This window comes from Megalops cyprinoides, chromosome 3, assembly GCF_013368585.1.
Source record: "Megalops cyprinoides isolate fMegCyp1 chromosome 3, fMegCyp1.pri, whole genome shotgun sequence".
Lineage (NCBI taxonomy): Eukaryota > Metazoa > Chordata > Actinopteri > Elopiformes > Megalopidae > Megalops > Megalops cyprinoides.
Window position 1 is genome coordinate 29171365 of NC_050585.1, and position 144179 is coordinate 29315543.

The following is a 144179-nucleotide window of genomic DNA, read 5'->3' on the forward strand; positions in this document are numbered from 1 at the left end:
ATGAAATTTATTCAGACTATATTTATGCTAACTATGTCTACCATTGTTCACTTTTGTGTAACATATTTAAACTTTGACTAAACTTTTGCCAACAACTCAATCTGTCTGACCCATTTTTAGCTTTACAATCACGGTTGAGACTGACTTTGAAAGTCTGAAAATGCTAACAGTACAAATTTTAAAGGGAAATAGCTTAAAGGCATGTATCCATTCTGAGTTCAAAGTCTGATACTATTAATAGTCTAGAAATTCACAATATTAGAAAATTTGAGATCATTGACATACCTGCCTTGTCCAACCAAGCAGATATGCATTTCATTTTCATGAGTTAAAAGTTGCAATACTGTTTCAAATAAATGGGGATATTCGGATATTCACAATGTATTTTGATGTGCAATAATAATACTTTTAATAATAATACTTATTATTATAACCACCCAATGAATTTCTAGGACATTTCTGACTCTTTTTCATCGTTTTTTTTTCCCCAAACAGCAACTGCATGTACAATACATTACACCATTAAACTTGCCTAAAATATTTGTTTTTTTAAATCTATTTTTTTATCTTTTTGATCTAAACAGTGGGACTGATGCTTATTACGAATTGACAAATAGTAATAAGTAGTAAATGATAAGATGAGCTTTCCATTCTTGCTAAAAGATAGATGTCACATTTCAGTTGTTATTAATAATAATTACTGCTGCATTACTAATGCATTGAAAAGGATACTTACTTATTAAGAAATATGTAATAACATCTATTGATTCCTATTAAAACATTTACATTTTAGCTATGTTATTGAAAAATATATTTTTCACAAAAATCAACAAATGATGTAGATTGATTTACAAAGCCTTAGCTTTAAATGTCACAACATTTGTGATTTTGTGACGAATACATGTTTCACTTTATGGATTCTGTTTTAATGAATGCCTATAATAGTGGAGGCCTGAGCTGAAATGACAACTTTGATATCAATGTTTAAAATATTTTTTTTTAAATTGCTTCTGAAAATACAATGATTCCATGGGAATTGACCCTTCATTATATGTCTTCATTTGGTGGGCTTATTTTTACTGCATCTAACTGCATCAGTATGTCAGTAAAATCCACATGAAGCTGTTTATTTTTTACTATATGCTTTTTTGGTCTCAGATGTACAAATAGAATTTTCATCTTGTAAGTATTTTTATGTAAAAAATAAATGCAAAAATAAATCAGTCGGTTTCCCCCATTGGTTTGACAGCTACATCATACCAGTGTCCCAGTAGATCAATTTACATGGTTCCCTTTTAAGTTTTGTCAGCTTTCTGCATCCCTATAGAATTTTTAAATAGGTCTCTAAAAAAATGATAGGTCTCTTTAAAAACATATGTATCCCTCTTGTTGTGGCATGTTAGGAGACCCAGATATAAAATATATGTTAGATAAAGTTTTGTCCAAATCCATTTTGAAATTGATACCCAATGTAATTTCTATAGTAACTACTGGTCCAAATGACACTATTCTGGCATTGCCCTCATTCACAACATTATTAAAGGAATATATAGGTTTATTGTTAATGATATAAAACTATCTTGAATTGCATAACATATAGTGAATTTGTTTTGCATATTACAACACAAATAAATGTGATAAAACAGTAGTCATTATCACATTATTAAGCTTATAATCCTCTTTGCCAAATCCCTCATTCATAACTGCAAGTTTTCTCACAGAAAAAAAAAACTTGGTATTTTGTGCAGCTGTGTGAGCGGGCCTGAATGTGTGAATTTCATCAGGTGAAAGATGAACTGTGAGAAGGACCTCAAAGTGTGAGTGTAACAGTTAATGTGCGAGAGGTGGCAATGCCGCCTGTTTGTTTTTCCAATAACTTCTCTCAGCAGTGCTGTCACACAAACACCTTTTCATTAGTCAGAGTGAAGTGCTTCTGGCTCTGCTGAGCCACTGTAGGAGACAGATGCCCAAATATTATCAGTAGTTAATAATGACGATTTTATTTCACTTTATTTATATCTTCATGTAGTCTGTGGAAAGCTGTCCTTCTCTGCTTGAAAATATCACAGAATTATGATGCCTAGTTAGAAAGTCAGGCTTGTGCTTTTTTCTTCAGTGAGCTGTTTATACTACACAGCCTACGTGTCCTAACCTGCCTTTTGAAGGCATACTTGAACATAACATGAAATGCTCGGCAGGAAAGATATCTTTCCTCAATGATAATAGTTAAGTGTTTCACTGAACAAAGATGCAGCAGAAATGCCTGTCTACATGATTTAGTTTTAGCACCATTAGGCTCTCACTTTAGTAGATTTTAAACATCCTATATGGACATTGTACATATGTGGATAAAATATGACAGATATTCTTTTTGCTATTGGCATATCCCCTTCTTATACTTTTGACTTGGGTTCTGTCTCTTTGTGAAAGGCAGATCCATTTCTAACCTTAATCTGCATTAAAATGTTTAATTTTGCTTAATAGTTGTACATTTTCATTCTTTCCATTCTTGTGGTTGGCCCTGCTTCCTGCATGTTAAGACTCCAAGCGCTGTGCCAGAATTTGTGTTGCTATGTGCATAGCATACTGAGGACTCCCATCACCCCAGGCAGCTGGTTAATCATTACACAATCAAAAAATAGTTTAAACAAGGCAGTTATGCAATGCAGAATTTCCTTCTGGAAAACATGGACTGGAAATTTAATGATGTCATTGGACCTCTGCTGCGTTTTTTTGGGCCTCAGTTTGAATGAGTGGCACTGGCATGATTGCAGATTTATGGGGGTGACAACTTGCCACTGAAAAGGATGGCTCTCCTGCCTGCAAAAAACGCAAAGAAAACAAAAAACGCACAACAGTTTAGTTCCAGAGAATAGTGTGATCCAAGAGAATATTATAATACTCCTGCATTACATCACTGCCAAACATAAACATGTTTCTGCTTTGAACCTGTAAAAGTTGTTTTGTTGAAAGAAGTATTGAAACTGATTTTTTCTGACATAGGATACTTCCATAATATTTTCATTGACTTTGATTAACTATGATTAAAAAAAAAAAACAGGCAATCAAACCGGTAATCAAGAGAGTGGTGCAGTAACCCACTCGATAACATACACCTGAGGAGTAAGTTGAAGTGATTGCATGAAATTAACTATTGTTGAAAGTTGTAGGGAATGATATGTTATTATCACCCACAAACTTTTGTTTACATCCATGAAGAATCAATTACATACTTCTGAAAGTTAAGTTATGCTTTTAATACCATAGAACATAATTTCTTAGTCAAGGTGTCTATGTGTTTCTATATTTTTCTACATTACAGGTGTTTTCCAATGATCTGACTCTAAAAGATTTTGTTTCTCCTCAATGTGCAGATTTCTCTCCTTCAAAACATTCAGAATTCATTTTAGCATTCATCCAAGATGGCTGGAATGACGGAAGCTGAAATAAGTGTCTGCTCACTCTCTGTGGCATCTGGTCTTGTACTACACAAAGCATTGAGTGAACACCAGACCACAATTACTACAACAATGACAATAATGATAATCATCATCACCATTTGCACTATTGAAACCATAAATACAATATTAAACAATATTAAATATATGTTGATTCTGTGACACTGCAATGAGATGACATTGGAATACTTGAGCACGGATTTTAGTGGTTTGTAGGACATGATACATTTGTTTTCGCTATTTCCATCAGTATCAATATTCATCACATTTCATAAGCAATCCATCAACGCATAATCACACAAAGGTCACATTTGTTGGTCATCATGAGCCAAGCCATATTGCTGAATTTTCCTAAATTCATGTCTACATGTTACATAACATTTTTTTTTTTGCACATATGATTTGCACATACGAAACTGCACATATGATTTCAGTGCCTGCCAAGACAGACCTCAAGTATGAATGATGCTCTAAGGACACCAAATAGCAGAAACATCTAGGTACACTTAAATTACCAAGTCATAAATTACCCTGAATGAGAGACTACACCTGAAAGCTACGACTGAAATTAAGGTGAGCACACACAGAGAGATATATGACTTTTGGCAAGAATTGCCCTCCGGAGCTAGTGAATACACAGCGCTGCCATATCTGAGAGGCACAAAATTAAACTAAGCTAAGGTAACCTTAAAACCTACAGGTAAACATTCACTGGATACAAATGGGTATGAAGGCAGAAAAGGAGCATCGCAGGAGACAGTGGGGCCTCCTGCATAAATGTATGGTTTTTAAGGTTTGTGAGTGTGTGTGTATGTGTATGTGTGTCAGCTGAGTGATGTCATTCTCTGTACGTGCCTGGTAATGGCTGTGCACCAGATGTTCCTCCTGTTCTTCGGCTGCAGGAAAGAGAGGGGCTTGGATCCGAGCCAGGAGAAAACCTGGCCTTTGAACATGTGTCCTGACTTGGGCGTTCCCTTGGGTGGATTCAATCTGAACGTTCTTCAAAGCCAGGTGCAGCCACTTGCTTCAAGTTAGGGAAGACTCTCTGCCTGGAACTAGTCCTTTGAATGAAAGGTAAGTTTACAAACCCCTTTCCTTCCCACTCAACACTTTGGGGAGAAACATGCTGAACTAACCTTTGTCTTTGGTACCTGCATGTTTCAGGTCACAGTTTTTTGAGGTGTTTCAATGAAGTGATTTAACTATGGAAATGATTTTCAATGCACAATCTGTAATCTTGTCTTGTCTTTTCAGGCAGTTTACTTTTACAGCATTTGAATTACATTAATTTGAATATGGATGCCAGTTTTGAAAGTGGCAATTGCACTTATACAGTAGTCATAGATTTGGAATGTGCTCTTTTTTGCACGTCAGGCATGAATTCAACTTGCAAAAAGATATGTCTGTGCTTGTGCCGTGCAAATTTCTATGGGACTTTTGAAAGTGATTGTGAAAGCTGAAGGAGAATGAGTATCTCTGGAGTGGAGTATACTACTTATGATATGATTATAGTATTTAGCTACATTTGCCTCAATCATTAAATATAACAGTTTCAATGAGAGCAAGACTTCCTTTGAGGATCTGTTAACAGCTATCTTCAGCAGTGGCTGAATTATTGAGTTTGTATGTGTACCTTGGGCACTGAGGGTATTTAGATAAATGACAATCTGAGGAAATGAACAGTTGAATAATGAAACTATTTTGCTGACGTATTATGTGGGTAGTACTTTGCAAGTCCTTGTTTTCTGGCATTAGGTTGTCACAAAGTTAGAATAAACAGAAAGGGAAAACTGAAGGGAAGTTTTTCGACTGGTTTCTAGTCCTCAGTTAGAGGTTTGTTTTATATGTGTTGTACTCCTCCAGCCTTTCTAATGTGCTTCTTGTGCTTCCAGTTTAGATTCTGCTAATCCCTAGGCGTGAGTGGCTCATACATACAGATGAATTTATTTGACAAGTGATGGGCCCATTCTCCATTTAAAGGGCTGTCATTACAAAGAAGGGAACTGAGTACATAAACTGAATTCATCAGATAGAATCATCTTCTTTCTAAAGAAAAAAAAATCAGAAATGTAACTTTCATAAAACTTTATATGGGATGATCAAGTTTCAAATGGAATTTCTATGATTAATGAGGGCTTCTTGCCAGTGTTAGTTACTGCACAGCATTTAGAAAACTGAGGAGTACATAACAGCATTTCTGTTATTCAAATGGCAGTGTAATGTAGATGTAAATTTTAAGGTAAAAAAGTAAATTACTTCTAGAAAAAGAAGCTGATGGAATGTATTGTAGATAAACAGTTGTTTCCTTCTGCCATGAAACCAGACTATTGTTAAGATAAACATTCCAGCCCTAAACCCTATAATCAATTTAAGTGCATTATTTCTCAGAAGTATGCGGAACCAAACATGTCATCACTGTATTTTAAGATTCAAGCCCTTTCTCTGAGTATTCTGAAGCAAGGGTCCTTGATGTGAAAATGCAGTTGAGAACACTAAAAAACCATCTAAAATTCCATAGTGTTTCCTTTCAGGTTTTTTAATACCCTGAAGGTCTGTCAAAATGAATAAGAGGAGAATCAAATGGCAGACGAACAGGATGTGATTTTCCATTGTGAATTTCATTGGTGCTGCTCACCTGATGATGTGTGGACAATCGCATCATTATCACCAAGAGAAATGTTCAAAGAGAACACGGTGCCATTCCATTTTTATCAAAAAAAAAAACAAAAAAACAAGCCATCTCTACAAGCTATGTTTGTTAAGAATTCTGTTACTTCTTTGATGTAAGTTTTATATTTATTGTGTGTGTGTGTGTTTGTAATTGTGTTTTGGGGTATATACCAAGCCAATCTGTTCTCGCACAATGATAGACAGACAGTTTGCTACATGGAGAGGTAACATCCATATTGTATTGCACAAATGGACTGGTAGACGTAGTGCTTGAAAGGTGTGTGCTGTGATACAGGTACGGCTGGACATCACAATTAATGCTTATCGATGAATTTTACAGAGATGCTACAGAGATGATGCTTTGGCCACTCCTGCCAGTAGTTTATTTTGATCAATTTTTTTACAATCATTTTACAGACTGAGTGTGACAAGGGTACAATTTATGTCTTGATATTTATTCACATGCATGTTATGTTTAGTCAGGTTGGCTCATTGTTCATCTTACTTCATCTGATTTTCAGGTATGCACCAAAATCCATCTGAAAACACTTTGCTCTTACACAAAGTTGAAGAGAAACAGGTCCAGTCCCTATTTGCCTGATGCAGGAATGGTAAATTTCCAGTCCACTTTGTGAGAGGAGAGGGGTCAAGGCCAAAGCCTGGTTTTTAACTTCTGGGCTGAAATGGCTAAGGAACAGATGGCTCCAACTGTGGCTGATGTGGAAGATGACAATTATGACATTCTTTACGAAGCCGAATTGATCCAGGAGGTGGAGACTCAGTCTGTCCTTTCAGGATGGAAGCTAAGTCCTACCCCGGAGCAGACTTCAAGTGTGGAAGGCAAGGAGACTCTCTCCGCTAAGTGTCCGCGAGTTATAAAGCACAAGCCTAGTGCCATCGTGTTCTCCAAGGAGAATGAGTGGGTGGTGATTGCTGAAATTGCAGGCAGGGGGCTGGTTATCTCACGAGAGCCCAGTTTCAGATCCTACTCAGTTCGACGGCCTTCTGGACAAAGTGCCCACAAGGCTGGGAGTTCACTCAAGTTCCCATCTGAGACAGGGAGCAATTCTGTGCCAAGCAACCACCACTGTGGAGAACGACTTTCAGAAAACCATGAACATTGCATAACTAGCAGCCCCATATGCCCACATTGTGTGGTAAGTTAAAGATGAAAAGCTGAATGGTGTAAATTTTTTTGTATAGAGAAGTAATTGAACTGGTTGTCAAAGAGAACAATCTGAACTGACATTGGGGTGATCAGGTGCTTCTGCCTTGTGTAAATTTATGCATGACTGATAATCAGCCACAAAATATATTTTAATTTAGTCATGCAGTGAAAAATATGTATTCATTTTCCATATCATTTACAAATTTCCATGTTAATTATTTAGGAGATGAAAAGAGTGATTATAAATTTCTTGTAGTACTTCATACTACCCAAAAATAAGATGAGATATATCTGTTTTTCATTATCACAAACACATACCCAACTACATATTTCCAGCCCAAAGGACTCAAAGCATGTAACTGTTAATTGATGTCAAATCTAGATCAGCAGTCAATTATCAGATCAATCAAATGCAATTAAATGTTACAGTGGATTTCCAGTACCAGGACTGAGATATCCTGCCATCGAGTGTACAGTGTTTGAAACAGGACATCTCAGTCCTCCATTGTAGCCTGAAAAATATTTGATGCCAGCTCTTTGCATTAGACTTCTGCCACATCAGAGATCCTCAAATGTACAAAAATATGTTCTAGCTACTCTCTGTCCTTGTTCTCAGTTCTGTGCTGCAGTGCACCATTTTAGGAAAGTGTAAAGGATCAGTGCCATAATTTATTCCTTTGTGTTTGTGTTGATTTTTGCATTGGCTATTTTAGCAGCTCGGACTTGCTATTTCACTGTGAGGCCAATGTAATCAGAGAACTGGTTAGCTTGTTTTACTCTCTGGCCCTCTCTCCTTCCACAAAGGCAGTCATGTATCTGCTAGGTAGCTTTTTACACACTTGCTAGCAACTTTAACATTAATACAGGAAGGGTAATAATAGATTATCTACAAGGGATCAAGTCATTCTTCCTGTTTAATGATGTATTTGATGCTGCTGGCTTTGGTAGTTTTGTCATTTCTAAAACTGACATAAAATGATTAAAAAGCTGACATTAGCAGTGATAACGGTTGAATATTATCATTAATTATATTATTCTATTACTATGCCATAATCATTAATTTTGTGATTTGCATTAAACTTTTCTCAAAAAAATATCAAAACTAAAACAGCAATGACTGAGAACTGGCAAGAATTAAATTAGACCACTCAGCTTGAATAAGGGGTCGTGGAATTATGGGAGGGATGGGTTAGAAGATGATTAACCAATCTGGATATTGTTTCCGATGGCATTTCTGTGGTTGAGAGATCCATCATAGTCTGTACGTTAAGCTATATGTGCATGCAAATTAGAACATGACATCATTTTGCATTTACAATTTGTCATATAACATACACACTTATCCAGAGTGACTTACCAAGAACCAATCTAATATAGTGGCATGAAAGGTGGGACATACAGGACAAATCAACAGTAAAACGATGCAAATAAGGGAAAGTAAGTTAAGCTTGGGTTGGGGGCCAAGGCACAGTCTGAGGAAGTGGGTCTTCAGTCTTTGATGAAAGATGGCCAGCAATATTGCTGTCTTGACTTCTATGGGGAAATTTGTTCCACCACATTGGGTCCAGAACAGAGTTTTTAAGGAGACATGCAGATACGAAGGGAAAGTATCCTGAAGTTTCAGTATGGGACCTGGCGGGTGTTTGGGTTCGAATGATTGATTGAACATAAGGGGGTGCCATTCCCTCTGCCATTCCTGGGTAACACTGGGACCACACCAGTGTTTTGAAAGATATGATACTGGTAGCCAGTGAGGGAGATCACAAGGGGTGAGATGTGTGAAACATTGGGGGGATTGTGGATCGCCTAAGCAGCAGCATTCTGCACGAGCTGCAGGGATTGCGCATGCAGGGAGGCAACTGAGGAGGGAGTTGAAGCAGTCCAGGCAGGGCCTGAACCCAGAGCTAGGTTGAGTAGATGGTAAAGAAAGGGTGGATTCATTTGATGTACAGGAAGAATTTGCAACCCCTACTGACCACCACTGGCAGTCAATGAAGGTCAGTCTGCTATTGAGTGTTACCCTGAGGCTCTGCGGGAACCATCACCATAGTATTTTCTAGTGTGATGGTGAAATCCCGGAAGGAGGAGGACTTAGCCAAGTTGAGCCCCAGGTGATGATTAGAGATCCAAGATGTGATGTCAGCTAGGCAAGCTGAGATGCGTGACAAGACTTGAATGTCAGATGGGGGAAAAGAAAAAACCAGTTTACTGTCATCAGCCTGCGATTTGAGAGTGTGATCTTGTGTACAGGGACAACAGACGACTGCCCATCACAAAGCCCTGGGGGAATCCTTTTGAAAGTTACTGAGGGTTTGATATGGCCCCTCTCCAGGCCACCTGGTAAAAACACCAAGAGAGTTAGGAACAGATCAAGCCAGTAACAGTTCCTGAGGTTCCCACAGCTGCCAGGGTAGACAGAAGGCCGTAGAAAAGTCTAAAAGAATCAGGGTAGCAGAGTGCAGTGCATCTGTGCTGGTGAGAAGAGCTGTTCTGGTAGAGTAGTCAGACTGGAAGCCAGACGGGTCACTCTGAGAAGGAAAATAGGATAATTTATTTTAAAAGTCCATTCAAGGGTTTTGGAAAGAAAAAGGAGAAAGTAGACCAAGTAATAGTTTTGTACAGCAGAGGAGACCATTGGTTTCTTCAACAGGGGTGTGACACAGGCTTCCATGAGGAAAAAAAAAAATCACACAACTAGATCAAAAGAGTGATGGAGGTAGTTTCAAAAGCTGTGCAACAGGTTTGAGTCACCATCACTGGGTTTCTACTTTCTTATAAATCATGGGACATTTTGCCCCCAATCCAAAACATACTTTTCATGACTTGAATAATGGCTGTCCTCTTTTGCACATCATTCATCACCCTCTTGCTCACAGCTGTGAATTCTCACTGATAGTCAGAAAATGCAGGCAACATGAAACTCAAGGTGATAGAAATCTGATGAGGAATGTGTCTATTGAGTATATATCTCAAGACTGATATTAAGCATGAGCACCTGGCAGCAATAGTACAGCTAACAATGCACTTACTATATAACTATATCACTGAAACATGCAATGCTTGGAAAGACTGATAACTGTTTGTTATCACAAAGGTTCTTCCCAGCGCCACATACAGGTTTTCAGTGTTTGGAAGCTCTATCTTTGGCAGGAAAGAGCGGCAGCAAGACCGCTGAAATAGCTCAGTAACCCTATATCTAACATCTCCATGCTCAAGATGAGAAACAAGGGTTACTTTTATCTTGCAATGACATCTTTTGAGAAGAACTGTTGTGGCTCAGTAGACAATATTCTGATATAGTTTTTGTGGGTATTTTTGTGAGAAGAGACTAGGTTGAAGGAGTTGAATGTAATTGCCTTCTTCCCTGTGCCCATGGGCCAGGTACCACTGCTGGTCCAGTGGAAATTGTACCTGTGTACAACTATCATTGTTAATGACATCCTCACCACATTTCAAAATCCCAGAATTTAAGAGGCTTGCAGAGTTTAATTTTTTCTGAGTTGTCTAGCTAGGGACACTACTTTGGATACTACATATCTGGGTTTGCATTTCCCACAACAGATATTTTTATCTACTCCAAAAGTGTCAATTTGTTTCACTGTGAGAGTTCTGCGTCTGCTACACCTTCAATTAAACCAACTGCAAAGCCTTACAGAAAATGCAAGACATATTCAGGGAGCAACAGCTGTTGGTGTGCTAATCTTGTCTGCAAATAAGCAGTGATGTGATGCCCTATGTATGTACAGTCTTGCTGGTTATAAATACCATTTTAATCTTAAAAATGGAATCACTGTTCTGTATCAAGGCATTTTTGCTACAAGGTCCGGACACATCTGACACATAATACATGTTACTACCTATCAGAAACATATTCTTATATTCAGATATTCACATATTCAGAAACATGTATTATGAATATTCTCCCTAAAATTAATTGTACTGGATGCAATAATCTCCTAATCATGATGGTGTTAACCTGCCTGATTATTGGGGTACTTCCTATTTTCCTTTTAACCCAATTGGTCTTGTGATGTATCTGTGGGTATTGTAATTAAAATAATGTCACAAAATGTGAAATGGCAAGATTAATGAATGTGCATGGACTGATTCTCACAACATACGTGCTAGAAGCACCAAGCATTTTCATCTGAAATTCATGTACAGGATAGTTTTTTTTTTTTTTTTTTTTACAGATTTCTCTTGAATAAAGAGCCATATAGGAACATAAATGGTTACTGGCACCTGCAACATTACCCATAATGTTTTGCGTATCAAAGGAAGCAGTGAACTTTCAACTGGCTAAAATAAACAGACATTGCTCTGGCCTGAATATGATGACATTTAAGCTGTCTACACTAGAATGACATTTTGGAGGAGATGTTATTGACAGGGAAATTGTTCATCTACATTTATCCCCTAACTCCAGGGCAGTCTGTGAACAGTTATAGACCCACCTCCTGAGTCTGAAAATGACAGCTTATTGGTCCACGTTTCTGTTTCCTGAGAGGTGATTGGTTCTTCTTCCTGCAGTAGTTTGAAGCTGCTTTCATAGTTTAAATGTGTAGCTTTTGGAAAATGTTGCAGCTATTGCTGAGAAGGGTGTTTCTACATTTTAGATAATTTTACACCTGTTTTGGGTAATTGTTGTTAATCATTTAAGTGTAATTGTGTGGAACTGATAGTGTAGGTTGTTTCTAATGATACCAATGCAGTGCTGCATTTTAGTTAGACAGATAGCTAGCGAGCTAATAATTAGCCATTAGTTTGTAAAAGGTAATGAGTTGATTTTTTTTTCAAGTTCTGGAAAGATTCTGTCTCCTCTATGACACAACTTTATGCTGTGGGTTCCTTCTGCCCCTATGGTTATGCTGGGTCTGTGCTGCTCCAAGGACAGCATTTAGTAATGGTGGGTATCGTCTACCCTCAAAGCAGCATTTATAAAAGTTGGTAATCATCAAACCTCTGTTGGCACCAACTGTTGCCCTGATGGTAATGTCAATTATAAGATGAAGATACTGTATGAAGGCCATCTTATGATGCATATATAAAAGCAAATGTATAAAATTGTACAAGCATGATGAATATATATCTGCAAAATCTGAAAATGGGCTTCAGTTCAAAGTCAGCAGTAGAAAAGTGCTCTCAGTCTGTTTTTCACTGGAGACTATTGATTCATCCCAGTATGAGCTCTCAAATTGAATCTATAGCTCTAAATTCTACCTTGATATGGCACATGAAGAAAAATACGATTTGACAGCACATTTTTCTCAATGTGGTTCCATTCAAAAACACATTTGTTCACTGTCTGCCAGTCAGCTGTGCCTCTAACTTCACCAGAGTACTCCATGCTGTTAAGTCTTGGCGATTCTAGTAAACTAAAATTAAACTGCTTAACTAAAATTTAATTTCCAAAAATTGCACAAAAATCATTCACACATTGTGTTGTGAGGCTATCATACATTACTTTATTACTTTTTGAGAATTTGTTTCCATGCAGCAATATCCCTTATAAACGTAAAATGCTGCATACATATAGAATACTTCACATTTATATATTCATTGAAATATTCTGGCACTTCCCATAGATGAATTCAATGAAGCTTCAGGCTTAGTTATTCTGGTCATTTTTATTTGGAGTACATTGGCTTGATGGTTCACTAACAGTGGCTCATTTGATTTTGTGTAGGTTTTATTTTCACCCATGCAGTTTTGAAAACAATGCCTTGTCTATTGGTGGAATTCAGAAATGAATGTAACCATTGTGGCTTGCACATGGGAGTGTGCAAATAGAATCTGTGGTATGTGTCCCATACTACACTTGATAATAAATGTCAATGTTTTGTGAGCTTCATTTGTGACTCCTCAAAGAGTTTTTGTTTGAAACTTTCTGAAAACTCTCTGTCGAAGTTTATACTTTGAGTCATTATACTTTTTTCAGCACAACTATATATTTTAGTTGTAACCTGTTACCGATTCCTTATTTTCCCAGTGTTTGTGACAAAAAAGAATGTAAATGGGTCTCAGTGATTAAATTTTTAAATTTTAAAGTGACAGAATGGAAATGGGTCTCTACGATTGACAGGGAAAGAATTTTTAAATTTTGAGACAATTTCCTGCATGATAAACCTCTCAGTATGTTTTGGTTACCACAGACCAGTCAGATCATTGAGGTAAAATGGTGTGAAGATGTCGTTCAAGATAACGTGCTAAGATAAAACTCTGAGCTTGCATTGGGGTAACCAAAAAGGCAATTCTTAAAATACAGGCAACCTTTTTGCCTGTGGCTTGTTTTAGTTATTTTACTAGCTGTTAAGTAAGCTATTGGCATGATTTTAAAGTTATGATAATGACTATTATACCATATTCTATAAAAGCCAGAGACTGGCTGTGCTTAATGCAGGCACTGATAGCTGTACCAGATGTCACATTGATCTGGATTTGAATCTGGTCTGATCTGTTTTTTTTTTCCTCAATAAATTTACCGCTGTTGTGCGGTTAGTGGGAGAAACAAAATTACAAAGGAAACCTATACTTAAAACTACTGACTGTGATTCATTGTGCTGAAGCGTGGCAACTGCCTTTAACACAATAGAACTCAGCTTGACAAGTATACAAAAGACCTGCTTTCTTCCAAAAATCCCTTTGGACAGTTTTATGTGCAAAAAATGACTTGACTTCAGACTGTAGGAGCATGTTATTATCTTTGCTTTTTCATAGGATATATGAATGTTGCTGTAAATCTTTCACATTTATTTATATCAGATGATAGATGATTTTATTTATATCAGATTCTTCCACTACATGCCAAAACAACCACTACCTGGTGTGTATTGTATATTGTTTAAATGTTATATTTTTGGATCATATTTAGAAATTATTTTCCACAACTGTATCTTATAAACTGAGTGACAAAACTGCTGAATATTAATGCAAAAGCCCCATTACTGGATTGCAAACTAGAAAAGGTAAAGTGTCAGTAACAAAAAATAGAGTATGCTCAAGATGTCGACAGGAACAGCTGATTCTACAGGGTCCAGGATAAACAGCATTTCCCAACAGGCTGTCAGTTGTGCTCTACATGAGACCACGCAAGCCTTCATTTGTCACAGAAATGAATAAATTCTCTTTCCTTTGTCACTTGACATCTAAGAAGCAGCTTTGGCTATGCATGAGCTAACTAATGACCATCAGCAAGTGAACCTATGTGCATTTACATGTATTCATTTAGTAGACACTTTTAATCAAAGTGACTGGATGTGGCTTAGATGTAGGGTCAAACCAGGAATTTTAGGTACAGGGAAGCATTTCTTAGGCTGCATGATACACCAGCACCAGGGTTTTAGGCTGAGACACAGAGCTAATTCGACACAGTAACCCTGTCAACCATCAGGGTGTCCATTCAATCAGCATACACATATGTTGCATTGCCAACTGTGCCATCAAACATGCAAATGCTACCTATCCTAGATGAGCTTTATTCTTGCTACTACATTGTGCCCTGTGCACAATGTCATTTGATAGTTACTTGTGACAGACTTGTTGTATACCCTACGTGAGAGAGCATTGCAATGCTGAAACTACTTTGTTATTTGTTCATTTTTTCATGGCACATATGTTTAAATTGTTAACCATATTTTTTCTTCTTGCTAACAAACAACAGGCAAAATAACTAAAATATGAGTTAAGTTGTATTAAATGGATCCTATAGAGTTTTTTTATTTTCACTAAAAAAGTAGGGTTGCAGTACATATTACGCCTATGTAGACTAATAATGCTAAAATGCAAACAAACATGCACATATTGATACATTGGCATGTATATCTATATGTGAACTTATTTCAGAGGTGTAAGCCAATGAAAAAATGACTCAAGTAACACCAGGCATTTTTATTAAGACAAGATATTCAACAACTGGTTCATTCTTACTTGGCTTTCATATAATGTCTACCATAGTTTCTACTGTCCATTGTTGAAAAAATGCTATTAGGCCACAGAATTAGGGAAACAGACTTTTAAAGGTCTTAAGACTAAATGTGTTTTAAATGACTTTTAAAGCTCCTGAAGAAGTTTTTCCTACTGTCTGTCCCAACTGTCTGCTTTGTGAAGATGCTGCATTTGTACTGGCCCTGTCTATTTTGACTTGCACTTGAGGTGTGCTTGGAAGAGGGTTCAGAGATTTGCATCTGAAATATCCATTACTTTAGGTTTTACTTAAGTCAGGGGCTATGGTGCCTTTCCCAAGTTTTGGTGAGTGCTTCCTTCTGGATTAAAACAAAAAGAGAAAATAAAAGAAAAAAAAATTACAATGGCACTCCAAAACTGAAATCTAAAGAGTTTTTGTTATAATAGTGAGCACACAATAAAGTGGGCATCACACATTCAAGCTTTTCCAGAAGTCACAACACATTTTGTTGTTCAGTTTTAATAATCTTAGCCTTTGTGTTGTTCCTATTACTATACTCAAAAGTGGAGATTTATTGTCACATTCATAAACATAAACTAATTAAACCTTACAGCTAAAATCAATGAATTTTGTTTGAGCAAGGTTTATACTACACTGAATCTTCACTCATACATGCATTACATAATTAGTCAGAATATTTACAAATTTAAACCCTTCAACCCTTACACAACATACAGATTTTATTTCATTACTTATGGGTGAATTCAATATTAAAACTGTGCCAGAGACCCAGTAAGTATCACTTCTCTTTCTTACTGTATTCAGGGCTTGAAAAAAATAGGTAAACATCTCACTTCACTGAACTGAACTCATGTGTTTAATAGCACAAGCTAAGACATTGTATTCAAATTGGTTAAAAAAGAGATTTAATTCAACATTCCCACAATTTCACCCTTCATTGCACTGAGCCGAAAAGGAAATGCACAGTTTAAAAAAAAAGTATTTTACTGAATTCCCAGCTTGGTTTTTTTGGGCTCTGGAGAGTTCAGTTGATGGAGAGCTTGCTTGTTCATTGGCTGATCCTCGTCTGGCTTTCAGCGGCCAGCTCTCCAGAGCCCCTGTAAGTTGAGAGCGGCATTGGTATGCAGAGAGCATCTTTGGCGGCTGCCTTGTACTGTGATTTACGGTCCCTGGGCCCCGCCTCCATCCCGTCGATCTGTCCCGCTGCCTAGTGTCCAGACTCTCAGCTCCAGCACTGGGCTGTGGACACTGCACAGGAGTGCTGGGTCCCACATGGGGGAGAGGATCTGCTACCTTTGCCCCCCAACCCCCCCCACCTCCGTGACCTAGGACCCAGGGACACACCTCGGGCTAGTCCAGTCATGGCCTTCTTCAGTTGTTTGTGCACGTTGTTTAGGAGAGTGAAAGTAAGTAGCAGCAGCATGCTTTTATACCCACAGAACTGACAGATGAAAAAGTTTGCTTAGGATTTTTTAATAATAAAAAAATGACATGCAGAATTTTGTTAAACGTGTTGGCCTGTAGTTGGTTATACTTTTAAATAAATTTGATTTAATTCTGAAAGTCAACAAAGCTTTATGAATTGCCCTAAAGTCTCATAAACATTTAATTTGTTTCTGTATATCCATGCAAATATTGCCACTGTGGCAGAGAGAGGGGGGAGAGAGAGAGAGAGAGACAGAGAGAGAGGGGGAAAACTGCAAATAAAAAGAGGCCTTTTTTAAACTGACTGCTATTTTCAAACTAGAGGTCTGTGGAACATGTGACTTCCAAAAGTAACGGACATTCCAGGCTGTGTGAAGAGGGCGTAGGAATGGAATGAATGCCAGCTTGTTTCCAGCAAGCATGCTCACAAGAGGGTGTTAGCCTACAGTTGCTGCAGCAACAGGATTTATAAGTAGCTGAAGTTGAGTTGAAATGTTACTTGCAGTAAATGGTATTCAAATGATTAAATTTGACATTACACTCTGCCTACTTCTACAGGATGATATGACTGTACCTCTGTGTGCAGTTAATTAAAACCCAGATGGAGTGAGCAGTCATCCTTTTGTTGGATTGTAATTACTTAAATGCCATATTTTAATGTGAATTCCATTATGAGGGTTCAGGAAAAAGTCATAAAGCATTTAAAGCTGCTTTGAGACTGTGGAATACAGAGAGTGGGGTTAGAGAGAGCGAGAGAGAGAGAGAGAGAGAGAGAGAGAGAAATGCAGAGGTACAACATTGCACCACAGTTAAATGACATCACAGAGAACACGTCTGACAAAATAGATGTTTGACAAATTCTGCCGGATCATAAAAGTCAAAAGAAGCTGCCATACAGCTTACATCACTGAATTTTACAATTACTGACTACATGCAACTTAGAAATCCACAATTAAAATAGTGCTTTCACAAGAAAGGTACTGTAGTACAGGGTGATTATTGGGTTAATAAGCACAGACAAATAACAATTAAAGCCATGCCACATGTCAAGTTGGATAAAAGGTATATAAAAAAAGAAAATGAAACTTTTCTTTTTTATATACCTTTTATTGACCCTGACCCATTTATCAGTGCCCATTTAACATCATGCTCACAATGTATTTGTGATGAAGGTCTACCAAGGATCAAAAAGGTGTCATAGTGTCTTTAAAAATGTACTTTTCTAGGTAATTTTTCACTTCTTCTTGTATCCAACAATCCTCTTATATCATATATCATTGCTTTCAAATGTAAATAATGAGCCCTTCTTTTTCTCTGCCAGGGCCTGCCCTTACCATGGGACCACAATAATGCAGGTAAGACAGGATGCTGGAACAGGAACTTTTGCTTTCATTCCATCATAGCATAACATAATATAAGACACTATAAGCACAGTTTCTTACACAGACATGAGGGCAGTAAGTTATCAAGGATGTAAGTAGATAAAGTTAAATATAGACATCCTCAAATGCAGTCATTTATAGATCTCACTTAAAACTGTGTTCAAAAATGGCACAGACCTTATGTGGTCTCTTGTTAACTCTTATGAAGAGCATAGAACTGAGAGGCTACTACAAAGATATTGGTCTGGTGATAGAAAAAGTTACCTTCATTTGATAAAAATGTTTACATACACAGATAGATAGATGGATAGATATGAGAGTATAAAGATGAAAACTTTTCTCACAAAATTGTCCTGTGGTTCTTTAACACGTATGCATATCACCAATAATAAATGTGACATTCAAATTGATACTCATATTCTACTTCAAGATACTCTTCCAGTAGATGGCAGGATGCTAATTTCAGAGTAATGGTTTGAGTTGGGATGAGCTAAATGCTGCTTTGGTATTGCAGTTTAACTAAATTACACTACTGAAAACTTACACTACTGAAAGCTTGGGAATGCAACAGCACCTGATTAATTCCCAGAGAGGACCAACAGTATTAACTCTTTCCCACCTTTCTTAGACATTGAGAACTGTTCACTGAGTGCAAATAACATAATATTCATTCAATTATATGAGCACAGTGCACAGCACTTTGGATTGGTTTGCAGAGTTAATAATGAAAGGAAAGAATTGCATGGATTAGTGAGAAACAGACCAGTCACAAAACTGCATGGGAAATATTAGATTTGGAATGATATTCAAAGTACTGCACTGTACTGAGTAATTGAATCGTGAAATCAAAGCCAACAGTTATTTTTGCTTTGCCATAGGTTTAATCAACACAGAATTGATAGTAAATAGAGCTACACAAACCTGTCATTTGTGTTCTGCACTGACTCTTCAGATTCTGTTTAACATACCTGCTCTTGCTGCTTTGATAGTTTAAAATAGGAGTCTGTATATTGATGGAGAGCCTGGACTATATTTGTAAGTGTCCTTTGCTGCCTGTACAAAATTTCTTTTGCTGTCTTCACAATGACATGCAGGGATTTTTACACAGAAGATTATAGGTTTCGTACACATGGCTTGGAAAGTAGTAACATAAACTGTAGATGTTTCTCACAGTTTCAGTAACAGACTTGCAACAGAATGCATTGATGTGATTATAGGATTCATTTTGTTTTATTTTAAACAAAAGATGATACTGTACTACATTGGACATAGAGTGAAGTATCAATATGTTAACAAAGATTTAATTGACCTTTAAATTGATTGTAGATCCTCTGTGATTCTGGAAATAAGCGGTTAATTAAAGAGAAAGCAATTTCAGTGCACATACATTAGAGGGGGTGGCAAGATGTGTTTTGTAGAGGCTAATATGCAAACTACAAGTGGAGACTTTTATATTTTATTATTTTTTCTTGGCATTGAACCACAAAGTTAATAAATTATGCCCTCGGCGGCAAGGGAAATAACATGTTTAAACCTAGATGAGAAGGGGATGCAATTAGAAATTCTTCAGAGGAATTAACCCCTGTGTTTGCTCAGAAGAACTTGTTGTGTGTGTCATGCTCACTAGTGGTATTGCAATCAACTGCATTTTCCAAACTGTCACTTTACAAACCAATCAGTCTGGTAAACATATCTTCTCTGGCTGAATACATCATATATTTATATATTAATACATGATTAAATATGATTATACATGAGTATTCATGGGTCTACATTTGGTAAGCAGCTTGTCTATTTGATATAAGCTTGTTGCTTTAGCTATTCCACAGCAGCTGTGAAGGTGATCTCATTGATATTACTCTGTGGGTACTCAGTGAGTCTTGTACCAGAAGTGCCAAGTCACAAGGGCTCCTGGGACTGTGCAGACATGGATATGCTCTTTGAATAGAGGGGAACACAACTGCTCAGAGAAAACCTTTCACTTTGCTTTCTGGAAGTTGGAGACATAGTTCGTAAATGTGACTTTGTATTTTAGGGTATCTGTAAGAACATATATTCCCACTGCTCTTTTTCTAGGAATAATTGTTTTAATACAGAAACTGGGCTGCATTGTTAATTAAGGAGATCTGTAAAAAATATTCTTGGAGGAGGATAAACAGGCTCTATATACAAGCAAATGCAATGCTTCAGCAAGAGAGCGGAAAAGAGGAAGAGAAACAGACCTGTGACTCACTAATGCACCACGTTGTCAGCTGATGTTCTCTTTCTCAGCAGCTGATAAATAGGAGAATGCTGTGCTTGTGTTTTGTTTTTGCATATTGCAAGATGGTTATTTTTTTATTTATTTTTGTTTTTCATTGTCTATAAAATGAGAGGACATGTCTCCATACCTCCTGCTATAATGCCTTTTTACAGACAAGAACTGGGTTGAATAGTAATAAAAAATATTATGTTCAAAATAGCAATTGGATCTAATTAGCAGTATATTTAACCCCCATTTTCATAATAATGGGACATGTAAAAAATACACACAAATGACTCATCAAAAGAATCTGGAAAAAGCTTCTGCCATAGATAGGATATTGTTTAGTCATAGCCATAGATATGACAAGGAGTGTTATGTCTAGTTTCCAAATGACAAACAAAGTGAGGGGAATTTTCTAAATACACCATCTTTCCTTATACAAGGGTGTTCCTATTACTGGTTGTTTGTGGAGATGCAAGAGCGCACCGCTTACATCATTCCTGAAGATAAGATCCAACCCAAGAGTCTCAAAAGGTTGTCCCTATGTTCAGGAAAAAGGGATATGTAGTTGATTAAATGTGGCAGAACAAATTTGCTAAGGGACAGACTCACATGGTGCTACCCCTTGCAGTGAATGAATCTTCCTAAATTAGATGATTCAAGTTTAGCAATTAGAGCTGACAAAGTTAATGAAACAAAGCACAGCAGTATGACTCTGTCTGTATCTGGCTTTCTAATTAGATGAACAAGAGCAAGATTAAAAGGGTGGTAGAAAGACTGTTAAAACCAATTAAAATGGATTTAAAAATATTAAATATGGAAATCCCTGTGCTTTCCTCACATTACACAGGGAACCAATATATAATTAGCTATTTTTACATATGCTTGTATTAGTTAATTTTATCCTTATTCTCTCTTCATGTTTGCCCCCAAATATTTACCCCTGGTCCAGTGAATTGTATATGTATGTCATATCTAGGTCAAGTAATATTGCAATATCAATGTTAGTACAATGTCTGTAGTATTTCAGGCCAGAGTGTTTGTCATGATGTTTCAGTCTCAGTGGTTGCTTTTGAAATTAAAACTAAACATGGACTATGTTCAAAGTTGCCCAACCCCCACATGTCAGAAAAAAACATTGGTCATGGGCCACAGAATTGTTGGAAGGGTGTGATTGCTGTCATGTATTGTTACAGTGCAATGCACAGAATGTAAATACCACAGTGCAAGAAAACTGCAGTGAAAGTAACACATTTTACATTAAAATAATGTATTTACAGTCCCAGTGTAATTGCACAGTTGCAAAGCAGATCCCAGTTAAGGGAATCCAGGTATTGTCTGAACTGGTTAGCATCTAGAAGGCAGCTTCAGGTTATGTGTATCTGCCAGTGATAGGAAGCTAGCTCATTATACAATGGTGAATCCAAAGCTGGAAATGAGAGCGTATGGAAATATGCAGAAGCACTGCTGTTGAGGGACAAAATGCCATGCGCAAGGTTTGAAAATGAATGTGATCATCTTATTTGCCTGTTGAAGCCTGGGACACAAGGAAAAAGTGAGTCATAGGTGATTTACTAAACTTTCACCACCTCCCAGATCTCCCCAAGTTATTGAACACGTATCATCTCATTTTAATTATCACCTCTCCATGCTAAGTCTGGTGTTGCCATCTGTCGTTTTCGTGATGCTACTTTCAACATGGCTTTAAATAAATATTGAATACAAGTCGGCCGTTTAAATGAAAACTCCACTGCATTTGTTTGGGTCTCGTGAATTGACTTAAAAAAAGAGAGAGAAAAAAGAAAAACAACAAAAAAACAAAAAACAAAACAACTAATATACTGCTCTACACCGCTACACTTGACTTTGACAAGGCATTGACTTGGGCTTCGTACTCAAACATTACATAAAAATAAAATAACTTTCCATGTGAACTTCAATTCCCATAACCCATTGCGAAGTGAACGTGCATTCAAACTGCAATGCAATTTAGAAAGCTCCCAAGCACAAGTTTTCGGTCATTAAGAGGAAGGTATCTGCAGTTAGACAGACTGCGAAATAAATATGGATTTTCATCAGCCAAACGAAAGGTCGTTAAAGTGTGAAAATAAAACTTCTATGCCCAGGTGACTGAGAAAGTTTGAGCGTCTCAATTAGAAGCAGGAGAAATACTGTCAGACTAGTAAAATATTCGGAGAATGGAGCGCAAGCCATGGGCAAGTCTCCGACCAAGATCACTAACTATCCACTTCAGAGACTCAACACACAAAGCTTTTACTTTACTACGGAGGAAAGCGAATCAGCGACAAATTGCAGGTAAATGATTTGGATTGTTGTACATATTTTATGAGTTGCAGCAAGGGCGTGTGATAGCGTTCGTTACTCGGGAAGTTGGGATCCACAGCCGGATGGAGTGGTTAACAGCGCTTCTACTCTGTGACAACTTCTCATTTCGAAAGCAACCACTGAGACTAACAAAGTCAGTTTTTTAGTATTCATTTTGCTATTCATTCTTGGGAATTTCATTCTTGGGAAGCTGAACTTTGCAATAATTTATAATAAAAGTAACTCGTACAGCAGTCTTGACGTTTTAGTCGATCGTTATCACAGCATACGTGTTCAAAATGTATGGCCACTTTTGTCTCGATGAGAACAGCAGGTAATTCATTCAGTGTGTCATAATCACACGTTCACGATATATTTATACCGTGTTGAATGACTAAATATTTAGCATTTCTGATCTAATTTTAGAAGGACATGCGAAGTGTTTGTGAAAACTAACCAAGTCAAATCATTTAATATCATTCACTGCATAGCCCAATTGATACATCATCATTTAAAGGTACCTAATAAATTCGCCGTATGGTTTACTTATCCAAACCTATGTGATACACCCGAAAAGCATATTGAATGTGGTGTTGCCTTTTTAGTGCCGTTAGAACCAATGTGGTAGTTCTGTCAGACAGTCACGTTATAATGTCCTCTTTTACACCACACCAACAAAACAGGCAAACATGTAAGTAAATAGAAAATGCAACTGAGTGAAAAGTGGGTGTTTATAAATATGTAAAAGAAAGACAGGGGGAAACTTCCTCTAACTGTCATTGAGAATCTGAAGTTAGGTAGCGTCCATCAGTGGCTGCTTAAAGAGCTCATCCAGTCTGGCGGAGGAGGGACCCCCGGGCCTCTGGCCGAGGGCGGTGGTGAGCGGTTCTGCTCCCTGTCCTCCTCTGCACACACTGCCCTCCTTGTTATTTGGCAGTGTCGGTTTCACATTCACGGACTGGCTGTCATTCCCCAGTAATTTGTTATGAACTATTAATACCCAGCGATGTGTGGCCTGTCTCAATGAGCCCCATTGATGATGGACAGCTCAAACAGGGTGATTAATGCACCTCCATGGCAAGGCTGGCCCCAGCCCTTTCAATTACGCAACCAAATTTTCCACCCTGCGCAATAAAAAAAATTACAAGCTTCTTTTTTGCTTGGGTGAGTCTATTTTTCCCTTATTGCTAGGGAAAATGTGTTTGGAAAAAATGGAAAAGAAATTTTCTGGCTGTTCTTTTTTCTTATGAAAATACGGTTTATATGCTCTTCTTTTTGCTAATTTAGGATTTGTGTTGCAGTTGTGTCCCAGTTGGAGTGTGAAGTTGTGACTTTTAGCGTAAATAGGTTTAAATCATTTCTCAACTTTGCTTGGCAACACTGACTTTCTGAAGAGGTCTTTGGTTTAAGGTGGCACTCATCTACAGCCCTGTGTGGCCCAACAAACTACAGAATACAGCGCTTCAAAGGCTCTCTCTTTATACGCAGATGAGTTTCAGTTGATCTTTTAAAGAGAGAATTGTTAATTTGTCAGTCATGGTAAAAGGCGCAAGCAGCCCTTTGTGATGTCTCCCTCAGCCCCATGATGTATCTTCTTTTTTTGCAAGCACACAGTCATATACCCAGAGAACAAAGTCAGGTGGAAGATGGGCCAGGGAGCCTGCCCCTTGAGAAGATGCAATGGGCCACACATCAGCCACTACTGTTACAGCTGTCATAGCTGTGAATTCCGCATGTGTAAACTGACCAGGCAATGCCAGGACAGTCTGCCTGGAGCTGCACCGAGCAAGTAGGTGGCATGAGGACATATTCCACATGAAGCAGGCAACTTTTCAATTCTCTTATAGCGGTGGCACTGTGTTGTTGTTACAGTGAAGTTGTCAGGATGCTGTGTTTGGAGAGAAGCAGCTTCTCATGTTCTCATGCGACACAGTAATGCAGCAACAGCGTCAGTCACTTACAGCCGAGATTGCTAGATTAGTCTGTATCACTTCCCCATATGTGTTTTCATAGTTCCCAATATTTTTGTTTTTTCTAGTTCCCCATATTTTTTCTCTCATAATGCAGCCTGTCAGTAATATCTAATGAGAACAGTAACTTCAGTATCTTCTGGGTGACTGATGGCTGGTCCGTGACAGGCTTTGTTTTTTCGGTCACTTTTTTTTTTTTTTTTCCTTTTTTTCTTGTCCACGATGCAGAATTAAACTGACTGGGATACCAGGACCACCTGTCATAAACATGGCCTGCACCATTTGAGGCACCGAGCACATTTGGTCAGGCTTTAGCCAGAACAGAAAGTCGTGCTGAAATGGCATCAGGCCCTGCCAAGTTGCCATGTTTCCTCAGAATTGTTCTACCCCATGCAGACAGGCGTCAAGCAGGACGCAAGCTGAGTCACAGTCACCGCTTTTCGGGAGGCTGAATTAACGCTCATTGTGGCAGTCTCCGCTTGGCAGAGGACGTTCACGGCCTCTGTGTTCGAGGAAGCCCCCCCCCCCCGCTGCTCGCTCTGGGCGCTGGTGTGAAAGCAGCCTTTTCTGTCCCTACCAGGACAGAAGGAGCCCTTGTGCACGTCCATGAAGTGAACACTCTCACTTCTCATAACGATTTTGTGTGTGGTACCACAAGAGTAATCTGGATTAGGGTTTTAATTAATTTTGCTTTTATCTTGAGTTCTTTGGCGTGTTAACTATATATAAACAGGTTGAGTGTGTATAAACTATATGTAGTCACAAACGTATGGTTGCACCATTACCCTCTAATACCAAATCATGAAATATTTGGATGATGGATGCTTTGTTCTGCAATGCAGACAGGATTTTTACAATAGCATTTTAACTAAGTGTCATTCCATTGCCAAATATATGAGATTGTTAGCCTGTCCTTACAAGATTTTGCTAAAAAAAATCACTATTCTATCTATTTTTGTTTTTTGAACGTGCCAGGCAAGGCAAGTTCAGAATTGTGTCCTGGCAAACATAAACAGAAAATAAAATACAAACCTTGGGGGGAAAAAAAAAACACAAAACTTAATTTTACCTCTGACATTATGTACTGCACCTTATTTGTCTCATGGTGACTTGCATTTTCTTAAGATGACGCACATATTGCACTTCTTAAAAATGGCTAGGGAGTGAACTACGAGTTACCCTGACACTTTATGAGTGGAACTTGAAAATTGGGAAGTGGCTGATATACCACGCAAGTGTCAGGTAGTGTTGCTGTGAGTCACCGCCTCAGCACTGGGATTTTCACACGGTGCTGCCCATTTGTCATGTACTCTCCCATAACTCCAGACCTCACAGAGTGGCTGACTGTTTCTATCAAGCTACCTACCTGGCTGTTGTGTCTTCATTGTTATTAGTGCGTGCTGTTTATGGAAGGATCAGATAACCCCCTATGTTCTTGCCACAGGTTAAAATGTAACTCCTCTTAAGTTTTAAAATTGTATATGGTATTGTTTCTCATGCTTACTTTAGGGTCACTCCATGTGAAATCCGTGGAAAACGGGCATGACACTTTCCAATTGTCCTGAAACTTTGTTCTCCGCCAGGCTACCAAAATCAAACTGTAATTTTTGATCAGTGCATGCTACAGACACAATCATTGTGGTATTTTCACATTCTTTAAGTGTTTCAAAACATAAGTAGTATTTGTGGTTTATTGTCAATGTATTGATATTCATGAATTATATAGAATATGAATATTAATATTTCTAATATGCTGATTGTACTATTTGAGCACATACCTTGTGAATGAAATGAAATATGAGCAATTTTGTGAAGGGACCGGCAGGCTGGTGGGTCATCAGAAATTAATTAATTAATTCTGAAGAGTCAGCATACTGTTCATTACCATTCAGTTTCGTACACTTAGCCATGAGTTTTGTTCCACTTACATTTTTGAAAGGATCATTTGGATTTTTTTTCTATACACATATTGTGTCACTTGTAACTTCAAAACATAACTTTTGTATGCCAAAACCACATGCCTGCTGTGACAGTGCCCTTAAATTGCTGCCAGTTATCCAATTAATTTCGATTGCTATGAAAATACACAGGATATAGGAACCTCCTGGGTACTTAGAATCAACAAGGCTTAAACTGATAATGCCTATGATGAAGAAAGATCAGCAGGATGTTACAAGTCATGCTGACAAAGAGTCAGGGCTCCAAAAGTTCAGTGAATACTTATCTCTGATTGGAGAATCCCCAGTACAAAAATATGCCTGGAAAGGTGATCAAAGTGAAGTGGAGGAAAATTGTTGTAAGAACACTGTAAGAAAAAAAATGGACCAGCTATCACAATTTGAATCAGGCACAGATTGTGGCACAAAAATGATTGCCCAGTTAAGAGAGAAATTGCTATCTTGTACAACGAGGTGGAATGAGGGCCAAACACTAACACTCTTGCCAAAAATCTGGACCACCAAAAAAATGGAAGTGTTCCAAGCTTCAGAGTTTATGCCCTGACAAGCAATGTTTGAGAAGGAGCATTCTATATTTAAAGTCTGTTTGAATTTGAAATGAGACAAAGAAACCATTGGAAAACTGCTATAGATGTTATGAAGTAAGTTTGTAATGCTTGGGAAAGAAAAGGGTTCATTTGGGGAAGCATCTGTGCCCAAGAGAACGTCTCCTTGCTGGAGCAGGTGGCACTGAATCAGGCTGTAGTTTGCAATTCGGCTCTTCCAAAATGCCATCTTATAGAGATTGTTGAATGCAAAGGCAGGCCCACCACCTTGAAAGAAACACTGGAAAAAATATGGATACAGGCATGATAGATTAGATTTAGTATAAGCAATGGATATGCTGGTTAATAGAAAACATGTTTGATTGCAAAGGAGTAGACATCAGTTTGGAAAGATATAAATGAGCCTCTGAAATAAAGTAAGCTCCTTGCCCTTCATGATTTGTCACAGAATTCCACCTTTGCTCTCCAACATCCTGCCCAAGATCAAGCAGTGCTGTGTCCATTTATAACAATGATAATTATATTCAGCATTTGAGTCTCACTTTGATTTCTGACTGCATGCAACATGACATCATGACAATACACCTCTTTCAAAGAACTCTCATTGGTTCCCTCTGTGAAGTGATGGAAAATCCATGGTGGAATGGCATCGTAATGTAAGAACTTTCATAGTTTATATCACCATGAGGATAACTTTGGGATCCAGTGCCATATCATTTCTTCATGTTTAATAAAAAAATGCATACAATGGCACTTGGGGACCAGCAAGAGAACTACTGCAAAGTAAGTCTTCAATGGTTGAGTCTTTGGAATTTGGAATTTGGAAGAGAGAATATAACTGAGATTACATCTGTGTTTTCCACAGAGAAAGATTGGGAAGAGGAACATAGTTTTCTAAGGGAGAATTTCAGTGCTGCTGAGACAGTTCGGTTGAAGCTGAGGGGTGTTGCAATTGCGTGTTTGTACTTTCAACGCTATAGATGTCACTTTGATGTGGTTAAAAAAAACTACATACCTCAATTTTGCATTGTGTGGGAATTTCCAAAACAGTTATGCTTAGTGGTATTAGCTTCAGGCTTGGGGTCAAGAACAAAGATATGTTTACTGTGAAAATGTGAGTTTATTTGTTGTGAGGTGAAACTTAAAATATGACATAGTTGTTTCTGTAAAGCCACAAACACATAGTTCACTACAATGGAACAACATACTTGAAGTCAGACCTCAAAAATCACTCAGAAAGTGTTTTGATGAGAGGGCCTGAGCCAACACAGCTATCCCTACACTGGTGGTACGAAGACAGTTTGTACTACTCCTGTGGGCACATGTTCATTGTCATCTGATGACACAGCGGTAGGGCTCCCCTTGTTCATGAAACAAGCACTCTAACTCACTGGGGCCCTCAGAAAGCCAGATAAGGCCAGTTTAAAATGAACCTGCTTTTAAGCACATAGCACGTACGACATGAAGCCTTCTACAGAGATCTAGACACTCAGAAAAAAAACAGATGAATGTAGTGTATTGGAATTGACTTGTTTTAGGTGATGAAAGGTACCTGTGCATACATGTAATTGTGCAGTACCCCCTCCCTTGCAGCATGGTGTATGTAATGGTTTTTCTGAAAGAGACACTGTGTGGAAATCTGGATAGGGACAAGCCTACGTGCGCACTTGTGGAACAGCTGCACACTGGCATGCAATGTGCTTTGTCCAGAATTTTTAGCAACAAGTTTAAGCAGGTGTTATTTATTTCATGTCTCACACAGCTGTGTTCGTTTCAGTGGCAGCTGAACTCACAGTATTCAGTGATGAATAAAGTAAGCTAACACTTATTTAAATTCATTAATCAAAGCTGAGAATATGGGGCATTGTGCTCAGTTTGCAGGGATGATGTGTGTTCTCACTGGAGGAAAAGATGGAAGAATATCCCTATCCCTTTTGTAGGGTAGAGATTGTAATGCAGAGATCAGTGCATAATAAAAATGTAAAAGCACAAATCTGTTTTGACAGTTATGCAATACAATGGCTAAGTCCCGTCATTAAGATATTTTTAACTATGGTAATGCAGCTTATAACTTTTTGTATTTCGATAATGATGCATTTGCTTATGTGAATTGGTGGGGGCAGTAGCATTGTTTCTGCCAAACCCCTCCCTCTCAGCAAAGAGGCAGCCCGCACTGCCAAGCTTTATTGACCTTCGGCATGAAACAATACACTGAGGAAGTGGAGTTCAGAAGAGCTCTTCCTGGACTGCATACCTCACAGCAAACATTCAGACATCTGGATTGAGGGGAAGTTTCTTTGGCTGTTGTATGAAAAAAAGGAAACGGGGAAGGAAGGGGGTGGGATTCTGAGACAGCTGGGTGGAGTTTCAGCTGAAGAAGTACGCCCACACACCTGCACCTCACTTGAGAGGTGCCCATGGTGACTTTTACCGAGCTATCATGCACATGCTTCAGTGAGGGGCACTCCAGGATAATGTACAATGTCTCAAGGTAAAGCACTGCTTTTTGTTTTACTCTATGGTACAAGATGTCTGTGTGGAATGAAACTGTGTGTCACTCAGTTCAGATGAAAATGCTATGAAAGGCATATCAGAAGAACATTATGAGCTTAGGGGTTGTCTGGTAAGTGGGAAGTAAATGCAGTTGTCTGTGTTCTTCTTTCTTGTGGTTTAATGGAGTTTTTCGCTATTAGTTTTTCAGAATCTGAGGGGGCTTTTTCTTTTTTTTTTTATTTTTACCTGTACTGCGGGAAGTCCAATTACGAATTCTCCACCATGGTCCATAAAATGGGATGAAAGCAATACTCGTAAATGTGGCAACAGACCAGAAATGCACTCACCCCCAATGATGTCAGTCAGATGATATACAGAGGCTAATATTTTCGTATTCAGTATCACCCTCTTTTTGCTTCCTGCGGTGCTCCTTTAAATTGAGGGAGTGGCAACATATTGCCTACAGATGACACTCTGTCCCTGAACACAGTTCACAGCTGAGCAGTCTTTGAAAGTCATGTGGGCAGTACTACTCATTAACTCTCAAATCCACTGTGATCAAATGGGCACATCTACACAGAACCTCCTTTCTGCTCTCTGAACCACAAATATAGCTGTATTTTATGCTCAGTTGCAAAGTTGATGAATACAGGACATACCTCAAAACACATTTTATGGGTGTGAACATTGGTGGGTAGAAATGTTATCACCAAGGATCGACCAACAGAGGCATTTTTAGCCCTGACATCAACAATGAATGTTTTTGATGACAGACATACCAGGGGTGGATAACTCCAATTGATTTTGATGTATATACCTGGTACACGTAATATAAATGTAATATAAATTAAACAATTATAAGCTGAAGCATAAGGACAGCCAGCAGACCTTCTTGAACTGGAATTACCCCAGACACAGAGTGATACTTTTGCATCAGCCAATGTCGATCATTCAGATTACACTAATACTTCAATGGGGGAAAAATAAATTGACACACATTGACACATTGAATGAATAGAAATGCATATTTTGAATTACATTGTAAGAATACTGAACATTTGTAATTAACATACAGTGAGAAAGATGTTTTACAGTATCAAATAGATCCACAATAAACTGTTTCTTTATTTAACTGTTTGGCAGATAAACCTACCCAGAGTGAATGATAAAGTGTCACAGTATACAAAAAAAAAACCAATAAAATAAAACATAGATAGAAGTAGATAGATAGTATAGAAGCAGATCTGTAAAGAAGTCAAAATGTAGGAAAACCTAAACAGAACTTTAACAGAGGCTTAAATTATTTAAATGAAAGAAAGAACAATAAATAAATCTAATTGTAAAAATTAATTATTTAAATGAATTCATTTGGCAGTGTCTCTTAATTAATGGTGCCCTTGAGCATAGTACTTTACCTGAATGAATTTTTAATCCGCTATTTGAAATTTAAGCTGATCAACAGACCTTCTCCCATAACAGCTAAGAACAGAAACAGACAGATTTTCAATTGCTGCTGTTTTGGTTTTATGATTTACTTGCCATGTAATCTTTCTTGTAAGCAGTAATTTTCCACTTTACAGCTGTTGTATGTTGTTGTTGTTTTCAAATGTATTTTATTCATCCAATCATTGTACCATTCATTGTACCTTATCTTGGATAGTGGCATTTAACACATTTACCTTTTGTCAATTAACCACTTTGGGTGATCATTACATTACATTATTGTCATTTAGCAGATGCTCTTCTCCAGAACCACTTACATAGGTTACAATTTTATCTATTAATATAGATAGATGTTTGCTGAGGCAGTTGTGTTTCTTCAAATTGACAACAATATCAGAGCATGCCAAAATCATCAGAGTGTCTGAAAATACCCTCAGACTCCAGAGGGTTAAGTACCTTGCCCGAGGGTACTACAGCAGTGCCCCAGCTGGGAAATGAACTAGTATCTGCAAACTGCAATATTGTGTGTTTAAATTATGCATTGATTTAAATTATAAACAGGCATCAACACTTTGGTGTAAAATTTAAACAGGCGACATTGAATGTGATTTTAGGTGCCATACACAATCTTCTGATACAGATTAGATAAGATTAGATAAGATTCTTTTTTTTCTAGCTGGATTTGGTCTTGACTTTGTTTTGTCTGCACTGCCTTGATCCACTGTTTGGAATGTGTGAGCATATGATGAGTCAGGAGAACAGAACAACTGTAGTTTATTAACCACTGAAATGGCTGTTGTCTCTCTCAGGAAAGATGTTCACCATTCTTGGTAAACTGCTGGTGGCTTTGCTTTGCAGCGCATTCTTCTTGGTCAGTGTGCTTGCTTTCTTGTAGTAGTTAATAGGAAATCTCACACATGCAATGGGAATTATGTAACCTGTGGAGCAAATGGGCATTCAGCAGTTGACCACTTAAAATTACATCTTGTATTGTGACTGGCCAATTTTATTATGGAAGAGTTGGCACAGCCCCCAAAGGTTACTGAGTAACTTGAACTAATTGCTTTAGAGAGTGAAAGGCATTTGTGTCTGCTTCTCATTTCAAACATAGAGCCATGTCTTTTGATTCCTTTGGGCCTTGCTGTGGTTGAGCTGAATGGGATTAGGACCATTTGGTAAGCATGGTACGTGATTATCCATGTGTTTGGTAAACTGCAGTTTCTCCAGCAAATTTATAGAGCAATTAATTTGAGACTACATCATTTTAGAATGTGCTGGGTTTAACTTCACCTTGTCTCAGTTTTTTCTTATTTCGTTGGCATTGCATCCATTTAATTAGCCATACACAGTGGCAGCAATGAATTATGATTTTGATGCACTTTGCAACGTATGTACTTTTTTGTCTGTTTACAATTTACATTACACCGGACATTCCAATCCAAAATGACCAAGCACAAGGGGTAACATTCTAATCCATAAAAATTAATTACGGATTACTGATCCGATCATTCTTGAAGCGAAGCAGGCAATCTGTTACATCCATGACTTTAATTCTGTGCCAGCCTCTGAGAGCTATGTCACCTTTCCACTGTCACCCGTGGCCCCAGCTGACCTCCTTCACAAAGAGGCTGGGGATTGTGAGCCACTTTCATTCACCATGGCCAAGCTCATTCCTGAGCTCACACCAGGCTGAGCCGCCTGTGCCAGCAACCCTCGGCTTTCTGCTCCTGTGAACGGCCTCTAGCATAATCTGTAAAATGGACTCTCCTTGGCTTGGCGGAAGGCACAATGAAGTTTTGATGAGCGGTGGGGAGCCCCTCTTGAGAAAAGCAGGAGTTCATGATTGCGCTTCCCACCCAGGTGCCACAGATCCAGAACTCTGACAGAGATTAAGGGCAAAGGAGCAAACCTCTCTATGGTTCTCTAATCTCTTTGGAAAGTCATCTAAAGCGAAAGTCACTTAAAACCTAAGGCTTGCCTTCGGGTGTACATTTCTATAGTCGTAAACTTAATTTAAGCTGTTCCATCCTAGTGTAAGTGTGGCCAGGGAAGTGTGTGCACTATTTTAAAGCACTTCTAATCTAGATGTAAATATTGCTTTAATTTTGCTGTTGTTTTCAGAAAGAGCTGTTTTTTTATTTTCATTTTATTTTCAATATAATTTTACAGAGGTGTGTTGCATGACATGAAGCGTTCCTGTTAGTTCTGTAATAGAGAAAACTGACTGTCATCTGTTCATTGTGATGAATAATTTGTTGCTTTTGTTTTGTTTAGTCAAAGCTGAAACATTTTTCAACTATTTGAAATGAGCATGTGTAAATTTAAAAAAGAAGCCCAGGGTCTGAAATAAACATTTTGGTCAGGGTGGCTTGTAGATGAAAAAAATCATCAGTCAGTGTGATTTCTCATATGCCAAACTAATTTATTGAATTTAAAGAAGGAAAAAAAAACAAATTGGCATGTCAGTTTGAACTTCATCAGACACTTTGTCATTAAGATTAAATTAAAGAAAGCACAGATGTATGAACAAGTCAGGGTATTATTATGGATCAGCTCTCCATGAACTAACAATTATTGTCCTCGGTGTGCAATGATTTTCTTTCCTGTAAGTGCTCCATGGTGACATGCCTTTCTTTTTATCCAATCTACAATGAGTAGTCTGGTATGAGTTATCAGCTTTGATTCAAACACACTGATAATTCACAATAAACTTCTTCATGTGGTACTTAGTTTAGTAAATCAGCAATTGTCCTGACACCCTGGCATTCTAAAAACCCTAAAGCTTTCTTTTTAAGTTACCAACTGCAAAATATTAGAGTGAATAAAGCTACACTCACACCCTCATCTCGCATTCATTGAAAGTTCTCAAACTAAAAATACTTGGGGTATTTGACTCTGAGGTGGTAATTAGTTTCACAAGATATAATGCGGCTCAGGACCAGATTTTTTAAACTGTCATGTTGAACATGTCTAGTAATATTGAAACACAGTTCATATTACTCAGAATTTATGCGCTTTCTCTCATGGTCATTGTTAAACTGCGAGGATTCAGTTATTGATTGACATTAATGAAATAGCTTTATTAAACAGCCTACAGCTGAAGTTATTGAGCAAATGAATGTCCAGCCTCATCCATGCCTTCAGTGTCTAAGTGATGCAGAGAACTGCATACATTATGCCTGTACATTCTGTGAAAGTAGAGAATGAAGGCTGGACAAATTAATTCATTTCAGCGGGTTAAAAAAACTGGCTCACTAAAAGTGGCACCTTCCTTTTAAAATTTACTTTATGTATAATTAAAAAATTGATTTAGAAAATAGACGGTGATTGAGAAGACTCGCATATCTGTTGTTTATATCATATTATGCCATACTGTGGTGGTTGTGTTTGAAGGGACTCTAGGCAATGTCATTGCGATGAATCTGGTAAGAGACCATCTTTGACCTCAGTCTCCATGAGTCACTTGACTTTGACCCCAGTGAATTCTTCCCACGATCATCTCCCTCCCACACTGTAAAACAGCCACTAGTGGATGCCTTATATGCCGATGAGGAAGTCAGTGACCTGTCATGTGTCAATTTATGTATGTAAACAGGAAGAAATCTTCAGCAGTGCAGTTTCTGAAATATGTATTTTTAGAAAGAAGTAGAGCTGGCAACCAGCACATTATGTGCAATTTTTAGTGTTGTTTATTCTTTCTTAAGCCAAGGGTTACTGAAATTAAGGAGGAATCAGGTAGAAAGTCTGTGAAGTTATGGTGTCTTATGTAAAATTTGATAGTTTGATGGAAACTGAGTAAAAATGATGCAGTATGAAGTACTTCTGAAGCTGCCTACTAATAGTATTGAAATACCAGTGGGAAATGTGCCATTTTCAATGTTCAAGTACACCAGTATTTCAGAAAATTAAAAACCTGTGTAGTGCATGTGTAAGTGTAGGCCACTAAGGATCCAGTGAAAGGATTATCTGAAATCAGATTGATTTCATTCAGTAGGCAGGAATTTTGTTTTCCCCTGGATCCTGCCATATATCCTGAACATGCAATGTATCTAAATATTAATCTCGTATTAATCTCAATAATCAGCTGTACCTTTGTACATTGTTTACTTAGCCTGAGATGTTTTCCCCACCGAGCACATTATGATCTCAACCATATCCCCTTCCCATAATTGTTTAAACTGACACAGCATGAGCTAATAGTCAAGATGACTGTGTGCACTACATGCACTTTCTGACTGTTAAGTATGCCATTTGATAGTTTTTACTCAGCGTGAAGTTATGCTTCTCTTTTATAGGGTTTTATCTTAAGTATGGGGTTCTTTTTAAAAAATGAGATTCATTTAATTGTATCATTTTTGTAAACTTTAAAGGCTAAATGCCACTGTTTATATTACTGTTCATATTTTGTGTAAAAAAAAAAAAAAAAAAAGCTGCTTATAATTCAGCCACTGTGCGTCAGTGTGTGTTTAGGTGATGACTTATTTCACCTCTCAGTGTAAATAAAAAAAAAATGTTTGGAATGTAATCAGAATCCCAGGGAAAATATAAGCATGGAAATAAACAACTGTTCAACATTTTGAATCTTCAGGGATTTCACTAAAGCGCTGACACATTTACGATGTTGATTCTCTTCCTTAAATATTTAAGAGATGTCAAGCAGTGGTTTTAGTAGCTTATTGAAAAGCCCTGTGAAGCTACATGTCCCTTATCAAATTTCCTCTGAATTGCTTTCAGAGTGAAAGAATTTGTAGTTGTCTGTAGATAGTAAGTTTATAAATTAAACATTGTTGTGATAGTGTTTGCAGAATTTGTTTTTGGATTTGGCAGGGTGTCCATGAAACTGAACTTTGTTGAAAAATGGTCAGCAGCTGTTTGATTTAGCTACATCTGAAACAGATTCAGATTCAGTGCGTGTTATTGGATTTTCGAAAACAAATGCCCATCCAGCACTGCACAGCCCACAGAGCTCCTAAAATGAAAAATATATCATCAATGAGCAAACACATTGATCTGATGATCAATGATCTGATTTGTGTCAGGTTAAGGTGTTCTAGTGAGTCAGTTTTAGTATAAGTGATGACAATGTGAGACAAGATATTTAGTTCTAATATTACAGTATTAGAAAGGCTGTTTCTGGTGTGCTGTTTTCAGTGCAACAGAAGATGGATAGTGAATGTATTTCATTGACTAATAATAATGAATTTGATATATATTCTTTCCTGAAGTGTGTATGTATGAGAATATGTAGCTTTGATTAGCTGAAGCAGTGATGCACATCACATTGTTCAAATATAGCCTGATGTGCAGCGCATGGGCATATTCAACAACACACTATTGGTGTAGAGTGTGAGTCATGCTATCAGTCCTGAATTAATACCTTCCTGTCCCTCATTTTCACTGACAGGAACTGAGAACAGGGGACACATTCACATTTTGGACATACATATTCTGAAACTGCCCATCTGAAAATGTGGCTGGAGACAACACCACCGTGTGCCACTTCAGAGGCTTCTTTGACAGTCCCAAAAGCCACGCAAAGGCCACTTTGGTCCCAGTCCTTTCTTAGAAATGTGGTGATCCGCATAGTTTACAGTGATGTCAAGTGTTAGGTGAATTACCACCGATAAGCAGGATTACCTGCTTTGCTGGCCATACTGAATGTTTTTAATTTCTCCAGGGTGTGCTGCGTTTTTTTTAAAAGAGCTTAGTCAAGCTTGCACCAGTCCTTTCTGCACAAGGTTTGAACATTGTATGTTACTTGTCCATCAATACACAAATATGACCAGCTTTGCCCGTTTATGATGCTTTTCTTATAATTTTCTCAAATACATTTGATGCCTGTTGTAGATGCAGCTGTTGTGTTATTGTAAAATGTGAAATGTCTTATTGGCTAGTCTCAGTGGCTAACAAAATTGTTTCTTATGAACAAGGAATAAAGAATAGCCCCCACCACGCATTTGGCTGCTTGTGGCTTTTCAACACGAGCACAGTTTAACAGGATGCATAAGCGCGTGTTAGTAGCCATAGGTGAGCACCAGCTGCTCATAGATGTTAGGTTAAACTTTTTAGACTGGCATTTGCCTGAGGACAGCTCTGTACTGTCCTTGCATCGTTGCAGCACCTGGGGATGTTTTTTCATCCTCCTGTGTTGGAGGAATGTACCATCTGATAATCCTGTTTGGCACTGCAGAACAGCCACCTGTCAATGGACACATATGCTTCTTTTCTTACTTAAAAAATACACATTTGGTTCCCCAATGTTTCTATAAAGCACACTCTTGATATCCCCGCGAATGTTAAGAACTGGTGGAGCAGTGTGTCCTGAGAGGCTCCATACACAAAAGTGCTCGTTCTGCCAATGGAGTGAACCCAGGTTTGAGCTCACAGCGGTGGCACAAATTGGCTTCATTCTGCTGGGGATAGGGGTGGGTATGCTTGAAGGGTTCCCTCATGTCAGCTTCTGCAAAGTTGTTAAAAGGTGACATCAGTGAGGATGCAGCCATCCACCAATTGACACTTGTTCCACTGTGGTGCATCACGGGACTTGTAGTTATCCGCTGGCTGTGCCTGAGTGCCTCAGTGCTGTTGTGCAGGCACTAATGTACAACTGGTGAAAAAACAAAACAACAGTAAGACACTTGGTAGAATGAGAAGAATAAGGTAGATTAAGAACTCTGGTATATGTATCATTTCAGTTCTTTTTTCACATTACCAACATTGATTAAGTCTCTCATATTTATAAGAATTCTTTAGAATTCCAGCTGCCATAGAAAATTCTTGATATTACAGCAAAAACTTGGTTAGAGCTCTGTACATTTTAAGAGATAGTGACAACCTTGCACTTTGTGTCATTGTGTCATTCAGTCACAGTGTAGTGTTTTTTCTGCTTATCAGCAACTTGAATGAAGCTGTTATTTACTGTAATGAACATTTTTCAGAATAATCTAAATATTAATCATGACTAGTAACTTTTAGCAGTAGCTGAAAGGACCTTTTTGATGTTCCTGCATCCTTTAAATATCAGTGTGCTTCTTAAAAGAACACATTTAGTTAATGTGAAACATATCTTCATCTTATGAACAAAGTCTGCTTAGTTCAGACTTTTGAGAGCACACTGAACCTTTTTTTTGATGAAAGTTTTAAAGTCAGTGGAAAAGTTAATAGGGAAGCAATGATCCAGGAATCAAAAGAAGTCACTGTTTTGGATCACTATTTCCAAGATTCCCTTGAGCAACACCACCAAAACTGGAAAAACTCAAATACCAAATAAATTATTAAATTTTGGTTCATCCCTTCATGGGCTAAAATAATTTCAAAGTATTTAGGTATCAGTCTGATTCTACTAACAAAATGGGCGCAGCTGTCGGCTGGAAATGGAAAGAAGTACTTGAATGCTCTCCGTTTACCTTGTCGTTTTCTATCTCGGTCGAGTTGATGATAACAGGCCTGTCAACGTGCTGTTGACTCGCGAGATGTACCTGTCCTCAGCTTTTCCTGTGTGACAGATTCTTTGAAAACACAGTTGCTGTAGTACAATAATGACACAGGGCGCTCGGCTTGTCATCTTCTCTCCCCCAGCTGGCAGGCACGTGTTCTCCCTCTGAATCATCTGGTGACATATTGCAGAATAGCAGGCTGTACGGAGAAAACGCCCACTATCTGGGGAAACTTACTGAGTGACTTTGGCCACAGCCATCCTAAAAACATTAAAGGGTTATATTGCTGTTCTCAGCATAGGCACAAAATGGGTTGGAAGGAGTCAGAGGAGAGTGTCATGGCATTCAGGCCGTCTACACAGGTGCTATTTGAGAAGCACACAGTGTATGTTTGTGGGGGCGCTTTTGTGATTAGTTCTTATCAATAATCTCAGTGTCGCCTATTGAACAAGGTACTTTGGAATATGATTGATTGCTTGAGGTGTGTGTAACATTTGTTCATTCCTAGTTTTATTTTGACTGCATGGATCCACTGGTAATTTTTTTTGGTGGGGAGGGGGAGAAAATTAGCTTTTATTTCATTGCATGTTCTGCTGTAAGTATGAAAGGTCAGAGTGCAGGGAGAGGAAGAGTTCTGTTAGCAGTCGGTACGTTCCTGAAAAGTTTTTTTCCACTGGACTGAATTTTATTCGAGTAGTAGCAGTCTGAAACATTGAAAGAGAAGGGCAAAAAATAAACTGTCAGGGCTAATTTAACTTGACAGTTGTCTCCCTGTTTTTAAAATAAAAAGCAAGAATATTTAATAGTAATTGAACTGTTTCTCGTGCTCTGTTTCATTGTTCCTCTCACCCTTTCAAAAGTATTTTGAAACGTTTTTCTGAACATTTAGAGGAGCTGGTTTGTGTGTTTGGAACATGCCCACACAGAGCATAACTTACATAAAATAATCATATGCCTGCTGGCTAAGAAGATAGGTTGGTGCTTCTAGTTTGATAACTGAATGCCATACTTTGCCATACCTTGCTTCTCAGCATAGCTCACTGTGCGAAAAGCTCCCAAAAGGCTCTGTGCTTCCCCAGTTTTTTCTGCTCAGAACGGAAGGAAGTGTCTGTCACAGATAATTGTTTGCAATGAGGGGAAATTTTGAGATCTATCTGAACTTTGATGTCATCTCCCCTGTTCGCATGACCACACCACCAGTGATGAAGCAACAGTGCTGTGAGTGGGCGGAGCTGCTGAAATGCATCCAATGAGAGCTCGCCATCCCAACTTTTCTTACTGCAGAGCTTCTTAAACTGTGAATCACTGGCATATCATTCATTGTGTCATTTCCTTTTTATAAGTATGCTTAAGTAGCTGTTTCAAATCTCACTAGAAGGCAAACCCAGCGGAGGCAAAAATAGCAGGCATTGGCAATCTGCCTGGAGTTCTATTACTGTATGATGAATGGGTGGGGCTGGGTTGGATTATTATCATTTTGCTAGGCACAAGATTAGGAACGGCCTGCTTATGACTTTTTTTTCATTAACCACAACACAGACAGTAATTAGTGAGGCATCCCTGGTGTCCCGGCTGAAAGGAGTTCCAGGGCTGAGCCAGTGCTGAGCAGACTTCATTGTCAGTGTGATTGCTTTGCTTAGGCGGTAGAATTTCCCTGGGCACGGCCGTCCATGTTTCCAGAACTGAAACGGGAAGAGGAGGGAGGAAAATGCAGAGGAAGGGTAGAGTAACTAACCCAACACAAAGTTAAGGAGCGTGTTCAGTGTGGAATCACTGTGTAGCACCTGGAAAAGTATTCTTCAAGCTAAAATTATTGGTCTCTGTGCTACAACAATTAAAAAAGAGAGCTGTTAATTCATAGCAACTCCAGTTAAGATCTATGGCTGTGATAATATAGTTTGACATTGTGTTGAATTAAATTTACTTTGTGTTTTATTGGAAAGCTCTATTACCAGTGTGACATTTGGCAATTCTTGACAAAAAAGCACTAAATTTATTTAATGGGATTTTCCAAAGAAAATGAATCTCAGTAAAAAGTCTGGTTCCCTACATTAACTTGCATAACATAATTAAGCCACGAAAGCCATGAACTTTTGTTCTCATTTTAGTGTTTGACAGGGGCCTGACCCACCCCTTCCTCAAGATGAAGTGGTACAGCCTTGTGGGAGGGGATGTTTGAGGTGGGACATTTGTTCATGAGGAACCAGATGGTTTTCAGTATGAATGGGGTCAGGAAAGCCAAGTTTTATTACGTTGGTACAGTACCCCTCAGATAGGAAGGCAACCACAGCCCCTTAGTCAGAGCTGCCTGTTTAGGAGTTTCGTTATCCCCTGCCTGCTGGGAGACATTCCTGTTGGATCTGAGCATTTCTCCCATGGACTTTTTCTGCCAATGTTCCCTGGGATCTATGAAGTTTTGAACTCCACAAGGTTGCTACTTCAATACATCTGGGCTTCAATGTCTTATTTTCAATGACCAGTAGGAATAAGTCTGAAACACTGTTTGGCAGAAGTGGTAAGTTCATATTGAACATAATCCATTTTCAGTGACTGTCCTTGTTCACTTGACACCGGTTCTCCATGGGTGTGGAGACGACAGAAAGCCTTAATGTGTCTTGAATGTGTCTGAAACATTGTGTGATTTCACGTCATGTTTTGAGATGCCAATACGCTTACTTGTGTGATCTATTTTAATACAGACAGAGAATCCAAGCAGACTCAGAAAATATTAACTTCTTTCTATTAGTTTTGAGAACAATTTTTGAGAATATAGTTTTTTTTCCTCTCTGCCAAGACTTCCAAAACTATAAGCTGTAGTACAGTATTTGTAGGATGTAAAGAAATAACGTAAACTGAAATTACGTCTGTATGTTCTGCATCTGCAAATTTTGTGATTTGTAGGGCCAATTGGACCCTCCAAGCCTATCTACTTTGCAGTGCTGTGCTGGCATTGCTTGGTAATTTTGATGTAACTGCTTCAGTATTCATAACTTGTTTAGACTGGGTGTATATCTTGAAGGTAATCAGCTCTACCTTATTAAAACTGGATTTCTGCTCTCTTGATATCCTGCAATAGTATGCTGCTCGGCGGTATTCATTTGGAGCTGTTTCGTAACTTTCCCCGTGATATTAGCATATTTCCTCAACAGCTCTGTACCTAGTAGTGCTGGCACCTCACATCACACAGGGCCTAGCTGATGTTTAATCCATTGGCTGTAGCGAAAAGCAGGAGGCCTTTGACCCCTCTGCCTGATTTCCGTATGTCACTGCACATGCTCAGTCTTGAAGGAATTTTGATGAAATAATAATGTGCAGTAGATCGGCAGGGGTGGGGGGGCTTTGAACTTCTGGACATCAATGGTTCATATTGTAGTAATGCCAGAATCCCGTTTGTAGAGCCAGTGTGAGACAATAGCACCCACACAGCCAGCCTGCACAATCCATTATTCACCATGGGGTGGTGGGGGGAGCAAAGGTATGGGGCATCCTCCCCATATGCATTTGTCTAGAGCTTCCCAAGTGATTTTGCATTTGTCTAGAGCTTCCCAAGTGATTTTGCATTTGTCTAGAGCTTCCCAAGTGATTTTTGTGTATTTTTCCCCTCGACAGAAAAACCTATGGTTAATGACTTTACCATGCAGTAGATGAAGAGTTTCCATGTTGTGTGATGCATGGAAAGGAAAACAGGCAGTGTATTTTTAACTTGGATGAAGATTTGGGCTGGTATAAATAGAAAGCTAGATAGGATAATGGTTTGCAGGGGAACCAGAGAGAGAGAGAGAGAAAGAGAGAGAGGCAAGCAGTGCGGTAGTCAGGCTGTGTCTGTCTTTTCCACAAACTGCGGGGAAGACATTTTGGGCTGTCCTTTATTCCTGAAATTACAGGCTGCAGGACGTGACACTGTCAGAGGTCTCCCTGTAGGGAGTGGGGCACCAATGGAAAAAATGAGGGGAAAAAAGAGATGTACCAGATTTCGGGAGACTCAGAAAAGTTGTATCTCGTGAAGCGATAAAAAAGACCCAAATGTCACTCTGTGTGACGGGTGGGAGGGAATGGAAACACACAGAACACACAGTCATAAAATATGCAGAGCCCTTCAGGAAACTGTGTCTTATAAACATCTCCATTAGTGTCAACAGTCCCTCCTGGTGTTAGGAGCTTTCCTCTATGCCATTAACATGGCCCCCCCCTAAGGCTTGCACTGGATGACCATCTGCTCTTCAGCTGGGCAGTTCAAACAGCACCCTCCCCCCCCCCCCCCCCCCCCCGCCAACCGTTGCAGACCCTGCCCCCAGAAAGCTGGGTGCATTTACATACAGACACAACAGTCGTAAAGCAAACAGGACTCACCATGCATATTTCTCCCTTGGGGGTCAGAGTAGGAACTTCCTTTTTAAAGTAACACATTGTTACTTGTTTCCTCAAACTGCAAACAGTGAGGTCGAATTAGACTAAGTGGAAAACCATGCAGCGCAATTTACAGAGCAAGTGAAATATGGATTGCAAACGTGTAGGCTCTCTACTGCAAGAATATAAGCAGGCATTCCCCAGATTTCCATTCTCATATATTTTTGTGTATTGTTCCACTCCATAATGATTTCTCATTAGATGGGAGTTTGTTCATCTACTGCTGCATGTGGTTTAACATAAGACCAATGTCAGTCATTTCTACACTCAGTTTCAGTGCACCCCATTGAATAATCTAAGAATCTAAGAAGCATGAGCTGCCTGCATGTGTCAGATCTTAATTTCTTTCAGCAGGCATTTGAGTGTTTTCCATCCCTATTTTGTGTGCAGCTACCTCCCTTCAACTGTGATTGGAGGGCTTTGCGGCAGTTTTGTGCACAGCACTGGGGCAGGTATTGGTTAGTTGTTTGAAATGGGGACTGCATCTGACGAGAGGCAAGCCTGCTGGGCTGCCCTGCTATCTGGGGGTTGGGGGTTCACAGGGGTTTCAAAACTCAGTGAAAGGAATGGGGAGGGGTCTCACAGTCGTCCTCACTTTATGTGCGGCGCCCTGGGAGAGGGAAACCAGATGGCGAGTTGGTCAGGATCCCACACTTACTGTAAGGCAGGTTTGTTTCAGGGACAGTTGGCCCGCTAGACAAGGGCAAAAGGACAAGTAAAGTAAATCGTAAGTGAAGGGAGCATGGTAGGGGGTCATTACTAGCAGATGGAAGGTATGTGGCAGTGTTGAGTTGTTATTATTATTATTATTATCATTATTATTATTACAGCTGTCTGCTATTCTTTATCATTAATGCAGTCCATGTACAAGTTATTGAAAGATATCAGGACCTTGTGAAACTTAAGATAGAGCTGGTTAATGTGCAGTTGGAAAAACAGATTTCCTGTCCTTATTTATAAGGAATGGCTTCCTTGGGGAGATAACTGTTGAACTTGTAGTCCTTTGCTAAGCACAAATCAAACAGTTCCCACTGTTTTAGTTACCTGCACTTCATATTGGGAGCTTGGTTGAGGATACCTTCTCAGTCTTTGTTATTCATCTCTATGTCATAGGTGTAATTATTGCTAAGAGGCTCTGCCAGTTCAGTTTCGATATGTTTTTAGTTCAGCGGGTTGAGGTAGTCTTGAGGAGGATGCATTTCTGACCACAGCAGAATCTGTGGGTTTTTAGAACCAATGGTTCACTATGATTCTGTGACTTCAAGGCTGCTGTGCTATTGGCGTAACCTTGGTCCATTCTTATTACATTGAATACCAAATATGGCAGACAGGAACCAAACTCTTCTGTAGTATGCTAGTTTCATGACTAAGAAGGAGATCCTGTGTTTAACTTTAATCTCTGCACTCATCAATACCCCTCCTTAGAATTTTCTTTTCCCTGAAACCTCTGTGTTCCAGTTCCTTTGATTTGAATACACCAAGACAAGCACACAGATGATTACGCTGTCTCTTGCGGCTCAAAACACTTCACAAAACACAAAGATGTTGTTTTTGTGTGTGCATGTGCTTTATTCTCCATATGGTAATCCCTTTTTTTCCAGTTTGAGTCAGATCAGGCCAGGATCATACAATATTACTCTCCAGAAAGTGCCATAACATTTCACGGTCTCGTTGACTATTAACGTAAACATTGCTTTGGGGAAAAAATGCAATCGGTGTATTTGCTTCAATATGCTGTGATTCCTCTAGGTTGTTGTAGTGTAATTACAGTGTTTCAATTTTTTTTTACAATACTGTTCAAATGATATTTTGAATAAAAGAAATATATTTTTCTTTTTTTATTTCTTTTTAATTTGCCCCATACCCCAATGTAAAGTAAGGCACAGTAAGGAACCTTTGTTAAAGTATAGCTGACAGTGATTATCACCACCTAATTGAAAATGACTAACAGCTACCTTGTTAGAATTGCTAGCATTGTTGGGCTAAATTTTGTCTAATTGTGAAATAACAGACTGTACTGTGTGGCAGTGTTCCATTTATTTTACTTGATCTATAAATGCTAAAAGTGTTATGGGTTCTTTCAAGCCTTTTGATTGTAAATACATGCCAGATCAAGGATACATGTGTAGATAGTAATACATGTTGTTTAGCCATTCCCTAATCCTGAATTTATTGACTGTTACAGGGCTTATGAGAGGGATAATGTAATCTGTCTTTCCACAACATGTCAAAGTCATTTAGGATTATATATGGTTCTTTAGATGAAATCTTTTTGGAATATGGTAATCTTCAATGAATATTCAGTTTTGGTATTGAAAGCTAGAACTAATCCTCTCACCATTGTTCTTTAGCTAGGTTTTTCTGTCAGGGTCATAGATGTGTCTGCTTGTTTGCACTGATTATGCCAGGGGAAAACGAAGTCTGGCAAAGGCCCCTCCCAATTAGTTTCCATCAGGCTGAGGTCTTCTTGATTATTTGATGGACCACTGAACAGCTAGCTTTGCCCTGGAAACATCATCATGTTAAAAAACGTCAGAAAGCCCAAAAGAAAACGCTTTATGGAAAGAGGCATATGTGCCCCAGAGAAAGAAGCAGTGAACCATTGGTTCTGAACAGGAGATTTAAAGGAAAGGGACATCGGCTTGTTTAAGCTTCAGTTAATTTGGCGAGAAACTGTGTTTCTCGCTTTTTTTTTTTGAGGACCCCCTGAATCTACCCGGAGACAGCAGGTTTTGGAAGCTGTTGATAAGACCATCAGCTCTGCTTAACTAATTCATTGCTTTGAGACAGCAGCAGGATTGCTGTATTGGAGAATAAGTGGCCGTGCTGACAGAGAGGGGCCAATGAAACAGTAAATAGACAACTGTTTACACTTACTCAAAAGGCACCAACAGTAGAAAGTAAAATGTGAGACAGTGTTTTGTTTGCTTTCCAAAATTTATAAATCAGTCTTCTAAAGGCAATGGAATAGGTTTCTGCTGTCCCCTGCCACTGGATTTCAACAGTTTGCTTCTGAAAAAGTCTGTGATTGGCTTAATAATGTTCATTTTGATCAGCCTTTCAAAGTGCACAGAGTTAAAAGGTAATCTCATCACATCTATTACCTGTCAAAGCAATTGAGTCAGATATAACCACTAAGCATGTAGCAAAAGACATTATTTAATAATAGGGAGCTGCAGAGGGAGACTTTAGCAGATGTCCACTGGCATTTTGAAGGTAGTCACAGCTGAAATGGGGACAGCCTGTGTTTACTTTAAACTTTTTGCAGATTTTGAACGTTATTTCATACTGACACGCGTGAATTTGGTTTCTAAATTGAGATTAGCTAAGTCTACACCAGGTCATCTTTTCCTGCTTTGCGTGTCAAAAGATAATGGCTCTGAAGGGAAAAAGATACTTTTTATGATGAACAACTGACTAAAAATTCACATCACCTGCCCACGGTACCCCTGAGTGCCGAGAATGCTTTAAGTTGTCATTGTAAACATTTGTTTTTATTTATTAATGGCCTTATATGTTAGAGACATGTGAATTGGCCTTTTTCTAAAGGAAATGGAGGTCATCTGGACCCAGGGTTCCTAAAACTATGGGATGTGTGTGAAATGGGTGGGCATCAGTCTGTGAGGCCACAATTGAGAGATTGATCTTTTTCACATGTTCACAAGTTAAAATCAATTGTTACGCAAAATAAACAGGCAGAATATCAAAAAGAAAAATAACCCTCCTGACCTATTACAGTTTTCACCAGTGTAGTGTATTCCCTGAGCAAGTATGCACAGATGCCCCCCTCAAAAAAAAAACTTTGAGAACCCCTGACCTAGAACTTTTTGTCTACTCCTCTGTCACCCTCAAGAAGTCATGCTTCCTTTCACTCCTTAATCCTCTCTGTGTTAAAGTGGCCTGAATTACACAATCAAATGTGTTCACTGTACAGTCATGACTTGTTTCCTCATGCTGAAAGGCTGCTGTTTAACCCCTCTGTTCAGAGGTTAATGTCGTCTTTTTAATCACAGTAATACAGGGCCCCCCCTTGCATGTGTCTCCGGTATCTGTCTGGCACGCAGGGGGACCTAGTGACGCACGCCTTGGTTTGTGTTTAAAAAAAGACTTTCCTGGAGCCAGTGTGCCTCTGGGCAGGGCAGAGGGGGTAAAGGGATCCGCGTGGGTCCAGACGGAAGCTCCACATCCCCAACCCCCCACCCAGCCACCTGAAAATAGCAGAGCTGGTGACATCACCATATGAAAATATGCAGTGTTCACACAGGACAGAAATAGAGGACAACTGAGCTCCCAGGAGACCACACGGCTGACTCCGCTGGCCTGATGAAAGCTGTGTCCGTTTCTGACAGCTAACGCATGTGCCACGTTCCTGAGTTGCGGTGTAATTCGAGAAACGAATTTCCACCTTATACTGCAGTTGTACAGTGGCGTTAGATTTTCAGTTTCAGTGGTCTTAGCGCTCCCGGGAAGCTCACAATGCACACTTTTCTCAGTGCATTAAAGCATACTCTCGCTTTGTTTTTTGATTATGTATGACTAAAACATGGTCCTGCTGGTGTGGCCACTTCTACTTTGATGCATTTTCTGCGGGGGGCCTGTTTGTGTTCTAAGCAAATGGGAAAACTGCAAAAAACGGTTTATCAGCTATTGGCTTACGCAACTGGCAACCACGTTGATGGGCTCATTATGTTGTGCCTTTCAAAAATAAGTGCTCTCATTGTTGGGCTCGATTTCTTATGTGATGATTGAATTGTGGCTTTGATTACTGGTTTTGTTCATTGAGGACAAGATGTAAACAGTGTGTGTTTATTCAGCCCGTGCTGTGAACTTTAACAATGGTAGGGCTAAATGAAACCCATTTTCCTGGTTTTAAAAATCACAGTTCAGTTTTCATTTTAAAAATGTCCAGAATTTCATCTTTTTGATACATAATAGAAAGAACACATGGCATTTTCACTTTTGACATTTTATTAAAGTGCTTAGATTCATATTATCAGTTGAATTGCATTTGAAAGAAATGAAATCACATTTTTCTGTATTTTAATGCACTGTATCTCTTTGTTTGTGGAGTCGTAAAGATGCAAATTGAAATGTTTCTATTCAAAATTTGCATAATGGTGAACACTCCAATCTATAAAAATCATTGGGATTCTTCATCTGTCTTGAACTTTGCAGACAAGGCCTTTCTCTGAGTTTCTTTTATGCATGATTGAAATTATTACCTAACTTGCTACATACATACTAGAAGCACGGATCAAGTCAATGTCTCTGCATCATGGCATCATGCAACGCTGCAGCTACATTACTGAGTGCTTGCTCATGGACCCATGCTTTACTTCTCTAATCAGGGGGTTAGAGATGGTTTTGTCAGGGTAGTCGGATTTACGATGTGTTTGCGGTGTTGCCCAGATTTAATTTTGCTGTGATTCCTCAGTTTACTAAATTGTGTGACAAATCCCTGATTCGGTTTAAATTCCCCATTTTTGCAGAATTCAATTGGCTCTACAGTGGCTCATGGGAGGTTACCAGTATGCCCTTCTAATTCCAGCTCCTCTCCAGCTTTGTAAATGGTTCAGCAGCTGGATTTGCAATATGACACCTTGTATGCAGTAGCCCTCTAGCTCTTCTAAGCATATCATTTTTGTGTTGATGAGGCCCTAAAGGATTTGTGTTTCTCTTGTTGGAATCCATCCAGCAACATCTAATTATAGTTATGTGTTTTATGTGTTGATGTTACCTACTTGTATTCACCAGGCTGTGAAGTGACGGTTTTGTTTTGCACAAGAGGCTAACTCAGCACGGTTCCGATGGCCAGGAGTGGCACAAGAGAATCTTGGGAAGGCAGACTTCTTGTCAGGACTTTATGATTTTTTTATTGTTCAGGGATTTTGGTTATGTTGGAGACTGCCAGTGAGTCTCACAGAGAGAGAAGAGGAAGAGTACTTCACCATGGAAGGTAAAAATAGCCTGTAATGGCAATAGATGCTTAGGTTGGTAACGAGGAAGAAGTGTTTGTGCACATATGCTCATTGCATAATTATTTTTCTTCTTGTGTGAAAGTAGCAATGAGTCAGTTACAATTCAAACAGTTCTTCTGTTTCAGTGCTTTTTAATTAAAACAGTTGGTGCATGGATCATTTGAAAGCTTTGTCAGCTGGATGAGTTGGTGCTTAACTCACCAGGTGATTAACACCTTGCTCTTTTAAAAGATGCTTTTCAAAACCCATTGAAACACCTCAGAATGACAAAATGGAAACTTCATGGCCTTCAGGAAGCCCTACATGGAGATTGTTTTGTAGTATTCTGTAGGTTTGCTCAGGTTTAACCATTTATTCTATTTTCTGGGCACTGAAGGAATATTCTCATAGCCCTGGGGAGTAGGGAGCTGAAATAAGATATATCATGTTTGAATGCTGTATTGTTTTCCCCTTGTCATGTTGAAAAGAAGGGAGTATTTCTGTTTACATCTACTTTTTATAAGCCAAACATCAAATTGACTGATTTTTCACAGTTAGATACTGTACTGTGATAGATAGATAGACACTGACTGAGGTGACCCTTAATGAGAATTACAGCTTCATTTTAAAGAAATGTATTTGGCTTTCATGGGAAAAAAATCTCTGTTACAGCTGTATGTTGCAGCTAATACTTGTAGAATATAGCTGTTCCTAATCATTCCTAATCATACGTCATCAGTGAAAAAGGTTGGTGTAGCTATTGCATTGATGGCAATACAGATATATTGCTAGGTCAGAAGGAAAAGAATCACTGATAAGCGCAAACAAATGTGTCAGGGTGATTTATTGAGCAGGCTTTTAATAGCTAACTAACCACATTAACCTCAGGAATTATCAAGCAAAATATCCCTCCTGACTGCTTTTTAGCTTAATGTAAAAACAAGTGTGGTAACCCACTCCGTGCAACTGGGCTGGAATCAGCGAGTTTGTGGAGCTGTAGTTTCACTGTTAGTCGTTTTTCAGCTTGATGAGAAATACAGGGGAAGGCCAGGAGTTGTACCTGGACCAGCTTATTTGCAACGTAGAAACTGGATGAAAGTGACCGAAATTTTGAGTTGGAGGTGGGGTGGGGGGGGGGGGGGGGGGTCTTCCTGGTCAAGTGATGTTCCTTTCACAAAGAAAAATGCACGTATTGCATATTGAATGGTTTTTTGACACAACTGTAGTTTATCCCATAAAATTAATGCAACAATCTCAAATGGATCAGCACTTACTATATTCTTTGAAAGGGAAGCCATCTGGGATTAGTGCGAATAGTTTATAATGACCTGATTGACATAATTGAAATAAGACCTTGCATTTATCTTCTCTTTGTATGTGTTGTATCATGTTGAAAGCTGTTTCACCTTCATGCAATGGATCATATCTTTAAACTTACAAGTGATCCAACAGACATTATTAAAAAAAGGAATTAAGTAAATATTCGTATTCAAATATGCATTAAGATTGAAAATTATGTTATGTAAATTCTAAAAAGTCTCAGAAGAAATGATTGGATTGTATCTGTGGATACTTTACTGAATATTAAAGGAGGAGTGTTTGATTTTTTTTATCATTCAAAAAAGACCTCACTGCTGAACTGTACCTTTTTGTTTACCACAACAGTGGAACTTTATGTCCCATCTACTCTACTAAAATCTGGAGCTTTCAAAAGGGGTCTGACTTAACATGCAACCTAGCAGAACAGCTATTTATGGAATGAGTGGCAAACGCTATCCAAGATGCCGTTGTAAATGCACACTCTTTTGTAAATGATACCTTTGTAGATGATACAAGCACCGGGTTTCCGTGAAATGCTGTAACATGCACAGAAAATGAGTCTAAAGAGCATGAATGGCTTGGCGTTGGAGGGGCATGCGTGGGCAAGACCGACCTTCCAGTGCTTTCTCTGCGTGCTGTGCGCGTAGGCACCACAAACGCTGTTGCCATCATCTATGATGATGCTGGCCTGTTGCTTCACACATAAAAAGGTTTTCTTAAACAGACAGATCTAGAAGGTGAAAGTTGGTTTAATATGAATAAAATAAGACAAGATAAAATGGGTAAACATTACTTTACCTTACATTCATTTAGCAGATGCTCTTATCCAGAGCGACTTCCAGCAGAGCAGAACATCAGCATGTACAGGCATAAAGGATAGAAATGGCTAGAACAAGGAGTAAAATTGTTTAAAACAAGGAGTATAATATTTACACACAAACCTCTGTGTACTTCCTTTGCTATCTCTCTCTCTCACAATCCTCTTCTCTCATTTATACCACCTGTTCTTTAATTGGGAGGTGTGACCTCCTCCACACACTTATGCAGGACCTCTCTACCTGCTGTGTTTGACAGATTAGTATTGTGTGGTTTGTGAGAGCAGTTCAATCTATCCTGCATGCTCACCACATACATATTAGTAGGAATTAATAGCTTGTCCAGAGACGGAGCCACCATACAATATACTGTCATGCCCTTTATTGGCAAATCTGTTGCATCTGGAAAAGTGCTGTACTCAACTCTCATTCATAGGCTATTCTTTAATTACCAGTACCGGATGTTGTAAGAATACAGAGCATGCATGTTTCTCTCATTATGCTGAGTGGGCTGGTAGCCAGTGAAATGTGTTACAGGCATTTTAAATTGAGCCTGGTAGCTACAAAGCTTGGTTGTTTCTACACAAAATCGCATTGCTCTGTCAATCACTGGCTGATGTCTGTTTCATGAATATTTGAATGAAACCAGTGAGTATTCAATGTCAGACAGTGTATTTCTATCTATAATGCATTTTCCCTTGCTGTTGGAAGAGGTGATTGATATGGGACTGCCCGTCTAGTTTTTAATTAAGATATGTTTACATCAGATTATTACAGCACTAGACTGAATATGAATACAAGAACAAGTCATCATTTTGAGAAAGGAAGATGTCTTCCTAATAATGTAAACAGTGAGATTCAATGTGCATTCAAGTAAAGGAGGTTCCATAGCACCAATCTACTGCAGAATGCTGATGCTGTTTATGATTTAAAGAAAATAAGTTATACTGGCATTGCTACAGCACTGAGCTGAAGGCACTCGATTAGTGTAGTGTTCTTGCAACCCTTATTATGATGAAAAGAAATAGTACTTAACACCACAAAAGCAATAATATTTTATAACCTTGCTGTGTTTTCTCCTCTTTCAGAACTTGAAGCTAAAGAGGCATGCAACTGGCTTCGGGCGGCTGGCTTTCCGCAATATGCGCAGCTGTATGAAGGTAATTACAATTACCATGATCACACTTTGAATTGGCCAAAATGGCAAGGTAAAGAGAACAACTGTGAATACCAAGGAAGTAGCAGAAGAATACATCGGCCACTTGACAAGTTCCACTGTATAAGATAGTGGCTATAATGAGAAGTTCATTAGAAGATTTGATTATGTATGTAGGATTGTGGTTGATAGAGAACTGTATTGTGCATTGACACTTTTGTTCAGATCTGTTGATGTTATTTTTTCTGGCTCTGAAATTTTGGCCATAATAACCTTCTTCTGTCCAATAGTGTAGCTTACTTTGTCTCTCTGGATAATAGTGTCCACTAAATGAATAAATATGAAATGTATTACAGAGAATGTCCATATTCAAGCCACCCTGCAGTTTGCTACAGGATTTCCTTCTTGCCATCCACCAATGGTACAATGGAATTATGTACTTAAGTATTAAGTACTAAAAAAAAAAAAACATTTCTTTGATTGCATTCTAGTGTAAATGTGGAATGTGGGTATATTCTCTCACATTATTAATGCATTAAAGTGGCAGGGGCTTAAATGGCAGATTTGACAACCTCTCTTTCAAGCAGTATCTCAAGTCACTTGTACCAATCGAACTCCTGCTGATAGTACAGGCAGCGGGAGATATGGCCAAGGACACGTGCCGCTCCATGTGTCACTAATGGAAGCAATTTGCAGCTTAACACATAAAATATACATGACTCAGCTTTTGGGCTGTGTAATCAGGCGAATGATTTGCATGGCCAACAGGAAGATAATTGAACGAGCTGCCACTTTGTCATTAGGCTAATGTTCATTTTTAAAGTGTGTTCTTATTTAATTGCGAATAGACCCACTTGATATGCTTGTCTGCATCAGTCTAGCTCTCGCCCCCGGTACTGCGTAAGTGCACATGATGCAAAGGATATATATTTGATTGTTAAATTGCATTCAGTGTTGGTGACAGATGGGAACGTGCTTCAGGTCGTGAGATGAGAGAACGTGCAGCACTGATTAAGCAGAGGGAAAGCACAGAGGGGAAGGCAAGCTGGCACATTTGCCATTGGGCCTTAGATTAGAACAAACGTTGACCTACACTCTAATACCAAATCAGTAAACCAGTGGAGACAGTAGGTTTATTCCAGGATAAAATCGAGAAATCCTTTGAGTCGAGTCAAAAGAAAAAAAAAGAGACCTTTAAGGGCTTTTCGGATTAGGGTGTGATTGCTTCAGTTATTTCTTTTTATTGCCCTCTTGCAGTAGTTTGCATTGTTGCTTCTTAGCTGTGGTGTACTCTGCCGACAGGTCTTGTGGGCCCCTGCAAATTCGCTGTCCCTGTCTCTTCACTCCACATGCTTTATTAAAAATGCACGCCTCTGAATTATGAAAACTCTGAACCCTTTGTTCTTCATTCTGGGGAAAAAAAATGTCAAGATCTGTCACTTTTTCACCACAGTGCCAATGGCACTTTTTCAAAACCTTTGTAGTTTTGACGTCCACCCGATGGTCTAATTTTCATGGTCCATGCACACGGGCTTATGGCAAATGGGAAACTCACAGCATAGAACTTGCCAAAGCCTTTGTGAGGGCGAGTAAATAGGAACAATAGCTGGAAATCAGATTCCATTGGAATGCTAGGAGACAGTTCAACACAGGAAAAAAACACATAATACATTGAATATGACAACACTCAACATACGTCTTTCTGCAAAAAATTTAATATAAAAGCCTACAGTGTCTTAAGAAGCCATATGCTTTTTTTGTTTAACATCAGTGCTCATTGCTTGAGATGAAAGTGCATTGCAGTACATTGAACGTATGTTGATGAAAGTGCATTCTGTAATTAGGAGATGCTTGCTCCTTGATGCTAACGTTTCTGCTTATTAGTGCTTATTAGTTTCTTTGCCATGCTTTTATTTGGAGACTTAAGTTTTGACCTGAATTTTGAAAATGACTAAACACTCTTTTTGAGAGTTTGAGACTCTGACCTTACAGTCTATAAAATCCTTTGCATTGATTTCTAAGAGACATCTTCTGTATGATAGAGCATAGTGGTCTCACCAGACAAGAAGCAGGTCTACTCCAAAAGAGGTCAGCTTGGGTTAAGTTCATCCTGTTCATATTTTTCCATGGTATTCTTCCTACTCTCATAGGTGTAAGTAGGTGAAGGCTGTTAAAAGGCCAATGTGATGACTGAGAGAGAAGACTGGGATCTTTGTTGAGGTGGTCTTCTCTTCTCACAGCAAACAACTGTTAAATGTTACAGAATTTGTAACTAAATTCGCATTTTGTTTCCTTTCATTTACATTCTCATTAAAGACCTAGCTGGAAATTCCTGTCCAGTGTATGAATTGCTATGCAAGTTGCTCATGGTTATGATCTTGGATGCCCACTAGAGGCACTCTTCCCTTTGAAGATAAGAGAGTTTTCAGCGTTGAAGACTAAAGATCCCTTGGATCTCTTTGTCAATAAACAAGGGTGTCTTGAACACATTTCCAGTCATTCCCCTTTTCACAGTTTGGTAAATTTTTATCCCAATAGCAGTGTTGCATTATGGTAAGGTAGTGAACTGTGAATTGTTTCAGTAAATATCCAGGTGTTTAAATAGAAGATGTGTGAGCTATGTAAGCTGCTACTGACAAAAGCATATGTTAAGCAAATGTAAAATGCTCAGATTTACAGTAGAATTACTCATATTATACAGATTAAAAAATTAATAAAAAAGTCTTCCACCTCATGCAGGAACTCAGTGATTTAATTAATTGACTGGTGGTAATAATTATGATGATAAAACAGTAATACCTCTTACAGATTTTCTCCTATCATTGTAAGTGTAAAGCTCCAAGGTAAAGTGTAATGCGCCCCTCCACTGTAGCTCTGTTAAGCATGTCTGTGAGCATCTTTTCTCATTTACAGATGCCCTGTTTCCTATTGATATCCCCTCTGTGAAAAAAGACCATGACTTTCTGGACCGGGACTCACTGAAATCGCTTTGCAGGTAAAGAACAGCCACAAGTTCTGCAGTCCTTTCTCTTGAGTGGAATGATTTAATCACCTAAGCTTAAGTGCATGTCAAAGGGATTCAAATTAAAACTTTTCTTTGGGTGTGGAAGTCGTATTTTCTTCTTCTTTTGGTACTTGGATTTCGAAGTTCACAGATTTAAAGCGCATTTAAGCTTTTCTGTGCCTTGGAGTATTAGACAGAGAATGGAAATCTCCTAGCTGAATTTCATTTTTAAAATGTAAAGCGAGCTTGTGAATTGAATATATCTGTGTGAAATGTGGTCTGGACCTTGCAGAGTTTAAGATGACCCAAAGTACGTGCATGGTCAAGGTTCCCTGACTGGGGTGTCAATCAAATGCTTTTTGGACCCTGAAGCTTGAAAAGATGATTTGTGTAATGGTACAGAGGGCTTTAATTGTCAGCCATGTTTCCTTCCAAAGTGCCCTTCTAACAACATGTCATTCTCTGTTTTTCAAATACATTTCAGTACTTCTCTTATGAAAAGAAATGCTTAATTTCACATCACAGATCACAGGAATATTTGCTCTTTTGTTTTTAGGGTAAAAAATAATAAGAATGGTTTCTAAGAATGAATAGATAAGATTTGGGAGTTTTAAAGTTGTGAATTACCACAATTAAAAAGAGTATGGATCGTTAAATCCATTACAGCAGTGATCATATCTTAAATTTAGCCAGTGGAGTGAGAGAGAAAAAGAATAATGGAAAATCAAATTTGAATTCCCTTTGATGTTAACTTCATGCAGTTAGGAGGCTCATTTATTTGACCCTGAAAGTGGCGTGGGGGCTGATGTGTTGCAAAGTGCTCCACAGATGGCCTTGTACAGTGTATCATTACCATGGCCTCCTTGAGTGCCCGTCAGCACATTGTCACACTACAAACTATCACCAGCCATTCGACCAAGATAAAGCCCCCACCCCCCTTGTTCCGTTGTGTTAGTGGGAAGCCCCTGGGGCGAATTAAACAGTGAGAACATGTCTCAGTGGTTCCATGTGGTCTCAGGTCATTGTCCCCTGTGGAAATGCCGAAAAACCTTTTGGGTAAGCAGAGAACCATGTACATGAAGGGCATGAGAGAACCAAGATGAAGATGGAGAAATTCAGCTCCCTATGGTTTTTCTGAACCGCATAAGGAATATGTGGAGCCATTTTGATGCGTTTGGTCATTGTGGGTAGATGTCCTCTGCTAATTTCAAAAACACTGAAGAGCTCAGTCTTCTTACTGAGGCTCCGCAGTTGCGAGCGAGGACCGTAGATCACACTATTGCTGCAAAAAGCTTTTATACAGCTTTTATAACTCACTGTGTGGATGGCTCAGTGGTAAGCTACACCTGTGATGGGTACACTTTAAGCAGACTGAGTCAATTCCAGCTGCGCTCAGGCCAGTGGTCCTGGGATGACCCTCCCATCTTCATTTTTTCTCTGTTTGTTCATCTCCTCGCAGGCGGCTGACGACTCTAAACAAGTGTGCCTCTATGAAGCTGGAGGTGCATTTTCAGCGCAAGCAGGTGCGTGGAACCGTGCCACTGCCACAAGGAGCGCACTCATCTCAGTGGGCTTTTTGGTCTGCTTTATTCAGACGCAGTTCACCTTGTGTACATGAGGGTGTGGGAATTGCACGTGTGGCTGTAGATATCAGCAGGTCCAGAGAGATGTCATACTTTTTCCTGCCATGGTAATGCTTAATTATCCGTGTACAAGTTTCATATGTGCCTGTCCTCCTGGATCAAACATAGGTAAAATTATTAAAGAAATGACTGTTTCTCCTTCAGTAGATACAGTAATAGACAATTAAGGAACATTATACTCATTATGCATAATATACTGCAACATAAAAATACAGTATAGCAAATGTATAAATGATAAACCCTTTTCTCCAAAAGGAGATTGATGTATGTGTGCTGAGCTTCATATAAGAATTATGCCCTTTCCTACTGATGAACTTGATGAACATTGTTGCCTTGGAGTAGTCATGAAAAGACACAGACAGACAGACACACAGATGCATACACACGCATCTCAGGATCATGATAGTATGACATATTTAATTCTATCCAGGGCAATTGCACTCCTGTACAAAAGGACTGAAAGAAATCATGCCATTACCATTTGCATTGGTCACGTATGCCGTTGCAATTCAAACAGCTGTTTAATTGCTCTGTTTTTCACATTGTCTGTTATTCTCCCCACTTTAATGAAATGAAGGTGTGAACAGAGCAGCGATTGTCTGAGGACACAGAGTTTTCAGCAAATAATTGTTTTATTTAATAAAACGTGCAACCAGAGTTTGCACAGTACTCTCCCTGATGTGTGCCTGACCTCAAAAGTCTATTTTAAATTCGATTCAAACATCTTTATTGAACAATTATTCACCACCGACCTTATCTGAGGACATGCATAACACATTCATTACATTCTCCTCCCAATGCAGAGTGAAGACTCAGAAGAGGATGACCTCTGCGCTATCAGTGACCGGTGGGCATTCCAGCGGGACAGCAAACGATGGTCCAGGCTCCGCACCCTCCCGCCGGCCTCAGTGAGGACCTCGGCCAGCAGCGAGAGTGCCCTCAGCGACTTCAGCGACCTGGAAGTCACCTCCATCCACAGCAGCAGCAGCCTGAGCGCCGGGAGCACGAGGGGCACCTCCTCCAGCGAGGTCACCGTGGCCGAGCCCACCGCTCCGGACGACCCCGACCCCCCGGACGGAGCTGGCCCGGGCAGGGAGGAGGCGAGCTCCTCCAAGGACCACCTCTGCCTCCGGGAGAAACCGAAGCGCAGCACCCGGAGCTTCCTCAGGAGGATCGAGTCCTTCAGGCGAAAGGATAAAGAGAGGGAAGCAGCCGCTGCAAAAGGAGACGTGGGTTCCGGCACCGAGAATGCCAGACAGGGTCCCCTGCAGCCCCCCGCTAGCCTGCACTGCACGCCAAATGAGAGCCTGCCGGGATTGAAGCAGAGCATTAGAGACAGGAGTAGTGGCACCCCTTTTAGCGAATGGAAGGCCCATACAATCTGTAGGACCACAGTTGGCCGGTCCCCAAAGGGGGCGAGGGGGAAGACGAAATCCAGTGCTCTTTATTTGGAGGACTTCGAGATGGGCCTGAAGGTTCCCAGCTGGACAGCGCCGGCGGGCGGGCTTGGAAGCGGGCAGGAGAGCTGTCTGGTTCACCTTCCGCCGGACCACAAACCCGGCACATTCCCGAAATCACTCTCCATTGAGAGCTTGTGTCCCAACGAGCTGAGCCGGTGGCAGACGGGCAGGCTCGACCTGTCCGTCGCCAGCAACGGCGGGTCGCAGGACTTCGACGGGTTTCGCCAGAGGAGGAGCTCCTGCAGCTCCGTCGGGAGCGTCTATGACAACGTGCCCGCGACGTACGGCGGCTCAGGGGACCTCCTCGACCTCGAGGGGGAGAAGGTCTTCCAGCACCTGGATGACGTCCTGCAGCATGTGCACGGCCTCCAGCAGAACATAGACCTTTGGTCCAAGAGAGTGTGTCCGGAGCTGGGGGACGGGGACAGGGACGCAGATGGGGACTCTGAGGAAACCACGGAGACCATCTTCCCTGTTGGCCTCCACTTCGAGGAACGATCCATGTCAGACGTGGGCACGGTGGCCAGTGACTACGACAGCGTGGGGAACTCGCTGAACGAGGTGGATGAGATGGAGATGAGGGAGCGACGTGATTCTGGAGTCGGCGCCTCTCTAACCAGGCCGAGCAGGTCAGATTTCAAAGAGACCGATTAAGAGCAGGAAGGCTCGGCTGTTAAGTCAGCTGCATTTTCTATACATTTATGCGTTAGATGTCAGAGAGAACATTTGCCGAGATTAACATGTTATCTAGGAGTGCACACAGGCACACTGGTGCATGGTGAACTGCCATTTCAAAGGCCCTGAATGCCATTTTCATTAAAAATCCATTTACAGGGTAATAGCTCCTGTATATAGATTTCTGTGTAATGAAGTGTTGTGGCTGTATCTATTGTTCCTTGTGGTGGTCCTTGTATTCCATAGTATGATGTTTAATCAAGGTGATCCGCCGGTAGGAAATTGCTTTGTATGTTGATAACATGTTGTGATTATTCATATAAATGGTTCAATATTGTGATGTCAGTCACCAAAAAAAATTCTCTTAATACAGACCACCCATTCCCAAGGTCTTAATCTACGGGAAATGTGATTTCGCACCAGCGCATTTTGATCAAAGTATATTTGTGAAACGTGTATGTAAAATGCAGAAACTGTCTAACGCTAAAAGGATTACATCAAAAGGAACAATCCACAAGAATTTGCACAGCAAAATTGGCCTGTAAGATGCTTTCAAAGGCATACACCACAGAATTCCTTTGACATGATGGTTTGCCAAGCAGCAGCATGTCAGCTTGTGAGGACTTTATCTTCAGTGAATTTTTAAAATTCAAAACCACGTTAAATTTCTGTCTGCCTTGTCTGTCTTAGTAGTGAATCAGATTTTAAATGTGAACAAGTTGAATAAGTTGGCACTTTTTTGCTTTCTTCCCTTTTCTGCAACCTCTGTTTTGGAATTACCACTTGTATGCAGTAGTAGGCTTGTGCTACTCCGCTGACATAATCCAAGCACCAAGCAGGTGTCCGGTGAAGCGCAGGCTTCCTGACAATGGTGAGACGAGCAACCCCAGCTGACGTGGCTGGGGTTGAAGCTGGGCTGTACGGTTCAGTTTACGCTGAAGGAGAGTGCACCAGGTACCGAGTCATATTGGGATGTGATTATTTGTTTCAGGAAACTACGATGGCACAGCTTCCAGAACTCCCACAGGCCCAGCCTGACCTCGGCATCGCTGGAGATAAACAGGCAGTCAGCCGCGCAGCTCAACCTGCTGCAGAAATTCTCCCTGCTGAGACTAACCGCCATTATGGAGAAATACTGTGTTCCAAACAAGCACGGCTGGGGCTGGTGAGTCGTGTCAGCAAGCATGCAAACACATGCAGGTGCACGACCACACAAGCACACACGCACGCAAAGACGGACACACACAGGCACACGCGATCGCACATGTATACAAACATATGCACAAACAAGCACACACGTACACGCACGCACACACACACACACACACACACACACACACATACAGACATACACAAACAAACACACACAGTGGTAGCAGATGCTATTATCCAGAGTAACCTACATAGTGTTTTTTCCCTGTTTTCCATTTATATAGCTAGATATTTACTGGGGTAGTTTGAGTTAAGTACCTTTCCCAAGGATGCAACAGCAGTTGTTCAGACCAGCAGCAACCTTTGGATTACAAGCCCTACTCCTTACCACTACACCACGCTGCAGCCCATATCAAGATATCAAGGGGACATTAAGTATAAGGTGAAGCTGAGTAGCTACAAACCTCAAGCTATGCTGTTATCCAGGATACTTCACTGCCTCAAGTACCCCTATCATAAAACAGGTTTACATAGTTACTCCTTTTTCAAAAATATGACACGTTTGCAAATGATCCTTAACGTTGTTAACTGTATGTCTAATTCCAAAACATTGTACTGTAGAGTGCCTTTTCACTTGTCATTAATAGGTCATAATGGTACTATTATTTTTGGTTCTCAAGTAAAAACATCACACTGTCTCAACACTTCAGTTATCCTTCGACAATTAGATTTTTTTCTTCTGCATATACAGTTTGGCCAAAGATGTAGTCTAATCAACTCAGAAGGTATAACTGGCAATGATTTCTTGTCCCATTCATCTACGAACTGGCTGGGTAGCAACAAAATAACCGTTGCCAATTAAACTCCACTATATTCACCAAATACTGGTGCTTTGCAAGTATTAATATGAATGAAAGATTGATATTAAAAATAGAACCACTGAAAAGGTTCCCTCTTTCTGGAGTTGGGAGTCTTTTCTGCCTCTGACAATCTGTTTTTCCTTATGAAATGACTTATAAGTGTTTGTTGCCAGTAACTTTGTGAACTCTGAGAGAATTGATTACTAACCAACATAATCCAGCCTCCAGACCCGTTCTTGCATGTTGTTGCACTAAAGCACTACGTAGCCTGCAATTAACATAATTTTCAGATGCTCTGGCTGCTTTGCAAATCTATGGCAACCCTGTATAGCAAGGCTGTTCTTCAGGTTCAGAGAGAACCATGTATAGAAATGGATAGAAGTTAGGCAGATTTGTCGTTAGAGAGGGGAAAGCTACTGATATAGGGATTCTGTTTGACGCATTCATTTGCGTGGGTTTGTAGACATATCAGCCCATGCCCAGCCTCCCTTGTATCTCCTGTGTGGATCCCTGTGGGTTTTTCATTGCCTCGTTTAATGACGTCATTGATTATTTTCCCCCATGTCAGAAGCAAGTTCTTCTTTCCCCCTTCAGCTAAAGTGTAACTGGATGTCTGACCAGACTTTATTTGGATAATCTCTACTTTGCTTTGGTTTGATTAGAATGCATGTCCTGTAATTTACTAAGTGATGGAGCAAATCAATGTCCTGCAGCACAGTTATCATGAACATACAATAGAGACTGTGGCACTTATTGGCCAATCTTTAAGCAGGACCAGAGCTGTTCATTATACGCATCAGATGACAGTTCAGGGTCAGTAGCAGCTAGTTTAGCTCTGTCTCTCACAGGGAGTTTTCTCTCTCTGTTTATCTGTCCTTTTTCTTCCCCACTGCTTTGCCCTCTTATCAGTTTGTCAGTCTGATTTCATTCCCTCACATTTTCAGTATGTTACTGTTCGTGACTCCCATGTCCTCCCTATCGCTGTAATCTTTATTCCCCCAGTGACTTCCTCTGCATCTCCCTCTTTGTCTCTTTCTCTCCCTTGCTGATGATGTCTCACAGCTCTAAGGGGTTATTTTTAGATGATTCTGTCCTCCATAATTTTGTAACAACTAACCTTAACCGCTGTGCTTTATACCCCCTGTATTGTATATTATAACCACAATGTGCATTGTCCTTAACTTTCAGTATCAAATTGTAAGATTGCATGTGTGATGAGATTGGTGGTTACTGAAATTAGTGAATGCTCTGCATGAAAGGCATATGATAGCATTTACTAAATTGTGTCACTCAGTTTTAAGGACAAAGCATATTAGTCTAGGAATAGGAATAGAAGTCTTGGAATACTTTCTTCACTGTTCTCCACATCCTGGTGTAGATTTACAGACTTCTCCAGGCAAAAAATGAAAAATCTCATCCAAAAAAAACAGACTAATAAAACCACCTTGCAAGAAACCCACTTAACGATTCCTGAAGCAAAGAAAAAAGTCTTTTCATCATCCTTGAAGTCAGACAGCTGAATGTTCTTGTTAATAAACACATGCATTTCTAAACTCCACAATTAGAAGTCTTGAAGACTAGTTTATACTAATTTACTGCTACATGATCAAAAAGATCAAAGACTAGTGCTCAGTACTAAATTCATTATCCTAATAGAGACTCATTGGCTCATTTTCCCCTAATTCAGTACTCAAACAGAATTTCTTTCCTGCAATGGTAGGTCCCAATTTTATCTCAGTAATGGATGCCCTAAAAAAGGGATGTATTGCATTGTTCAAAAACATCCCTCTGGCTGTCATTAACTAAGGCTTTATTATCGATCTTAGTATGGTGTGATGGACATGATCTGGTGCACATCCTCCATTGAACAAGAATATGCCTTCTCACCACCTCGGATCATACACCTGCATTGACTTTTCTGACTAATTTCAGGAGGCTTGTGAATATTTTAAACCCAATTACACATCCCATTAGTGTTTCTCCTCACACTCCTATCCGCTGCTCCTTTGCCACCAAATCAGAACAAAACAGACCCAGATGGAGGTCCAATATTCATTTTAAACTGAATTATCCTTCAGTGATTATTTCCAACAAGTGGATTTCTTGGAATTCAATAACTCACCTTACTGCACACCCTTCTCTGCTGCTGGAAGAGTGCCAGAGGTGCTGGGAGGAATATTTTTGCCTTTTTTCTCCCTGGATAAATAAAAGAAGAGGCTTCAGGACTGCAGATCTAATGGAGAATTTGGAGCCCCTAATTTTCTCCCTCGCAGCCTGAAAATGCAGGACTGATTTAACTTTCAAGGAGGGGAAATATCTTCTTCGATCCCTAGCTACATCTCTTTTTCTTGATGGTGCCTTGCAGGTCGTTCTATAAAAGGTGAAAAAAAAGTATATGGCTAGCTGTTAAGTCATGTAACAGGTGATAGATTCACAGATGCACATGTTCTGTTTATTTATAATCAATGTTTTGTATTGGCTATGGTAGCTAATATCAGTGGAGCAAAGTATCAATAATAACAGTATGCTTAGGACATTGTAATAGCTAGCTATAACATGTTCCTACTCTGGTTAAGGCACCAAGACTAATAAAACTGTACAGAAGTTGCATTTGATTGGCAGTTAACAAGCAGACCACTTTCCAGACAAGTATCTTATGATAAAGTGAATTAACCATCTGCATTCATTCTTCTGACAGCATTAAACCATTCATGCTATTTCTTAGGGAAGTTATTCCATCTGGGAGAACTGTAAAGTATATCTTTCTTTCTCCATGTCAGTGTTTGTGCAATTCACATCACCACACATTTCTTTTCAGTTTTCAAACCGAGTTTTAAAGACTGAATCGGCCGTCATGAATAATGCTAAGGTTATCACCAGTCAGGCAAATTGCTAAAGATAAGCAGTTGGTTACTCCGAGAGGTTAATACAAGACTCTTAACATAAGGCAAACAATTGCATCAGCATTGTAGGGAAAAAAATCTCCCTTCTGCATGTTCTAACCTTGCGCCATGTGTGCTTGGATACTGTTCACCCATAGAATGCCTACCAATGGACAATAGGACAAATTCCACTGCTTCCTCTCTCAGTAGCAAGTAAAGGTAACTTAATTAAGTGGACAAATGAAAAAGTCACAGGCTCCTGCTGGCTTAATTTATCGCCTGATCATGCCCCCTTAGAAATATTCACCGCAGGATCACGTAATAAGAAGAGTGAATTTAATAAAAAAGTGTGAGCCTTTTCTCTCTCATTTCTCAGATTTAAACTAATATGCCTCTCCCTGTCCTTATTTTCATCTTCTTTCTCTGTGCCCCTTTCACCATGTTTACATTTTTCAATTATCCCACTTTTGTTTCCCTGATACTTAGATGTTGCTGGAATGTTTATGATCTAATATTATGCTCAGAGTATGCTTGGTAATTGCACAACTATTGTAAGTCATTGCAAATGGGTATTAACACAGGTGCATGTGTGTTTGGAATGAGAGTGCATGCAAGTGTGAATGTGGGTACATGTACTATATACATTTCTAAATGTTTTTTTTTCTTTTGTTTGATGGATGGGATTGTGAAATGGAGGTGACTTCTGTGCTCACATTTATCAGCATAATTTTGTATTGCTCTGAAGACTCGTAAATTGTAGTAGGGGAAATAAAGATGTGAAAAAGATTCTAGACACCATATATTGTGCACCAGAGAAAGCAAATCTCAAATTCAGTAAAACCCTTTGGGTACACTTCTTTAAAGCCGTAGTGTTTGGCTGATTGAAGGTATAGTGCATTATTGCTTGGACCTCTTGTATCATTTGTACTTCTGGGATCAGCGTTCAGGTTTTGTTGTAGTAGATATGTATTTTTTATCAGTATGCTTCCATCAGTGTGGAGTGTTAATACAAGGTGGACATCTAAACTGAATCCAGTTTCTACTTATTGACTGGACTTTCTCTTCTCAGGACAATGCCAAAGTTCATGAAGAGGAGCAAGGTTCCGGACTACAGGGACAAGAACGTTTTTGGGGTCCCGCCTATCATCAACGTTCAAAGGAGCGGTCAGCCGCTGCCTCAAAGCATCCAGCAGGCCATGCGTTACATTCGCAGCCAATGTCTCGACCAGGTAGAGTTTCCTCATCGTCTTCTTTTTGTACTGGCCAGTGGAAGTACAGTTCTGACAGCAGATATTCTTATCCAGAGCGACTTACATTGCTTACGATTTTTAAAGATTATCAGTTCATGCAACTGGCTATACACTGAGGCAATTCAGGTTAAATACCTTGCCTACGAGTACGGCAACAGAAGGCTCCCTGAGAATTGACCCAGCAACCTTTGGGTGATGAGCCCTGCTCCGTACCACTGTGCTACCCTGCTGCCTCTCTAACTAATACATTGAAGGCAATCGCTTTTTGTACCTAAGATGTTTACCTAAGAAGTCTTAGGCAACGGCCATTCACATGTAGAATTTGAATTCTATCGTTCAGCTGCTGCCTTCAGTGGGTGCAAAAAAGCTGGTAGAAGTCAGTGCCATTCCAATGAGACTGTTATTACCACTGTATATTTTTTAAAGTTAGGACTGCCACATTACCAGAATAGATGCCTTGTAGCCCAGTCATGTGTAGTAGCATCTGTCAGTTTTCATGCATGTGGGCCAGGGAAACGCTGTAAGGTCATGTTAAATCACTATGCAACAAGTGCAGATTGTTGAGAAATGTGAGCTGTTTCATTAATGTGCAGTCACAAATATCTTTCTAGTGTTTATTCGTTGAATAATGTAAAAAAATACATTACACGAGCAATTAAAAAAAGATGTTTTTTTTTTCTACATTTTGGACCCTTTTTGTGTCAGCTGTTGTGTGTTAGGCTGATCTCACCACCTACCTCTGCACTTGCACCGAAGCACTGAGTATAGTGAATGCAGTAGTCTGACATACACACACACACACACCTGTGGTGACTGTTTTTCACAGTTTGAGTCCCGCAGTCAACCACAGCAAAGAAGACATAATTGGAGAATAGGCGCCTCTCCACTGATGTAATCTTTGTGATTCAAAGACGACTGGGGAGTTTCATGGTACCTGAGAACAGTGAGGCAAGGACACCATACTAACAAACTCACCCTTAGAATCCACCTGCTATGTTCTATGTTCACCACTGTGGGCTTCTGGACATTGTCAGCTGACAACATGGCCGGGCTTAAACCCCTGACTTTAAGGTTCAGCCCGTGCTCAGAAAAAACGAACCACTAAGGATTCATGAGCCACCATATTTATGCAGCAATGTCTTTTTCCTATGGATTTATTTATGGAGGACCTCTAATGTAATTCATCACCTACTGTCTGGATGTCATGACTACAGTGTGCTCTCCCCTGAATGAGTTTGCTGAAGAATTAGTTTACCAATCCATCTCTTCTGGAGAGGGCTAAAATTTGAATGCCTGCAGGTCACCCCGGTGCCCCGGTATCTGCATTCTGAGCACAGAGATGCATCTGAATTCTCCTGGCATAGGTGGAAGTGCTCTCAGTCCATCCTGAACCCAGACAGATTTAGGAGGAATCTAAGTTGAGTGGACCCAGGTGCTGCACTCTTTAGTATAATTTGTTTAAGCTTTTAACTGCAACATGTGCTATTTTATTGCACACCTTTTAAATGAAGAGTTCTCTTTTTTTTCCTGAATCCATTTCTGTTTTTTCCCGGTTAGGTTGGTATTTTCCGGAAGTCTGGCGTGAAGTCCCGTATCCAGACTCTAAGACAGCTGAATGAGAATTCCCCGGATCACGTCAGTTACGAGGGCCAGTCAGCGTACGACGTGGCTGACATGTTGAAGCAGTACTTCAGGGACCTTCCAGAGCCTGTCTTCACCAGCAAACTGACGGAGACCTTCCTCCAGATTTACCAGTGTGAGTGTCAGAGTGGACAGGTCTCTGAATACTGATGTTTTCCAACGTGTGTTCTAAGGTCTGAGTGCAGCTGGAGGACAGAGAGGATGTCAGTGCAGAAGAGGTATTTCTACATGTAGTGCAAGTGCAGAAACTCTTCCCTCCTTCTGTTCATCCCTTGCAGCATAAATACATGGGGTTTATATCACGGCTACGGACTGTGAAGGAGACAGTGTTTTTTGTGAGGTGTTAGTCATGTGTTGTACTGGTTATTATTTTAGGATCCTTATTTATTTTCCAATGTGCAATACTTGCCATAGACACATCTCTACTATCAGCTTCATTCTAAGGCGGTTAATTGTTTAAATGTTAATTGTAATTATCATTACAATTGTGACTGGAGAGCAGGAGATGATTTTTTTTTTTCTGTTGTCTGTATGCTCAGGCTGGCTTTGTTTGTTGGTTTTTAAAATAAATTATTGGGTTTTTTGAACATTTGCTCTTTCTGCTCCTTTTTGTGACAAGTGTTGGCCAGCTTCTCACCATGGACCCAGTCACCTTCCTTCTCCTGTCATGGCTTGTTTTTCTGACCTTTCTCAGCAAGACGTGAATGTGGCGCAGTTGCATGAAACCAGTCTCTCTAGAACAGAAAATTCTCCTTGCTTGCTGATAACCAGGCTTTGCAACCAGAGGCACTGAGAAAAATTTTTTTCTCGAGTTTGTACGCAGATACACTCCAATTTTAATTATGTTCCTCGCCAAAACAAAGCAAATGGCTCAAGTCTGTCTTGCCGTGCCTCCCCCTAGGCGTCCCCAAGGACCAGCGCCTGCAGGCGGCCCAGGCCACCGTCATCCTGCTGCCGGATGAGAACCGGGAGGTGCTGCAGACCCTGCTCTACTTCCTCAGCGACATCGCCTCCGCCCAGGACAACCAGATGACCGCTGGAAACCTCGCTGTCTGCCTGGCCCCCTCCATCTTCCACCTCAATGTCTCCAAGAAGGAAGGGACCTCTCCCAGGTACAGCAGGCCCGCCTAGCTACTGGTCGCCCAGACGGCTGGCTGCTCTCTCCATGTATTTGCACCAAAGGGCTTTGGGTGCAGGAGTGTCAAATCAGTGATGTCTTTGCACATTTGCCTCTGAGTGTAACTGACCTGTACTTATTTATGTTTTATTTTTTTATTTACCCATCACCCTGGAGGACAGTTTTCTTTTACATTGTTTTAATGTTCTGAATTTTATAATGTATATACTGTCACTGTAAAAATGCACACAAACATGATCATCTTGTTACCATGATCGTGAAAAGGAGCAAAAGCGCCCAGGTTATTTACAACATGAATATATTTAGGGCGTAGGCCTCCATGTCATTCCACAGCAGTACGTGGTGGTGCTAAACGACGTGTAATGTTTGTCTTGCATAGATTGCTCTGGCAGCAAGTTGGGAACATTAAAGTTACAGCTCTTCAGATTCGCGAATGGCTTAGTAATTTGAAAGATTTCCTGTTCTGAAAGGAGTCTGATTATTCATTTTAAACTGTGCCAGCTGAGCTAAACATGTTGTGACAAGTCTTTCTTTTCACCTTGTGAATGTAGTTTTATTTGCACTTGCCTGTGTTCTGCAGACAAGTGGGACCTGCCTGTTGTGTTCGGGGGCATATTTTGTTTTACTGTCACAATCAGGGGAGGTTGAGTGCCAGGTGCTTTTGTTCGCACACCTCCCTGTCACATCCACTTAGTGTTAGCAAACATGTATAAAAACTAAATCCACTAGATTTATGTGCTGCTTGTGTTTTGAGTGGTACTGCCTTGCATTTTGGACAAACTGCGGTGATCTCCTGATTTAACACTCTGTATGAGAATGTACTAGGCATGGTCATCGTTGAAGAGTGGTTTCCGAAGATGTGGGCCTAAAAAAAGATGTCTTTCTTGTTTTGTGGTAGATTAATCCCTAGAAGAGGTGCAGTCGGTAAACCGGATCAGAAGGATCTGAATGAGAACATGGCTGCCACGCAGGGTCTGAGTCACATGATTATGGAATGCAAGAAACTGTTCCAGGTAAGGCACTTTCTGTCATTTCTGGTTGAATAAGTGGACAACGTATTGGTTGCAAAACACAGTCCACTGGACTTTACTGGGGTTGTTACTATGTTAATTGAGCAGTTTAAGATACAAGAATAAGCTAATGCTTAACTTTTATTCACAAAACTACATCTTGCATTGATGACATTCTCTGGGTTATGTATTTATATAGCTGTATATTGCACAGATATCATTCAGGCTCAGTGCATTGCTGAAAGCTAGAATGGCTGTATAATAAAGTAAACTTCTCTGTTAACAAGCTCAGTTCCTTAATGACAGCACCACACTTTTACACTCTTTGCTATAATTTGGTTCATTGGTCTTAAATTCACATTAACTCAATGTGCTCAAGTAAGGGTTTACTGATGACTTCACACAGTACAGCATATGTGTATTCTTGTACTAGTTTTGCGTAATTTAACTCAAATATTCTGATTATGCTAGGGCTCAACAGTTACTTTGAAATCTTGCTTGCCTAGCTGGGTGATCAGTCATTAGCGTTTTCTGGCCCGAATGGATGATACAGTTGCCATGTTGTAGCGTGCCATGTTTTCTAGCAATTAATCTACATGAGTGAAAGAACACAAAATAATCTGTGTGTAATGCTTCCCCTGTCAGAGAAGTTATTTCCCTGTAAATAACCTTTTCAATATGTGTGTGTTTCTCAGAAATCTGTCAAGTCTGAACCAAGGTGGATGTAAGGTAGCAAGCTGTCCAGATAGCTAGTGATAAAATCAGGTTAGCGAGCTTAAAATAGAATACTTCTCCTTGTCACAGTGGTGGCCAGTAAATTACTCTTTTGGGTTTCCAGTATGGGCTGGGAAACACAAAACGGTTCCAAAAACCTCCTGATCCCATGACATGTGGTTGCCCCCGGGCAACTAGGAAACTGTTCGTGTTTGAGCCCTGTGAGGTTCTGTTTTCATAACATGGCTCAAGAAAGGATTCTGATTATGTGATCTTACTCAAAATTGAATGCTTTGTCCACTTGTTGGATGGGACAGATCCCTCACGACATGAGCTCCAGTCCCGGAACTCCTATGTGGCTGCCGATGCCCAGCCTTTGCCTCTCCATAGCCTGGGCTGTAATCTGAAAGGCGAGCCTGGAGACTACCGGGCCTACCTGGAGGACAGCATCCAGTGCCTCCTACGAGACGCCAACCGAGAGAAGCAGGGGCTGGCACAGTGCGCCAGCCCCGAGAACACAGAACTCTCTTACAAGAAGGTAGAGGATGCGGACACACATGTCGACATTATTACTGAGACCACAGCAAACAAAAGCAAGTCTTGAGTCCAGCGAGCATCCGAATCGCTGACTTTAGATATTGTTGGAATTTGTTATCATTTGAAGTACATTTACATTATGTACATTATGCTTTTGTGGTCGTGACTGTGATTGTGAATATATTTTTTTTTTTGAGAACACTTGGGCTTTGAAGATAAACGTTAAAACCAAGGACCTGCAATTGTTTGTTAATGGTCTAGATGCAAATTTTAACACTTGCAGCTGGTGGTGGCTTCAAAACCACAGACATTTTGCTTGAATTTTGTGAGATGTAGCATCTGCTTGGCAGAATTTTGTGTTTATGGGGTCTCACACAGAAATTAGGCCAGGACATGAATGTCAACCACAGAGGAAATTTTTAAAAGCAACTGTTTCTCTGGTTTCATGCCACCTCCAGGGCTTGAAATTGAGCTGACCTAGTTCAGGCTTTTATGCAGATGTTGTTGCTGTGTGCGCAATGTTTCATAAATATGGCAATAAGTTCCAAATACAGGCAGTGTAATTTATTCCAGTGTCCTCCCTTTCCCCTCCATATTTAAAATGGGGCTTACCTAGTCTTCATTTTATGTGGTACTTCAACTTTAGCTTGTTTGCCCCATCGATGATGGAAAGTTTAAACTGAGGGGAAAAACTGTAATATTGCACCAGAATCCTTTTTTTGGTGAGCAGAGCAAGTAGCACATTTTAGACAAGTTTTGGTTTAATATTTCATCTTTGAAGTGTTTCATTTTTAAAAATTGGAAAATTTGATTGGATCGCTCTGTATTGTGTACCATCTTTGAACCGAAGGTAGGAGACGGGCACCCCATTCGCCTGTGGAAGGTCACCGCGGAGGTCGAGGCCCTGCCCTCCACCGTCCTGCACCGAATCCTGAGGGAACGGCACCTGTGGGATGACGACCTGCTCCACAGCCGGGTGATCGAGTCCCTGGAGAGCAACACCGAGGTGTATCACTACGTGACTGACAGCATGGCACCACACCCCCGAAGGGACTTTGTTGTGCTGAGGTACAGAAGCATTTTCCACCACCAAGACAAAGAAAGCCAATTTGTTTATGGTGCAGAGAAGTGGTTGTGGTTGATGCGTCACGTACAGTACCAGTCAAAAGTTTAGACAGATCTGATTAAGATAATGAAGATAATGAATAAGATAATGAAACATGAATTCAGACATCTTAGACAAATATACATAATGAAATTGATGCCTATGTATGAATTTCTTTCCAAAATTTTTTTTAATCTGTGTTTTAAAATGTGTTTTGGCTAATTTGCAGAATCTAAAACATAGGAGTTTTGATTTGTTTGTAACACTTTTTTGGTCACTGCATAATTCCTTTTGTGTTATTTCATAGTTTTGATGTCTTTGCATTTATTCTAAAATATGGACAATAGTAAAAATAAAGAAAAGTTTGTCCAAGCATTTGACTGGTACTGTATGAGTCTAGCCCAGCTGAGCAAGTGAACAGAGGGTTTGACCGGGGCCTGTCTGTCTCTCCCGGGCAGGAGGTGGAGCAGTGACCTGCCCCGGGGAGCGTGTGTCCTGGTGTCCTCCTCCGTGGAGCACGATAAGGTGATCCTGCAGGCGGGGCTGCGGGCGGTGCTCCTAACCTCGCGCTATCTGATCGAGCCAGGCGGCATGGGGCGGTCCCGCCTGACCCACTACTGCAGAGCTGATCTCAGGTAAGAGTCATGACAGGCCTGTGACCGTGCCTCTGTCAGCGCCTTTCTCTTGTGCGCCTGCTTGTTGATATTCATTACATGACGTCACATTATTGGTATTTAGCAGATGTTCTTATCCATAGCGACTTACATAGGTTACAGTTTTTTTACATGTTGCCCATTTATACAGCTGGATATTTACCAAGACAATTCTGGGTTAAGTACTTTGCCCAATGGTACAACAGTAGTGCCCCAGCGGGGAATCAAACCAGCAACCTTTCAGTTACGGGTCCTGCTCCTCACCGCTATACTACACTGCCACCTTTAAGCTTTTCTCATGCTTAAAGCTTGCACGAGTGTTTCGTAGATGTGTTTTCTAGCTAATCGGTCATAGCAGCAAAATGTCCGTATGTGATGAAATGCTCGATAGCAAAAAGATGTTTGTTATATCTTTATTCACCTCTTTGGATCTCTCCTTTTTTGTAATTTGAGCCCCTACAAAGCTGAGACTTAATTTAATGTGACAGGAATGTGGGGGGCCTTCACGACCCAAGTTTGTCCACCAGGCCATATTAACAGAAGGTTATCAGAAGGATATAAGGATGATTCATTAAATTTTTTTGGAGTGAACCTGAATGATGAGATATGTGATGCACTCTTGCTGTGTTATTTCCAGGGGTCGCTCTCCTGAGTGGTACAACAAAGTCTTTGGTCATCTCTGCGCAGTGGAGGTTGCTAGGATACGAGACTCCTTCCCAGTCCTGACCGCCCGAGGACCTGAGACAAAGCTGTGAGACAAAACCATTGCCTGGATTCTCAGAAACAAAAGCCTGGGTTGGTGTAATTGCACGGAATTTAACATCTCCATGTCCTTTCATAAAATAGGGAAGTTTAGGTTTGACCCCTGAGCGCATAGTCTAATTTTGTGGTCAACTGACTGTACTGTGTCCCCATGGAAAGTGCAACAGACAAGATCTTGAATCATCAAAGAACCATTGAATGCCAGCATCCGTCCTAGAGAGAAATCTTCATTTCTGTGTGAAAGGAAGGTCTAAAATGTTACATTGCCCTCAAGACAGAAAGAACAGTGAAAGCACCTTTATGGCTCTAGTGACGGGAGTTCCATACCCCCAAAAGAAAATGACAATAAAAAATGAGAGGATTAAAATTCAACTGACCCAAAAGCCAAGGAGATTAAAATGTGTTCATCAAAAGGGTATAAATTGATTCTGTGTATTTGTCATATCTCCTGTTACATCACAGTGACACTGTATTCTGTGAGGAAGAAATGTGTTTACGGACAGCATGTCACAGTGCAGAGAAATACAGCTACGTAATACCTGAGAACAATCCATGTCTAACAGTTTTGAGCTCTTCTGAAGAGCACTGCTCTCTTCAAGGAAAAATGTGTTGTGTACCATTATCTGAAAGTAATGGCCATTTTTCACTGAATGTGCCCTTCCTGTGCTGCTATGTACTGTAACAATATCTACACAGTTTGTAAAGATATGTAGCCACAAACCTAATGAGTGGAATATTCGGTGTGTGCATACTGTTGTGTTTTTTAATAACTCAGGAGAGGTTTTTATTCTAGTCATTGCTGCCTTACTTTTTTTTGCTAGCAAACTACATACAAATCTTTTATATATTTAATCTGCACTGCTCAAACAGGGATAATATATATTAGCATTGTAAATAAGAGTAGTCTAATACTTGATAAAGTCACCATGGTGAGGTCAGTGTAGCTACAGTAAATTAAACTAACAGGTCTTGTATCTGAAAGAATAAAGGAAAGTGGTTTACAGTCCCACATCCATGGGTGATGTAGGTTGGGTAGTGGAATAGTTTCACCTCTGTTGACAATGTGCATGTGGAACCCCTGCTTGTTCCTTATTTGCATGAATCGTCTAGTGTTAGTCATTGCTCGTCACCCCAGAGATATGTTATTAGCTATATGTTACCCCTCAAAACAAAAAGAAAGCCCTTAAGAATCCATTTATTTTTGTTGTACCCCATGAATATGTCTTTGAACAAGAATCAGTTCAGTTAATTTATTTGTTTTTGTGTTCCTAATCGCTGAAAGTATAGCTTAGGCAACTAGTTTGACAGCCGTAACTATCCTACTGTCCCGTGTCTTTAAAGATAACAATGGGCTGTGCTGAAGCTGCTACAAGGTTAGGCCGAGCGTCTTATCAGTTTAATGGGAAATTTTTAGTTTTAAGATGAACCCAAGAAATCTGTCTTTTCCCACTGACCAATCAGAGTGCTAGACACTGTGGCATTATCGCAGATGGACTTCACCACTGAAGTAATGCCAGGAGGACGCAAAAGTAGATTGTTACGTTGTCTGTTACGTATAAAACTGGTCAAACGATAAAATTAATTTTGCTGTATGCATTTGTATATGTGTTGGGGGGTGGAGTACTGCATTTCATGAATCAGTGTTTTATGTATGTCTCTGTGCATTGACTTGGCCTTCAAGAGACCTCTTGTCTTCACTGTGGTCATATTCACTTCATAGGGCATTATGTATTATAATAGCTTTGCATTGATAATGTTAGTCTGAATAATGTGAACATTTCCAAATCGTAAACCTTGAGAGATTCCACCTCAGGTTGTCTTGCATATTAAAGAACTGTCACCCTTTTGATACCAAATCCCCACAAATATCAGTTGCCAAAGTGATCAATAAAGTGATAAGGTGAGCACCTCTGCTGCAGTGTGTATGTGTTCTCCATTTCAAATTTCAAAAAAGAACAGAGAATGGTTCATTGAACGCGTCAGACAGAGCTCATGTCTTTATTGTGAAACATGGTTTCCTTATTTCTTTGATTTCTTTGCTTATCTCCCTTGTATGGTTTCATTTAGCTAGTACCTTGCAACTCAAAAAAACTTTCAGAGCTTATTTTGTAACTGAATCCTTGAAGCAACATAATGTATTTGGTATTTATTAAATTTAATAATGGAGAAAACATGTTACATTTCTTTTTTATAAAACTAACAAATGACAATGACAGTTTCCCCTTAATAATAAATAATAAATAAATAATATTTCTTGGTGAACAGTCTGTCATTAAACAATTTTAAATGTAACTTAAGACACTGGTTTCTTAATGTAATTCCTCATGTCTCTAGTGCACTGTTCAACTACATACGCATATTTTATTGGTCTTAATATCTACAGACAATAATTATTTTATTTTTTATCTTGGATTTTTGGACTAAAGCCTATCGTTTTCAGGTACTCCACTGAACGGCCTGTGTCTTTGTGTTTGATGGAAGTGACCATTCAAGCCGCTATTGCGGTGAAACATGATTAATACAGATTTCACCCTTCCCCTGGGTCGTGCACTCCAGAGCATTGCAGGCTAAATCCTTTTCCTCTGCTCTTCTCCTTACGTCCTGTCATTAGAATCCCTTTCACATTCTTTGGCACAAGCCGGATGAAACTTATGGCCTTCACCTGAAAGGCTAAACATTTCGGCCAAGAGCTGTCAAGCTGTTCTCACTGAGCAAATATTTTGGATTTGCAGAGATGTTACTTTACTGTTTTCACTACAGCTGACTAATTATGATTTAAGAGGGGGCTCAGCTGACTAATTTTAACTATTATAACTTTTTTGTAATGAACAGGGTAACTCCATAAACATACTGCAGAGAGTTGTCTGTCAAATGTGCAATGTAAAAAGCACATCTGACAATCTAAACTTACACTGCATAATTCAATAGTACATATATTAGTAATAAGGACATGAACAGGACAAAAATGTACATGTACATGATAACAAAACTTTATAATTGCTAAAGAGTCAAGATAACATAAAACAAACATTACATAAAACAAATACAGATAAAGTAACAAAATAAAAATTTTAAAACTGAGCAATTACAGACTAAGTCTAGGAAAACTAACCCAAACTGCTAGTATTCACCTGTTTTATTATTACTTGTAACTCTGTTTCCAAATTAATTAAAAGGATTTGGGTATTTTAATTTGTAAATAGATATTGATGTGCTGTATGCTGTAACAGAAAGCAATGTCCTTGCTCACAGTCCTATTATGTTTAATACCTGTATGGTAAAAATATTTGAGAATGTTTTAATACTTAAAATATTTTATTGAAAATACATCAATATTTTAATTGTACATTCTTTACATTTTTGTGTTGTGCATGTGTGTATATATACACATACAGCGAGAAAATACACAAGGGGGTCTTGAGTAAAATAATAGTCATCACATAATAAACTGCAAAACATTTTCATACAGGGAACGTGGGTACTGTGAGTGTACTGTACATAAAAATTGCAATCACATTCCACAATATAAGGTTGAATTTCAAAGGAATGGAGTTCTTTGAAATCAAGGACACAAAGACATTCAGCATTGAGTTTTGTGCATGGCCCTCTGCATGTGCATTTGATCCGGTCCTCATCCCTCAAATTAACATGACAATGCAGAAGAGACAGGCAAGGCTTCCTTAACATTTTCCTTTTTTCCCGCTTATAGGATTTTTCTTTCATACTATTGGGAATATTAACATTAGAATGCACTTGATGAGATCTGATAACAAGCAGCAAGTACGTTGGTAGGTGCAGTCACTTACTCAAACATTACGTGTCTTGTATTGTTTTACACAGATGTTGCTGAATAAATTTTTTCAAAACACTGAGGACTCTTCAGCATGGCAACATTTGTGGCCTTTATGTATCACTGGACAACTGAGCAAAAGACTAACGTGAATAAATGTAATAAGCAGGACACCTGTAACCCAAATTCTGATTCTGAAAGAAGGCTGTTCAATTTAGAGACAAATGCTGTCAACCATATTGGCATTATCACCTAAGGCATTATGTGAGTGTATTTCTGTACTGCTGCCGTAAGACCAGGCATGTGAAGTTCAATGAGGAATGAAAGAACATGACTTCTAACAGCAAGTTGGTGTGCAAAGTAAACACTTCGCCTCCATGAGTTTGTATGACTCTTATTTATCCGGAAATTAAAGCAGAAAGCCCTGATTAGACTGTCCGTCTACTCTATAATTATCTGCATAAGGAACGCGCTCCAGGTGAATGGATTTTGCTTCATGCTCCAGCCACCAGTGAATCCTTTTTGCTTCAAACAGGGAGAAAAATCGGAACAACAGGAACTGAGTGAGAACTTAATTACATTTCCATGTGTCTGCAGGTATCTAAAGGGTACCTTGGACTGCTCACTGAAAATGATCTGTATTTTTATTTTAAAACTTTTCACTGGAACTTTCAGTGAACCTTTTCCTGTGAAAAGGCCTCTATTCATTTTTTAAAAAAAAGGTCCACCTTCATATTCAAATGCACAGACCAAACACACTGTGCCCTTATTAAAGTAATGGCCTATGTATTTGACAATGAAATCAATTTAACAATTTAACAGTTTGCGGTATCAAGCACATGCAAAGTCTTACAGATATCTCTTAACATCTTAGTAAAAAGACACGCTGACAGATGTTACAGGCAATTTGTAGAACACACGTATTTGATGCCCTAGCACACAGTTAGTAAAATGGAAACATAATCAGCGAGTGATCACTCCACATATCAAGCCAAAAAAGCAATACGATACAAGTCAATATTCCTCAAAATAATCATCACTCTACCATGACCTTCACCTGTACCAGCGAATGGTGTGACTGCACTACATTTCTTCCGAGATGTTTATATTATGTGGTTCTGCCGATAGTGGTCATACGGTTATTTTCTGATTGAATTTAATTTTCATGTGCTCAGTGACATTGTCACTGTGGTCAGTGACATTAAAACACAAATATGCTTTAAAATACTGGTCAGCAATTTATGAACTGCTTAATACAGACACTGGTATCAGCTTACTGTTCCGTTGCGTGCTATAATTTCATTTTCTCAAATGTATTGTTATTTATTTTGATTTTCACAGCTGATCAACACTATAATTAGCAGGCGCATGATTGCTACATCCTGTGTGGAGGGTTGATACAAAATAAGTCTAAGGTCCTCTCCCCAATATTACCATCACATTTCCCTTCACCTCATTGTGATCACTGAACCTTGGGATCCTAAAATGAGGGCTTAAGGGATGACTGTATGTGTACAGCCATCTGCTTTTCTGTGGTAATTAATGTAACAGACCAAGGTGCTTTTAAAGAATGCCAAAAGAGCACTTTTGATATTAAACCCATCTTTCCCCCAGTATCAAGTAATGAAAATGTTTACAGCAGATATTTTTATGCTTTTTTTCAGGACTGCTTTTGATATATTAAGGCACCAGTGGTGTGAAATATGTGGTGGTTTGTCTTTAGTCAGACCAGTGATCACAGATGAACCACTGGGGCTGCTGTTGAGTAAAAATTGCCACAGACACAATTTGTATGGAACTTCAATGTGTCCATAGCTTTCCATGATTAAATTCCAATGTCCTGCCCTCTGCTGTGCCTTAGATGTGATCACAGCATACATTTTAAAGCTGCTTGACTGATGATATGTATCCCTCGTGAATGCATTGTCAAGAGGTGGTGGGTTAGTGGTTGATGGGTATTTTGGTTTTTCATCATTTTCAATTGTGTGCAAGCAACCAGGAGTTAGGGAGGAGTCCAAGCTTAAGGGTACCTCAGCCAAATTTTATACAGTTATCTCTTCTTACTGGAAAACAATTTATTAGATCAACCCAACACTAAAATGCTTTAAACGGCATCAAATATATTTTGTACTGAAATATGGCACCACCCCATTGGAGTGTATTACCTTTGCCTAGTAGAGGAGGAAGAGGATACATGTCAGTGAAGAAATATGAGTATTTAGACATAATGTAATTCATAGCACTGCCCTGCACTGGGGAGGGTCAACAGGGGAAGAAATCTGACTGACTCGGGTCCATAGTTCAGCCCAGTGTGCATTTACATTTGTGAAACTATAAAAATGCCACATGATTTGACACATTTCATGATTTGCAGACCAGTGATGGCTACCACACAAAACCAAGCTGGTTAATTTTTGATTAAGGCTAAAATGTAAGAACTATATCCACAACTGTGGAGGAAATATTATCCATTTTCCAATACAATTAGTGCACCCTGGATTATGCAATTCCTATTGACAGTGTTAAATGTTAAATGGACAGTGTTAAATGGATTGTGTTAATTTCAACATCTTCAAAAGTGCTGCAGTGAGAAAAATCACTATAATAAACCTTTGAACTGACTTGAGACTCCTGTTTTTTTCATTTTTCATAGCAAGTGCACAGGAGCTTATATCTGAAACACCTTCAAAACATTTTTTACTTAAGGTGCTTTTATATCTTAGTATTTTGTGTTTATTGTATTGTGATAACATGCTCCCCACTTAGGCAGCAGCAAACTAACTTACAAAGACAATTTTTAAAAGCTCATCTGCATAATATGCACACAGTCCTGTTTCCTCCCTATCTCATATAGAGGTTCAAGATGGAACAGTTATTTAATACTTCAATCTATTCAAAAAACGCTCAAGAAACAGCTTGTTCTCTGTAATCATTTGTGCTAAATTAGAGCATGTTTGGAGATATAACCTACAACCTGAAGGTTACCATCGGGAACATTAATGCAAATGATTTAATGTTTCTGAATGATAACAACAGTGAATAAACACATCATTAAATCAATGCTAACCCTTTCTCTTGCCCCCTCCATGGTGGAATGCAGGTGAACTCAGAAAACAAAGCGCTGATGATTTGTTTTGTCTCTGATTTTATCTATTTTAAACTAGACCACAGAATACATTTTTATTCACCTGTGGGGCTAGGGAGGGAGAGTAAAAATGTGCTATCAAATCAGTGACATGAGGTCTTCCAACATTTTTTATCTTCTGCCCCTGTTTAGCCTGGTTTGAGAATGTTTTCCTGGGGGTGAAAGAGGCAGGATATAAAAATCCACTCAGAAGGGGGGAAACCACAAAGCAACAGACATGCAATTGTTTAACATATTTTGTTTCATTTTTCTCTGTTATTGTTTAACATTTCAACAGGGTCAGCAATAAACCTGGCCTTCCGCATTGGCTTCTCTTTATGTTCATGACTGCTCCAATTCAGCGCAAAAGGTGCTTACTAGCATTATTCTCGAATATGCCTGCCCCCTGGAATGATTGAAAATTCCAATTTCTCTTTCAGGGCACAATCCCATCCAAGCAGTAACCATTGGTGTATGTGCGTGTCCCTGTTTATCGTTGCGGTGTAGGGAAAAGGCAATAGCTTCACACCTGTACTGCACATTTAGGTGATACCATTTTCTCATAAGGTGCAGAGGCAATTTCAAACCACTAAATTGGATCAATTTGACGTGAGCTGTAAATCATGGCAACAGAAGATTACGCGCAAATGGCAAAACCTTTTGTCCCCCCTTTTGCCTTCCCAGACCCCTGCGAATCCCTGTGTCTCGTCATAAAGCATCCGCGTCCCTCAGCACTGTGACAGGATGACTGACACTCACATTAACGTATTTATTTTTCCCGCTATCATCCAGGAAACGCTTTCGCCTCAGAAGTCAACAGGAGCTCCGTTGCCGTTTCTAGAACCGCTGACACGAGTGTCGGGCCAAAAACAATACTGGAGAAGGGGTGCCTCATTTCTCCAGTTGCTCTGACTCCTTCATTTTTTTAAACTGAAAGCATGTCCAGCCAAGATCCCTGATCCCATTCCTGCATACAGAGCCGCAATTAAGCCCATGCAGCAGTCGAGTTCTGGGGGGGGGGGGGGGGGATCGGACAGCAGTTATGCGAGAGTTGAGAGTAATCCTGTCTCACAGCTTCTCCCCCTCCACCCGCTGCACCCCGGCCCCCCTCCTCTCCACCTGACGTGAGAGGGACGCAGCTAGGGAGCCGGGCGCGCTACTGCTAGGGAGCGTTGGTCTGAGTGTAGATGGTGGAGATGCTGCGCGGGGTTTCTTTCAGCCCCACCTGCTGCCACTTCATCTGCAGGCACAGCTTGATCTGCTCCTGGAAGGAGTTGGTGGTGATGGTGTAGAGGATGGGGTTTAGGGCACTGTTTATAGGGAGGATGAAGATCACCACCCACAAGATGATCGTACCTGGCAGATGAAGAAAAAGAAAAAAAAAAAATAGAACCACTTTTAACCTACTGCACCTACTTCTTCATCCCATCTGTTAAAAATCATAACACATCGTTAGAGCTTTGTTTGGATCATCAAAGATGAATCATAGCATCAATTGTGATACTTGGTAGCAAAATGCAAAGTGATAATAACTAATAATAATTCTGAGTGCCTAAGGCGTGGGTATTAAAAGTGAAAACAAATTATTTATAGTTGCCAATTAAAAAACAGCCAAGCTAAGTACCACCTATGGATGTGTAAGGATAAATTGATACTTAAAATTACAGATACAACTAGAGCTGAATCCACACATTTTTTTTTTTAATAATGTTCATGTGTCTTTCCATGTACAGATAAAACCTAAAACAAGAGCTGACAGGGATGATGGAGGGGTTCCTTCTGTTCTTTTTTTGTCTTTGCCCCACAGGTTTCAGAAGGAACCCAAACAATCTGAACCAAACAAACAGTACAATTTACTGTTGATTTATAAACACTGACGTTCAGTGAATGGAGGGCAAAGTTCTTCCCTTGTTGCCATAAAATTTGTTTTGTGTGACAGTTTCTCCCAAAAGATCCTTGTATTTGCAATCAATAACATTTGATGTTGAAACCAGTCCTGAAAGCGATGCAAGTCTTTCACCTACTTTGGCCGTTTTCTCTTTGAAAAAAAAGAATCAAACACATAGCCAAATATGGCTAATATTGTTAACACGACAGTGTAGTTTTAAATTTAGCCTTAATTTTCAAATTGAAATATAATAGGAAGTCATGTGCACTTTGTTTTAGTTGTATAACCACTACCAATACAACACAATGCCATGCCAAGTACATTTTTATTGTGTGAATATAAGTCACAGTAATACAAACTGTACTGTTGTACATAAACTGTTGAACATAAAACTACTGCAAATCACAAGTCAAGTCTTGACTTGTTTATTTCCTGGAAAGGGTCAAGCATCTGAGAGTGAGGTATAATTACCTGTGATTTCCACTTGTAGGAGAGAGAGGATTTTTAGCAGAAATATAGGTATCCAGCACATGGCATCAGTGAACACAATGAAGAAAAATCTCTTGGCGATGGTGACCTCCCGATCAAAGATGCTCTGTCTGGCTGTTTTGGCAGTTTTCCGTACTGAATAGAACATGCTGGTGTAGGAGAATACAATCATGATGAAGGCAAACAGATTCAGACCTGAAGGAGGAAAAAACGTGATAAAATCATTTTTAACAGATCCCATACAGGTAACTTTCAAATCTAAGAAATGTTCCAAGAAGCAAAGACAGTAACCTATTCTTATTTTCATAGTACTTTTAAACATTTAACTCAAAACAATGCTATTATATTACAAATTGGTTCCTGTTTTTTCACCATGAATTTAATTTTATCATGGCATACTAAATACTGAACATGTATTTACAAGACCCATTCCATCATTTCAAATATTACTTAAAATATTCAATTTCACAACACAGATAATGCCAGTCATTGAATTTACCAACTGTTACATGTCTCCCAAGAAAAAAACAAAACAGTGGATTAATCCACTTCCTTTCTTGGCTTTATCTTAAAAAGGGCCGGTGTCAGAGCTTGAGCCCTGTGTGTTTCTTACCCAGGAATATTCCTGTGGAGTAGTTACGGGCTCCTGGCTTCTCCATCAGGTCTGAATGGAGGGGGAAGCAGACACCATTCCTGCCGTAGTAGTTCCCGAACGTGTGCTTGTCCCAGAAGGGAATGACCGCGATCATGAAGCCCACAATCCAGATGGAGACGAGGGAGAAGAGGGTCTGCTTCCTCCCCGCCCGGTAGTTGTGGAAAGGGAACACGATGCACAGGTACTTCTCCAGGGTCATGTATGTCAGCAGCATTACGGACACCTCTGTGGACAGCATGGCCAAAGAGCCAATCAGCTGACACTGGAGGCTCTCCATCCACAGCTGGGCGTGCCTGTTGTACTCTCCACAGTACTTTATGTCAAAAGCACCGATGAAGAACAGATAGACCCCCATCAAGCAGTCCGCACCTGATGGATGGATTCGGTGGAGAAGTAAGTCAGGCACGGGTTTTATTGGCAGTGTCATATTTCATCATTCTTCACAGGCGAAGACCTGTGTTCAGCTCTCCTCCATCACTTTGAAGCTTATGGCCAGTGAAATATTCATCTAAGTGAAAAAAGTCGATATCTGGTGTCATTAAGAGTAAAGTCGAGCCTGTCGCTCTTTCTCTCAGGGCATTAGATGAGTAATGGCTGCAGGACAACTTCAGAGGGGAAATGAAACTGTTTAATTTAAACTCTTTTCTCTCTGGAAGAGATTTTGTTGTACTCACAGCACAGCGACTTGATGGCCATGGTGTGGTGCCGGTTCTCGGATGCGATGCATGAGCGGAGGCAGATGACGAAGACGTTGCCGAAGCAGATGATGAAGGCCACCACCCACACGAAGACACGAAGGATTATGTTGGCCAGCAGGTTCTCGAAGGAGGAGATCCCGTCTGTGTTGGGCTTGCAGCTCCGCACATTGGGAGAATAGCCACAGTACTCAAACTTTTTGAAATATCTAAGCAGGTCAGAAAAGACAGCCACATTTCACTTACTTACATGGATGGAACGCCTGTCAACAAAAATACTGCCACTAGGTCATTTACTTGCATGTCTGGTTGGGGGTAAAATACATTGCTGAACGCATTAAGCAGAGGAAGGTGGGCCAACTCTCGATGAAGCAAACAATATGTTATCAATAGACTCTGTACTGTATTGGGTTGGAACAGTATTATCTAGGGAAATGCTGCACACAGTGCATTTCCAGACTCACATGTGGGAGAGATTGCTGAGGGAACGAAACATCCGGATGCTGATATTTGGGATTTCTATATCTTCCATGCCCCTGAGAGGAAGCAAACAGATTGTTTTAGAATTGCTTGAAAGGTTCTGAGACTCATTGTCAAATCAGTGGATGATGGGATGTATGGCTCCTCCAAACATTATATCACAGAGTGCACTATGAAAAATAAGGCAGGCATTTTACTTGCTACAGGTTACTTCCTGTTCTGTCAAACAACTGCATCTGCACCATTTGTACCATTTTGAGTTTCCAGTACGTCCTGTACTCCTGTAAATTTAATATGGCAACAGGAGCTTACTGGAACTTGCTTTGGTGTATTCAGAATAAATCTGTGCTGACATATCCCTATATGTTTCATTTTAGGCTAATTCATTTTAGAATCCTTTTGCCCAATAATGGCCTTAACAAATTAAAAATAACTTGAAAAGCACAGATAAGAGCAAGCATACAAACAGTATCAGATCTTCAAAATAAGATGATGAACGTGAGGAACCAAGCCAGTTTCAGGAGAGCTTGGTCTTGGTCTGGAGCTGGAACTATCACTCCAAATCGCTCCAAAATCTGCATTTTACAAGCTCTAGAGACTGCAGACAAAAAGTTAAATCTTATGCCTTATGCCAAGTTCTCATATGTAAACTTGATACAGAACACAAACCAAAAACAGATGAATACAGTCCCAGTCAAAAGTTTGGACACACTTTATTAAGATAATGGGAAACATGCATTCAAAGACATTTTGATGTAAGGACTTATGCTTAAATTTGTTTCTTAGACAAATATAAAAAAGTGAAGTTGATGCCTATGTATGAATTTCAAATATTTAAAAAAGTATTTTTTGTAGTTTAAAGAATCTAAAATATATAAGATAGTTTTGATTGTTTAACACTTTTTTATGACATAATAATTCCATTTGTGTTATTAATAGTTTTGACATGTTTGTGGGAAATACTAATTTGTTGAAATTGTTTAAATAAAGAAAAACCCTTCTATGAGTAGGTGTGTCCAAACCTTTTACTGGTACTGCAATTGAGACATCGCTTCAAAATTAGCAAACAGACCTGAGAAAAATTAAGAGCTGAATGTGAAAGTGAATGATAAAGGGAAATACAAGTAATAAATGCATGCTTTGACAAAATCCAATGTTGAAATATCCTCAGCAGACCATTCTGTATCTGTATTGATCCTGGACATGTACTATACTGCTGATGAAGCAGTTTAAAAAGGTTTGGTTAAAAAGCATGTTATTAGGTAGAAACAACAGTTGAAAGATATTCACACATTCTAATGAGAAATCTCCATTCCAACAGACTTACATAATGATTTTATTCGCTTGGCACCTTTTGAAATCTTTCACTAACTTGCCAGATGCATTTACAGAGGTTTGAATGAGTTTGAATGAGATAATCAACTCACGGAAACGCAGCTTGCAGGAACATAATGAATAATTTATGATACATTGAATATTTTGTTTAGCAGCAGAACAACGTGGCGCAATAAAAGATTATTTTAAAGTTGTGACAATATCCAAAATGACATAAATCTACCGATATAAGTATATTATGCTAAATGCACTCCTTTAAAGTGATGGAATTTGAATATTGTTGAGAACAGGGATAACAGACAAAAAATACCACAGTCCACACTGCATCATTTAAACACTGACTTTGCCATCACTGATATTATTTAAACATTGGCAGTGTATGCTTGTTTATGCAAAATGCTGCCAACCTTGCTATAATGCTATATCCAGCTAGCACACTACACTGTCACAAGGCTATGTAAGGTCGTAGCACGATCAGAACCAGTATAATGTGATGACGATGTGACAGTATAATAACAACTTTTGGGACAAGTGTTTGGACATGCCTGTCACTTTTCACAATATTACAGCAAGGCAGTGATTTATTTTGTACCAATGTAACCTTTGGACAACTTTGTGACATTCTAACAACATTTACAGAGATGTGTCAGGAAATGTATAATCTTATCACAAAGTTGCAGTAATGTTATGCTTCATTTAAAATAAATTCACATTTTAAATGTAACTGGACAGTTGTATTCTGTATTTTCATACGATTGTTGCACAGTTTCATTTAAGTACATGTTTATGTATTTAATAACCATGACAGGCATTCAGATCCTGTTGTCTCTCACCATTTAATGATGTTGTTTGGCTTGCTCAGTTGTGTACTGCTGGGTACAACTGAAGAAGGGAAGTTCCTCCTGAGATAATTTGGGCACATTACAGCTTAAAGCTGTGGAAGAAACTTATGCTGGTCCTCTACATTAGATTACATTATTGGCATTTAGCAGACGTTCTTACCCAGAGCAACTTACAATGTCATCCATTTATATAGCTAGATATTTGCTGAGACAATTGTGGGTTAAGTACCTTGCCCAAGGGTAGAACAGCAATGCCCCAGCTGGAAATCAAACCAGTTGCGAGTCCTGCTCCGAAACCACTATATTACACTGCTGCCCCACTATGCTACACTACTGCATATTGTGGTGTTAAAAGATATAAGTTGGACTGCTGTGGAGTGGTGTGCTGTCGTAAAAGTGGTGTTTTCAAGAAAGCTTTTCAACATCCCTGTTTCCATGTCAAAAACAATTTCCATGGAAAACCAGCTAAATTAAAAGGAACACATGAATCAAACTAAATATGTTCTGCTGCTGTGGGATCTCAGGCAGATGAGATAGCCTGCTCTAGACCCAGGCTGTGGGCGTCAATCCGCGACTTGCTGATCAAGCCATTTATGAGCAAAAAAAAAGCAGTCTGAAAATGTTAACATGCCCTTTAATACTTTAATCCTTCTCTATCATCCAGTTTTTACCACTGTACCGCAAGCTATCCCAGAGCTTCATTTAAACTTTCTGTAGGTGTTGCCAACTGCACCCTGCTTGGCGTGCTACCCAGCTACACGAGCACTACCAATTTTTATTGAACTCTTTAGGGAGCAAGAAAAATCACAAAGTTTTCCTTCTACTGAACAGGTGAATTTCATGACAGACTGGGTCATCTTTGAACCCTGTATTCTTAAAAAGACAACACCAGGAAAGCTGTGAACTTCACTTTTGCAAAACACACTGAGGGTCACTCTTTTTTGCCAGTTTCCGGGAGCCGCTTTGCTGAGCCAGCGGGTACCAGCTTCAAAGTTGATACCGGTTGTACCAAGTAGAAACAATCCTTTTTTCAATTCAGTAGAAACATAGCCTTAAGGCATTATGAAAACCAAGTGGATCTTTCCCTCATCCACAAAAGACACCACTCCATAGAGATTAACATCAAGACAGAGGTTAATACTACTACTGTAACAATACTAAATACTATAGTTAGGTACAAGACATGTTTAAACAAAATAGCATTACATTTCATATCACCCAAGACAGATATCAAAATATCATAATATCATAATTACCACATTAAGAAGCATGGCTACATTTTGTCTGTGTCATGAAAGAATAATGAAAGTATTTTCAAAAAGAAAGTGAATGAACACATTGCATGGTTGCTCAGACTGGAAAAAAGCCTTCCACACTGTATCACAATACCCTGAATTCATGAATTTCAGAGAATATGTGTTCCTGATATTGTTTTAAATTAGTTTAACCCAGCACTGTAGAGTAAGGGATACTGGAGCCCTCACACTTACATGTGTCAGCTCATTAGAATGTAATGAATTGTTTTAGATTCTCTCATCCCTCTGTATTCATATTGCTTTTAAGTGTTTCATTTAAGCCTGAACTGTAGTAAATGCAATAAGGTAAGAGGGGCAATCATTGTACAGTAACTTATTCCAGCATGCAACCCACTTATGAAACAAACACAGATTACTTACAGTGACTGCAAATTGACAAAGCTGTCAAACTGATCATCGGGGATGTAAGTCATTGGGTTATTTGAGATGTTCCTAAAAAAAAGGTAACATTCAATACCAAACAAAACTGGGGTATATTACATCACTCTGATCCATAGTGCAGGAAATTTCCATTTATGAAGTGAGCATCACATGAGTAATTAGCAACAAGTCAGCGAAATGCATATTTTCAATGCAATGCTTCACAGTGATGCATGCAGTTCAAGCCTTTGCACACTGTTTTCACACAAAGCGTGCTCTACTTTCCTTGTACAAAACACAAATACAGCACTGTATTTGACAAAAAATTGAGGAGGCCTTGAGAAAATTCAGATGTACATCTATGTGACAACGTGAGGTGTTATTTAGCAAATTATTGCTGATAATGTTTTGCGAGTTATTTCTGCTGATTGTTGTCCTTTTACTCTAAATTGCATGGGATCCAGGGTTGACCTATATGACCTCACCTGTGCAAATATGCAGTACGTAACCTTATACATATTGTGAGCCCCTGTATGCTATGACAATCATTCTCTCCATCATAAAAGACAAGCAATTTTATTAAAAATGAAAGCACTGTAGCCTAGAAGCACAGTATCTGGATGACAATGTGAACATTCTCTCAATATTGAGTTGACTTTGAGTCCTATAAAAATGAAATTAGACAGCTGACTGATACAATGGCTGATTTCTCAAAAACAAACTTATCCCCAAATGTGTTTGTTGCTTGTTGTCCCGTACTTTTCAACTATCCTGGGAGGAGGACAAAATGAAGAGAGGAAATGTGGCAATAAACTCTGAGCTGCAGGGAATTTTTGAGTTTCCTGGAGTAAATAAAGCAAACGGATTAGGGTCATGTGAGACCTGTGGCCAGATCAAAACCAATGCAGCGAGCAGTACGCTTGCGTACATCAGTCATGTAAATTTGTAATGGCTTATGTGGCGCTCAACACTAGTACCCCATAGCTGTGTGTTTGGATTAAATTGCATCGGAAATCACAGTCAATGCCATTTTAAAACTAGTTGACGATGAACAGCAGACTGTATTTAACTCCCCCTTTGCTGGAAGAAAAACATGGATGAAGCTACAGTGTGGAGTGCAGCAGTGCAACATTGCATCTTCTGTGCATACTGAATTTCAGCAAATCATATCCAAACAGATAAAAATGATGTAACTGCTTGTGTATTTCACAATGGTACAGTATCAATGTTTACATGTGTGAAAACTATGCTTTCTGTAAGAATGATGACAAAATAGAAAATGCTTTCAAGTCTTTCAATACAGCTGGCTTCAAATGCCATACACTGCATTTCATTGGAATTCCATTGGAATGAACAATACTTACAGTTGCTTTAGATTTTGTAGATTTTTAAATAAAGATGGGGGCAATTCCTTCATTCTATTTACAGACAAGTCCCTGGAACGAAAGTTAGATTAATACTTTTTATGTCACAAGATACAACACAGATAAGAACACTAAAAGGTAAAACTGAATCCATGGAGTCATGCATACTCTATCACATGTTTTGGATTACATCTTGAGCAAGAGAAAATACCAGTACTGCCCTGCAATTCACTATAATACACTTTAAATGATGGGTGATATGAAAAGAAACCAATAAATGTGTTTGATTATATCAATGTTGTTTCTTGAAATGAAAATATACATTCATAACTCCCATGGTAAACAGTCCAAACTGTATGTAAACTGTATCTAGAGCACATGCTTCACTGTATCTGTATCTGTAACTGTGTCTAGAGCACATGCTTCAAATAGCCTATTTGAGTATGTTCAAATAAAAAGTACATGTGTGACGTGTCTCAAGGTTATCAAGCCTTTCATTACAAAGGTCTAATTGAGGTTTCAGTTCTCCATGCTGTCTAAATGAATGTATTTTATATGCACAATAAACACTTCATTAATTTCTGTCTGAATATGTCTAAACAGTGGAGATATGCACTTTATTTATCCAGTATAGAAGGCATAGAGGTATTGTGCAATGGGCACATCTATATCCTAAAGCTCAATATCAAAATAAGTTGCAGCTCGAACCAGACAGTGAAACAAGACTGGACTCACAGGTCTATTAGCCTCCGCATTGCAGAAAATGTTCCCTCCTCAATTGATTGTATTTGGTTTCTGCGTAGTGCTCTGAAATAAGAAGGAAACATTTGACCACCATTTCATTTTTCTCTAATGCATGTATGATTGCAGAACTTTTGGAAGCTATTCTTTTTGTGTCTCAGCTTTCAAATAAAAGCTTTTACAGTGTCCATAGAAAATTCAGGTCTGAACAGAGTAATGAGAAATGCAGGTACATGTGTAAACAAAAAGTGGGGCTACCCTTGTCAAAGTAACAATCCAGAAACAGCACACCCTGTATTCTCATTTTGTTTTAGGTTTCGGTGAGACACCTCACACCAGTGGTTTGAAAGTAACCATTGAATTCAGTGAAGAAAGGATGTAGAATTTGTAATGTTTGACATGACATCAAAATGGCATCCAAAAGATACTGGCTGAGAAGGAATGCTTTTATGGCATATGTTTGTTGGTTCCTCAAATTGGCAACAGGATAGAGAGCTAACAGATGTTACAATGACAAGTCAAGGATTGCAGACCCAACATGAACTTGCATTTCTCTATTCTCTATTCTCATTTCTATATTATAAGAAATCAAAATGTAGGGAAATGTAAATGAGTGAGTCATATCCTTTTAACCTATTCTGTTACCGCTCACTATGCTATTTTGTAACCAGTAATTCAACAGGTTTGGGGAAAAACAGTAGGTTGAATAATTCTGTCAAAGAACTCACAAGAAGTTCACCTCAGCTGAAACATGATTTTTTTTTCCATTGAAAGGCTAATTATTTCCTAATACTTTGACAGCAGCCATGAAATTGGAATTCTTCTCTCTTGAGTTTTGTCATTATCGTCACCAACAGACAATGTCCTCAAGGTAATCGTCTGTGATAGAAACTGCAACTTCATTTGAAGTTTGTTTTGGCTCATCTATTGTACCTTCGGTGGAAGTCAACTGAAATGTGTTTGAAATGTTCAATATTGGAGAATAGTCTGGCGGTGGAGTGACAAGCTTAACAATGTGCAAAAATTATTTAAGGATTAAATATTTAAAATTTTAACTTATATGCTACTTTATCAAGTGCACTGTCAGACCCCTCAGACAGCAATTAGGTGTTTATATTATTTCTTAATGTCAGCGTATCTATGTAAAGACTTTGCTGAATGTTGTCTTTGACATTTATCGCTCACTATATATATATATATATATATATATATATATATTCACTCACAGGACTGTCAGAGAAGTGCATTCCTCAAAGCTGGAGCCACGTAATGAGGAGATGATGTTGCCCTCCATTTCTCTGTGAAGACATTGGCAGTTTGTAGCATGAAGTACACTCAGGCAATCACATTGCACACTTGTCAGTCAGATATATAAAAATACATAATTAAAAAAAAAAATATATATATATATATATATATATATATATATATATAAATATATATATATATATATATATATATATGTATGTATATTTCATGCATACAATTGATCACCTTTCCAATAATCTGTAATATTTTCATTTTCTCACTTTTTATTTCTCATTTTCCTTTCTTTATTGAAAATAAAACCATCCATACACATAACAATTGTTATACACAATATCCAATCAATATTACAGTTTCCAGAGGTCTTTTTTTGCTACTCACAGCCAGTTTAACCTTGGCATTTCCAGGCAGAAGGATTTCCGTGGGATGTGCCTAAGTGAATTATTCAGCAGAGACCTAAAGCCAAATTCAATTTCATTAGCATACCTAACCAATGCTTTTGTGAATGTTTTGATGAATCCACCATAATTATTCAATTTAGACAGTTGCTCAAATGCGGGCACAAGCGCGCGCACACACACACACACACACACACACACACACACACACACACACACACACACACACATGCACACACGCAGACACATACACACTAAGAGACCTGCTAAGAAGGTTCTTTCTGGACAGAACTTTCATGTCAGGTTGTAAATACTTATAGCTGGTTACTACAGTTGCAAGCAAGAACTGCGATTTTATTCCATAAATATTAGTGTGTCTTTTGTTTGTCATTTGGAATGGTGTAATTGAATAAATACAGCCAGGTTTTGCAATAGAAAAAGTATGTAAGTACCACCTTAACATATCTGAATAGCTTTTAGAGCTGTGTGTTCCTTGTGAACTGTGTATATGATATATGCTCACATATTTTATACACATATTTTTCACTGTGATCTAGACAATTGACAAAACAAATACTCAACAAATGTATCCAACTATGTAGCAGTTATGCATAACTACTATGCACCTGATTAGAGTTGGATATATTGTCCAGGTCGATATATCAGATTTTTGTATTTTTCAGCATATTGGTATTTTCAGGCAAGAGGCCAACATTGTTGATATATATTTCTGTATTTTTAATGGGCGCTCCCAAGAACTCCCTCTAGTGTCACCATCGTGGTCCTCTCCGCTGTGCCAGACAACTTGGATCATGTTACCATGGCCTATTCGGAACCAGTTTTGTGGAGAAGGTATGTTAAGTCCACTAAGTTAGATTTTCCTTTGTCATTTAAATGTATTAAACTTGTGTTGGCATCCTCTAGTGGTGGTCATTAATAAAGGCATCAAGAAGTTCTTGGCAGGCCAACTCTATCAGGCAACTTCCTTGCAAACAGCCCTGACTATAGTTAATGTTAGCTATCAAATGCATCCTCACCGTGTTCAGTTTAGTAATTTGCTACAAGAGGTAGCCACATCAGAAAACTTCTCCAAAAGCCTTAAAATTGAGGTCAATGTCATACATACGGTGTGATTGCATGTAGTCTAATTAATTCAAATATAATACAATATAATATAACATTGAGAGCATCATATTTATTTTGTGCAGGATAAGTTAGGTCCCATTCCCTCCTATTTGCAGGTAAGTTAGCTCTAAACCACTCAGACGGTTGATGGTTCTGTATAGCCAAAGGATAAAAAAGGCAAGTTCTGCCACTTATGTATGACTCGTACACAACTAACTTTAGAAAGACATGCTGCGCAGGCATGATTAATGACTGCAATTCAGGTAAACAGAGGGACCATGAAGACTTAAATTTAAAATAAAAATAAAAAAAAAAAACAAAAAACTTTTGTTTTCAACCTACAGGCTGAAATGTTGGTATTGGCCTTGAAAAGTCCATGTAAATTTAACTCTACCACTGATGAAGTATAGCAAAATAAATAGCTCAATGATATCCCTTTTTGAAAAACAATTGTCCTATAAAAATCAGTAAGTAATCTTACTGTTTATATTGACAGATGTTATGTGATGATATTTTCCTCTCGATATGGTGTGAACTTCTTTCAGCATATTTTCTGAATGCTGAGAATAATCACTGCACACTTGCAAGCCAAGAAGTTGCCTGTGATGTAAACAGCCTTGAAATAGTCCTTTGGTGTCACTGGGATTGCAAGTGTGTTATGTATTGCAGCCAAGTAAAGTTGATTATGTGTTCTATGCTTATTGGAATAACTCTAATTGAAATGTATTGTTGCAATTTGTCAACATCCCCAGTATGTTATACAATTTAAATTCAAGCGTTGTCTGACACACATTTGTGTCTGCAGAAGGGTATTAGAAAATAAAGCTGAAAACTAAAATTGAATAAATCCATAAATAAATGATAGTTTTGTTGATTTTAAAGCTCAATGACTTGACTGATCTGAAAACAGTTCTGAAAGAAGCAAAACCAAATCAGTAACAGGTGCATCATTTGCAAGTTGATAGCGCTTCATCAAATGTGGGCTGAAATTATTAGACTACATGCAATGATAATTACGGGTCATATGGTTGAAACAGGCTGTCTTAGCAACAAGCTTTTTCGCTGAAAAATAGCATCATTTCCAATTGGGTTTTTGGAAATATATTTAAGGACTTTAAGAAGGCACCTTCCCCAAAACACACACACACGCGCGCGCACACACACGTACACACACACACACACACACACCTTGCATCAGGAATGGATCTGGACACATATTAAGGATTACTGTAGCATCATACTTACAGGAAAAATAAAGATTTGAGTCCTTCAAACGACTTCTGTCTTATGGTCACTATTTTGTTTTCATCCAGAATTCTACAATAAAACAGATTAAATTATCAATGCAAACATGTATAAGATGGGCAATTACGATTCAACACAATTAGTACATTCACATGTAGCTCTGCTGAGGCTTACTTAGAAGGACCTTTTCAGAATGCATTAAGACCTATGAGCTTGAAGAGAAATGTTCCAGGGAAGACTTGCCACTGTGCAGGGGAGATCAATCATATTACACACATAAGCACAGAGGTCATTCGAAATGACAGGTTAGGGTGTTGTCCAAGTCTCAGATCATTATCTCCCTATCATTGCTCGCACATACACTTTCCTCACTTTCAAGGCGGGAAGAAAGTACTACTCTTGAGTTAGATGAGGAGCACACAATGGGCTTCTTCTAATACTATTATCTTGTAATCATATTTTTCAAGTTTTAAATTGAAAAAAGAGTTAAACTACATATTCTGTAGAGTGCATTAATGTAAACATTCTTCTGAGGTAAGAACTCAACACAGTAAAATATTTAAAATACAAAATTAAAGATATGAGAAGAAAGCCAAAGAATATGTAAGATATATGAAGGCATACAAATTAGTGCTGCATTCAAGTTGTTCACTTACTGAATCACATATTATATTGTACATGATGGTGTCTATATATGAAAAATAGGCAACAGTTTTTAGTGACTTAAATGATGTTCAATTTACCATCTTTACTCTCCAGTGGCATGGCAAATGATGCCAAAATGATATTATTATCGTTACAAAGGGACATAACTAATTTGTTGAGAGGACAACAAATTAGACCATTTAGACCACACTCTTATTGTGTGTGGTTACCTACATGGTGAAAAGAGAGGAGCAATTTAGGACACTAATTATAAAGACAATGATTCTGAAAGAGGGGATGAGTTCACTGTTCAGTCGAAATGCATTAATGTGTCAGTGAAGGACTCTGATGATGTGAAGTCTGTTTTACTTTACAATTATTAAATCTAATAAGTATGTTGTTGTCTCTTATTGAATGCTGAAGTGCTGACAAGCACCAGGTAGCCTACTCGTGAGTGGTTACAATGTGCATTAAATTACATATATGCCACATATATGCTTAAGTTATTATTTTCATTGTGTCTTGAAAGCAACTACCCACTTTATTATATGCCAACAATGGCACTTGTGTGAAGGTGTTGTCAGAGGAACAGGGAGTATCACATAAACTGACTTACAGCCATTCGAGGTTTTGAAGGTCCCTGAAAATGCCAGACTTCAGCTTGTTAATCCGATTCTGGCTGAGGAATCTAATCACAGTAGATTATAAGAGGATGACAAGCATGAAAGTCAATGATAAGTTATCAGATGGAGAAGACGTTGACATTTATATAAATTAATTACACTTCTACAAATATACATCTACAATATACATGACTTTTACAAATGAAGGACTAATGATTAACATGTTCTAAGATTTATAAGAACCAATGATTTGGGACTTACAGTTTTCTTAGTTTATAAAGCCCTGAAAATGCCCGGTAGGATATGCTTTTGATGCTGTTATTTTGCAAGTGTCTGAAAAGAGAATGACATGAAAATGGTTAGAAAGAGAAGAAAAAATGAAAAAAAGGAAGCCCTGCACTGAACTTTAGAAGCGAACACAATTGGCCAGATTTCTCATTTAGCACACACATGAAACAAGTGAAAGTAATGTTCTGTTCAGCAGCACTTGTGCAAATCCGACTGTGCTTTCATCTTCACATTACATGTTATTCATACCTTTATGAATAACAAAATCATAATGAGCAAACTGGTGCACTACAGGAAATTTCATTTATATATGGCTCACTTGACAAGTGCATTGAAATTTTAGCATATATTCAAATCGCCTCTGACAACATACAGTGTGTAAGGAGGAAATATACATTGGAAGCAGATCAGTATTGGAGGATTAATTTTAAGTTCATAAAAAATTAAATCTATTCATCCCCATTGAAATCCATTGAGAACATCACAATGCAGTGGCTAAGTGCCTTACAGGTAATTATACTGCAGTATTTATTTCTCATAGTGATCAAGTCTATTTAAGAAAGGAAGGATTTGAGAAGCAGAGGTTCAAGCCTTTCTTCTTATTATAATTTCTCTCATATCATAAAGCTGTGTTGTAACTCTGCTCGCCAGACTTTCTCCAACTGGCATCCTTGCTCAAGTTGAACATCCATCTCCAAACAATGGTTGAATAGGTTGAAGCCAATTTCCAGACGACGGGAAGCCATCATAGTTTTGTGCATATGTTTATCCACCTGTCAGCTAACAAAATGAAAATGCTATGTGGTAAATTGTTTGTCCAAAAGTCAATTTCTCCAATGCATTTTGCCATTTATCAACAATGAGATGGGTGTTCAATTAAAATGTTGGATGTCATTGTGATATGTCACAGGCAACATCACAGCTGTACTAATAATAAATTAGTGAGATCCATCAACACAGAGACAAAGGTAGCAGAACAGACTATAATTTGAGTATAGCTTTAATTTAAATTTAACTGAAGCTTTTAGCACACTCAATAAACCTATTTGGGAAACATCACAGATGCTAGAATGTTTTCCTAAGAACTTCCAGTGTTACTGAGAGAATTGGTTTTCTTGAAAGCTGTTTTAGCAACCTGGCCTGACAGCCCAAATGTCACTTTTGTACAGGGTGAGTGGAATTTTAGCTTCAATATTAAAGGGACATCATGGTGATAAGGAGCTAATGACCCTTATGCCAATTAATGTGTCATTGGTATTGATGCCTAATTCATTTATTTCAATTTCAGTTTTGAATTAAGTGACTACTTTTTGGAACAAGCACTCATGAGTCACAAACACTGGGAACGCAGATGTGACACACACACACACAATGGAGATAGACACACTCACAGTCTCTCCAGATTTCTATATCGGATGAACACATCGGGTGGAAGAGATGTTATCCGATTGCTGTTCAACTCACTGATGGGGAGAGAAAAGCACACATTCAGCGGCCATATGTGTTAGAAACAGAAACATGAGCAGACTTTTCTCCTGTGTTACTCTGAAATTCCAAGAGGTTTGAAACAATTTCAGTACAAAAAAGAAAAGAGTGATAATATTCATTTCCCAGATAACACAGTAAAGTATAAACTGCAATTAAAGCAACTGAACAAACCACTTTGGCATGTGGAGATAGGTACTTAACACATTTACACCCACGTTTGCCATAGACACATTTCAAATCTACAAAGGTATATCCATTTTATGTGAAAAAAAATCCTAAAAAAAACACATTTTGATGGAAGAAAGGAAGAGAACCTTCTACAAAGATGCCATTAAAACACCACACCACTATTGTCAAGGTCTAAGATATACAATGGGAATAAAAACCCAGCTTCAAAGGCTGAATTAACCTCACAGTGATACTTCTTGCAGGCCCACTACATCTAATTTGCACTAATGTTTGAAAGTTATTTTCAAATCACCATATGATCATCATTGAGAAACATGTCACAGCAATTTCAAGGTAAACCATCATTTTAAACAAGTAGATTCTGTCATCATCGATCCCATAGGAATGGTGATATAGACCATACTTCCAGATAAATTCATGACTCGATATTCAAATCAAATTGAATATTGGTGGGTGAAATATTTTTAAAAAGACAACATTCCTGTTAGTGGCCTCTCTCATGAATAATGGAGAAACCCCATCAAAAATGTTTGCCAATAGTGAAATAGAGCCATTACCATTTAAATACATGCAGTTATCCTGGAAAATGTGCCGTGCTTACGAAGTGACTCTAACTGGCAAAGACATTGGAATGTACTGGGTAAAAAAAAAACCCTGAACCATGAATTAAAGTAAGTAAATAAACAACACCTCACAGAAATGAAAATCAGCCAAGATGGACAAGGCATTTGAGTGGCAGGTAAAATATGGCACCCTTTTATGTGTGACACCAAAGCCACCCTAAAAATTGCAGAAACTCATGGCTAAAAATACCTTGTTTGCCTGTTGGATTTCCAGAAGGCTACAATGTATATACATTTATAGCAGCATGTAACATTCATTTGCATAACATGGCAACCACAGTCACTTTTTGGCTGTTCCTTGTAGTATCAACAGGCCTCTTTATAGGTTGACTCTGTCTCAAGAAGAGACAATACAGAACTGGAACACACACATACACAAAACATGTCACAAATCCCTCATCACTTGACTGCTTTCATAGGCTACATTTTAGCCTATGAAAGCAATATTACAATATGTAAAACATCTACGATACAGCCATTAGCCTGTCTCCAAACAGAGAGCTAGATACATTCATTAAGTATGAAACCACTCATGTGCAATATACTGTATATAAGTTCCTACGGGGAAGGATTGTGGGTATAATATGTAAGGTATGTTGGGACATTGTCTTTATCTCAAACAAGATACCTTACGTCAAATGTTACAGTAATTTTAGAACATTCATTTTAGTTGGGGTCCAACAACTATGTTTTTAAAATAATTAATTAGTAAAACAAAAATAGTAATCCGTGCAAGTGTTGTAATTCATACATGCGTTTAATTATTTGCGCAAAGATTTAATATAATGCGCACGTTTTCTCACAATTAAAATATGAGAAAATAGTCATTTGTGCGGATGAATTCATAAAACGTGCCCACAGTTTGAGCTCACGATTTAAGCAACTTTTCCCACATGAATTACACTAGTTTTGTGTGTAGCAGCATGCTCTCAATGTCTTCATTGAACTATCACAGATTTCCAGAATTTTCTTTGAACGGTTTAATTTGAAAGGAGTTTTATTGATAACACGGAACAACATTTGCACGGTTCCTAAAAACAGCCCTAGCTTTGCACATATTCATGACATTCATATACCTGCTAGCAAATTAAAGCAAGGTTGCTAGCCAGACAAATATGTCTAGCTAACGGAGATGCAGAGGATAGTAGGCCTACACTAATCACGGGGATGTTTCTTGTACCGTGAATCGACATAAATGAATGGCTACAACAAGGAGAGGTAAGGAGTTTTTTGAAGCCAGCATTTGAACTTTGCTCTGTAACGTTAACATGAAATAAACAACGATGTTTCAACAGCCCTGTAAGAGAGATCGTCCATTGGATATCTACCTAGCGCATTCAAACAGCACCGTTATGCGGAGTCTAATTTTAGTAACGATACTTAAGCGGCCGAATCTTGACAAACGTGGTAACTACTTTATTGGCGGAATGATGTTCCATGTAACCTAATCAATAAATTCAGCCTCTCAATAAATTAAACTGTTAAATTCGGTCTCCCTTCCTACAGTTTGTAACAGCGTTATGAGGAACCTCTCACCAATCATGGGGGGCGTGGGAGAAGCGAGAGAGGGACCAGTAGGGGAACCGTTTAGTTTTTAAGTTGTTAAAGGTATGTAGCTTAACACAGTTTGTTAGTAAAATAGATAAATTTAAGATAGAGCGATTATGGATCCGCTTTATGCCACATCCGTGATATTAGTGGCACAGCTAGGGCGTTATCTGCACTGCGCCTTAGCACGAATTCATTAAACCTTGCGCACAAATAACTTAGTCCTGGACACGATGCAGTGAATCTGCGCACAACATTAAAATTTGCACACGATTTTATTAAGAAATCGATGTCACCTCCCAGGCTCTGTTATATAGGTTGGATTGTGGTTTTATAAGTCAACTTTTTGACTGTACAGCCAGCTTGAGATGCACAGCACTTTTTGGTATGTATCCACCCACAAATCTCACGTTGATTGATGCCACCTTGTTTTGCGGTCCCTCGTCGCTGTGCAACCTCACAGTAGCTAGCTATTCATTTCAAGAAAGGAAAAGGCAATGCACCTGATAAAATCATCGCATTTGATTCCAGTAAATACATCTAAAGATGAAAAGATCTGAATTCTTGGCTGCTGCATGGAGATGGACGCGGTGCTGGAAGTTATGCTGAATTTAGTGTAATGCTGACTTGATCCTGGAGAAGTGGCTAAATTATTTAGCTAGGCTTGTATGCATAGCAAGACATGACAGAATAAGTAATAACTGTAATATCTGAGTATAGTACATTAACCTTTAAGTGATAAGATAATTACTGATCAATAATGTAGTAAATAAATAATGTAGTAAATGATGTCTTAGATAATCAAATGTTATGTACAAAAATTTAATAACATTCATTGAATAATGCAATTGTTTGATGAATTTCTTAGTAAATGTTTCCTTGTTATTATTGGTTAGGCTTTACGTTTTTATTTGCTAGTACATTATATGACCAATAATGTGATAACAAAATAATGCTGTGATTACAGTAGAAATCAGTTCTCACAACAAAGGATCCTACAACTCAAAATTGTCTAAATCATATTGACGTGGTGATCAATTCTGTCCTTATTTTTGCATTCTATTTATAGCAGCAACTCTTAAGGTTATGTTTTATATTTTATAAAATACATTCTTCTATTGCTTGCACTTCCCACGTGTGTTTAATTAAAGTATGAAGTAATTACAGTGACTTAGAGTAATCAATTTCAGTACATGATGCAATCCTTTTCCGGGCTGATGTTTTCTGCTAATTTTACAGCCATTGAGAGGCAAATGAGGTGAACACCTTAATTGTCTCTAAATCACTGTCAGGGCTCCCGCCCCCTAGCTGTTGTGTTTTTGTTTTTCCCTGTCCATGTGCCTTTGTTTTCCTTGTGTTCCAGCCCTGCCCCGCTCTCCGCCCTGTCTCCACCCACCTGATTGTTTCCACCTGCCTGCCTGCACACCTGCTTCCCATCACCCAATCAGCCCAGCCCTATATCTACCCTGCTTGTCTCTGTGTTGTTTGCCAGATCGTTTCAGTGTTTCTGCCTGTCTCGTTTCCTGCCTGTTTTTTCCCTGTTTGGATTTTTTGCTGGTTTTTGCCTCGCCTGTTCCTCGACATTGTTTTTGCCTGCCCTTCTGTCCTGATTGCCTGATCTGCTTGCCTTCAAGGTTTGACCCTGCCTGTTTCTGTTTTTGATCCCTGTTTTGCCCTTGGACTGCCTACCTGGTATTTTGACCCTGCCTGTTTTTGGACTGCCTGCTTGTTTGACGATTCTGTTAATAAACGCCTGTAATTGGAGCACTCGTGGTCCGTGTCTGAGTCCGTGCCTGAGTCCTGACAATCACTTTCACACTCCTGATGAAAGGAGTAACTTTAATATCCAAGAACATTTCATGCAAATGAGTCCAAGCACTAAAGGTGAAAATCTTAGAATTTAAATATAGTCCTTAAATTTTCTGTCTGCACAAAACAATGCAAGTGTGTCTGTAAATCAGTAAATAGATGAAAATGGCTATGAATTTGTGTGGGTAAGATCTCCTGTAATAAAACTGAAGATCACCCAGTATGACCCATAAATCAGCCCATGACATCTGCATTTTGGCCCTTTTGTATTCATGATTGCAGTAATTGGGCACAGAAATGGAGGTAGGTTTGATGCTCCTAATGCACATGCTCTGAATATTACTAATGGTTAAACACATTTGTTTAGTGATGTCACTGGATACTTAGCTATTCTCTTGAGAGAATAAGGTGGATCTCAATTTAAGGATTATTGCTAATGGTGGAGTGACATGTTAAGAGCCAAGCTAATTGGGTAAAACAGTGGGATTGCTGCAGCCGTCTCAGTCTTCAGGAATAACACATTTTCTCAGCAGAGCAGAGGATATCAAAGCCTCCGTTTGTCAACATGTAATGAAAGTGGAACTGAACTTGTGCATATTGTGCATAACAGTTTGCTGTTAATTTGTTAATTTGCCATTTTGACTGTGTTGAAGACTGGTTTAGTGATTCTGGCTAAAAGGGTGACATCTAAATTGTCATCAGTGTTAACTAAGAATGTACTAAGGAAAGAACCTTAAAGAGAAGGAAAGACCTTGCAAATAAAAACAGCCAATGAGACCTACTACCAATGAGAAACTTGCTCTTTTGGGAATTTATTTTGATAAGGCTGGAATACAATAAAAAATTTGAGTAGTTAGTGGATGTGCCTAAAGCTGAAAACTATTTTTACAAAAATGTTCTGTTTTGATGAGGATATCATCCTGCCATCCAACATAATGGCACTCAGTACAGATGGGGTTAATGTAATGATTGGGGCAAAGAACTCTGCACTGTCAGGACTCAAAGAAGTGTAGTCAAATGTTTTCCTCATTCATTGTAGCTGTCATGCTGCTGCCCTCTACTCATCTGATGCTTGCAAGATGCTTCTTGATGATGGCGAACATTTGAACATTTATATACATTTTCATTTTTTCCAACAGTTGCAAAAGGCAACGGCTTTTCAAGGAATTTCAAGAATTTTCAATTCCCTGTCTTATCCTACTTGATTGCATTCAAAGAATCTTGAATCAGTATGACACCCTTGTTAACTACATTAAGTCATCTGATGAAAATAACAGACTTGGATCAGTATGAGACCCTTGTTAACTACTTTAAGTCATCTAAGTCAATGAAAATAACAGATTTTACAGTTGAACCAATTGCCCAGCAACTATTGGATCTCATCAAGTGAATTTTTTTTGGCCACAGTGTTACCAGCTTTGGTGATTTTAAGAAACTTTCGCCAGCAGAACTCTCTAGATACCACTCATCTGCATGATGAATGTGTTACACTGCTGAAAAGAATCATCAGTTTTCATTGTGCTTTCTGTGACCATCAGTGTCAAAGAAGAGTAACATTTGATTTCACAGACTCAACCAATTACAAGGCACACCAGAGCAAAAGCAAATAAGATGGTGCCTAAGTGAAGTGGAGGACCAACATGTCATGAGCCTGCTCATGAAAACTGTTCTGTAGTTTTATTTGAATGCTTTGTGTTAGGAAGGGCATGCCTATCAATAACACAGTGCAGATACTTGCATAAGTTGTTCAGCCAAGCTGTATAAGTACAACAAGCTCAAAAGACATTGTCCAGCTTGTAGTGTTTCTCCCAAAGATTGTGGATGAAAGTGTCATTGGAGAAGGGAATTCATGGAGTACCAGGTGACAGGCCTCCCAGATTTTAAGACATAGCTGTTGATGACTAATGGCCAAATCGAGTACTGTACTAGATTTTACTCTGGGCCAATCCCGGCGGAGTATAATGTTTCCCTACTCTGTCTACTTTTTCCAATCAAATGTTGGCCTTACCACAGTGCTGCAGAGGTAGAACGAACACTTAACCACTGAGCTATTTGGAATACCTTATTATTGTTTCAGTTTATATTGTTTAGGTTATGTCAGTTAAAAAAGTGAACCTGAGTGGTTATGTCAGTGCAAACATTTATGATTGACAACCCTGCTGTGATAAACACAGATGCTTTATGATTCTGAAACAGTCTTCTAAATTGTGCAAAAAATACACAACTAGCCATGATTTCAGTCACAAACGGTTTGGAAATTGCTCTACAGTAAGCAAAATAACCATTGTAGTAGCACCAACCCAAACCTAAACTGGAATTGGAACACATTAAAACAAGAATATGGAAGTGGCTACTGCAGGGGACAAATATCAAAAGGAAATAGCCTCAATTTCATGTGAGTTATGGCCCCATGTTTGATCTCACACAACTGCTTTGATCTACAGCTGTGAAATTCAATTACATTGTACAGACCTGTCGCTGTGAGCTGAGTGGGCAGCTGATAGGATATGTCCCACAGTCTCCTGCAAGTCTGCCAAGTATATAATCTGGATTAAATAGCTATTTTTCCCAAAGTGGCAGGAAAAAATCAGACAAAGAAAACAGAACACCGTCAAGAGAAAACCAATGCACCTATGGTGATTAACCCCTTAATAATAACAGCAATCTGATTACCCCTCTCTGAGGCACTTGCATTTTACAATGAAACAGAACACATTACATGCTAAAATGATGTGATTTAAAAACAATTGCAGCACACAGTATGACTTTCATCAGAAAAATAAAACATACATTAGACTACACAAAAATGCTTGCAGTTTAAGGGGTCCAAGCAGTATTTTAACCAACATATTTGATCAATATGAGAGCAAATTGAAAACTCACCCAACCAGACCAATTTGCATAACATTCATGAGTTGCATTTTAAAGAAAATGTCTATAAATTGCAGAAATGCCAATATAGAGGCCATGCTATTTGATGTTTTGGGAGCTAAATAATTGGCAGAGAGTCCAGGAAAGGCTTGTGTTGCATATTACAGATGAATATACCTAATCACTATAATTGCTTAAATTGACAAGGCAAATGCAAGTAGTAGGAAGGTGCATTTTCTGCATTCTATCCTTGGCTAAAGATAGAATGAAAAAAGGGTAAAAGGCATGACTAACTATCGCAGCATCATTTTGATTTGAGATGTTGTTTAACCTATCCTTTGCTGTTTTCTTATTCTTAAAGGTATTCATGTATAGGTTAAAGCTATTACATCAGGGTACAGCTTTAACAATGATGTAATAACTGCCTAATGATGTATTAACTAAGATAAAGTAATTGGCTAAATGTTGTTACATTATTGATTAGAATGTTTTATTACTTTATGTTATTGGTTGCTACATGCATGTCATGCAGAAAACACTTATCTTACATTGATAGTATTCACATATACACTCAGTGACTGTACACCTGCTCGTTGATGCAAATATCTAATTAGCCAGTCATCTGGCTGCAACTCAATGCATACAATCATGAAGACATAGTCAAGCGGTTCAGTTGCTGTTCAGATCAAACATCAGAATGGGTAGGAAATCTGATTTAAGTGACTTTGACTGTGGGATGATTGTTGGTGCCAGATGAGGTGGTTTGAGTATCTCAGAAACTGCTGATCCCTTGGGATTTTCACGCACAACAGTCTCTAGAGTGTATAGAGAATGGTGTGAAAAACAAAAAACATCCAGCGAGCAGCAGTTCTGTGGGTGAAAACTCCTTGTTAATGACAGATGTCAGAGGAGAATGGCCAGACTGGTCCAAGCTGACAGGAAGGCGACAGTAACCCAAATAACCACATGTTACAACAGTGCTATGCAAAAAAGCATTTCTGAACATACAACACGTCGGACATTGAGGTGGATGGGCTATAGCAGCAGAAGAACCCTCCGGGTACCACTCCTGTCAGCTAAGAACAGGAAACTGAGGCTACAGTGGGCACAGGCTTACCAAAACTGGACGGTAGATGACTGGAAAAACATCGCCTGGTCTGACGTATCTCAGTTTCTGCTGTGACATACAGCTGGTAGGGTCAGAATTTGGCGTAAACAACATGAATCCATGCATCCATCCTGCCTTGTGTCAACGGTTCAGACTGGAGGTGGTGGTGTAATGGTGTGGGGAACATTTTCTTGGCACCTTAATACCAATTGAGCATTGTTTAAATGCCACAGCCTTCCTGAGTATTGCTGCTGACCATGTGCATCCCTTTATGACCACGGTCTACCCATCTTCTAATGGCTACTTCCAGCAGGATAATGTGCCATGCCACAAAGCACACGTCATCTCAAACTGGTTCCAGGAACATGACAATGAGTTCAGTGTACTTCAATGGTCTCCACAGTCACCAGACCACAATCCAATAGAGCACCTTTGGGATGTAGTGGAACGGGACATTCGCAGCATGAATGTGAAGCCGACAAATCTGCAGCAACTGTGTGATGCTATCATGTCAGCATGGAGCGGAATATCTATGGAATGTTTCTAGCACCGTGTTGAATCCATGCCATGAAGAATTCAGGCCATTCTGGTGGCAATAGGGGTCCTACCCAGTATTAGAGAGGTGTATCTAATAAAGTGGTCACCGAGTGTATATGCTGTATACTGTATAAAATTTTCCTGGATATATATCTGAGGAGTTGCTGTCTGCTTATGGAAGATGGTTTACAGTATGAGGCACTGAAGAATCCACTGACATCACACACATTGCAACTATGTATGGCTGTTCAGTCTTTTGAAGGGAATTTCAGAAAGAAAATAATACTAGGTGAGTCAGTTTCCCAATCAGTAGCCTATAATACCAATACCAATGTGCACTTTTTATCCAAGCTCAGCTTGTGCATCTACAAAAATAGCTACAATTTGATTGTAGACTCCATAGACACTTCTTCTGGCATGTGGGTAGTCAGATCCTTGTAGAGCATTTCCAATGCGCTCTTGTAGGAAGCAGAAAGAGTTGTATGTCCCTTTCAAACACTTGTAGTACATGGTATGCTTGTAGTCAAAGTGGACAGTTAACGTAAACTGCACATTAAAATGGGGTCATGTTTTATGACTAATGAATTGCATTTATGAATTTATGACAAAGTGAATTGCATGACTTGAACCAGGATTTAATCAAAATTACCAGTTCATTTTAAGAAGAAATGCAATCCAATCCATCAAAACCAAACCTTCCTGTATTATTTTGCTGCAGTATCACAATAATCAAATGACTTTTTCTACGCAGTTATGGCATATGGTCTTGCACCCAGTTACTGCAATTTTTCATAGAATGATTGACACCTAGTGCCAATCCTAGTGTCTATTGGAACATGCCTCACAAATCTCTGTCTCCTTCAGCTCTAGTTTCAGCTGGAACATAACTGAATGGTAAGAGGGAATGTGTGCAATTTCCACTTGAGGAGAGAGCATCTTCTGTTTAACAGTGCATTAGCAAGAGTGAAATATTACAGGATCAGAAGGTGATACAGTACAATATTGTGTATAAGTGCCATGGCTGAAAAATGAACTGACTCAGGTCATACAGCTGCAGGTTTTGAAAGACCTGTTCCAGCAGGCCCATATCATTTTCAGTTCAATTAAAGCATTTTAACATTGAATAGCTTAGCTCATGCTCAGCTTTCAGTGATTCGTGGTGAATTGTATATGCATGAAAAAAAAAAAAAAAAAATATATATATATAAATATAAATATAAATATAAATATATATAAATTTATTAATAAATAATAGATAAAGAATAAATTTATTTATAAATGCATACTATTTGTTGGTTAGTCTTTGGAAAATTACGCACGCATTATACACGTCTGGCAAATTGCATTCATAACATATATGTACTGTACTTATGTACTGTAGCTTGCATTGACCATTATGAAACAGGTTTCCTTTCTGACTTCAAGCAACACCGAGTGCTAGTTTAAACACAGTGGCTCAGTGGTTAAGGCACTGAACACAAGCTGAGTTCTACAGCCCAAGTTCTATTCCCAGCCATGTCATTTGCCAAAAATGACTGGGAGCCCACATTGGAGGCTTCAAACAAATAGTGTTAATTCTCCCTATCATAGGGTGGAGTAGATCAGCCAGGGTTTCCTTGTTTGCAATTCGTCAGGTACCTGGTAGTTGCTTGGCTGACAGCAGAGTAGCACCTGTCCTCCAATGAGTGCCCACTCTTCTGTAGTACACTGTGTGATTTGCTGTGTGAAAGCTAGCTGTAGTATATCAAAGGACTATACTTGTCTTGCCTCAGTGCTCTGGAGCAAATTCTGTGGCTGTTGCTATGAGATGGGCCTAACATACAATTGGTGATTCCAAAACAAGGTTGCGTAAGGAGGGAAAAGGCAAAGAAAAAAAAAAAACATGGTAGCTACAGAGTGTGTCCAAGGATGATAATCAGCTCATTTGACAATTATGGTAGCAAAACAAGCAGTATGTCTGTAGCGTCATCTATTACTATGGAAATGCAGTCTGAGGATAGTACCATCATCTGTATTTCTGTTTTAATGGAAATCAGTAAGACTTGGCATGTATTCTCTGCCTAACATGCTGTAGGCATTGTGACCCTCCAGCCCCAACACAAAATAATTATGTCTAATTGTAAGTTGAATTCTAGATAATATTTGTAATTGCTGATGTGTGATTCTAACATTAGGATGATAACATTGGGGAGACCTTAAAAAAGTATTTTTTTGGTTCCATGTACATTTCTGAGTAATTACATTCACATTTTAATCATATTACCAGGTTAATTACTGTCACCGTGGGAGCGATAGCACGATAACAGAATGCATGTTTGTAACAGGTCATCTGTTTCTTGAGGCGTTATGTATGAGACAAGCTGCTTAACTCATTTTATTTCTTTTACAGATACTCTTAAAGCATTTTACAGGCATTAACATGTAACCTTTAAAGATGTTAGACATGCAAGGACAGAGAATAATTATAAATGTTATTTCAGTTTAAAAAATATAAACGCATTAGAGGAAGTGATGTTATAGATCAAAAGGATAAAAAAATAATGTGAAACCTGTAGTACCTTTAAGAAGGAATTGGCAATCCTAGGTATTCCTAGGTAATGCTATTCCTCAAGAGCTAACACTCCGTAGGATTCAGGCTTTCAATTAGCAACTTGGTGGTATCTAGTATATCGTCCACAAATGGGATTTAAACAATTACAAAACAAAACAATTAAACACCTCAGTCCAAAATCTAAAAATACAATGGAAGCAAATACCCGTGCTGAAAGACACTCCAAATGTGAAGTTTCAAAAGAAAACCAAGGTAAGGAAAGTCAGATTACTATTGCATACAGGTATGTATGAGAAGAGATGTGGGCAATTTATTCATTTGTAAAAATGCATTCTATAAATCTAAACAAAAGTGAGACACTAATCAAATGCAGCTTGTCAGCAAGTGTGGTAAGGTCTGGGTGCTGCTATCACTCACACAAACCAGTGACCATGACAAAGGTGCAGGTGTCTGATACTCACAGTGCGGTGACGTTGGAGGAAACAGCAGGCACATCCAGGAGGTCCTTGCTGTTACAGTTCACTCGCCTGCCCTTGCAGTGGCACATGTCTGGAAACACGTCCAGCACTGCAACACAGAGTGGGTGACAAAACGGTCAGCAAGCATGTCTCAGAGCTTTAGCAAAGTCATCAAATGCTGTGCCAGGAATGCTAATGCAATCCTGCAATGCAGCCCTTGGCTATTTGAAATTCCTCACTGGTATACAATTGAATCAAAATATTTTCCCTGCCTTTCACCACACTAATTGCCATGCCTAAAGTCCTCACTATAGTGACAGTCTGTTGTCTGTAAGCAGTGATGGAACTAAGTGTGGGGTCACTTTTAAGAGCAGCATTTAAAATCTCCAGCTGAGTTCTTGTGTGAGTGTATTGTAGTAAGTGTAGACGCCTGCAATGAGCACATGCTGAGAAGCAGTGTTAAGAGAGGATGACCGTTATTAAGCAAAGGACTGTGCAGAAGACAAACCTTAGGCCTGTGTCTAATGTCAACTTCCTGTTAAAAGATTTTGATATGTCATCTCCATTTTATTGTTTGATGTCATGTTAGATACCTCTCCTGTTCCCCATAGATTTGGTCTCCATGTACTCTATATTCTGCAAAACAGCCCATTAAAACATATAGTTATGTTATCACCTAATACATTTAATAGTTGCAGAAATAGAACCATTTGAACCATGTTGTAACTGTATATGTAAGAACCATTAGTAACCTAAGGTATCAAATAGATCACTTTATCTTGTAAAACTGATGTAATTGAGTGATAATATCTTTTAGGCTAATATATCTTCTGACACATTCATGGTAGTGTGAATCTAAGTCCAGCTTCATTCACAGCCAAGCATCATCATACATAATCATGTCATTCTGATTTCATTTAGGTATTTTTCTGGATGGGGGGGATCATAATTTTTTGAGTGTATCAATCTGTTATTTGCAAAGTACACACTACATGTCATTTTTTTTGTATATTTTTGTTGCAGTGATACGTTACATGCATGTAAATACAAGAATAAACCCGTAAAGAAGTTGGTGAAGTTCTGCACTAACAGAGGTAAAACATGGTCCACAAAGCAGTAGGCTGCGGACTAATGAGGAGTGGTTGGCGTGGAGTTCATGAATGTGGAAAACAAAACTGGAGTGCTCAGCTGGACCTTTATGGCTTGTTGTGTTTAAGTATAGATGAGGATCATCAAGTTGAATACACTTGGGTGATGGGCCCAGTCTGTAGAGGCAGATGCAGAGCTGAATTTAGATGGAAAAACCTCAAGAAGGCCAGCAAGAAAGCCTTCAAAGTAACACCACACAAGTAGACACGGATGATACATTAAGGTATACACTGGATTAAAGTGTGGCTCAGAGACGTTCTCAATGTCAAAACCTACCGGGCGAGGTTGCTGCACGATTCCAATGACCTGAAATGTGGGCAGATCAAGAATATATTAAAAGCTGTTATCCCAGTGAGGTGTGGCACTGGCGTCATTAATTAGAGTGAAACTGATTCACTTTGATTTATGATCTGAAATTCTGCAGATGGCTTTTCAGAGTCACAGAGTAAGGGCTGCCTCCCTGACTGATCAGGGGAATGGTTTATTATGTACCATGAGGACAGAGGAGAGAGTTGCACACGGCCTACCAGGGGAATAGGTGTAGTAGGTGTGGGGAAACAGCAGAGCAAAGACCATCTGAGGACATCGAAATCTCTGCTGGGTCATCTTGACCAAAGTAAAGGGCTAGTTAACAGGCTTAAATGGCTTAACAGCATAATGAGGCCAATAGGGAGAGAGAGAAAAGGTAAAGCTGTGTGTTTGGAAGAAATGAGGAACAGGGGTAAAACATGGTGCAATGAGAGAGATGCCATTTGAAATTAAGCGGGGGGGGGGGGGGGGGGGGGGGGGGGGGCGGAGGGGGTAGCGTAGGTCATGAAAAGCAATCTTTGAATAGTACCACTGTCCCACCAACAGGGTGGCCCCAAGAATCAGCACAACCAATACAGTAAGCAAAAATGAGCTGATTATGGTAATCAACTTTTCTTTACTTTACTGGAAGTCACTGGGAGGGAGACCTATGGTTTAGCTGGAAGCAGCCAAAATATTCCCCTCATCATTTATTCAAGTCAATTGTGTTGGCAATTTACAGGGAACACCTCATTAGTGGCTAGCGGTCCTGGGCTAACATTTTCTATTTGCTGCCTGAGATTATATTTTTTTGCGATTCTTTTTCTCAGATCCCCTGCATCCTTGTTTAAACACTTTTTTTCAGTTAAAAAATGAAGAAGTATTTTTTTCCCATTTTGAAACCTCTTTGGTTTTATCTCCTTGGCACCAAACCCTAGAGGCACTGTCCCAGGAAAGATGGTTGTGGTTTCTGACCGTGTTGTCAGTCATACTCTCACGAAAGTTAGAAATGAAAGAGGCTGTGTGGAGAAGCTCCTGGCATGCTGCACCTTCGCTTAAGTCCCCGGGGGAGAACAGCGGTTCTGTCAGCAATGTTAGATGAAGGAGCAATACTGGGACTGATATGGGCAGGCGAGGAGGGAGAGGTGGCTCTGGGCGTGTGAGTGAATGAAGGCAGGTTAGGGTATCAGACCATTACAGAGAGAGCTGAGCAGCGGCAGCAAGAGGGGTCTAGCAGCCCGTTAAGACAACATGGAGGTAGAAATCCAGAACAGAGAGGATGAAACCACTTATCCTCCCACCAAACACACACACACACACACACACACACACACACACACACACGCACACACACACACACACATACATTTCTATCTGTGAATAGAAAGAATGCATAAAACATGGTGGAGACATGCTGCCAAATTCATTACTGTTCATCACTTTAGAAAACAAGTGATGCATAAAAATAATTTCCTGGTCTTGCCGTGAATGGTAGGCAGAGGAATCTTGGCATCCCCCCCAATAATATGGATACTTATCTCGATAATTTGATATCAGTCACACACACGTCCTACTTATTTGTGCCAGATAATCAGTGTTTATATACTCACCACCTGCTTAAGACCCAGCCAGGTGCTAAATTTTATGGTAAGACCATGGAAATGTCCTTTCAATTTAATGATGTTCAAAGCACAAATATTTCCGTGTATGTCAGTGTGTCATCATTTTTGATGGTAAATCACAAAGCAGCCATTAAAGCTCCCTGTATACACTTTTAAGATTCGCTAAACAACAGTAACTGCATTTCAATTACTGATAGCATCACAATAAACTTTTATACATGCACTCCACTGTCTTTTATTCAAAAGCAGCTGTTTTCTGCCTCAGATGACTATGTTTTCACAATTAAAAAGTGAGTGCATAATCTCCTGCTGGGGAACTCCACATGGCAGTGTTGATGTCCTAAAGGAGTGGCTTTAATCTTTTCAAAGGACCTTAATCTGTCAGAGCAAATCAATGATAACTCCATATCTGGATGAAACTGTGAATAGGCCGGGAGCTGACTTTTACTGAATTCTTTTTTTTCAAAATAAATAAAGGAATAAATAAAAGTAGCGCCTGATAGTGTGCTACAGATAGAGACTCTGTGGGATTTATTTCCATCAAACACACTAACAAACCTTGGCTTAGCTGACCCCTGTTGCCTTTTCAGCAGCCCCCTTTGAGAGGATGAGCATCTGTGAATCCGTATACTCACAGCATTCTTTTGACTCCTGGATGTTTGTCTTCAGAAAGGCATCAAATAGGTGAGGCCATCCGCTGTTATCAACTTTCAGAGGGTAGAAAAAGGAAGAGGACAGCAATTTCATCAATTCAGTTTGTCAGTGTTTGAGTGTGAAGTGCATGATGCACATCAGTTTATGTCAACAAGTTCAAATCACTTCCATATAACAATTATTTTAGGTACATATTTTACGTGATTTATTTGTAGCCTTATTTGTGTTTACACACCGTTGCCCGACAAAAACACACACTATATAAATATACTGTATGTATATGTAGGTTTTATTTTTCTCAGCGAATTCCTTCTTCTTTCACTTGGTTTCTCTTTAGTCTGTAGGCTCTATATTGCCTGTATCAGTGTTCTTTGGAGAAAACAAGCAGTAATGTATTTGGTCACAGGCCCACTCCAATGCCTTTGTGCAGTTTAAGTCCTAGTTTCATGAAAGTCGGATGGCTCTTGCCGGTTCCTGACAGAATCTCATGATGGCCAAGGATAATTCTTTGAACTCCTCTTTGGAACCATTCACTCTGGCAGTGGCAGCTGTCTTTTAATCCTATCCGTTTGAGCTGATATTTTGAAACCACTTCAATGTGGCATCACCCTTTAGGTGCACTTGAATCTCTTGATAACACATGGTACTAAGCAGTCTAAAAAAAAAGGAAATACAATTTGGTCGATTGATGTAGTCCACAGTGCATGCTTTCTTTTGCTTTTTACATCGCAACCAAAATACATGACTGAGGGCCCTGCTAGGCACAGTGAATTTGAAAAGAAATACAAACTCTTTCCATGCTGTCTGGATTGAAAGCTGAAGCAAAGTAGATTTATGATGTAGCAACACCTGTTATTTGTGATACGCTCTGTTTCTAGCTGAGACAAACTTTTTTGTAAGAAAAAATCAGCTGGGTCGTGTTAAGAATCGTAGAATTCCTCATGAGAGAATCATAGTATATCCCATTGGACGTAGGGGTAAACATTGCCCATGTCTGAGCATAACACTTCCAAGCATTTAACGTAAAGTCCTTATTATTGCTTCTGATTCAGAGCACCTGCTGTATCACCAAAAAATTGCCTTTGGGTCATAGGTAAGTTTTGTTTCCAGTGACCATAAACATACTAGGAATAGGCTTTGTTTTTTGAATGTGAATGGAGTTGTGCTAATATCACTCAAGTATCTGTACTGTTTAAGTTGAATATTTCACATCATTCAATTCTGAATGATGTAAAATATATCAATAATGCTTTCTTGTGAGACAAATTTGTATAACTAATTCTTTGGGCCTGTTGTATGTAGAGTTTATATATCAATACTCTGTGTTTCATAAATACCAAACATGTTGCTAAATGCATACAAAGTGGTATTGTTATTGGCAAAAGATGATTAGCAGATCCACTTTCATAAGGCAAATTTTAATTTGTATTATGGTTAGTCCTTGTAACATGTAGGTGGTTACTGTGTAGGGTTTTTAATGATGCACCTTACATGACTGCAGGTTTGAGCACAAAAGTGGGTGTATTGGCAGAGGGAGCAGCATGTAAAAGGTAAAAGGAGCAAAGAACCAGCAAAATACCCTTAGGGCCTAAGATTTAATCTTATGAATTGGTGGTGTTTTCATTACCTCTGTTCTAATCCCCTATATTAACAATAACAGAGAAGAGGAAATGGAATCAAACTTTTCATTGTGATCTCAAATGACTAATATCAGTTGCAGAATCTCTGGCTGATGTCAGTGTTATCAGCTCCGTTCACCTCTCACCCTCAGTAGCTCCCCAGCAGCTGACTCACCGCAGTTTTCCTCGTCTGCTCCGTTGGTGCAGTCCTGCACACCATTGCAGTGGCGCGGCTGAGGCAGGCACACGGACAAGTTTCCACAGGGGAACTGACCCAAGGGGCAAACGTCTGGATACTGCTTGTCAGTGGATGACTCTATGAAGACATAAGCTCTCAGTTTTTCCAAATTGGGTTGAGCACACCAAGATCTCCATCATCTCGCGTGCGACATTAATTTGAGCCGTTTGCGATGATAATGTAACAAAATATATCACAAAATACGAAATGCTATGTCTGTTAAGTAATGATTCATTTTCCAATTTAAACTGCAGGGCGATTACATTAGTAGATCAAGACAGTCATATCCAGGACCCTGGTGAACCCACAACTCTCAGTTCCACAAGTTTCTGATTAATGCCATTAATACCACAAGTAGTAAAAACCTCTATTTAACATTTCATCCAAAGGACAGTATCTCCTATGGCACAGTGCTCCTGCAATTGGTTATACATTGTTTTAACATTTAGACTAATGGGGAGACTGCACCTTGTTGCCTTTAACACCATTCCCAGCAACCCTTGAAACCACATTGCAAATGCTAACCAAATTCAGTCCCACACAGCTTCAGCCATTTGGCAGGAGTGGGCTGTAGGGTGATATAGCTGCTGGCTAATAATAAAAACAAAAACAGTACTAATAATAAATAGAAGTTTCACTCATTTAATATCAAATGTACAATCAATCACACAAAGAACAAACAAACAACAAACACAAAAACAGATTGCAATTAGCAAACAATATTAAGCATGTCTGAAAATGAAAGTAGAATCTAATCACTGAGCTCGTTCCACATTAGATGAGAAATGAAAAATAAACACAAAGTGAATCAAAGTTCTGCTCACACTGAAGTATGGAACTAACTCCTGAATACCAAGCAACATTTGATTAAGTGAAGTGAAGCATTGAATGTTTAATTATATCGAATTGGAAGCCCATTTTCAGAAAGATCCCTTGGTAAAACAAAGACTAATCCTAATCAGGAGCTCTGTTTGACCTGTCTTAGAAGTCTTTAGTGCCTTGCTAGAGGGTTGTGTACTGTTTCTAAATGTGTTGGCTTCTGATACCCTGGTGTAAAACTACTGCTGTAATTTAGAATGCATTAAAAATCTATCTAAATCCTTATAAGAGACTTATAGGCATTCCTGTGGTGAACTTTTCTGTTGAACATAATACCAAATTACAATCCAATGTCTGACAGACCTGGAATAATCTGTTTGTGGTTTAGCAAAACAGTTTTGAAGGAAGTAATGGAGTCATTTGTTTCATCAACACAACAAAGAGTGTAAATGAAATTGGCACCTGTCATCCCCAAATGTTAGTAAAATGAAACATTTCTCATGGTGTGCTGAGTGAGAGACAAGTTTAAGTAATTTAGAACAGGGGTAGATTCAGCAGTTCATAATGTGGGGATGCTGAAACCTAAAATGTAACAGCTTGCAAAGTCATCTTGGAGCTCTCAGGGAAGGATATTGCCAGCAGTAACCACAGTGGCACAAGCAATACTGCTACCTTCAAGAAAGGACTGTCCCTAAACAGCTGCAAAAAATATCAGCAGGTATGGGGTTTTGAGTTTGCACCATCATCATGCTTTAATAATCAGATGACTACATTAATAGGATAATACAAAACTGTTATGTGACTTTAGCACATGTCCATTTATCACCAGATCAATATAAATCATAGCACAAAACCAACAGAAACAATATATGCCCATTTATAACCAGATGAATATATATATGACACAAAACCAATGGGGAAAAAAAACAAATATATTATAATGGCATATATGTGGGAACCACCATAAGGCAAAACAGGGAGCTGTAAGCAAATTTAGATCTTATGTATAGTCAGCTAAAATGGCATCAGTGTCAGGTCTCATGAAACGTATTGCACCTAATTTTAAACATAACAGTTACACTTACAACAGCATGAAATTCTGGGAAATCTAACAGTGTCCCACTATGGGTATGAATAGCAGACCGTATAGTGTGCTAATTTGATGATATGTCATAGGGTTCATACTGGATTTACTGGATTCAAGTTGTTTGCTTAAGGGCACAAATTAAAACTGTCATTAGGTCATCAGATATTTTTATTTTTATTAAGGAACATCCATCTTTTCTGCCCTGCTCTCTCCACCCTCTCCCTCCTTGCTCTACTCTCACTGTTGATGACTTTATTCTCTCATTTGAGGAGAAAGTTGCCACCATCCACAACTCCTTCAATCTACCCATGACCCATCACTCTGCCACCAGCCCTTATCCTGCCCTCTCCATACCAAACTCACAAATGCATACACTTCTGAACTCGTGTTGTCTCATTACCTTCATGCACCATCATGCTTCTTGAACGTGCCTCTCTCTCCCTTTCTCCAGAGAATCACACCTGATATTCTTCCATTCATTACGTCACTTATCAGCAACTCCCTGACCACTGGCTGTGCCTCTTCTGTCTTCAAGCAGAGGTCACGCTTCCTCTCAAGAAACGAACACCAGACCCTTCTGTTGCCCACAAGTACCTCCCAATCTCCCTGCTATCTTTCCTCTCCAAACGCTTGAGCGTGTTGCTTTTAATACACTTTAACACTTTCTCACACAGAATGGCCTGCTTGAGCAATAACAATCTGGCTGCAATGCGGATGGCTGTATTGTATGTCTGAAATTTTATTCTGCAAAGGCAGTCTCCCAATCTGCTGTGCAGATTCTACTAGATCCTTCTGTAGCCTCTGACACAGTAAATCTCCATGTCCTCCTGTTTTCCTTGGCTGCAATGGGCTTATCAGGTACTATTCTCAGCTGAGTTTCTCTTACCTCTCAAGGTGGTCATCAGGTGTCCTGCAGAGGTGCTGTTTCAACTCCACTGAGCCTCTCTACAGGAGTCCCTCAGGGATCAATCCTTGGCTGCCCTATGTTTTCCTTGTGAACAAGATCACTTGGCTCTGTCATTTCTTCCCATGACTTCCTGTATCACTTTTATTCTGCTGACACCCAACTGTTCCTCTGTTTACCCCTGTCTGATACCAAGGCTTTTTCAACATATCTCGGATTTCCTAGCTGATATGTCATTGTGGATGTGATACATCAGCTGTGACACCATGAGCTTCAAGGTCCAGGGCCAAGCTTCTGTATATTCCAGCCAAATATTCTCCATTCCAAAACCTGACCATCACCTTAGAAAACATGACATAGTCAGCCTCACTGACATACACGGACTGCAGGTCCTACAGTTAGTAGTATCTGCTTCTTCCTATACAACATTGGATTAATTGCGCCCTTCTTCATAACCTAGTCAACTCGACTCCTTTTTCGAGCCCTCATTTTCCCTCATCTAGACTATCACAACTCGCCCCTTACTGCCTTCTCTGCATATGCGATCAAACCCCCGCAGCTTATTCAGATTGCTGCTGCCCAGTTTGTCCACAATGTCTCCAAATTCTCCCATGTCCCTTCCTTCCTGATCTCCCCTTCATTCACTACCAGTGACAGCATGTATCCCCTTCAAAATGCTGGTGTTAGTCTACCAAGACTCACAGGGAATGGCTCCCTCTTATTTTCAACTGATCTTCCAACCGTACACACTATCCAGACCACTGCACTCAGCTTCTTCAGGATGTCAGACGCTTCTGTTACTACAACTGATTATATTACTACTACTGAATCAAGATGTCACCAGCCCATTTCGAATAAATAAACAAATGTAAGGTTCTAAAATAAAATGTATACTTCTCTGTATTTTCCAGCTAGCTAGATACTGCAATTTCAGATGGGCTGCTTGTTTTCACAGAAATGTAAATCCTGTGATCCCTGCACAACAATTGTCTTATAGGACAGGGTGTAAATGTTTAAGTGCTCACAGGTCATGGTGTAGGCTGTACCTACAGCATAATGAGACAACAGACACATATGTAGGGAAGTGTTGCTGAACCACTGGGTACTTTACTACTACTAAAATATTGCTGCTGCTTATGAGATTGTGAGATTCCACAACATACCTTGACTCTAGCTGGAAGGACTACATGGCAGGACCACTGCTTATTTTAATCATGACTAGGATTGCAGTGCAGAGTTATGTGGTTTGCAGGTCTTCAGAGAAGAGCCAGCATCATAAATCACCAATTTTTCCTGCCAGAAGCTCTGCATTCACTGTGTTTGCCAATGCTATACCATCTAAATGAGGCCTGAGGATTTTTTCTTGCCTCATCCTCTCCCCTTGTGTCAGGCCTCCTTTGTCTTTACCATTGCCACAGAGAAGAGGTTGAAATATTTTGCAATCTGAACCTCTACCTCTGGGACACTGCCTGATTGTGCTGAGACAGCTATTTGAGGGTACTGTTCACTGTCTGGTCAAGACAATATTCTGCTGTATTTAAAGAAGAAAATGACAAAATTGATAATTGTGATGATATCAAATTGAAAATGTAAAACTCAGTATTTGCCAAACAGAAACTTGGTTTCTGTGTTTATTTTTCACTGGAATTTGCCTGTGTAGCTACCAGCAATGTTGTTACATGAAGTGGCCATTGCAGCCCACAACTTATTTGACCTTTTCCCGCACGTGAGGGTTGTGGAAAGAAAACAGGCTTAAGTGTTAAGTCAGAATACGTGTATCTTGGAAAATAATGAGACACATCCCCCTTTAGAACAAAACACCCTCATTTTGGGCAAACTCCCCAACACCCCAAGTGCACATCTCCCACATAAAGGAATGTGCTTAGTGGTACCAGAGACAACACAAAATCTCCACAGAAGCACTTTAGAGGGGTATACACACATATCTCAATTCTGAACTGGCCCATTAATGCTTTGACACTTTTCAGTTCATTACCTTTAATGCTCTCCTTAGTGTTAAGAAAAACATAGCCAGAGAAAGCTATTAACAAAATTCACCCAATTATTGTTAAATCATAGATTAATTTGTACAGTATATTACATTTAAATTTGTACTATCAGAGAGCCAATATTGGATATTATACTAATGGTTTAAGCTTCCCCTTCAGTCAATTTTCTTTTAATGAGAATGCCACCAGTTAAATCAAATAAGGATTTTTGTAGATGCCTTTTCATCATGGGGAAAAAAAAAGAAAAAACATTCCTCTATCCATTTCTCAAAGGAGTAACTCAGATGGGAATTATATTCCTTTAAAAATTCTAGTTAATTAGATTTTAGCAGCTATAGCAGCAAATACTATTGATCATTACATCTACACAGCAGCTTATGATAACCTTTTCATAGTTTACAGCATACGTATCATATAGTTCTTTGAGCTATGTCATTTTGTTTTGATGTATGACCTGCCTAATACTGTATTGTTCTTCTGTCTTGTGTGAGTTGATTTCAACTGATGGGAATATTTGCTACCTTTATTGGGACTACAAATGTCGTACCTCTGTGATCTGACAAGAATGGCAATACAACAGCAGAAGACAGAGCACAGATGAGTGGGAAGGTGTATGGACAATACATACCATACAGCAGACAGCAGCAACATATTCAGATAAATGCATAAGTCAGTCCGACTCTCCAGCTAACAAAATCCCACTCCATAAACAATGCACAACAAAGTCCTACATTTAATGGCCATGCATACATAAACATAAATATACTGCTACAACTGAGCAACTCTCCTGGGAGAGCTGACATTCAATTATTTAGGTCTGGGAGGCTGACGCTATGTTGAGTGATGCCAAAGCACAGTATATTTTTGACACATTGAATATATCACAGTCATTTTTAGCCAGTGAAAATCAATTATTCAGAAAATAATTTCTGATTATTACAGTTTTCATGCAAAATCTTTCTGAGGGTAACAATATTAAGAAACAATCCATACAGAAGCTTTATGTTTCAACCAACGATACTATGTACTAAGCCGTATAACTATGTTATAAATTTATTTGAATACTTTTACTGACTGTCAAGATCGATAACATCATGGGGCCATACTCAAAATCCTATTATACACAATTTTAATGTCGCGAAGTTGACAACCATGCACTTTGAGCTGTGTTATCTTCAGTTTTGTCAACTGTGTCAGCTTCAGCTATTTATACATTCATTCAAAACCTGAAAGTGTAAAAGTGTAAAAAGTGATACAAACATATTCTCCTGTTGAATGAACAGTTTCGATTTTCACAAGCTAAAATGCAAATCAGTGTTTCTGCGTGCACCTGTAAATAACTTTAAGTAAAGGTGGGTTTGAATCTGAAGTGCTGGTGCTCATGCTTTCCCATATTCCCCAGAGAGTGCAATGTATTCTTGGCATCATTTAGAGGTATGAATTACGTAGCAGGAAAACTATATTATAAATAATTTTTTATTTCTTTATTTCTATTTCTTCATCTTTTTTTTCACTAGATGTCCAATCATGATAAATCAAGTGTTTGAAATCTTCTTTGTGGTTTGATAAATGTTTAACCTTAAAGGGTCTGATTTTTGTTATATCAATGTTTTTTTTTTTTTTTCCTGTTAGTGCAATACCACTTTTAATGTAGTGCTATTTGCTCAGGACACACATGCCATATCTGTACCAAAGGTACATTACTTGCATAATTAATTTAGCATTAAGAAAAAAATCAGTAAATATATGAATATATTCTTTAAAGCAACTAGAAATAAGATATAATGTGCAACATTGAATAAAGCTTAAGATACATATTTACATACATGTTTAACTACATTATTAATAATTCAGATGATTTAATTCTGAAATAAAATGGGCAGATTGGAGATGTTTTAAGATATCTACATCCAGGATGCAATGCGTGGTATTACCTTATCTGAAATGTGCTGAATGTCACCTTGTAAGCAAGATCACAATGTGGGGGACTGGATAAAGTATATACAGTTCAATTATTATGCTTTGAAACAGATTGACTGAACTGCCCCTGGACAGTACAACAGTATGACTATGTACAATGGAAAAACCTCTGCACAAACCTGTTTTTCACATCCTTGTTTCCTCCTGCCATTATCAACATCTCCATGCACTAAGCGCATATGAAAGTAACACAACAGGACCTCTTTTCTATCTTCAAGGAAGAAACATTAAAGGGTTTGCATACAGTTACTAGGTACAGCTTCAATAGCTATGCCACCATTATGCTTGTAACTATCTCCCTCATATCTCCTGTCCTCTAAGTCCATGGTGTGGCCTAGTGCAATCAGAGCAGGCTAGATACACAAGCACCCCCACTGTAAATATTTGGCCAAGACACTGTGTTTACTTGATTCCCACAGGTCTGCATCATAAAGAGTCCTGACTGTCATGAGCAAACAAATCATATATAGTACCCCCTTGATGCACTTGGATGTTCTTTCTGACTTTTGACAGGAAGTACTATGATAAAATTCACCATATTCTCTATCTTTCTCTCTTTCTCCCTCTCCCTCCCCTCCTTTCTATATATATTTCCAAAGATACTTCTTCTTTAAAAGGCATATTCTTTCTGATGTCAGCAACTACGTCTCCCAGAGGAAATGAAAGTCATATGAAGATGAAAACAAAAATCATGCTTTAAGATCTTTAAAGACATTCATATATATGTAGACACACATACATGCGGCTTTATGACACATAAGCCATTTTACATTTATGTGAGAAGAGGGGCTCTCCAAATCCCGTTGATGATCCCTATGTGCACATATCTGTCACTGGTGATGTCACTGGCTTTCTTCCAGGATGTCACAGTTCATGATGCTGTCAGGTCACATGACTGATGGAAGTAATCCTCAACAACTTTGCCATTTCTGCCACCACTCGCGTGACCTCACAGCCTCAAGACTTCACTTGTTGGTCACATGGGTCGCACACGTCGGAATACACCAGGACGTTTAAACATCCATTGCTATGGAGAGCATGGCACTCAAAGACGGCTGAAAACAGAGATTTGACACTTTCCCATAAAAAACACTTGTCTCCTTGAGTACAAACTACAAAATCGCTGTCAAGAGCAATGTCACCTTCCCCTAGAAAAGAAACAACAATACAAGCGAATGTGTATTTATGAAAGGGGGTTTCACCCTTTTTATTTATAAATCAACTAATGCTGTCTTTTGGATAAGTCTTAGGTTAACTTAAGTCTGACATTTCCATTCTGAGTAATTACAACTTTTCGATTAAGTGTCTCTTTATTGCACCTATCATTAGTATGAATAGAATTTTCATTTTGAAAATCAGGGACACAAACTACAATGTAAAGATCACTTATTTTACATGTAAGAACAAAAATGATGCAATTTCAAACTCTGAAAGCCTAATTTAATCTGCATACCATTTTCTATGGTATAGCAGGAATTTATATCTGTCATAGGTGATTCAGCGCTCTCTCTCTCTCTCTCTCTTACTTTCTCATGTCAAGCACAAGTGAAGCTGTTAAACTGGCAAACTAGGAGGATGACAATGGATCCAAATCTTAGCCCTTGTCCATCTGACAGCTTGTTGCTTTCATGTAACTGGTGCTAGCTTCACACAAGCTTGTTTACTAAGGATTTCATCTCTTCCAACAGGAGCAAAAGCCCAACAGAACGGAAATGAGGATTGAATTGATTGACCAGAGAACAGTAGTCCAGCTAGCTGATGTCAGAGAAGATGGGAAAAGGTCGGACACCCCTCCAGATGGCAAAAAATTAAATTAAAATTGTTTACACTATCTCTGTAGTGAGGATTTTTTTTTATTATCTTGCAATATACAAGTGTAAGCAGCAATAGAAATAGCTGTGCTTATTGTTCAGCTCAGGAGATAAATGCTGGTAAATAGCTTTGAAACATGAACGGGGCTCTCATTTCTTTTGTGTATCCATACATTTGCAGCTAAATTAGGCATCCACACAAAGTGTGCGATTCATCAGCAGTATGTTTTGTGGAAATACTTTTAAATTCATATACACTCCAGACCATAGATGTGATTATATAACAGCACTGCAGGAAATTCTGTTTCTTAACAGTTACTTCATCAATGCTGTGTACATTCTGGCTATTTTGATATTTGGAGCAAAATTCTAACTATAGGCTGCATTTTAAAAACAGCCACAGTTTTATGGCTAGCTTTTGATCTATTAAAATGATTTACAGGATGATGACAATGATATTTCCGGACTATTTGCATATCTGAACACAAGATGTAGCGGAAACCTCTGTACAGCATGTGTATAGACAGCCACAGAGGGAGGACAACACTGTCTGTGTGGGCTTTGAAAAGTGCATATTTGCCAGCTCTGTGGTCATACCAAAAACAATCAAAGAGACCTGAGATTCACTTTCAATGGAGGCAAAGGGGCAAGCTCATAGTTTGGTTTAAGGGCATGTCTGGAGGCTAGGCAAGTGAAGGTTAGGCAAAAGTTCACTTTTTTTAAAACAAATTTGCAGTTAGATGTAGCTATAGGCAATGTAGGCATAGCAATCAAACACTGGACTTTTCAGCAAATCGGAGGAGGAGCCTGTGGTTGCTTTTCTTTAAGGCCACAAGTGGAACCATACAAAATAAATATGCTATTTGCATTACTTGCTTCTTATTTTTCTAAGTAGTATTGCAATGTTATGGATACTGAGATCTAGTGACTGTGTGATACATGGTAGTGTATGCACTTAACTTCCCTTAGTTTTCTAGGCTGTCTAGTTTCAGGTTAGCACAAGTTAACTTGTGGCAATCCTTGAATGGTTTTGTGCTCACAATCACTGGTCTGGGAGTGTTCTTAGCCTGGTCTGACGCTGTTCCTCATTTAACTTGAATGGATAACTTGAATATTCTCTTGGGCTGGAAGTCACTCTGGATAAAAGTGTCTGCTAAAGGAATGTAATGTAATGTGAATGTAATAGTGACCGTTAAATGCAAGGGACAATTATTAGCACCATTGCTAGACAACAAGAGTAGTTAGCTAGTTATTGAATTGCCTATTGATGAGGTTTATTGAATCATTGTCTCAGTGATGTGGCCATAAACACCTTTGGTGTGACCCTACAGTAATATGAACTGAGTTCATATTGGTCTGTGTTCATATTGGTCTGTGTGCTTTGTTGTACTATTTGCTGACATTTTGTGTGTCTGCTGGGCATGTTGTCTTCATGCCCCAGTGCATCTCAAGGCTGAGATTAGAAACAGACAACTGCAGTCAAATAACCCCCGTATTTATCATATTTTTTACATTATATTCAAGATGTTAAATGATGGTTTGGTTTATTCCATGATCTGGAATGCAATACATTTCTTAATAAATTCATATGAGAACATCAAAGAAGGACATATTATGACATCATGAAAAGACTAAGAAACCTGGGATGGCTGCATACTGCAGCAATATTACACAGTACGCAGTTGCATCAGTTATTATTTTGAAACGGTATTTCCAATGTAGAGTATTCATTATTTGCCTAAACAGATGGCAAAATGGAACAAAGGTGGTGCTGGTGTCTCTGTGGAAGATGAAGATGAGCAAAGAGAGTCAATGAAGCAGGCAGGCATAGTGCTCCCAAGTCCAGAGGAATGGGAGAGAGTAACTACTAATACTAATAATACCAATATTTCTTTCAAACCATTGTTGCTTATTATAGATTGTCCTTAACTGTCAAAGCTAAAATTAATTTATCACAAACAAATTGTGATTATATAAACTATCATGATTTATAAAAGAGAGAAAATATCTATAAAAGTATTATTTCGTATTGTTATTTTGAAAAATAACAACATGGGGGCCATGAGTAGGTATCCATGCGTAAGGAATTAAATAAAACTAAATAGATAAATAAACTCCCCTAAAAGGTATCCACAAGAAATAGTTTTTAGGCCCATGATTAAAAGTGCTTTACAGTTTTTACCATTAGGAACAACACTGCTGGTATATCTTATGGACCCATAATGCAGAAGAACAAGATTTTTCTGGGTTGAATAATTGTGCATGGAGTACAGGTATACGTGGTACAATAACTGTACTCTTCATTACTGCGTACTCACTTTGCATGAGCAATCTCAGGCACGAAATAAAAGAAGCCATCTGGTTTTGTATACCCATGATGATAAACCAGAGGAAACATACCATATTATTTGATTTGAAGGAAAAAAGAGACATACAGAGAAAACAAATGAATATATAGAGGAACAGACAGAGAGAGAGAGTAAGAGAGCCTCTTGAAGTGGGCGATAAAGTGTTGTCATCTTACTCATGGATTATACTGAGCCTCTTGAGGTGGTAGAACTCTTGCTGAGACCCCATTCATTTTCACAATGATTTATGCTGTATGATCATTATGATATTTCAGTTTTTCTTAATAATAATTTCTATTATTGAAAGATGTACATTAAGTGTAGTGATTGTGAATAATTAAGCCATTAATTAAGGTAGCAGAAAGATTCTGTCCCTGATGTTCAATATTTACCAGCACAGCAAATTAAAGTCTCAAATGACCATAAAGTTATTAAATCAGGAAAAGAAATGGACTACTTCTGAAATATCAATGGCTAATTTATGATCCATGACCTGTTCAATTCTTAAATTTTCTTTGCATGGTCTATAAGCAGTCAACAACAGACAAATATGTTACTTATATATGGTAATTACATTATCAGTAGATTTCCAGTTGTATAAAAGGATCAGTGGCCATTTATTGCTGATTGTTGTTATATGAAGAGGCACAGAAAGATAGCAGAAGTGTAGGAGATGATTATGCCAAAGATAAAAATGTAGTATTAATGGCATTATACCATTATTTTATGGTCATATCAACTGTGGACAATACCTATAACACTTGACCGCTGTTGCCTCATAAATAGTGTATAGCAGTCAGTATTTGGTAAAACTGTCCAATTATTCTTAGTTGATACATACTCTTACATTGGGGCGAGTGGTTATTTTGCAATTTAGTTTATCTTAGTTTTAGACCTGGAAAATGGAATCAAACACGAATTGTTTAGTCCACTGGCTGCAACACACAGACATGACAGACATGTCTCCTTTTGGAAATGATCAACACACACATACGACTAAAGTGAAGGGAAAACTGGCAGTTTGGCAGTATATAAATGCAGCTACTGTTTTTAACCTCAACCTCTTGACCTCTTTCATGAACATGCCATGTCACAGTATTGTAACCACCAGGAAGGAAATTGCAATAGTTCAAAGTGACTAGCTGCCCACATTGTCTGTAGTACAGAGGAACAATTAAGCCTTTTTCTCCTTTTCACAGTATTACTTTTGACATGTGTTTTGCTAATAAGTCCTTTGACCAACATCAGCTCTGTTCTCTGTATTAACTGGAACTTTCTTGTATTTAACTCTTTCTGATAAAAAAAAAATCCTTTCACAGAAAAGATGCCCTTTGTGCTTGCTGCAAATGTTGGCATTAAAATATCATAATTACATTTTCCTTTTCTGAGTGGATGGTATGGCATTCATAGCATATGTTTTTCATAGGCTCTGATTTTCACAGAACATTGTGATTATATATAGTTCTATCATTATTCCCCATGTATTACCAGCTGCTGGTCCTTCTGTTCACAAAACAGTTGCTGTGGTGTACAACACCAACAAATCGACAGTAGTTTTTTTCAGGAAAATGCACCATCTGGTGGTTATTGAGAGAACTGATAAGATATAAGGTTACAACATAAATTGCCACATACCCATGCGGGATGGCAACATTCACATTGCATGACATTTATCTGTCCTTAGCTGGATGGTTCTTTCTGTGACAGACACCCAGTTCAACAAAACACCTCGGCCTCCAGTCGGTGGATGTCACTGTAAGAGTCAGTAAGAGCTATCACTCTCGCCGATCCACAGAAGTTAAACATGTGTGTTGCCTCTTGGTGCAGATGAAATGTCAGGTTATCAGTCAAGCTCAACAAAGATAACTGGCACGGTTATGATTCTGTATTTGATGAAATATGCATGGAAAAAAAAAAATTCAGTGTAAGTAGCTCAACACCCCTGAAAGCGATTATGCCATGCAAATGTGTGAATGTGTCCCTCAGAGACGCATTACAGGAGAATGTTCGGACAACAACAAATAAATCCCTTGGCTGAAAGGAGAATCTGGACAGCGCTGGAGACTGGGATATAAAATGGCATAGTCTGCATCTGAGAGAAGCACAACATGATCAATTATTTACCAGAGTGACAAAGAGTTCTTGAAGTTGCCTTGCCACATCTTTGTCCACCAGCGATACTATGTGAACTGGTCTGTATTCAGATGATTTTTAACTGCATTTGGAGGCCTTGAATGTGATGGATCACTGCCATTGATTTATTAGATGATTTATCAGAACTGACTGCACTCAAAACTTAGATTAGGCTGTTCAAAAAAATCATTGTGTTTCGTTTACAGTTCATGTAAATGAAACAGAAGGAAAGAAGGGGTAAAATGTCCTCCTTCTGTTTTCACAGTATTATGTTTGATAGATGAATTTTTGCCATTTGTTCCAGTGGCTATTATGACCAATGTGATCTGCATTATCAATGTCAGTTGACACCTTTCTGTGTTTTACACCTTCTGATTAGCAATAAAATTGAGTTTGATTGAGAGATGGGAAAATTCTGTCATCTATTGCCATTAATGACATTGTAAGTTTCTGTAATCTTCCTTTTACAGGCTGATTGTTTGATGTTTCATGACAATTTCTTCCTTAGACCTTGATTTTCACAGGGTATGTGGTTGTTATTTAATCCTAGTGGCATTCTGAACCCATTTAATAGACTGCAATATAATTACCATACAGTCCACCTCATGTAGTGCAGGCACATGGTTTCGAAGAAAAACCTGGAGAAAAATACCACAATGCCAATACATCTGCACAATAAGGAGGTACTGTGTTCAAATGAATGCACTATAGTATGAGAAGGTCATTGGGAAATATTCACAGGTATTCTATCCTACAGTGTTTTCATTGTTTGACCAAAGCAACACAAAATGGGCATTATAAACTCATGTTCACTCAGGAATCAAAAAGACCTTGTGACAGTATCAGTAATGTAACCGTGATTCATCAGTCATTGGAACCAGTGACGTGATGAATAGGCAGAGAACAAGAGCTGTCCGGGAACTGGTCCTGTCAGATACACTTTACACATAAATAAAGATCATGGCATGAGAGACATTGGTTTCAATCAAAATGGCAACAGTTAAGGTTTTAGACCTAAAATGGAATAGTAATGTAAGAATGAAATTAATTTCATGAAATACAAACATTGCAAATAAATAAATAAAAAAATTCTAAATTCCCACATGGTCACCAAAAATTTTGGTGTGAATTTCTTCTTGATTAAAAATGCCCCTTTTATTTTCACGGTCAGGGAGCACAGATGCAGCCTTAATCATATGACAATCTTATATCAATGCTATCTTTGATGGTAACAAATAATAGACTGAACATATTATCTGAACACAGATGCTTTGCATGCTCTGATAAAACACGAGTCCAATATGAAGTATCTCAATATCTTATTGAGTATTTTGACAATATCTTAATTTTTATAAATAATGAATTTCATAAATCTAATCTAATACACTACATTATGATACACTATCCATTAATACATTGCAATCCATAATACATAAAACCTTTTCAACGAATGCCTTTTATGGTCCCCAACCCACACAATTTAAAATCTATCAACTTTTTATATCAGTACAATAAAAGTATATACAGCAACATTTATTCATCATATCATATCAATACTTGCAATATTGTAATTTTTTTGTTTATTATTTTTCAAGTAATAGTCATGTTGAGATAGATATTCTTTTTTGCATTTTTTGTCTGAAACTCATCTGTTGTAATGAATTGTAACCTTAACCAACTGTAGCAATTCATTAAGATTTTTTTATTCATTTTTATGATCATTATTATCAAAAATGACAGATTTTCCTCTGATTTTGGCTCTCATCAGAGCACAAAAATCTGCTGTTGTTACTGTAAGGTCACATAATAGATACATAGTTATAGAATATTACAAGGTGATGAACCTAAAATATATGAACATAAGGAGATAGTGCACACAAATGGCATCTGAAATTTAGTTTATTCTCAGTTGTGCATATTTCCCATCTCACTCATCAGCACAATTCATAAATTATAAAGCACTGTGACATTTACTTAAGTCAATTCATTCACTATCCAAGAATGGCATATGATACAAATTAGCTTCTGTTTGACTGGTTATATATTGAACATATTGTTTTTTTCCCCAAGTTCCTCATTTTCAGGGGTAGAAAAGATTGCATATCCTTCAAAGAACTAGGCTATATCAAATCTGCCTTCTCTTCTTGAACTACACACATCACTACAACTATAGTTTATTTAGGTGCACGACTATAAAAGATCAAATTAAAGGACTTACCTATGACTGTAATCAGGGCTGCTAAATACACCGAGACAGTGAGATGAGCCATCACAGTAGCTTTCTGTTTAATTCCAGATCCAAGCAATTGCCAGTGAGGCAGAGGTACCGCTCTAACTGATTCCTCAAGCTTTTGCCTGTCAGATCTCATGGGCACACGCGCAAACAGTCACTTGCACTTACACACACGCTCATGCGCGTGCACACACACACACACACACACATCCGCGTTCACATCATACACAGAACAGCACAGACTCTCTCGTGGTGCCACAAGCCTCATCTACTGATGAGGCGCACACACGAGGAATAAACCCTCTTAACCCTGCTATTATTTAAGAAACACCGCGGCTGTGCTTGTGTGATGATATATGTATGTTCGATTTACAGTCCCCCCCCAGTGGAGGCAAAGTGCAACACTGAAAATTCCAATATCTTACTCTCCTGTCATCATTTTCTGCATTTTAGTGTTTAGATATGAGTGCAGCTGTTTGCATTTATTTTTGATGGAAGCTGTGACCTACACCACAGCAGAAAGAGTGCATTTTGTGTCACAGATTCAAAGAAAATTCACATCTGTCATCACATCTGTCAAATCTTCACATCTGTCAGGAAAATACACCTCCAAACTGAAGATAATGTGAATCAGTTCAAGGGTGTTTATTTTAATATGTCCTTGATCAGACAAGTTATTGAAAAGTACAGTATGTGAGTCAGTTTTTTGGGAAGTAGTGTGTTGGCTATTCATTCTCATTTCATTAATTCTATGCATTGCACTGTATTTATTTAACAGACTTTAAGTATCATCTTAATAATTTATGGCAAATATCTACTGTATGCATATACAATGTTTAAAGAAAAGCACAAGTATTTAAAACATTATTTTCATATTTAAACTAAAATACTCTTCTGTGCTTACTTGACAATGCAAGGCTTGACCAGGCATGCACAGCTGGGATAATTACATGTAATATAGTGCATTCTGAGAAATACTCATTAAAAAACACAACTGCTTATAGTGATCAAAAATAGGGAGATGGAATTGTTCCTATAATAACACCACTAAATACTTTGGGTTTTCTTACAACAGGTAATGCAGTACTCAATGAAGTAAAATGGCATATAATTTAAAAAAGAGTTTGAATTTGATTTCAGTCTATCTCTTATATGGTACTGATTCCTGAATCTTCTGATAGTCTTAAGACCAATTAAAGAAATTCAGCTCAGAGACTGAGCAGTCCATAGCCTACACTGTCTAAAATTCTGCAAAGAACTAAAGAGGTCTCACATCATGACAACAAATACAAACAGGCAAGGCACCATAGCACTGAAAAATAATAAACATGAGTCAAACTATGCTTTCATGTTTTAATGCATTTAGTTAAATGCATTCACTGCAGTAAGGACATTGTAATTGTAATGGTTACATTGAAATAATTGACAAAAGTCACGCTATTTTTATTTTATTTGATAAAGGATAGCAAAAAAAAAAAAATACTAAGCATTTTGGTTGGCTGTGTTTGCAAGCCAGCCCCAGTCTGAAGCTAAATGCATTTAAGAGTTGGCTGGAGCAGCAGAAAACTTCAAAGCTCCAAAAAAAAAAAAAAAGTTCATGTAAAGAACCAACCATTACTACTTGGACCTCTGCTCTACCATGCTTATGTGAGAAAGACGTTGGGAAGGCGGGATGGTGAAGATTAGCATGAGGTCAGCATAAGCTTGTCATTTAAAATTTTTGCCATTATAACTGGCTAGGTCATTATCATTAGCCAACTTGCGAGCTAATATGTGGCTAACTACTAAGCTATAGTGGCCAAAGACTTGCCTGCTATTGGTGCAGCCAAATCATGCTCTGCTTTCCAATTTTCCCCACTTACTAGTTAATACGTCTATTACTACTGCATAGTAAAGACAAATTTAACATTTTTTTCAAGGGGAAAAAAGTTCCTTTCATTTCCTTTTTTGCCACTTGGCAAACTAGCTAGTCACGGCATCAGATACTTTGCTGGCAGTTTGTAATGCACTCTGATCCTTATAGTAGTAGAACCCAGAAAACAGTTTTGAAATATAATCATATACCAGGTTGGTACCCTTAAGTGTACCCCCTTCTATTTATAATCAAAGACTTACAGGCCAGCAAATATTGCCAGTCAAGGCATAGTGATATAATTTGCGTGTATAATATACAAAGTATATCTATGAAGTGTAAGTAAAAATGACAATGCAACATTTGAGAAAATTCCTAATTGGCTATAGCTATACTACACTAAAAAGTGTTGTATAATTTTTTTTATTTTGACCATGGACTGCTGGACTTATTCTTGTCATGCCATGTTTACTCCATGACATGAAAACCTTGGAATCCATTGTATTACCATCTATTTCCTATGGTATGACCATTGGTTTTCCACAGTTTCACTGAAACACAAATGACATTTTCCCCCATTGTGTTTATATGCATCATTTATCATACACATTTTTGTACCCACCCTTCCAAAATGGACATTTTTGTATTTTATAGCAAAATGAACTGAATGATATTGTTCTCACTATATATTGTCTTCATGGCCTTGAGAGAGGTTGCATTTTACTCATAAATCTGCATGTTATAATGCAGCATTAATCCAGTAAAGGCAGAAAGTCTGATGTGATAGATTACCAAGCATTTGTTGATAGCAACAATATCAACCTTGTTACAATGTTGGCGTCAGAAAGCAAACATCATCTACCTTTCCAACCATTAACAAATATCTGACTGACTGTTTCATGCTTTTTGTTGGCTTGTTAATACATAATTAGTCATTAACTAGTCACTGCCTCATTGAATTGAGAAAAAAGTATGTGAATAATATGATGAAATTACTGATATTCAAGATTGATAAAAGTAACTGGTAAACATTACCCCAACTATCTATCAGCAGAAACAATAGTTGTCATGCATGCATCTACATATTAGATGGCTAATGTATAACAGCATTATTTTATAGACATGTTTATGGTTTTATACTGTTTTCAATGCGTTGGCCCAATGGCCGTGATTAAAGCTCATATTTCCCTGACTTCATTTTTATCTCTTCCTTTAATGGTGTCCCTGTAATGGCAAACTGAAGTGACTGATTTCTCAGTTCAGAAAGATTAATGACTCATTTGTCATGAACTTAGTGTTGGTGTGAAATATGCTTTTAAAATATGCTTTGAAGTATTCACTTTCTCCCCAAACTTGCTGACATCTGACTGGTGTTTAAAAAAAAGAAAAAAAGAAACAAGTTAACAATTCAAAATTGTTTTAACCTTTTGGGGACTGAGAGCACTTTTGTGAGGATAATGGAGGATTCACTGCACAGCCTACACCAGACATTTCATTAACAAAGAATATGATGGAGAAACAGCATGGATGGCTTTACAGTTAGCAGTGGATGCACTCTTTGACAAATAAATTGAACAAAATTGTTCTAATTCCAGTGTGATTTCCTTTTAATGATATCTGATTACATTAAAGGCAACTGGTGATGATGTTGAAACAGCACTGAAAAATGTAAGCCTTATTAAGTGAGACAATTGCATTCGTAATTTATGGTTTGTACACTGTGATGAGGTATTCACAGCTGGAGAAACATGCTCTCACAGAAACTGCCTTTCACAACCACTTTTGTATGCCAGGCCTTCAGGCAATCACCCAGCAACTGTTTTTGTAATTACCCTTACTCCCGTAAGAGGCAGTCCACTCTGTGTATGTTTTGTCAGATGTGGACACCACAGCCTCATTGCCCTTCTTATACCACTGCAGGCAAAGCCACGATGGAAACCTCTGCCAACAACAGTCCTGTGATAAAACTTTTGCTCTGTCACAGTCACACTCTCACACCAATGAGCAAATTTCACTCAAAGCCCGAGGGTCAAATTATTGGAAAGACTAGATGAAATATGTTTGTTGCATTTATTTGGAAGAGTGTGTGTCAGGTAAATGTCCTAAAATGTGTTAGTTGTTTGTAAGCACTTTAATTGGTAGAGTACACAGAGCAAATGGGTACTTACTGACATGGAGAATATGATATGCTTGTTTTTGGCTGAGACATTTGAGTGGCAGTGTTAAATGTGTTTCTACTGTACCTGTGAGAAACTTGGGCTTCTTGATGCTGAGAGCATTTTCTGTTATGACTCAGACACACATGCGCTACATGAAATGAGTGATATGCAAATGAGTAGAATGGGACATGTAGTGATGAACTGAACACCTAAATCATACTTTTCAAATAGAGGACTGCGTTAAATTATATTTTAAATTCAAGAAGAAGACAAATTTATTAAAAATACTTTCAAGCTGCACAATGTATGCTTCACAAGCCATGTCTGTTCAATCTCAAAGTATTGGCTTAATCTTAAAATACTACCTGAAGCTCTCATTGAACAGATTAAGGGTGAAACCCTCTGATGGGATATTGCTACCTGCACCTATAATATAATCTACAATTGGCATCTGAATTTTTCTCCATTTGTTTTATTGCATGTATTCCAACCCTTAAGCAGTAGGAGGTTGATACAGCTGCATGTCAAGGTTGGTCTTTAGCAACACAGACAATGTGGCAATAAAAAAGACCAGGAACGTCCATACAGAATAATTTTTCTTTGATTGACAGTGTGGGAAAATATTGAAATAGTGCAATAACATGTTAACCTGCAAGTGAATATAAAACGTAGTGCGAAGTGAAAAACAGACAAGCTTTTCTCAACAGTGGTATGTGAAATATCAAATAAAATAAATAAAAATGCATGCAGTTTAGTAAAGTGCAGTTACTTAATCATTGTCAGTTGGTTTACAGTCTCCTCTTTCATGGATTGATGATACTGTGTCAAAACTTGCACATACACATACTTTTTTCAGCATCAACAAGAATTGTTAACAACTGACAAATACTATTTAGGCTTCCATGTGGGAAATATGGAGTGCTAATCGGTGATTTTTTTTTTCAGATTTTCCCCATAAGTCATTCAAAGACATTTTGGTATTTGTCCAGTACAGATTTACAGTCCTCTTCAAAACCAGGAATAGAATGTAACGGGTTTCCACATCCAAACTGCAAATTTGTTTTGAGGTAAAAAATCATGACAGTCTGAAGAAATTTGTGAGCTGGTTTACTAAATCATATTTCTTTAGTTTAGCAGGGTTGTAATATGCTGTTAGCATTTCTGCAGCCTCAATGTTTTAACATATTGGTGGCTTATTGTTCTGTTTATGTAGTGCATTCTTTGTGCCATTTGTCACTGTAGTGGATATAGCTAACCTCATATGGAGCTCTTGTCAGGGTTTTGGCTGCTGCTGCCTCCCACCGATGACCAACAGGCGCCCTCATAACTTCCTGTCAGGGTTCCCGGCTGCTGCTTCCTAGGACAACCACTGGGTGGCGTCACTTCCTGTTTGTTCTCTGACTCATTTAGTTAATGTGTTATGCCTGTGTGTAGCGAAGGGCGGGAGCAGTCACCCCACCCGGCCTTGAACCCGGGTCTACAGGGTACCAACCATGTGACTTTGAGCCTGGCTCTTTGGCGTCGTGGTCAAAGTTGCATGTTTGATACCCCGTAGACCTGGGTTCAAGGCCGGGCGGGGCGACTGCTCTCGCCCTTTGCTACGCTGTGCTTATTAGTTATGTTTTTTTGCTGATATTGTCCTTTCCCTGCCTTGTTGCTCCATTTTGAGTTGCCATACTTTGTGTATGCACCAAGCTTGCTTTTTTGCTTTTCGAGCTTTCAGTATAAAAAAAAACAAACAAAAAAAAAAAACCTTTGTTTTCTTTGAACCAACCTTTGTGACTGAGTGATCTCTGCATTTACAGTCACCCTGTAACAGCTCTAATTAATGGAGTGAATATACTGTTCCTCTTCTGAATTTAAATTATAAATCATGAGTTATCAGGGTACAGCTTGGGATTTTTACCTAAATATTTAAATAACTTATTCAAACAAGGAATTCCTCTGAAGGGAGGGGACATTACATTTGTAGACTCAACTTGCACAGTAATCAGGACATGTTTCATAAGCCCAAACAACATTTATTAATGCTATATTTACAAGATATAATGTAAGCAGTAGCGAATATGTGTTGTTGAAGATAACGAGGAATGACAGACATCCTTCATATTGAACCGTTATTCTCAGTCTTTGGCAGGCTCCCTCCTCAGCTGGGCACAGCAGGAAGCTATGTGTGGTGGCTTGTCCTTTTCTGTGTGCTGAGTAGGCCTGGATCTCTGGCCTGGCTTCCCGGTGTTTGCTGGAGCAGGACACGGCGGAATCGCTTGCTCTTTGTCACTCTGAACAGGATGCTGGGTTCTCTTCCTGTTGATTTTTGAGGTCCATCTTAGTTAGACTCAGAGGCAATGCAGTGGGTGTTGATTATCTCAGAGATCTTGAGCCACAGCTCTTTGCAAGTCTCTGTAACTTAGTTTAGTTAGCATGCTTAACAGAGATTGGGACAGCCTCACTCGGAGGTATTTACTCCTTGTTATTGCTGGACATGAATTCTGGCTGCTTTGTTCACCAGCTTCCACATTCTTGTTCAGGTGACAAAAGAAACATTCACCATGACTCAGGAGAAGGAGCATTTTCACGTAATTAAGCAAATCTCACCAATCTCCAGAATTTAGAGGAATAACACAAGGAAATGTACACTTGGGTAGCATGCATGGAATAACAGATAAGTAAAGTGCCCTAATGTGCAGTGCAAGTGACCTATACAACAACGGATCTGCACAATTAATATTTAAAACCTTGCTGATGGTTTCCCTATCCTCACAACATGATGGCAACATAGGCATGTCACATTTAGATAACCCTCTGGCAAACAACAAACCAGTGTTGGCAACTGATAAATCATCAGTTGTTGGACTATTATGATAATGCACCATTGTCTGGCTAACATAGGCTGTTCACTGATGATGAACTGTTTTGTAATATAACAGCATCAAACACAAAACCATTACAGATTAGAGACAGATGAGTGGCTGTTGGTGACTAGGGACATGGGCGTAGGTTTCTCTTTAACATTGGGGAACATGTCCAATCACACCCCCTTGTTCCAAAAATGGCATCATTTTAAGAAACTATACATCACGCTATCTTTTAAATGAAAACCATGATTACAAAGCATCAATAAAAAGCTGATAAAGTAAAGTACAACAGACAGAGTGGTCAAACAAGCATTTTTGTAAGTTTCTTTTTATCAGTATGTTAAAATTGTATTAAGGGATACAATGATGGGGAGCAGTATTAAGGATTCAGTTACATTGAAGTATTAAGAATTCAGTTATGAAAACAGTTCTGTACTGTATATAGTAGTAAAAACTGTAACATTTAAAAGTAATATTTTATATTAATTGTAGCCAGTTGTGTAGAATAATAACTTACTTTTTACTGAGCAATGTTCTTAGCCCCTAGTGCTGCATCCTTGCTATGCTTTACATTTGGAATTACAGAAATTAGACACATAGACACATTCCATATTAATCAGTTTTATTGTACAAATGATTAGACTACTTCAGTTGAAAGTTCTGTGTGGAACAAGACAAGTAACCTAACAAATATTTACATAATGTTATGTGCAGAACCCTGATAAAAGGATTTTCAGCCTGTGGCTAGGAACTGATTAATGGAAAGACAGATCAAACATAGAGAAGCACATTCGAATGATTATTTAGAAGTGTTTTATGCCAACAAGTTTCATGACATTCCAAGCTATAACCACGATCACCATTCAGGTATGGACCAAATGCTTCAAGTCAGAATTGGTCCGAGTGCAGCATGTCACAACCTAGTATCATGCTACTGTGCGGAAATTCTGCAGAAACCTATGTAGGTCACTCTAGATAAGGGTGTCTGCTAAACGGTGTGGCAGTGTAGTATATTGGTAAGGAACAGGTCTTGTAACCAAAATCTTTATGGTTTAATTCCTCTTTGGGGCAGCAGTAAGGTACTTAACCCCAAATTGCCTCAGTATAAATGGATAATATTGTAACAGATGCAAGCTGCTCTGGGTAAGAATGTCTGCTAAATGCCAACAATGTAATGTAATGTACTCTTGGGAAAGCTACTTAACCCAGAATTGCCTCAGTAAATATCCAGCTATATAAATACATAATAGGAAAAAAAACTGTAACTTATGCAAGTTGTTCTGGATAACAGTGTCTGCTAAATGACAATAATGTCATTCCTCTAGTGTTCAAAATAGTCTACTTTGTTAATTATGAGTATAGCACTAAGTGTAAATTTGTTTCCAGCTAACGTTACACCTGTTCTGTTAAGACTGAATATGTCAACATTTAGCGAGCAAAGTAGCTAGCTAACTAGTCAGCCAATGTCACCTAACCTGTCACCTCACTTCAGTCCTGTTGCTGGGTCAAACTGATACACCTCATACTTTGTCCATAGCAGCTAGCTACTGGCACAGCTAATTTAGCTAGCTGGGTTTCTTCTTTTAATACAAATTGATGTATACACTAAAGGTACAGTAAAACCCCACTAACTAAGCAGCTTGATATTCAGCTTTGATGTCAGCAGCTTGCCAGCCTATAAGGAGAGCTAGCGTAGCACTAACTTCTTGAACATTAGCTAGTGAATGCAACATTATGTTGAAGGAGAAAAAAAATCAACATAATCCTCAGAATGCTCAAGTCAGAGAGACCAATAAAACCTCTGCACAGAAACGTAACTAGAATATTGGCTGCTGGTTTGTTCATTATACTTAGCTAGACAGGTTAAACACAGCTAGAGAGAGCTCTTGCCAGTGGTAATTTAAGCACCTGATAACTGTAGCTATATTTCACATTCTGAAGAGATGATTGTAGAAGAAAGTAATGTAATCATAACCAATACAGTACATGAGAAAATGGGAGACCACAATAAGTCAGCTGTGACCACTTTGTATGTGTCTTGTAAAAACAAACAATACCAACAACAAAACAATTTACTTTAATCTTAAAGTGATGTCTCATGGAAAGTTAAAAAGCATTTTTATTACATACATACATGCACACACACACACACACACACACACATACATACACACACACACATATACAGAATGTCACAGATGGAGAATTACATTTATTACAATGAGCAATATCATGCGCTCTTTCAGGTGGGGAAATCCAATTTAATTTAGGGGTTCACTGAGTCATTTAGGGTTTTTTTTCAATAAAGTTCTTGTGAATAACTGGTGGAGTGCTGAGAAAGATAACATTAAGAAGTTTTACTCTACTCTGATGAGACAACCTAATCATGTGCTAGGAGAGCAGTCCCTAGGGGTAGGTATATGCCAATAAAATGTTCATCCTTGCTCTCCTTTCTTGGAAAGAATTATACATGCAAGACATGATGGAGCCACAGTTGCCTGACTTGCCTTTTTACTCCCTTGAGCAACACAATAAAACGGGATAAATATTTTACACTATGGAATACTGGGAATCTATTTCACCAAAAGACTGCTGTCTCTTGGTTTACCAGTATATGATTCAGAATTGACCTTTAAATTCTTTTTCTCATTGCCTCTCTTTTGTGGAGTAATTATGATCTGATTCAGTTCAATGAACAGAGTTTAGTAATGACTTGCATAATAGAGCAACACATATCCTGCTGATATAATAAGTTCCATGAATTTAAGGATTTTGTTTTTGAATTTGGGGATTAATTGCAGAGGGGTGTTAAAAAGGACCACAGATGGATTCTCTTTGATAAATGCACAATCCAACCACTTTTGGTCACACCAGCTGTGGGTCCAATTTTTTAAATTTCCTGATCAAAAATAGGGTTTTTATTTCTATGTTTCAAATGCCCGTATCTTGCATGTGAAATAAATCTCAAGCACAGTGGATTAAGGTGATGAATTTTGATTTCAGGATTTCAGCATGGTGTGACTGCTCCATTGTTGTCATCAAAGCCACTTGTTAAATCTCATTTCCTTTGGGTGAAGTGTCTGCCAAATGAATAAATGTAAATGTAATGTAAATGAATGAAGAATATGAATTTGATTGATTGAGAACACCATCCACTGCACATGCCAACATGCCATTTAGTGGCTTAGACAGGTAAAGAGAACATGGGAGATTAATGGAAGACTATAATAAAAGCGTATGTGGACATGGAAGGGTACAATGCATGTATAAAACAGGTCCAAAGATCTTTTATTCTGTGATGAAAATTATTTAGAAATATTACATTACCCATGTCACTAAAATGGACAGCATTCATTGTAAAACACCAGGCCTGACATTTTACTTCAGGGTGCCCAATTAATTCTTTTAGAGTCTTTATAAATTGTGCTATTGAATGTACACACGCAATATTAATAGAATGTTACTCACTGCATCTTTAAACTAATACATCAAAATAAATCACAATCTTGAAACAGAAACCTGGTCATTTCACAACATCATGACATACCTGTTGTAATCTGTAAATGAAACCCCTAAAAATAATGAATTATGGCCCATAGTCAAACTATCTTTGAAAAGATACCAGTAAAGGATGTCACCACGTGAAAATTTTTCATGCCAGTGATTTATTAGTGGAAACTCTATGCAGTGGATTAAATGATTGTACACGGCTGGTGAGCGATGACACAAGCACCCCTGACATGCTGTGATAACTTTAGTTTCTACCATTCCTTTGTATTTGTTTTTTATGAATATATTAGAGCTTTATGAGTATTAGAAACTTGGTGGTGACCAAAATTGTGGGGAAAATAGCTATCTTCAAAGTATTGTTGCCTTACATAATCCACATATCACATGGAGGTGGTACAGTGTGTCTACCTAGCCTGTCTTTTATGGTCTGGGTACAGCATAAGTACAACAGAACCTTTATGAGTCATGATGGTTATTGATAAATAAAGCACTGCTGCTGAAATGTTTACAAGAGAAATGTCTCTCATACGTCATTGCTCACCCACAAGTGTGCTTTTGGTTCTTGCCCCTTTTATGTCAAAAATGAGCAAAGAAGGCAGCAATTTATCACCATTGTAAAACTAGTTTTACCCTCTGTTCACCAGTCACGTAAAACCGTCCACGAAAGCAAAGGCTGCTTGAACTTTCGTAGACATCAGTGTTTTGCTTTCATGGACGGAATGTATTCTGTAACTGCGGATTCACGGAATATATTGTGCTAAATCCCTTTCGTGCACATTGTACTTTCTGTAATATAGCAGTTAAGTGGACAAAATGAACATTCAATGGCGTGGAATGATGATAGTATAGCACATTCTGCATTTCGTGCCACTACAACATAAATGTTGGCCTAGGACATCTATTACGTGGACAGAATTACTTTTGTCTACAAAATGAGTTTCTTTTGTCCACATAGTGCAAAGTGCATTCAGCCTTTTGTCCACAAAATGAAAAGCACAACAGACAATTCAGTGGATGACAGGAATCATTTGTTTTGGTTTCTGCGCACGAAAGTATGTACTCTCTTCAATATTTCGTGGACACAATGCTAATGCGTTTGTGTTTTTCGTTACGGTTACAGTGTTACATGGTTTCGTAATGAATTTATGCATTTTGTAGCACAGAAGGCATCCTGTCTACGAAAAAAAGGTCTGTTACACTTGGCACCCCAGAGGAGTATAGCCTGAAGAGGTGAGTCTTCAGTCTGTAGTGAAAGATGGCTGGTGTATCCTCTGTTCTCACCACAACGGGAAGCTCATTCCACCACATAGGGGCCCAGAGAGGCGTAGGATGTGGCTGGAATATAAGGTTACAAAGTGGGAGATACAGCCAAGCCTCCTGAAGAAGCTGAGTGCAGTGGCCTGGCTGGAGTGTACAGTCTGATGATCTATTGATGGATAAGAGGGAGCCATTCCATGCATCCAGTGTTTTGAAATGCATGCAAGCTATCACCAATAGCAAGTGGAAGGAGATCAAGAAAGGTGAAACATGGTGGAATTTGGGGACATTGTGGACTAACCAAGCAGCAGCATCCAGAATGAGCTGCAGTGGTTTGATTGGTCACGCAGGGAGGGCAGTGAGGAGAGAGTTGTGATAGTCTAGGTGGCAGAGAACCAAGATTATCAAGAAAAGGTAAGAGAAGAATTGTTAACTACTTGTCATTCAGCTTTTTAACTAATAGAGGTTTCACGTGAGGGTGTCACTTCAAGTTAAGATGGTGATTTCTTGTGTAAGGTCAATGTTGTGTTTAAAAAGCAAGGCTAGCTAGGCAGCTTCAACAGTTAGCTACCAGCTGATTTAATTTATGACTGCACTTATGCCTTCATTATGAGCATCAGTGGGCATGCTGCTAATTTTCCAGCCAAATTGTCTCACCATTTTTCACCAGTAACATACAATCTGTCCAGAAACAAGTCTCACTTTTGTTTGTGCATCATTGACAATGTAATGCACACTAGTGTATAAATCTGGTTGAACAGATGAACAATTTTCAAAAGACTCCAAAAAATAAAAAATTCTCCACGTCCTCCATTTTAGTGTCACAGATGCTGGACAGAAGATAAATATGAGCTCACAGACAAGCACAAAAAGTGAGTTTTGTGGCAATGTCTTCTTGTAATCTTAACATTGAATTAAAAGCCTTGAATTCTGGAGAAATGCTTATTACACTTTGATTGGACAAAGAGATTATCAGGCTTTTGAAAAAATAATTAACCTAAGTTTCACTGTGTGTCCAATAAAGTTTGGGTTGTCAGTATTTGGAGCATTGAAGAGTATATTTTATATGTTTTATACATTATATTATATACTGATATAAGCACACAAATTACTGAAGTGAGGCTTTCAAATACATCTCTGAACACATACATTTCAGCTGCATTGACATTAAAAAGGCATTAAAATGTCTATTTGTAGTTAATTTAAAGGAAACTTTTATTTTCTTAGCAAATAGGTATACCAGGTGTATATACATTTTAGCTCTAAGTGTTACCTTGACTCAGTGAGTGAGACAGCTGAGGCATTTTGTAGATATGCATTCCATATTTATGGAACAATAATCATGGCACATGTCACGGAGACTCAGTGAGATACTCTTGTTTTATGAGTACATGGAGTTAGGCTCTTGACTTTAGACTGTCAGACTGTAACCTGTGTAAAGCAAGTTCTGTGTGATGAACATATTTATAAGTGAACTTCAGGTGGACAGATGCTCTCTCAGTCTGACATCTTGGTCACACAATAACTGATATATTCTCGATTGCATCTGAACTGTTTCTTTACCCAGACATAAGTTACATATTTAATGTACATATTGTAATATGTTCCATATATACTTGTAATACCTATCATGAGAAGCAGGGTGTAATCCCCAATGTCAGACAACTCCCAGTTAAGTAAATAAGGGACACAAATGAATAAGTGTGGCTCTGCCTGAGCACCCTGTTAACATCTTTGAGCTGCAGAGTGTACAATGTTCAGCTCCAACCAATTGCCCCAAATTGCAGACAAATTATAGGGATGGCTTGCTTTTTGTAGATACAAATATGGTGAGTGGAAGGAATTGTGGCTTAATAGAAACAGAGGGTCTGTGTGTCCTTGAGTTAAGATATGTGGTCTATAAGCCTATAGGGCAGCATCGGTGACCAGCAGGCAGCAGAGTATATTTTCCAAAATAGGTGTCACAGTCCTGTGCTATGTGCTTGAGAGGAGGAGAAAGCAAAAAAATTCCTCAGAACATTGATCAGCATAAAATAATTCATTCAAGTGAAACTGCCTGCAAATGTACATCCCTCAAAGCTAAATGCACAAAAGAATGGTCATTCTGTTCTTTAAAATGATAGAAAATTAGCAAAGATTGCATGAGTTGCAAAATGATTCCAATTGGCATCATTGGGAATAGTGCTAAGGTGTGGGCTGTTTTGTGCTAAAAATAACAGTGCAAACTCAGAGGAGAAGGACAAATTCCCGATGGCAAATTTATAATAACTGGGTACTGGTGCTCCATTAGAAGTTGCATAATGCATGAACCTGTGAAATCATGTGTATATATGACACATTCACTTTGGGTACTGTGATTTAGTCACAACATAATTACAGTATATAAAACTACCATTTTAAGAAGTTGGCTTTGGTTGCCCTACCCTATTAAACTGAAATTGGAAAAAAAAAAATACAGATTTTACTTAATTGCTACATTCTAAAAAATTCTAAAACACAGAACCTTAAGCAATTGCCTCTTCTTTACTGCAAAACCTTAGATCTCAAGGTACAAACACATTTAGTATCTGCCACAATAAATACAATATCTCTGATCCCGGAATAGAAGAGTTCTCCATCACGCTGCACTCATAGCCATATTCGTTTCTGCAACATACCGCGCCCATCCATCTAATTGGTGAAGTAGACGGCATTAGTACGCCTCCAGCTGTGACGTTTTTATTAAGAGACCACAGTGCTTACCTAATCATTCATCGACGAAGTGAAATATGTTTGACTAACGTAGCTTGGCCGTAACGTTAGCTGAGGTGTATGAGGAAACGTGTTTTGTTTGTTTTGCTGTAATACAGAATGCCGAAGGTTGTGTCGCGAAGTGTTGTTTGCTCGGACACTCGAGATCGGGAGGAATATGATGATGGAGAAAAACCTCTTCATGTTTACTACTGTCTGTGTGGACAGATGGTGCTTGTCTTAGGTGAGTGGTGGTGGCTAACAAGCTCGCCAGCATATTAGCAAATACCTAATTAACCTAGTCAGCAATTTTAGGAAGAAGTCTCTGCGGTGTGGACGAAGCTGCCACATATTTATGTTGAATTATCTCATTGATCATTAATTGTTTCCACCTATTTGCCTGATTGTAGTGTCATTAGCTGACATTTAGCTAGTTCGCTACCTCGCCATTATTGCCCGTGTGCCATCTTATTAAGTAGAAGCAAGCT

At 38.8% G+C, this 144179-nt stretch overlaps 3 protein-coding genes across 3 annotated transcripts in view; 2 read left to right on the top strand and 1 right to left on the bottom strand.

Moving 5' to 3' along the window:
* Positions 1–16563: 16563 nt before the first annotated feature.
* stard8 (StAR-related lipid transfer (START) domain containing 8) lies at positions 16564–73345 on the top strand. The gene is given in 16 exon segments (XM_036523720.1): positions 16564–16626; positions 17967–18000; positions 52030–52101; positions 55011–55092; positions 56561–56624; positions 57548–58833; positions 59871–60044; positions 64843–65002; positions 66581–66779; positions 67566–67776; positions 68701–68815; positions 69844–69861; positions 69864–70064; positions 70914–71131; positions 71627–71803; positions 72459–73345. Coding segments are annotated over 16 exon segments (3174 nt in total). The 5' UTR covers positions 16564–16581; the 3' UTR covers positions 72577–73345.
* Positions 73346–80659: 7314 nt separating this feature from the next.
* On the bottom strand, positions 80660–117427 carry rxfp2l (relaxin family peptide receptor 2, like). The gene is made up of 18 exons (XM_036523800.1): positions 117340–117427; positions 113942–114082; positions 112129–112200; positions 108438–108543; positions 96644–96715; positions 95226–95297; positions 94958–95029; positions 93697–93768; positions 91310–91384; positions 90889–90960; positions 89657–89728; positions 88922–88993; positions 87558–87629; positions 83689–83760; positions 83204–83433; positions 82488–82898; positions 81857–82069; positions 80660–80853 (listed from the first exon to the last, which is right to left on the bottom strand). Exons 1-18 carry the CDS (start codon positions 117425–117427, stop codon positions 80660–80662), a joined length of 2178 nt encoding a protein of 725 aa, XP_036379693.1.
* A 26287-nt stretch (positions 117428–143714) lies between these two features.
* c3hxorf56 (chromosome 3 CXorf56 homolog) overlaps positions 143715–144179 on the top strand; it is a 16077-nt gene continuing 15612 nt past the window's right edge. Inside the window, exon 1 of the mRNA XM_036524908.1 lies at positions 143715–143935. Coding sequence (XP_036380801.1) covers positions 143812–143935 — 124 coding nt within the window. The 5' untranslated portion in view covers positions 143715–143811. The remainder of the gene's footprint in view (positions 143936–144179) is intronic.

Coding starts and splice junctions, on each gene's coding strand:
- rxfp2l (XM_036523800.1), bottom strand. CDS start 117,427: ATGGGAGAATTTGGAGACATTGTGGACAAACTGGGCAGCAGCAATCTG. Junction 114,083..117,339: donor TCGCATATGCAGAGAAGGCA/GTAAGGGGCGAG, acceptor ATGTCTTCATAG/AGTCATCCACTGACAAGCAG. Junction 108,544..112,128: donor CCAGGAGTCAAAAGAATGCT/GTGAGTATACGG, acceptor TCTGTGTTGCAG/TGCTGGACGTGTTTCCAGAC.